At 35.0% G+C, this 144,179-nt stretch overlaps 1 protein-coding gene and 1 pseudogene across 2 annotated transcripts; one reads left to right on the top strand and one right to left on the bottom strand.

The window, feature by feature from the left end:
• Positions 1-3,621: 3,621 nt before the first annotated feature.
• Positions 3,622-4,378, top strand: LOC307053744 (phosphomannomutase 2-like; annotated as a pseudogene). Its single transcript has one exon. The product of its transcript is annotated as a phosphomannomutase 2-like (transcript).
• A 27,761-nt stretch (positions 4,379-32,139) lies between these two features.
• On the bottom strand, positions 32,140-108,048 carry BCHE (butyrylcholinesterase; the record flags this gene model as incomplete). The annotated part of the gene is made up of 4 exons (XM_079705026.1): positions 32,140-32,264; positions 38,527-38,693; positions 100,508-102,032; positions 107,934-108,048. The coding sequence occupies 4 exons, from the start codon at positions 108,046-108,048 to the stop codon at positions 32,140-32,142; spliced, it is 1,932 nt and encodes a 643-aa protein (XP_079561152.1).
• Between the last annotated feature and the right edge of the window lie 36,131 nt (positions 108,049-144,179).

Here is a 144,179-nt window from a genome sequence, read left to right as displayed (position 1 = left end):
AATAGAAACAAAGAAAACAATAGCAAAGATCAATAAAACTAAAAGCTGGTTCTTTGAGAAGATAAACAAAATTCATAAACCATTAGACAAACTCATCAAGAAAATGAGGGAGAGGACTCAAATCAATAAAATTAGAAATGAAAAAGGAAAAGTTACAACAGAGACCACATAATTAGTAGTCTCTCCTAAGAGACTACTACAAGAAAGTCTATGCCAATAAAATGGACAACCTGGAAGAAATGGAAAAATTCTTAGAAAGGTAAACCTTCCAAGACTGAACCAGGAAGAAATAGAAAATATGAGCTAACCAATAACAACTAATGAAACTGAAACTGTGATTAAAGTTCTTCCAACAAACAAAAGTCCAGGACCAGACGGCTTCACAGGTGAATTCTACCAAACATTTAGAGAAGAGATAACACGCATCCTTCTCAAACTCTTCCAATAAATTACAGAGGAAGAAACACTCCCAAATGCATTCTATGAGGCCACCATCACCCTGACACCAAAACCAGACAAAGATATTACAAAAAAAGAAAATTAAAGACCAATATCACTGATGAATATAGATGCAAAAATCCTCAACAAAATACTAGCAAACAAAATCCAACAACACATTAAAAGAATAATACACCATGATAAAGTGGGATTTATCCCAGGGATGCAAGGATTCTTTTATATACACAAATAAATCAATGTGATACAGCATATTAACAAACTGACAGATAACAACCATATGATCATCTCAATAGATGCAGAAAAATCATTTGAATATATTCAACACTTATTTATGATAAAAACTCTCCAGAAAGTTGACATAGAGGGAAACTACCTCAACATAATAAAGGCCATATATGACAAACTTATAGCAAACCTCATTCTCAATAGTGAAAAACTGAAAGCATTTCCTCTAAGATCAGGAACAAGACAAGGATGTCCACTCTCACCACTATTATTCAGCATAGTTTTGGAAGTCCTAGCCATGGAAATCAGAGAAGAAAAAGAAAGAAAAGTAATACGAATTGGAAAAGAAGAAGTAAATCTGTCACTGTTTGCAGATGACATGATACTATACATAGAGAATCCTAAAGATGCCACCAGAAAACTACTAGAGCTAATCAATGAATTTGGTAAGTTGCAGGATACAAAATTAATGCACAGAAGTCTCTTGCATTCCTATACACTAATGATGAAAAATCTGAAAGAGAAATTAAGGAAACACTCCCATTTACCATTGCAACAAAAAGAATAAAATACGTAGGAATAAATCTACTTAGGGAGACAAAAGAACTGTATGCAGAAAACTATAAGACACTGATGAAAGAAATTAAAGATGATACCAAGAGATGGAGAGATATGCCATGTTCTTGGATTGGAAAAATCAATATTGTAAAAATGCCTATACTACACAAAGCAATCTACAGATTTAATGCAATCCCTATCAAATCACCAATAGCATTTTTTACAGAAGTAGAACAAAAAATCTTAAAATTTGTATGGAGACACAGAAGACCCTGAATAGCCAAAGCAGTCTTGAGGGAAAAAATGGAGCTGGAAGAATCAGACTTCCTGACTTCAGACTATACTACAAAGCTACAGTAATCAAGACAATATGGTACTGGCACAAAAACAGAAACATACATCAATGGAACAAGATAGAAAGCCCAGAGATAAACCCACATACCTATGGTCAACTAATCTATGACAAAGGGGGCAAGAATATACAATGGAGAAAAGACAGCCTCTTCAATAAGTGGTGCTGGGAAAACTGGACAGCTACATGTAAAAGAATGAAAATAGAACACTCCCTAACACCATACACAAATATAAATTCAAAATGGATTAGAGACCTAAATGTAAGATGGAACACTATAAAACTCTTAGAGGAAAACATAGGAAGAACACTCTTTGACATAAATCACAGAAAGATCTTCTTTGATCCACCTCCTAGAGTAATGGAAATTAAAACAAAAATTAAGAAATGGGACCTAATGAAACTTCAAAGCTTCTGCACAGCAAAGAAAATCATCAACAAGACCAGAAGACATCCTCAGAATGGGAGAAAATATTTGAAAATGAATCAGCCGACCAAAGATTAATCTCCAAAATATATAAACAGCACATGCAGCTCAATATTAAAAAAAAAAATCAAACAACCTAATCCAAAAATAGGAAGAAGACCTAAATAGTCATTTCTCAAAAGAAGACATACCGATGGCCAAGAAGTACATGAAAATCTGCTCAACATCACTAATTATTAGAGAAATGCAAATCAAAAGTACAATGAGGTATCAACTCACACCAGTTAGAATGGGTATCATCAGAAAATCTACAAACAACAAATGCTGGAGAGGGTGTGGAGAAAAGAGAACCCTTTTGCACTGTTGGAGAGAATGTAAATTGATACAGCCATTATGGAGAACAGTATGGAAGTTCCTTAAAAAACTATAAATGGAATTACCATATGATGCAGCAATCCCACTACTGGGCATATACCCAGAGAAAACCATAATTCAAAAAGACGCATGCACCCCAATGTTCATTCCAGTACTATTTACTATTGTAAATAGCCATTTACAATGGAAGCAACCGAAATGCCTATTGACAGATGAATGGATAAAGAAGATGTGGTACATATATAAAATGGAATATTACTCAGCCATAAAAAGGAATGAGATTGGGTCATTTGTAGAAATGTGGATGGATCTAGAGACTGTCATACAGAGTGAAGTAAGTCAGAAAGAGAAAACCAAGTATCGTATATTAACGCATATATGTGGAACCTAGAAAAATGGTACAGATTAACTCGTTTGCAGGGCAGAAATTGAGACACAGATGTAGAGAACAAACGTATGGACACCAAGGGGGGAAAGCGGCGGGGCTGTGGTGTGTGTATGTGATGAATTGGGCGATTGGAATTCACAAGTATACACAGATGTGTATAAAGTTGATGACTTTAAGAACCTGCTGTATAAAAAAATAAATTAAAAAAGGGAAAAAATTTAAAAAAGAAAACAAAGTACATTTACCCTTATTTTTAGGAAATGCAAATTAAACTAATATTAGTGGATAGAGGGTCATCATGTCTGCAACTTACTCTCAAATGGTCCCAAGAAAAAGAAACAGGTACATATAGCAGATAACGCACATATGGTAAAATGTTAACCTTTGGGGAATCTGGGTGAAGGATATATAAAAATGTTTTGTACTACCTTTGAAAGTTTTCTGTACACAGTACAAAGTTAGAAAAAAGGAAAAAAACTGTACATTTACCTAGAATTTTACATCCAGTGAAGGTATTCTTCAAAAAGGAAGCCAAATAAACTTTCAGAAAAACAAAACCAAAGAAAATCTAGGACTAACAGAACAGAGTTGCAAGGGTCACCACAGGAAGTGAATCCAGCTGAAGAAAATGAGACTGGAAATAATTCTTGCCTTATATGAAGTGGTATGATGTTAATTCAAGGTAGGTGAAAAGTTAAGGAAGCATATTGTAATCCCTAAAATAATCACTATAAAACTAATTGAAACAGTGAATAATAAAATTCTATGTAGGAAATCAAATAGAATACTAAAAACAGTCAATTATTTTCATTATTTTAACAGAAAGTAGGGGAGGGGATGGAAACTAGGGACTTGAGGGCTTCTGGCCCAATGTTCTGCCTCCTTGGTGTGGACTGGACCCTGCTGGCCCCTCAGCAGAAAATTACTAAAGAAATAAATGGCATTCTACAAAAATTGGGGCAGAAGATCAAAATCTGAGTCGTAGGTGGGTTGAATTTCAATAAAGTGCAGGTGAAGCTGGGAAATGATATGGTTAAAAAAATATGATTATGTGTTTCCAGGAAATGGCTTGGTAGCATACAAAGATGGGCAACTCTTATATAAACAGATTATTCAAGGTCACCTTTGTAAGGCCCTAATCCAAGATTTAATCAATGACTGTCTGAGCTACATTGTAGAAACCAAACTCCTGAAGTAGAAGGGGTGCTTTCATTGAAATTCTAAATGGGATGTGAATTCATCCTCTATTGAAAGAAGCTGCAGCCCCAAAGAACACATGGAGTTCTATACACATTATAAAGAAAGAAAATATAAGACAAAATTGTGTAGCAGATCTGTGGAAAGCATTTGCAAATAAAGGCCTCACCTTTTCTGTAGGAGGCCAGATCAGCTTTGAGGTCTTTCGGGATAGATAGAGCAAGAGGTATTGCCTGGGACATGTGGAAAATCATGGTTATAAGACCATTTCTCTCTTTGGAGACAAAACTGTGGCAGGTGGGAACAACCATGAGATCTTCACAGACCTGGGAACTGCAGGCCACACGAGTCTATGCCTGAGGACACAGGCAAGATCTGTGAAGAGCTCTTGTACTAATGGTCATTTTCCCTGTGGGAAGAAGAGGGAGCTAATGAGCCTGACAGGGTCATTTGGTGGCCAAAGCCAAGGTCTCCCCTTCATATGCCCACACGACCCAGCCCAGGCCAGGCTCTCCGCAGGGTTCAGTCATCTCATAGGGTCCTGACAGTGATATCCTCATGCAGCAGAGAAACCTCCTCTATCCCCAAACACGTGAGGCCTTCCACCTCCAATGCCAGAAGAGAGAAGAAAAGACTTGTCAAGAATGGAACAAAGGAATAACCCCACCAATAGACTTATCCCCCAACTCCATATTTGTAATCACAGTATGTCTGGGTTTTTGGGAAACTTCCTATCATTCTAGAAAGATAGAGAAAGACAAATGTGCCGGGACCCTCCCTCTTCATGGGTCCTGTGATAACTGTAACAGATATTTATGTTTGGGCCCCCTGCATCAATAACAGAAAGGGGGATTTGTGATGAGAAAGAAAGGACAGTACAATTACAATGATTCAACCCTGGGACAAAAGTCTAGAAACACTTTCTGAAATGAAGCTCCCTCCCAAGCGTCAGTTTGATGGGGCTTTGAAACTGAGAAGAATGTGATCACTGTGGTGGTATTCAGTTAAATGACTGTACAATCTTTCTTTTCCAATCCTGCTTCCTGGTTATGAGATGCAGACCTCAGTACGGTCTGCTGACAGATGACCGGCCAAGTGACCAATGACCATAAGCAGTTTGCACTCAGCTCTTCCAGAAGGCAGATCAGCTCTGTATTCACTACACCTTGAATACCCTGGCTGGTTCTCAGTAACCATGGAGATGGGAGGAAATAGAAACCAACAACCCCTGGTTAGAGAACTGGCACCAGCAGAACAGTCCTTCCCTTGGATGTAGGTTCTGATCCCAGGTCTGGAGAAACTAACTTGGGATGTTAAATTTTACTAAAAGTATCTTCTTATTGGACCTGGCTGGCTTCCCAAAGGCATTATTTGCCTCTAGTTTCTCAGGTAAGAGCTTAGATTATTCATAGGAATAGGAGCTGCACGTTAACTCTCTGCAGACATTTTAATAAAAGTTGTCCACCCAGGCCCTCACCTAGACTTTGACTTAAGGGGTAAGAGCAGCTGAGGTTGGGACCCTCTCTCCTCCCTTCCACAAGGGAGTTCTGCAAGTTCTTTGTGAAACTGGAGGCAGCTCAACGCCCTAGTTCAGAACACAGCTGAAGAGAGCTCGCAAGGTAATTGTTCACACATTACTTTTCAGTATTTGGCAATGTTGAGACCCCCAAACCCTGCACAGATAGATGCTGGGGTCAGCTTTAGTCTACAGCGTGGCCTCTACTGGGGGTCACCTACCTGAATCCTGGGCCAGGGGGAGCCCTGTGCTCTGCATCCCCTGCCTCCCAGCCCCCAAACAGTTGCTTGCATCAGATAAACCTGGTTCCCTCCAAACCTGCTGGCTGCTCAGTCTTCTCTTAGCTCAGGATTGGGTTGGGAGAACAAAAGAAGAAATGCTGGCCTATGAAGTCTGCCCGGCTCAACCACTCTGTTTACTACACACAGGACTGTCGTTTCTCAGTGATTCCCAGGCATGACCATCCAGTGGTATCTTTCCTTGTAGAATTTTGCAAATGATACTGCAATGACCTTTCAAAGTGAAAAGTAGCAAATTAAAGTGATTTTGTTTTTTCCTAAAAACAAGCAAAACAAAATAAAAAGGCAGTGAAGGCTAAGCAAAGGACAAAGAATAGATGACAAAAAATAGGACAGGGCTTCCCTGGTGGTGCAGTGGTTGAGAGTCTGCCTACCGATGCAGGGGACACGGGTTCGTGCCCTGGTCCGGGAGGATCCCACATGCTGTGGAGCGGCTGGGCCCGTGAGCCATGGCCACTGGGCTTGCGCATCCAGAGCCTGTGCTCCGCAATGGGAGAGACCACAACAGTGAGAGACCCACGTACCGAAAAAAAAAAAAAAAAAAAAAAAAAAAGAATAGGACAAATAGCAAGAAGGTACAATTAAACCCCCAAATATCAATAATTATACTAAATATAAGTGGACATAATGCTCCTATTAAGAGTCAGAGATTGTTAAACCAGATAAATAAGGAAAACTCTGTCTATATGCAATATACAGGAGATGAGGTTTTTTTTTGTTTGTTTGTTTTTTTGCGGTATGTGGGCCTCTCACTGTTGTGGCCTCTCCCGCTGCAGAGCACAGGCTCCGGACATGCAGGCTCAATGGCCATGTCTCATGGGCCAAGCCGCTCTGCGGCATGTGGGATCTTCCCAGACCGGGGCACGAACCTGTGTCCCCTGCATCGGCAGGCGGACTCTCAACCACTGCGCCACCAGGGAAGCCCCAAGAGATGAGTTTTAAACACAGTAAAGTTGAAAGTAAAAACATTGGAAAAGTTATACTATGTAAATGCAGCGAACTAAAACTGACATGACTATACTTATATCAGATAAAGTAGACTTCAGGACATGGGGTATTTCCAGGTATAATGAATATTCATAATGGTAAGAGAGTCAATTTAACAAGAGGATCTAAAAATATTAAATTGTATGTACCTAATAACAGAGCTCAACAAAATATAAATAATAACTGTCAGAACTAAAGAGAGAACTAGAGAAATCCATCATTATTGTTGAGCATACTGTAGGATTTTATTTACATACATTTCTAGAACACAAAATACTAATCTAATCTGAGGCAAATCTCATTAATGGTTGATCATGGTGTGGATTTGATTGTAAAAGGACAAATTATATTTTCTCAGGGTGTTGAAGATACTTTCTTTCTTGATCAGGATCGTGGTTCCACAGCAGTACACATTTGTCAAACTCTTCAGGCCATACACCTGTGCTTTTTATTGTATGTAAATTCTTTCTCAACAAAACCTCAAATCAATGCCCAATACTTTCCATAATGCCCTTTTGTCACTTACCACATTTAATATTGGATTTTCTACACAGTTAAATATGTTATTTCCCCTATTGGAATTACAGAGTCCTGCCTGAGTTGTTTATTTACCTTAGCAATTTTGCAGCACTTTTCCCAATTTGGATAATAAATAAATACCAATTGAGCAAAAAATTATGAACTATAAATATTGAATCCAGTATTTTAAATTGGATTAAGTTTATTTTATATTGTAGAGCAGGGGTCAGCCAATGCTGCCCAATGGGCTAAATTTGGTGCACTGCTTGTTTATGCATGGTCCTCAACCTAGGAATGGTGTTTACATTGTAAATGAAAAAAAAAAAAATCAGGGCTTCCTTGGTGGCGCAGTGATTGAGAATCTGCCTGCCAATGCGGGGGACACGGGTTCGAGCCCTGGTCTGGGAGGATCCCACATGCTGCGGTGCAACTAGCCCCGTGAGCCACAACTACTGAGCCTGCGCATCTGGAGCTTGTGCTCAACAACAAGAGAGGCTGCGACAGTGAGAGGCCTGCACACTGAGATGAAGAGTGGTCCCCACTCACCACAAATAGAGAAAGCCCACGCACATAAACAAAGACCCAGCACAGCCAAAAATAAATAAATAAATAAATAAAATTTAACAAAAATCAGAAGAAGAAAATATTATGTGATAAATGAAAAATGATATGAAATTCAAACTTCACAAAATATAAATGGAGTTTTATTGCAACATAGGAAAGTAAAAAGATGAGAAAAGACATACCAGGCAAACACTGAGTGTGATGAAAAGCTGATATGGTTTTACTAGTATCAAATAAAGGAGGCTTTGGGGACACAGGGTATTACCAAATATAACTGAGGAGAATTCACAAAGGTAAAAGGTGAAATAGAGATTTTTACTGGGCTGACATAGAGCCCAGGAATCTGAATTGTACCAAGCCCTCTGTAACAAAACCTGCTGTAGAGTAACTGGAATAACAAAATAATCCTTAGTCATGAGCCATATAAATAATCAGCTATTTCACAAGATACAAAATAACAGATGGGGTCACACAGATTTAGTGAGAGGAGTGCAAGTGATTATGTAGGCTACAGGAGAGGATACAATTTGGAAGGCTGTGAGATAAGGAGATAACTGGTTTCTGCCTACACAGTTTCAGCAGCTTTGCAAAGATGAGATTTATAAATACTTTATAAATTAAAGAAATTAACTGCAGCATCACTAAACTGAAAGTACCACCTACGCCACTTGCACAGTTTTCTATTAATAGTGAGTGAAGCATTATCTGCCACGGCCTTGGAATAAATTATTATGGAATTAGAGCTTGCAGAGATGAGCTATTGCCTCTCATATACACATTATTGTAGCAAGAAAATACCATATTTGGAGTCAATCTCTTGGAGAGTCCAAAAGCTACACACATTTACATTGACATAAGAGCTTAGACTTACAGCCTTATTAATGTTTTACAGAACAGGGTGGAGAAGATAAAATGGATAGTAATTTAAATGAAGATGAGATGGTTCTTCAGTACTTCTTAATCCTTTTGGTGTCTTGTACCAAAAGTACTTTGGTACTCTTAGAAGTACCAAAGAGTACAAGAAGGCATTCCTTGTTTTAAGAAGAAGCACATCATTCTATAGCATTATTTATCAAGGAGGGAATAAATTCAGTATTAACTACATGAAAGATTATAGTTAGAAAATAGTTGAGGTCCACATTTAATAAATTGTCATATAACTCTATAATGTGGGTATAAAGAGGTTTCTGATCAGGATCATCTACCTATAGTTAATAGAATAATTATAACTCTTACTGGCAAATAACAAACCCATTGGGACTTGCTTCATCAAAAAGGAAAATTTATTAGCAGAGTAGAATATAAGGGTAATTCACAGGTCACAAGGGCCTCATGTGGCCAAACCTCAGGAAAAGAACTGGAACCACCAGTATGACTGCCATTAGAGCTTTCTCAGTAATGGTCACTTTGGGCTGTTTCCTTGTTCAGTCTTGCTGCTGAACAAGCTCCTCTCATACCTGAAAATGGCTACTGTTAGCTTTCAAGTTTAGAAGACTTATTGTGGAGGGATGCCATGAAAAAGTTAAATGTCTGGATGCCTTGTTAAGGAACTATTTGGTCTAGTTGGTGTCAGTACCTCTCCTAGTCTAACCACAATGGGTCTTGCTACTGTGTCCAGAGAAAGAGGCCTCACTATTCTAACCTGACAAGTTATCACTAGTCAATCCAGAAAATATAGTAATAGGGCCAGATTGACAAGATATCATTTGTCTAAAAAATGCCCTCATCCATAAAAACAATGTTTGATTTTCATTTATTGCCCTCAACCCACCAACCTGGGAAGCTATTGAGAAAATGAGGATAAGAAGATGAGCTTAATATGAGTCCATGCTGTTTTAAAATTAGAATATAGATGCATTTGTCAGAATTCATTGAAAGGATACTAAGGGTTTATGCATTTAAGGTATATAAATTTTACCTCAACAGCAGTAACAAAAAAGCACTAGAAATAAATATTGAACTCTGGTTAATAATATGCCTGTTGAGATATTTGTGGAACCATACTGATGTCTGTAACTTTGTTTGAAATGCATCAAAAAATAATATACATGGATCAATGGCTAGAGGGATGTGTAGATGAATATAGACAAATAGGTCTGTGATAAAGAAAATATAGTGAAATGTTAATTGCAGCACTGACATAGTATATATATGATTTTTTACAGAAAAATTCTTTCTACTTTTTTGTATGTTTGAAAATTATCCAAATGATATATTGGAAAAAGAAACTAAATGAATCAGCACTTCCTCACATAATGCATTCTCAGTTAGTATTTCTATACACTTGAGAATCTAGAACAATCTCTATGCCTACTACTTTAGATAGTATTTTACATTGGTTTAAACTCATTTGCCTTTGGAGTTTCTAAGTTCAACGTGTACCTTTCTCACTGATTACAGTGGGTCATCTTAAACATTCCTTTCAAGTTTTTAATTCCACAATGAAGAGTTATGCATTTTTAAATACAAAAGAGCAAAATCTGAAAATATAAATTATCTATATACTCACTACTCAGAGATATGTGATTATGTTCTTCTAGAATTTGTTTTAATAAATGCCCTTTTAAAAGTTGGAGAGACTAAAGTAAATATATGGGAAGCATGTATTATCTTTGCCATTTAATAGATCTGGCCAGAAACACTGCTTTTTAAAATCTGAATTTATCATTTCCCACCTGAAACTTGTCATGACAAATATTTGTTTTTATCCTTCAATCCTTTCTCATTGACCTAGTCCATGGGTATTTTAAGTTCTATTGATTTTCTCAGCTAGTACAGTATTCTACATGTAGTTCATAATACAATATTATTGGATTGTACTGTCTCAATAGCTTAAATACTAAGATGTTTATCAAGTACTGCCTAATAGGCACCACTATGAATTATGCCACAAAAATAATATAAAGGGAGTAAAACTTATTTTAAAAAATAGAATTATGCCACAGAAATAAAATAAAATGAGTAAAACTTATTTTAAAAAATATTAAACAGGTCATTTTCTTGAATGGTTAAGACAGGTAACTAACTACCTTGAGCCCCAGTTCTAGAACCTTAACAGTTTCAAAGGAAGTAAAATAAGATACTTGTAGCACTTCCTCCACTGCACGTCACATGCTCAGTAAATCTAAGTGGGAATTGCTATTAGTATAAATTTGCATATTATTTAAATTTGCATATTATTAGCATATTCACAGACTAAAATATGCTAAAAATGTCTGTACTTAAAAGAGGTTTCAATATTTTCCCATAAGTATTTTTTACATTATTGATATTTTTATTAAGCCCGTTTTCATTGATAATGCAGCCCAACTTTAGCTTAGACAAGTTATGAGAGCACAAAGTCTGAATTTTTTGATTCTCAGTAATTGAGATTTTGTTATTTAAGAATCTAAGATAATGAACCTCACTTAATGTTTTAGAGTCTTTGGGATGACATCATTCTTTTATCTCTATACTGGACTAGTGACTCTGGTACTTCATTCGTGTGTAATGCATCACTAAAAACAGTAAAATCTTTGTTCCTCAAATGATACAATATTACTTATGTTTTCTCTTTGAATTAAAGTTTTTCCATTTGTCACGAAACAGCCGTTACTAATCTGTTCAAATCGTTCGTATAATTCTCACTTTCCATCCATGTTTGCTATATTTTTTCAATCAAAAAGAAGAAAAAATTATCGATTAATTTTGCTGTCCTCCTTATCTGATGGAATTTCCCTTCCAATTCCCCTTATGTGAGTCAACTGACATGTGGCAAATACCCTCCTCACAGATGGATGGGTAATAGCAATTGCACAGTTGCTGAATTTTGCAACACAGGTGCTTGGATTGGCTCTGCTTGCCTGCCAGCAATATACAGATCTTGGCAGTCCCCACACAGTTGTAAAAAGAAGCAGAGGAAGAGCACACACTCATTCAGCTGGCACTCATCCTTTTCTGCACTGAGGCCCACAGTTGAGCCAGACTCACTGCTTTCATTGCCTCTTAGCCCCTGAATCACTGTCAGATTCTTGACCTAAATCTGAGACTTGCAAGGAAACCATTTGTGTTTAATTACAAATGTGCAAATTTAACATAGAAATAATGTGTTCCTTCATGCAATACTTACTACCAACAAACGAGTGGGAACTGAGAAACTTGAATATAGTATTTTTTCTTCCTAATATAAAATGGAATGTTTCTACAACGGAAATAAAAATACATTTAAAGTGAGGTTTTCTCATAGGTAGAACACTCTATGACATAAATCACAGCAAGATCCTTTTGGACCCACCTCCTAGAGAAATGGAAATAAAAACAAAGATAAACAAATGGGACCTAATGAAACTTCAAAGCTTTTGCACAGCAAAGGAAACCATAAATAACACCAAAAGACAACCCTCAGAATGGGAGAAAATATTTGCAAATGAAGCAACTGACAAAGGATTAATCTCCAAAATTTATAAACAGCTCATGCAGCTCAATAGCAAAAAAACAAACAACCCAATTCAAAAATGGGCAGAAGACTTAAATAGGCATTTCTCCAAAGAAGATATACAGACTGCCAACAAACACATGAAAGAATGCTCAACATCATTAATCATTAGAGAAATGCAAATCAAAACTACAATGAGATATCATCTCACACCAGTCAGAATGGCCATCATCAAGAAATCTAGAAACAATAAATGCTGGAGAGGGTGTGGAGAAAAGGGAACACTCTTGCACTGCTGGTGGGAATGTGAATTGGTACAGCCACTATGGAGAACAGTATGGAGGTTCCTTAAAAAACTAAAAATAGAACTACCATATGACCCAGCAATCCCACTACTAGGCATATACCCTGAGAAAACCATAATTCAAAAAGAGACATGTACCAAAATGTTCATTGCAGCTCTATTCACAATAGCCCGGAGCTGGAAACAACCTAAGTGTCCATCATCGGATGAATGGATAAAGATGTGGCACATATATACAATGGAATATTACTCAGCCATAAAAAGAAACGAAACTGAGCTATTTGTAATGAGGTGGATAGACCTTGAGTCTGTCATACAGAGTGAAGTAAGTCAGAAAGAGAAAGACAAATACCGTATGCTAACACATATATATGGAATTAAAAAAAAAAAAAAGTCATGAAGAACCTGGGGGTAAAACGGGAATAAAGACACAGACCTACTTGAGAATGGACTTGAGGATATGGGGAAGGGGAAGGGTAAGTTGTGACAAAGGGAAAGAGAGGCATGGACATATATACACTACCAAACGTAAGGTAGATAGATAGTGGGAAGCAGCCGCAGAGCACAGGGAGATCAGCTCGGTGCTTTGTGACCGCCTGGAGGGGTGGGATGGGGAGGGTGGGAGGGAGGGAGATGCATGAGGGAGGGGATGTGGGAACAGATGTATATGTATGACTGATTCACTTTGTTATAAAGCAGAAACTAATAAAAAAAATAAATAAATAAATAAAAAATAAAGTGAGGTTTTCTTTAATAAAAAATCATATATTTGCTATTAGTTTCTAAATTAAACATTTGATTTTCCAAACATTCCTTGGTCTTATGTACTCGAAGATGTACCTAGAGAGAATGATTGCTATTTATATATGTGGGTGGGTCTAAAATACAACTTGTGAGCTGTTTTTCAGCATGAGAATGTAAGAAAATTTGTCTGTAGTGAGAATTTATGCACTGGGCAAGTTTCCAGGAATCTTAGTACAAATTAGAGACAGACTCACCCTTGAGGAACACATGGTAGAGTTGATGAAAATGTTAGTGTGATACCTTCTTCTAAAAAGAAGGAATAAAATGAAATGATACTTGTGGGGGAGTGGCAGTTGTGCCTGATAAGGGCCAAGGAAAGCAAAAGAAACAAACTGATATATACTTGGGACTTATAGGATGTGTAATACTTCTTTAGGAACGTGTGCAGATGTAGATAGTTTGGACAAAGGGAAATGGAAGAGTAGGTTTGTTTTGGAAAATGGGATTTACATGTGTTTGTTAGGATTAAATAGAGATGTGGTTCCAGAGATCTTCTTGGATCAGAAATGAAGAAATAATAATTTTTTCTAAGGATTATGAGGTTTATTTAAACATAGGCAGTGTGAATGATATGTCAGAAAGAACACCTGATTTACACCCTCAACTAATGAACTGGCTCCACTTCTTGAGTTTCCTGATCTCAGCTGCCCCATCTCACCTCACCATAATACACTGAGTTAATCAAAACAAAAATCTTAGAGTCACTCTTAAGTCTTCCTTTTTCTTCATACCCCATATTCAATCCATTAAAAAGCTCTGATGTTTTCACCTTCAAAGCATATTCCACCTTCTCATCCAAACTTTCAAGCCATAATCTTTTCTTGTCTGCAGTATTTTAATAGCCTCCTTATTGGTCTCCCTGCTTCTGTTTGGGGCACCTTTTCCAGGAATCTTTGCCACACAGAAGTCACAATGATCTTTCAAAATCTAAATCAGATCATGTCATTCCTCCACGTATTACTGTTCTAATAGCTCTCCATTGAATTTATAATAAAATGCAAAGTCCTAATGCTCTTATATGACCCTACATGATTCAACTTCATCTCCTGTGGCTTATGATATTCTTCCTAAATTCTACTCTTTTCCTCAAACACAATAAGCTTATTATGGCCTTGGGGTCTTTGCAGTAACCTAGAATGCTCTTCCTCAGACATCTGTATGATGATCTCATTCTTGTTATTTTCATCTCAGATTTAGATCACTGACTTGGGGGACCATTTGTGACCATTCAGCCTAAGTCATCCTCCAGGCATACGGTATCACAATGCTCCTCTAAATAAGACCTTCTGAGTAGTTGGAAACATAAATAAGGAACTTGAAAGAGAATGGAAATCAAAGCACTGCTTCTTTTTTTTTTTTTTTCGCCATGAAACACTTTAATTATTTTGCTTTATATATTCATATTTTTGCTTCACAATGGTGTATTAGTTTCTGCTTTATAACAAAGTGAATCAGTTATACATTACATCTGTTCCCAAATCCCTTCCCCCTTGTGTCTCCCTCCCTCCCACCCTCCCTATCCCACCGCTCAAGGCAGTCACAAAGCACCAAGCTGATCTCCCTGTGCTATGTGGCCACTTCCCACTAGCTATCTACCTTACGTTTGGTACTGTATATATGTCCATGCCTCTCTCTCGCTTTCTCACAGCTTACCCTTCCCCCTCCACATATCCTCAAGTCCATTCCCAAGTAGGTCTGTGTCTTTATTCCTGTTTTACCCCTAGGTTCTTCATGACTTTTTTTTTCTTAAATTCCACATATATCTGTTAGCATATGGTATTTCTCTTTCTCTTTCTGACTTACTTTACTCTGTATGACAGACTCTAGGTCTATCTACCTCATTACAAATAGCTCAATTTCGTTTCTTTTTAGGGCTGAGTAATATCCCATTGTATATATGTGCTACATCTTCTTTATCCTTTCATTGGATGGTGGCCACTTAGGTTGTTTCCATCTCTGGGCTATTGTAAATAGAGCTGCAATGAACATTGTGGTACATGACTCTTTTTGAATTATGGTTTTCTCAGGGTATATGCCCAGTAGTGGGATTGCTGGGTCATATGGTAGTTCTATTTGTAGTATTTTAAGGAACCTCCATACTGTGCTCCATAGTTGCTGTATCAATTCACATTCTCACCAGCAGTGCAACAGTGTTCCCTTTTCTCCACACCCTCTCCAACATTTATTGTTTCTAGATATTTTGATGATAGCCATTCTGACTGGTGTGAGATGATATCTTATTGTAGTTTTGATTTGCATTTCTCTAATGATTAATGATGTTGAGCATTCTTTCATGTGTTTGTTGGCAGTCTGTATATCTTCTTTGGAGAAATGCCTATTTAAGTCTTCTGCCCATTTTTGGATTGGGTGGTTTGTTTTTTTGCTATTGAGCTGCTTATAAATTTTGGAGATAAATCCTTTGTCAGTTGCTTCATTTGCAAATATTTTCTCCCATTCTGAGGGTTGTCTTTTGGTCTTGTTTATGGTTTCCTTTGCTGTGCAAAAGCTTTGAAGTTTCATTAGGTCCCATTTGTTTCTTTTTGTTTTTATTTCCATTTCTCTAGGAGGTGGGTCAAAAAGGATCTTGCTGTGATTTATGTCATAGAGTGTTCTGTCTATGTTTTCCTCTAAGAGTTTGATAGCTTCTGGCCTTACATTTAGGTCTTTAATCCATTTTGAGCTTATTTTTGTGTATGGTGTTAGGGAGTGATCTAATCTCATACTTTTACATGTCCCTGTCCAGTTTTCCCAGGACCACTTATCGTAGAGGTTGTCCTTTCTCCACTGTACATTCCTGCCTACTTTATCAAAGATAAAGTGACCATATGTGCATGGGTTTATCTCTGGGCTTTTTATCCTGTTCCATTGATCTATCTTTCTGTTTTTGTGCCAGTACCATACTATCTTGATTACTGTAGCTTTGTAGTATAGTCTGAAGTCAGGGAGCCTGATGCCTCCAGCTCCGTTTTTTGTTCTCAAGATTGCTTTGGATATTTGGGGTCTTTTGTGTTTCCATACAAATGGTGAAATTTTTTGCTCTAGTTCTGTGAAAAATGCCAGTGGTAGTTTGATAGGGATTGCATTGAATCTGTAGATTGCTTTGGGTAGTAGAGTCATTTTCACAATGTAGATTCTTCCAATCCAGGAACATGGTATATCACTCCATCTATTTGTATCATCTTTAATTTCTTTCATCAGTGTCTTATAATTTTCTGCATACAGGTCTTTTGTCTCCTTAGGTAGTTTTATTCCTAGATATTTTATTCTTTTTGTTGCAGTGGTAAATGGGAGTGTTTTCTTGATTTCACCTTCAGATTTTTCATCTTTAGTGTACAGGAATGCCAGAGATTTCTGTGCATTAATTTTGTATCCTGCTACTTTACCAAATTCATTGATTACCTCTAGGAGTTTTCTGGTGGCATCTTTAGGATTCTCTATGTATAGTATCATGTCATCTGCAAACAGTGACAGCTTTACTTCTTTTCTGATTTGGATTCCTTTTATTTCCTTTTCTTCTCTGATGGCTGTGGCTAAAACTTCCAAAACTATGTTGAATAAGAGTGGTGAGAGTGGGCAGCCTTGTCTTGTTCATGATCTTAGTGGAAATGGTTTCAGTTTTTCACCATTGAGGATGATGTTGGCTGTGGGTTTGTCATATATGGCCTTAATTATGTTTAGGAAAGTTCCCTCTATGCCTACTTTCTGCAGGGTTTTTATCATAAATGGGTGTTGAATTTTTTCAAAAGCTTTCTCTGCATCTATTGAGATGATCATATGGTTTTTCTCCCTCAATTTGTTAATATGGTGTATCACATTGATTGATTTGCACATATTGAAGAATCGTTGCATTCCTGGAATAAACCCCACTTGATCATGGTGTATGATCCTTTTAATGTGTTGTTGGATTCTGTTTGCTAGCATTTTGTTGAGGATTTTTTCATATATGTTCATCAGTGATATTGGCCTTTAGTTTTCTTTCTTTGTGACATCCTTGTCTGGTTTTGGTATCAAAGTGATTGTGGCCTCATAGAATGAGTTTGGGAGTGTTCCTCTCTCTGCTATATTTTGGAAGTGTTTGAGAAGGATAGATGTTAGCTCTTCTCTAAATGTTTGATAGAATTTGTCTAGGAAGCCATCTGGTCCTGGGCTTTTGTTTGTTGGAAGATTTTTAATCACAGTCTCAATTTCAGTGCTTGTGATTTGTCCGTTCATATTTTCTATTTCTTCCTATTCAGTCTTGGCAGGTTGTGCATTTCTAAGAATTTGTCCATTTCTTCCAGGTTGTCCATTTTATTGGCATAGAGTTGCTTGTAGTAATCTCTCATGATCTTTTGTATTTCTGCAATGTCAGTTGTTACTTCTCCTTTTTCATTTCTAATTCTATTGATTTGAGTCTTCTCCCTCTTTTTCTTGATGAGCCTGGCTAATGGTTTATCAATTTTGTTTATCTTCTCAAAGAACCAGCTTTTAGTTTTATTGATCTTTGCTATTGTTTCCTTCTTTTTTTTTCATTTATTTCTGATCTGACTTTTATGATTTCTTTCCTCCTGCTAACTTTGGGGGTGTTTTGTTCTTCTTTCTCTAATTGCTTTAGGTGCAAGATCATGGTGTTTACTCGAGATGTTTCCTGTTTCTTAAGGTGGGATTGTATTGCTATAAACTTCCATCTTAGAACTGCTTTTGCTGCATCCCATAGGTTTTGGGTTGTTGTGTCTCCATTGTCATTTGTTTCTAGGTATTTTTTTGATTTCTTCAGTGATCACTTCGTTATTGAGTAGTGTATTGTTTAGCCTCCATGTGTTTGTATATTTTACAGATCTTTTCCTGTAATTGATGTCTAGTCTCATAGCATTGTGGTCGGAAAAGATACTTGATACACTTTCAATTTTCTTAAATTTACCAAGGCTTGATTTGTGACCCAAGATATCATCTACCCTGGAGAATGTTCCATGAGCACTTGAGAAAAATGTGTATTCTGTTGTTTTTGGATGAAATGTCCTATAAATATCAATTAAGTCCATCTTGTTTAATGTATCATTTAAAGCTTGTGTTTTCTTATTTATTTTCATTTTGGATGATCTGTCCATTGGTGAAAGTGGGGTGTTTAAGTCCCCTACTATGAATGTGTTACTGTCGATTTCCCCTCCAGATTTGGAGATCAGAACCCGACTCCCTTTCGATCAACTGTGGGCAACAGAGGCCATTGCCCGTCCCTTCAGAACATCACTCGCCCATCTCTCAGGACCGACTGACCCATGTTCAACTGCAGTTCACATGGAATCCTTCTCCACTTCGGCCTTCAAAGTTCTCATTTTAATATTTGCTACTGCCACCAAGATCTGCCTCTGCGGCGGCTCCACCTGGGCCCACGCCCTAGGCTTCAAGGCTCACTGCAGCGGCCCTCCTACTCGTCACGGCATAGCATCCGCGGGGGGTGGGGCTGTCCCGCGGTGGGTGGCAGCGGAGAGCGGTGGTGGCGGCAACCTCGGTGAGCACCACCTCTGCCATGCACACACGCATGCATGCTCACTCGCTCACTCGCTCGCTCCTGTCCCTCTCGCGCTCTCTCCGACTGCTGGCAATGGCCGGGTATGGGCCCAACGTTCCAGCGCCATCCATTTTCAGGGTTAGTTGATTCGGCAGGTGAGTTGTTACACACTCCTTAGCGGATCCTGACTTCCATGGCCACCGTCCTGTTAATGCACTGCTTCTTGATGGAGAAAGTTTTGCTGTATAGCAAAAAATAGTATCTTATGTATAAGAGTCATACTTGCTTTATTCAGAAACTGCAGAAGTGAGTATGGTGAACATTCTAAGAAAAAGTGGCTTTATTTTGATCAGAAAACAGACCTGATTATCTGACAAAGAATCTTCCTGGGCATGGTATTATGATTATTTTGCTTTTTGTTAACCTCCTCTTCTATCTTATCAACAGAAAAAGGGAGGAAGGGAATGTATAGGGGTAACAGAAGGTCAAAGAAATTCTCTCTGGGCGTGGTTGTTATTCAAATTTTGATGCTTCTTTTCCTTCATTTTTTAAGGGGGTGAAATGACCTGGGTTTTGGGCAAGTCTTCACATCCATTTCATCTGTTCCAAAAACCCAGGATATAGGTACATTCTGATACTGATTGAAGCAAACTGTAAGTGCTCATTTTGGAAATTAAAGACTATAAATTGTATTTTCATTTAAAGAGTCCTATTGGCTATATATATATATATATTTTTTTTTCCTGTAAAAGAATCAATGTCTTGGTTGAGATCCCAGAGTTCTGCACTGTGGAGTGTGGAAGAGCCATTTTGGCCTGGAAATGTTAAGGGCAGGTGTTACCAGTTATCCATAGACATTGAAGGACTTTAGTAAATTTCTTTGCCAAATGTATAATTTTGAATAACACTGCCTTCATGGATCCTCCAAAATGAGTTAGCAGCAAAATACTGCTCTAAGTAGTTGAAGGTGAATCCGAGTGAATCCCTGTGTAGCTTCCAGGCCCAGAGGCCTTTTGTCCCCCATTTCTTGTAGGCAAGACTCCAGCCTTCATGACCTTCCCTGAGTTCCAAAAGGTGGATTCAAGCAGTTACTAATCAAGGTGGGGAGCAGCCAAGAAACCACCTGAGTCAAGAATGAAGGGACCAGAGAAGCTCATCAAGATTTCGAGACCAAAGGCCACCTGAGACGAGATTAAAGGAGTGCAGGCCCTACACACACCCTAATCTTGTCAGAGACTTCACCTTTGAATTATTGTTATAAAACCCCTCATCAAATCCTTTGGGGTTGAGACACATAGTTTTTTGAGACAGAAACCCCTGATGTGTCTCCCTTTTCCTGGCAAGGTAATAAAGCTATCCTTCCCTACTTCACCTAAAACTCTGTCTCTGAGATTTGATTTGGCACCAGCATACAGAGATGTCGAGCTTTTGGTAACAAAGGTATCAACATGTTTGATGGAATTATTTAGCATCATCCATTATATTGCAGAAAAATGCCTGTCAAAAGCAACAGTATGGGTGTTCAGTCATTGTTATATTTTTTTTCCCTGCATATAATTTAACAGGTTTGGCTGCCTTTTTACAATTATGTGTTATTATTTGTTTTGAATATGTAATATATGCCCATGCTACAAAATATAAAAGGCACTCAAAGACAGAACATGACAAATAATTCTCAGTCTGACATTTCTATCACAGTCATCTAGTTCCTTCCCCAGAGGTATTCACTGCTATAGTACTTTTAATATGTGTTTCCGGAGAGAATCTATGTATATCTAAGCATAGATACCAAACATATTGTTTTTAAATAGAAATAATAATGTAACCAAAGGTGGGGTCCAGCTGCTCACCACTCAAAAGCTAATAAAGAGGCCAGGTTTGTGGAAAAGATAGTTTTCTTTATTTTGGATGCCAACAACCAGGGGGAGGGTGGAAGCCTGTCCAGGAGCCCACTCCCCACCCCCTCCCCTGACAATCAGTGGGAAAGAGCTTTTATAGACAGAAGGAGGGGGTTACAGGCAGAAACAATACAGTCAGCTCTGACAGTCATCTTGAAATTGGTCATCAGTGGTCTGACCAGTGTCAATTTGATTGTTTTAAGTACAGTTAGTCTTCAGTTCCAGGGCTGATTTGTTCCCATTTCTTTGAGGCCAGTTCTCAGAATTATGGCAGCTTATGTCATGGCTATCAGCCTGGTCATCACATAGTTGACTCCTTTCACCTGATGGGGGTTTCAGTATCTATAAGACAGCTCACAGGATATGGCTCAGAATATTATCTGTAGCCCTTGAGGAGGAACTAAATGTCCTTGACTATGCTCAATGACTAAATTATTATTATTGGTCTCTGACTGTTTTCCTTTGTTTCTGCATTTTCACATTTGTCTGATTAAACTTATTCTTTGGATAAAGTTTTTCCACAGTCAAAAGGCAGGCTGAGGGCATGGGGTGTGGGGGCAAGGGCCATAGGGTCCTGCTCTGTTTCAATAACACATCTTTAATATTATTCATATTGATATCTTTCAATTAAAAGAATCTTCGAGATTTTTCCATATCAACACATAAGGAGTCAATTACCTCATCCAACTGCTGCATGGTATTCCATTTTCTGAATAAACCAAATTAGCTTTAACACCTTCCTATTAGTGGACATTTATGTTGTTTTCTAATCTTTCTCACAAAGAAGAATTTTTTTAAAGTCTTGGAGAAGTCCTAGGATACTGTACTACTCTAACATTTTTTCTCCCTGAGAAATAGTGCCCTTATTCAATTTATAGGCAAAAAGTTTATATTTAACATACTTTTTTCCCCTGAATTACATCATCAATTCCTTTTTGTCCTCCTATTTCAGTTTTCACAGTTAGCAAGTTAGTTGTGTTGTATCTCCTTCTTCAATCGTTCCTATTCATCTTTGTCTTTTTTTACTCCTGCTTTTATTTTATTTTATTTTGTTTATTTTTCAATCCTGTCATATTGTCAGTGTGTTTTCAGCCAGGATCATTCTCTTTTATGATGTTCTTAATATGGGCATCATACCTGAGATTTTATCTTTTCCTCCTTCTGTCTTGTGCTTTGCTGACTCATGTGTTGTATCTCTGTTACCTATGACATCTTTCCTGAATTCTTTTATCTTTGCTTTGAACTATTTGTTATATAATTACTTATTAAGATTTTTTTAGTTTAATGATAATATATTTGGTCACAATTTTTATCTGCTCCAAGAATTTTTTTTTCATAGTGAGTGTTTTTTGTCCATCCTTTATTTTCCTGATTTTTTTTTCTTTTGATTCTAGCATTTTCCTGTAAATCCTGTGCTGGTTTTGATCTTGAGTGGCCTTGGCCTGCATTGGCTTGAAGCAGGATGTTGGTTCCCAGCCAGAGATTGAAGTCAGGACATGGCACTAGACTACTGGCTAGTGACAAGTCCCTGGCCCTGTGTCTTTGTAAAAATGAATTCCCACAAAGACAGAAAGTAGTGAAACAAGTAAAGTGTTTATTAGGAGGAAAAAGAGTTCGTGTCAATAAGCACACAGGGGTGACCTCAGAGAGAGGTCTCGCCCTCATGGTAGTTTGAATCACTTATATGGGACATTTCTTCTGGCCAATCATCTTGCTTTGCCTGGTTCTGAGTCCGTATTTAGTATATCTCATGGTCCTTCCCTGTGTGCCTGCACATCTCTTAGCCCAGATGGATTATAGTGAAGAGGCCTATGGGTAGGGTGACATCACTGTCCACAGGAGACAAACTCCAGCTGCTCATCCTGGGGCCCATCTATCTCCTGCCTCAGTTTCATAATTTCAATGTGTTCAGTTTTGGGACCAAGAATTTGCAGAAATTTTGCATGAGGCAAGAATTTTTCTTAGAACTTACTGAATTAGGTCATTATTTCCTTAGTTTATTACTGAAAAATATTATCATATTTAAAATACATTTTGATATTTAATTATGGCATCTACAATCTCTTAGCTTAGTGGTCCCTACTTGTTCATCTTGAGTGTTATTTTTTAAATTAATTAATTTATTTTTGGCTGGGTTGGGTCTTCGTTGCTGCGTGCAGGCTTTCTCTAGTTGCGGTGAGCAGGGGTTACTCTTCATTGTAGTGTGCAGGCCTCTCATTGCTGTGGCTTCTCTTGTTGTGGAGCATGGGCTCTAGGCATGCAGGCTTCAGTAGTTGTGGCACGTGGGCTAGTAGTTGTGGCTCACAGGCTCTAGAGTGCAGACTCAGTACTTGTGGTGCACGGGCTTAGTTCCTCCACAGTATGTGGGATCTTCCTGGACCAGGGCTTGAACCCGTGTCCCCTGCATTGGCAGGTGGATTCTTAACCACTGTGCTACCAGGGAAGCCCTTGAGTGCTATTTTAAAACAATAAAAAGAAGAAGCATTTGGTGAATTTACTATGCCTGAGCCGCGAGTTGATTTATTCCATCTCAGGGTTACCTGCACCATGCCTCTTGACTTAATCGAAAAAAAGAAAAAATCTCAGTGAAAAATGAAGGAGTCTTTAAATGTTGCTGAACATATAGGCATACTATATAAGGTATATCTGACAGTTATTGAGCTTCTATTACAACAAAAATAAAATTAATGGTGGAAGTGCTACTCAAAATGAAAACTAGTGCTGTGATCCAGTAAAAATAATTTTACAGTTCTTGTGACTATTATTTGAAACATTTTCAGTAGTCTTTTCTACAGAACAATGAATACCAATAGTGTGATCATCAGTTGATATCACTATAGCTGAGTTATTTGCTCTTGAGTGATATATCTCTTTGAGTTTCTGATGTAAGATTTCTGACACACTGATTTACAGGTTTTGAGGATGTAGTTTTTTTTTTCTTCTTCTTCTTTTTCCAGCATAGGAATTTCTGCACAAATGTCACACATAATTCCAACCTATACCCCTTTACTTTTTTAGAATTAAAAAAAAATATTTAAAAATTCAGGTCAGCAGCATTTAGACTAACATTTTAACTAATCATATTTCTAGTACTGAAGACTGAGCCAGACAAAGACCAGACGGACCTCTGAAGGGGAATATTGGTGTATCCCATTACCAAGCAAGGCTGAAAAAATGTAAAATAAAGCCAACAGGAAAAATGAAGAATAAACTGAAATAGGACATTGCTAAGGCAGTTTTCTGTCTATCACACCTATCTTGGAGTGGAATCCAGATAAATATCCCTTCTGTGGAAGGGCCCTCCACTAGAATTACCTCTTAGAACCTACCAGATATTGGATTTCCCCGCTGATAATTTAAAATTATATTAAATATAATCTTTCTCCTCTTCCTTTGCCTGTATCTGGAGAACTAGACCAGAAACCCCCACCTATTTCTGCCAAAATTTATTTCAACATTTATATCACATAACACTGTGTTAGACCTATGGAAAGTTAATTCATCTGAAATTAATTCATAAGTAAAGCTAGCCTGCTTTTGAAATTCTGCTAGTGCAGAAATAAAAGAAAATTTTAGAGTATTTATAAACATATAAAATTTATTTTTGAAAGATCAAAGGAATAGTTATACTTATGCAATTGCAACAATGAATTATAAAGAGAGCATAAGTTGAAATAAGAAAAACTATATGAGATGCAAAAAATTATAAAATTTAATAAAAATAATTGTGGTAATAAAATAATGGATTAGTTACAGAAGACAAATCTGGGAGGAAGAGCAAACACCAGAAGGAAATTTTCCCAAATCAGAGTATTTCTAAGGAAAGGAATAAAGAAAAATTAAAGCGAGGGTAAAGGGGGACAGATTCAGGTAATTTGACTCATGTATAATAGTACTATGGGAGGCGAGAATGGAGCAGAGAGAGCAGAAATCACAGAAAGATATACACATGAAAACTTTCACCAAATTAAGATGTATGTTAACTGGCAGATTGAAAGTAGCTTTGAAATCCTAGGAAAAATTATGTTAGATAAATAATACTTAGATATATCTTGGTGAAATTTTATTTTATGTATTAGTTTCTTATGGCTGCTGTAATACAGTAAAACAAACTTAATGGTTTAAACAATGGTAATTTATTCTTTCACAGTTCTGGAGATTAGAAATTTTAAATGGGTTTCATTGTGTCAAAACCAAGGTGTCAGCAGGACCACCTTCCCTCCATAGGCTCCAGGGAAGAATTTGTTCTTTGTCTCTTCTACTTTTGGTGGTCACTGGCATTCCTTGGCTTGTGGCTGCATAACTTTAAACTCTGACTCTGTGGTTACATTGCCTTCTCTGCTGTGTGTCAAATCTCCCTCTGCCTCTCTCTTATAAGGATACATGTTATTGCATTTACTGCTCACCTAGATAATCCAATATTATCTACTTCTCTCAAGATCTTCAACTTAATCACTTCTACAAAATTATTTTATGCAATATAAGGCAACTGTTACAAGTTCCAAGGATTAGAAAATGGCTGTCTTTTGGGCTTTCATTATTTAGTCTGTGAGATATAAGTATGTTTGCATGTATGTGGTAATTCTAGCAAGCACCCAAACAAAAGATATAGATTATACGCATAAAAACAAAACTCTAGTTGCTCGTAGACTTTCATTCTGTAGAGAATTCTATGGAGTTGAGAAAAATATTTTTAAATGGTGATATTATAAATTCAATAAAATAATCATTTACTTGTGAGGACACCAAAAGATTTTCTCAACTATAAAAAAGCTTGGTTTACTTCTCCTGAGGAAAAAAATTTGTTGAATTACAGATGAATGGGAGATGAATCAAGGTTAGAAACTTAAGGATAGGGAAGTCATTTTATAAAGGTCTGGCAATAAGCACAGACCTTTATAAAATTGACAGACTTAAATGTCAAATTAAGTCTCAGGGCTGGAGTGCTGGCTTGACTCAGTCCAGATTAACACACACTCTCTAGGTAATCTTCAGTCCTATGGCTTTATATACTATCTTTATGCTGGAAACAACTTAATTCATATCTCTAATTTAGACACCTCCCCACTACTCTACTCTCATTTAACAAAGTGTTTTTTTGGTTTCTTTCTTAGAGACCACATAGGCATCTGAAACCTAGCATGCCCTGAACCAAACTCTTGTTTCTCTGTTTAGATCTGTTTCTCTATTTAGACCTACAGCTTTCCCTGTCTCAGAATATGATAAATCCATTTAACCAGTTATTTAAGCAGAAAATCTTGTAAAAATCATTGTTTACTCCTCTCTATCTTTTGGCAAATCTTGTTGGCTATGGCTTAGAAATATAATAAATATAATACCTCTTACTTCTCGACAGGTACTACCTAAGCTCCAGCCATTCTTTTCTCTTGCCTGGAATAATTAAACAGCTTTCTTTGTGACAATTCTTGCCTTTGTATAGTCTAGCCTCCAAGGAACTAGAGTACTCCTGCTAAAATAAAGGATGATCATGATTATGTTACTCATCTGCTCAAAGACCTGCAATGGCTTCCTATCTGCCCTTCTCCTCACTTCCCACCCCATTTCCTACCACTTTCCTCTATTTCCTTCAGTAGTTTAGATTTCTTGCCTGTTCCCTAAACACAGTAAGTGAGACGATCTCCCCAGGGCCTTCTCATTTGTTCCCTCTGCCTGAACTTAAGTGGGATGTCCCCAGACATCCCAATACTCAATTTCTTTAGGTAGGATCCAAGCCAGACTCAATTTACTAAAACTGACATGCCTTGGAGGGATAAAGTAATGTGATAAATCAAATACTTTTCATTAAGACATTAGCATAAGATAGATGGAATTTTTGTTCTTCCAAGGGATAGTGAGTCAAAAAGAGGTTGAAAAGATGATTGAAAGACACCCTAGAAAAAGTTAGAATGTTTTTCAGGCATTGAAAAATATACATGAAAAAGTAGAATTCCATATAGCAGTGCCAACGAATGATCAAGAACCTTAGGTGCTCTGGAATTCGAGGCATTCCTCTGTAGCCTTCAATCTACTCTAAGATAAGAAAATTGCTGCTTCTCTAACTGGCTGTAACATGAGGTGACCTGAGAGGAAAGACATGGTATTCCCTCTCTGTCTTTGAAAACTTCAAAAATCTTAAAAGAAGGACTAGTGTTCTGTTAGAATTCTCACTTAATATTTTGCACATGACTTCAAAGAGACAACTCCAAGGGAGATTATTAAAACTTTATCTTTCATGGTTATGTGAAAATGTGAATTCACTTACCAAAGAGAATATTATACACATATTTGGTTTAAAATTGAAATGTCACAGCAGATGTTAGCATTTGAGTTTTTTGCTCACTTATTACCTTGCACAAAGATAGTAACTTCAAAATTAGCATATTACAATGTTGTAATACAATGATAGCACATTTCAACTAAAGAAAACCAGTAAAATATCTTTAAAGGCAGTGGGGGGAGGAAGAGTCCTCTTAGACTAAAAATGTCATTTTGTGCCTGGGACTATAGACTAAAGACTCATTTCCACTGATGTGGTGAAAAATAACAACTAATCCAAGTTTTGTTCCTCCTGTGGAAACTGCCTTTAAGAAAAATAATATAAAATTACCTAGAGTGCCTTCAAAGGGGTCCTTCCAAGTAGGATTCCTGAAGTTTAAGCTATTCTTCATGATAATTTTTTTTCTGAGAAAATGCTATTTTTTTTGTTCCCAAAGGCCTAACAGCATAATGAAATTTGCATTATAGATGTATATGCAATCTTTTATATCACCAGTGACTCCTAGACCACTGTACAAGAATCTGTATCTAATTTTCTTCTTTTCTTTTTTTTTTTTTTTTTTTTTGCTTTCATGAAAAAGAAAAGGAAAGAGGAGAGGAAAGAAGAGAAAAAAAGAAAAAAACATCCTACACGTAAAATGGGGGAATCCATTTGTTTACAGCCATTCTATCAGGAAAAGAGTATGCCCATGGAAATTTAAATTTGATGTGGAAGGGAAGAAAAAAAAATACTATGGAACATTAAGAAATGTTAAAAATGAAAAATTCTAAAAACTTGAGATTAACACGAGAATGAAAATTACCATCTGCTTAAAGTGTAAAAGATATTAGAAAAAATTACTAAAAAATAGATAGTCAACACCTCATAAATTCAAGTTTTACTGCCCTCTTCACTAGGGAATCACTCTTTCAAAGGGATATCTGCTGCAAGAAAACATTTGTATTTTCCTGATATGATATTGATAGTACAATATTAATATAAATGTGAATGTGCCCTAGGCACTTTAAGAAGTGTTGAATTTTGGTTTAGGCTGTGAAAGTAAATATTGCACTGAACAAAGTTCAACAGTCAAGAAGGACTTTATATAAGACTACTGCAATAGGGGAGAGAGAGTGAACTCAACTCCCCTGAAATAAAAGATGTGAATGTTTCTAAGTGTTGAGGTGAGCTAGTGAAAAAGTACTGGAGGACTTTGGGGGAAGGTTGACCAGTGAGCTGTGTCGAGCTTGTAGAGTTATCCTACAGTTTGAAATGTTTTCTTCTGGGATTAAGCCATCTGTGGCTGGTAACTGGCTCCCAAAGTAGTTAGGCTCCTACCTTCCCATCGAGACTGAGAGATGGAGACACTATCTCTTATAATATTTAATTTCAAAGTAATATTTAATTTCAAAGTAATAGATCCTTGAGAAAGACATTTCCTGGTTAGTAAAACTGGCAAGAGGTCAAGAGGCTGGGAGATTTATATACATTTCAAAGGGACAGAGAAAGAATTTACAATTGCAATATTTCTGAAGCAAATTCTCTAAGAACTGGAGGTCAGAGGCCCACAGCTGGGAAGAAATCTGTCTAAAAGTTAGTCAAGCTGAGGGGAACAGTAAGGCTATGTTGGTCAAGGCAATGGCTTTGAATTTATATTCCAGGTTGTATTAGGTATACTAGTAACCCTCCCTTTGGTTAAAATTGAGAGTGGCTAACCTAGATAGATGAGAGATAGACAGACAGATGATGATAGATAGATAGATGATAGATAGATAGATAGATAGATGATAGATCATTCTCTTCATATATTCACTTCAATGATTATAGAATGCTTAACACTGTTACATACACTTTTATAGTTTTTTATCCAGAGACTTCTTTGATAAGTTTCCCCCCCCTTTTCTCCCTGAACCATTGAAGGAAATCAAAAACAATTGAAACAGAATGGAAGGCCTCACTGCAGAAAAACAAGGTAATACAGTAATTACCTCAAGCAAAAGACTTCTGCAAATTCTTCTGAGGAGAAAAAAAAACCTCTTAGTACTCACCTACCTAGTTTAATAATCATTAATTAATTAATCCCTAACAACATCTTTTTTTGAGCCTGGCAAGAATGATTATTTATCCATATTTTTGAGAGTGCACAAGACAGTCAATACTCTTTACATGAAATGTGCAATGGAAAACGGGAATTAAAGTTCTGATTCCTTATCTTGAATCTGAATTACTATTAATAACTATTGTCAAGTGAAAAAATTCTGGTTTCTCTCAAACCAAATGATGAACTTCTGTAATAACTGCAGCTACATAAAACACTGTAAAATATTGTATGTATTTTATGTACTCTTTCTAATTTTTCAAACATACCTCTTAAAGCATATATTTATGGTAAAAATGACATCCTGAAAAGATAACTTTCTGGTGTGGAGGTCATAGAAAAAAAGTGCGCATGCCAAATTTATTTTACACGTTCAGTAATATCTGTTACAGTTCCTTGTTCAGAGAAAAACAATTAGGTCCTCAGATATCAATATCAAGTACATTTCTTTCTCATGCCAAACTGCAAGTTTTATAGATATCTGCTTGTGAGTAAAAAATGGTATGAATATTCCCCCACTTGCTGAAATTAGAATCACCTGGGAAACTTAAAAATACTGATGTCTAGGTTCTACTCCCACAGATTCTAATGTGTAGTCAAGGTTGAAAGTTAAGAATCTCTGAGTTAAATACCCAAACACCAATGTGAAATTATCTACTATACAGATCTGCAATTCCCTTTCTCATCACCTCTTCTGCCCTGAAATTCTCAAGTATTTAGGATGGCCCATTTGATGGTTCTCCTCCTCCTCCACCCTTGCCCCCAACCTTTTTCTTCTACTTATTTAATGCTTCTTCCTGGCTCTCTGAGGATTCACAGTGCAATTTTCCTGCTACACAGAGGAACTGAACTTGGCTGTATCTCATCCTCCCATCCATTCACTCAATCAGCAAGCACCTACACAGTGTGATGGCACTTTGCAAGTAGTTCCCAGCTGAGAATCTAGAGATGAATCTCACAATTTAAAGGCACTGACAATTAATTGCCTTGGAAATTTGTTTTTTTTCACTTTTCAGAGTAACCATAAAGGATTAAATCAGGCCAAGAAAATGGGCAATGTCTGGAGAAGAAAACAGCCTTTTATTTTTGGTGAGATAAATGAGTTTTTGTGTTGTGTGTGTATGGTTATTTGTGTTAACATTCACTTCTAAAATCACTTGTCACTCCTACTGCTTTATTATCATCTCATCAATTGATAACTCTAATGATGAGATTTCAGACCAGGGATAAGACAGAGTAAAGCAAAATAAACTCATGGATAAAAGCTTCAGAGTAAGTCAAGAGGTGTTCTAGTTAAAATTCAAGAATGAAGCAACTGGTTGTCCAAGGTAGGACAAAGTGGTCCATGGGATCTTTTCATATGACTGGATTTGTCATATGAAGGAAGTTACAGGTATTCTACAAACATTAGTTATGTTTTCCTCATTATTGCTCTCATTAAGAGAACTTTTAAAGGGTCTTTAATGCTGTTGAACAGGCATCATCCAGTTATTTCATATGTAAGAGGGTTTTATATAAAAAGGAGGCTCAAGTGATTCAGAAAACATAATAGATACTACAAGAATGGTACCTGAAATGAAGATGGTGGTGTAGAATGGAAAGCCAGATAATTTGTCTATCCTTTGTGTGATTTTTTTCTTCATCTCAGGATGAGGGAATAAATATAAAGCGAAATGTCCATTTACAGCAGCACTGAAATGAACTAACTTGGCTTGTATAACAACTCTTTTTAATCAGCTGAATTTTATAAAATGCCATGATCTTTGAGTGACAATATGATGAGGATGGCAAGCCTATATTGGATCTAACTATAGACATACTTATGACCAATGAATAATGAGACTGCATTAACCAACAATCTACAGACCAATAGACTCACTTTATCCTATCCTGAGTGCTAGTTTTCAATGCTTAATTAGCATAATCAACAGTATTGCCCTTTCCTGGGATTTAAAATCCCCTGACTTCTCCCCTTTAGTGAAAGACAATGAATTTATTCATGGGATGTGTTCTCTTGCCATTCAAGTTAGCAAATGCAACTTTGTAATTTTTTAAATTATTAAAACAATATAGTTTGCAGAAAGTGTAATCATTTCTTTTTTGGAATTGAACAATTTCTCTACTAAAATCCTGACATTTCTGGGTCCAGCCAAGTGTTCCCTTATTCCAGATGGTACATGACTTCTGAAATTGTTCATTTAGACTTCTGCTCATCCACATTTTTTAATTTTTGAGTTACCGGAAGAGTAATTTACATGTGGGTATGTTTGAGGAGAGTTGGAGAGTGGGGAGGTGAGGAAAAAAAGAGTTGAAAGAATGAGGAATATAATTTGAGGACTCCAAGCTTACATATTTTTAAAAATACAAAATATAAATAATTATATTCTTTTACATTTTGTCTCTTGGTAGTAACATTTTGTTTCTATCATAAGGTGTTTCCAAGGGACCAAGTCTGTTATTTTAAGATTTTTTAAAATAAATAAATTATCTTGCCTTTATATAAAAAAAAATCAAAGCAACCAATTATTTTCTGTTTGCTTTAATATATCATATTAACATTAAATGCATAAATTAATTAAAGGAAGTAATATTGTAAATTATAGTATCTAACGTTTCAAGACCTTATCCATTTTTAAAAGATACTTTTTATGAGTAGTAATAAAAATAAAGTTGAGACTGGAAAAAGAACACAGATACTTCTTAGGGAAAAAAAAAATCTTAAAGTTATTCAGGAAAGAGAGAGTTTGAAGCTGCAAATTGTTTTAATATGCATATAATTAATTGTGAAACTTTATAATTAATGTTAAATTTAATTAAACTTGTTCTAGCCATTTGGGTTTTGAAATGCTAGGTACAATACTAAGTGAAAGATGTGAGAAATCGATACTATTCTTCTGGCATTTTTGTTTCAGCTATGTAATAGCTTTCTTACTAGGTGTGTAAGAGAGACACAGATATTTTTGCCTTGATCTACAGGAAGAAGAATGTTCTATAAAGGGTAAATCTATTAATTAGAGACCTGCACAGCTTTCTTTCCTGCTAGTGTAGTCATTAAATTGATTTTTCCAGTCCATCATGTAATTGTTCCACCGATGGAATCCTGCTTTCCATTCTCGTTCTGCTTCATCAATATTTCCTGTAAAACATGGAATGAGCTGTATTAATCTAAATTTTAATCTTTGTTTACGTTCATTGAAAAATAATTTTGATTTCAGATGCCATTTTCTCCAAGTACACTGTACAGCAAAGTTTTTTTTTTTTTTTTTTTTTTTTGTGATACGTGAGCCTCTCCCGTTGTGGAGCACAGGCTCTGGACGCACAGGCTCAGCGGCCATGGCTCACGGGTCCAGCTGCTCTGCGGCATATGGGATTTTCCCGGACCGGGGCACGAACCCGTGTCCCCTGCATCGGCAGGCAGACTCTCAACCACTGCGCTACCAGGGAAGCTTACAGTGATGTTTTATTCATTATTTATTATCAACTTCTCTCACTACCTGAAAAGATTTCAATATATATGTACAAAATATATATAACATAAATGCAAAAAAATCAGTTCATGTATTATGTCAAATTATGTTACATTACATATATTTGCTTTAGTTTCTGAGAAGATGTATAAATATTATTCTTCTCTTGACTCTCCTAGGCATAGCAAAAATCTAATTTAATGCATCTCATTTACATATATAATTATATAGTGGAGTATTATTTCTGATAAAAATGTCTATATATGGATATTTATTAATGCATAAGGAGAACTTTGTAATTGGCATTCTGTATAGATTCTACACTCATCATATATCAATATATTTTTATTCCAAACAATGCCTGGTCATTGAAAGCAACTTACTGAAACTATTGTACTATATGATAGAAGTTTATTAATTGCTTTGCAAATTAGAAGGATGATTAAGAAAATCTCCAGCAATTTGCAAGTATATGTATGTGTCAGGGGAAAGGAGTTTTTATACCAGAAATAATATGAGGCAATGAATTGAAAAGGGTTTATGTACTACAAAAACCTTGAAATCTTGATTTATTTGAAAGTGTATTATATTAAAGAATAAAGTTTGTGAACAATAGAAACTCTTAAATTACAAACTCTTAAAACCATATATTTATGTTCCTAATATACATTGATATAATAAAGCTAGAAGATAGTTTATTTAAATCTATAGGTATTTTATACATTTGTAATTCTTTCACTTTTTAAACTTTTAGGATGCTGAGCTATAGTCATTGAATTAAAAACAAAATTTTAAGTGATTTCAACTATTGTGAAAATAAGAACTGACAATTTTTTAATGTATACTTTTCAGTTAGGAATTTTCTAAAATTATAACTTTGTAGGATGTTAATTTGGAGAAGAAAGTTCATGTGATCGCATACTACATTATAAAGTATATGAAAAAGTGCCTTAACTCATGTTATCACAATGGAGCACATTCAGTGATTTGTTTTTAATTTATACAAAAATCAAAATATTTAAAACATTTGTACAGCCATTAAGAGATCCCCTGTAATTTAAGATATATTTAGGTCTCAAATGTTCACAATGCTTGGACATTAGATAAATATTTAAGAATTTATACAAAAATGTCCTATTTTTATGTAAAATGCCTTTTAAAAGTCAATGGCTATAATTTTTTGTGAATAAAAGAATTTTTCTAAAGAGTCAAAACCATTAAATGTGGAAGAAAGATGATAAATATCATACCAAATGATCCACTTTTATGTTCTTTTTTTATGATAATTAAATGCTGTTTTAAATGTTAGTTACACAAAATAAGGATTCAATTCTGAAAAAACAAAATTTTTAATATAACAAATAAATGACTGGTAATTTAGCATTTAGACCATGAATTTGAATATTTAGAGAAAAGATCTTATATCTGATTTTCATTTCCTCTTCATGGAATGATACCAAATCCATTGATTCATATAAATATAAATTTATTTCCTTATGTGTCATAATCAAATAGCTATACAATTTAGTTATTAAAATAGTTTACTTTTTAGTGCACAAATGCTCTGTAAACCTGAGTACATTTTTACGTTAGAAGTACTGGACGTTGATTGAGACAATAAAGTTCAAAACATTTAATTATTTTCTAACAGTATCCAAAGGAACTGAATATACCATAATAAAAAGACAATAAAAAACCTGAGTGTTTTGTCATAAGTCAAAATCAAAATTAGAAGTTTTTCTCCTCCCCCTCCTTCTTTTCTTTCTCCAAAACTGGAACACTACTTAAGTGGCTATAGATTTGTCATCATTGGTTAGATGTAGATCTATTTGTTTTGCTGTTGACAGGGTGCTGCAGTGTGAAATAAAGAAAAGAATATCAGTATAGGCTTTGGAGTGACATGGGTTGAAATTCCAGCTTGATCAATTATGATATTAGTGACATAAAAAAAAATTCTTAACTTTTCAAATTAGTTTTCCAAATGTAAATGGAGTTGGTAATCCCTATTTTGCAGTGTTGCCATGAAGGATAAATGAGATGGTGTTTACATTGTGAAATCAAGCTATATGCATCTACAGGGAGATATGGAAATGAAATTACTGCCCTTGTTATAAAAATGTATTCCAAACTTTGCTCTTTATTGATTCAGTGCACAACTAGATCAATACCAGCAGTTCATAAACATATTGACACAACTTTTTCAGGACTTCGGTGACCTTTGTTTTGTCCACATTGTGTCTCATTTGGGGGAAAATTAGGCTCTCTTCCCTACAAAAAGATGGATAATAATGAAACTGTTTTTTTGTCTTGTCAATTAAAAAAGGGTGAGCAATATTTCACCAGAGCTGAGTATATTTAGCCAAGTCTGAGGAGTTAGGACAGAACATAAGAGAGGTGAGTCAACTCCAAATAGTTATTGGAGATGAAGTTAGAAGACATTACATTGATATTTAATGGTGCTGAACATTTTGATAAAAAAATAACATATATCCTGTACTTTGAGAGTTCATTAAAAATATCTTCTGTCCTCTTTACTTGTTTATTTTCCTGTTTGTCAACCAATTATTAAAATTACAAAGGAATTCATAATTATTTATGGAGTAGACCACAAACTTACTAGTTGTCCTTTTATAACTTGGGGTGTATGGTGAGACAGTAGAGTGAACTACGATAAACTCAGGCTGGGCTTTCTGAAGACTTCATGTACTTTTACAGTGAAACAAATAGATCATTTAATTTGATTATCAAGTTACCCAAAGCTTTTGTTTATTTGTTCATTTTGTTTTGCTTTTAACAAAGAATGGAAAATTCAAATATGAAATCAGCAAAACTAGCTTGATTTTTTTTCTTCAAACCACCTTTGCACTATCTCATTTTTGTTTGCCATTCTTGCTAAATGATTAGCAAATAGCAGTATATGAGGGTCCAAAGTGACCAATCCAATCAGCTCTTAAATTTATATGTGGTCTTCTTTTGTTGTAGCAAGCAACAACTAAAGAACACTTTGGTTTGTGATTTATTCAACACATTGATTCATGATGTATTCAAAGGTCAAAGGAGGAACCACTGGATCTGATACTTTTTTTTACTGGGAAGATGTGAAGGTTAAATATTTTTTCCTTTAAATAAATTTACTTTCTCAATTTTAATGAAAAATATTGACATTTTATTGACATTGAATGCCTCATTTCTCTACTTCCTTTTCTTTTTTCAAATGATTATGAGATATTGTGGAGTTATATTCTTAGTGAAAAATCTGAATTTGATAACAGTTGAAACAAATATTGTATTTTATTTCTTGCAGATATATGCAATAATAGCCTAGGTGTGTGCTGAAATATAGTCTGAAAGTTAAGTGCTAGAATTTGTGTGTTTAAACAAGTCTTAAGGATCATTTTATTTGAGAATGTTTATTGCTCAGATGTAAATAAACAACTGCTCAAATGGTACTTATAAGGTCTATTGGGCTTCCATCGTGAGTAAGGTAAACATTTCTTTTAAGAAATCCAGTCTCTAGTTATTTTTTGAAATTTTCCTTTACTTGTAAAGTTATCTTTTTTTTAAAAAAAGTGACATTTCCATAAAAACTTCAGCCAAAGTCATCTGAATAACTCCAATTTTCAGAACATTGAAAATTAAAATGTTTGAAGTTTTGTGACTTGAAAAATATAAGATATGGTAAGAACATTTTTTTTTTTTTTTTTTTTTTTGCGTACGCGGGCCTCTCATTGTTGTGGCCTCTCCTGTTGCGAAGCACAGGCTCCTGATGCACAGGCTCAGCAGCCATGGCTCATGGGCCCAGCTGCTCCGCGGCATGTGGGATCTTCCCGGACTGGGGCACGAACCTGTGTCCCCTGCATTGGCAGGCAGACTCTCAACCACTGCACCACCAGGGAAGCCCAGAACATATTTTCTTAATCTTTTAGTCCCTTTATATCATTTGTTTATAAAACCTAAAAACATGGCATTTCAAACTGGTTCTGTTTAAATGTAAACATTTTTATTATTAATGAATACATTGTTGATGTTATAACAATTATATCATGCATTTACTTTAAATTTTATTAAATATATTTCATATAACTCCTTTGGGGGAATTATCTGAAAAAATAGTGCTAAAATATGAAATTATGTTTTCAAGACACACTGGAAGTATCCCGGAGCAAGGTATGGTATTTCCATACAGCTCAGTGTTGCTTACACTAGAAAGTTGTTCAGCCTTGTGTAGGATGGAGCAGAATCTAGCCAAAAATTTAGGAGTTTGTTTATTCAACCTGCTTTATAGTAGTTGAGTATTTAGAGATAGAGATTTTGAAGTACATTTTCAAAAATTGCTGATATTGAAATTTTATTTTACCAACAAATACATCACAGTAGACCATATTTGCTTGAAGAAGAATGACTCAGTTTGGTTTATAATAAATTAGTCATTTAAAATTTCCCTTACCCCACCTTATTTCCCTTCAAATTATGACCCTTTCATTTAAAAATATTTTAAGTAACGATTGAGAATATGTAGTCTGTGATTTGTTAAATGGTACCTCTTCTGGTCTCTAGGCAGATTAGATGCATTACCTCATTGCTATTCACACCCAGAGGACACAAGGGCAGCACTGTAGTTCTGCCAAGGGATGCAGAATCCCATCTCTGATATATATTGTGCCACAGAGCATTTAATGATACACAGATAACTGGTCTATCAGTAATGTTTCCCAAACAGATGAGTCCATAATTATAATTTTGGTGAGTAAAATCTGAGAATCAAAAGGCATATTAAACAATTGAATACAACTCTGAGATGTCCATATTTGCCTGAAACTAACCCCTAACTGCTTTAAAGAAGAAACTAAAAACATCTACTGCATTGTGATATCTAGTATGTAGCCTGAAAATTGCAGAATGTTCTGATGAACAGAATGGTAAAGTATAAAGGAAGTAGTTAGCAATGTGTCTGGTGATTGAAAGTCAGTTACTTTTATTGAAAATAGACCTGAGGAGCCACATCAGTTATAAATAGCTGACATAAAAAAAAAAAAACAGGCATTGAATTGTATATGTATGTCATTTTTTCTCACAGAAAATGTGATCATTCATGTTGGTCATTCAAGTTTAGCCAAGTATCTTCTTTCCAATGAATTCTGAAATAGTAGGATAATCTGAACAATTTTCCTAGTATTTCCTTATACAAATCTAAGTAATCACTTCCTGAAGAGTAGTTAACTAAATTACTACTTTTTTATTGTATTATATAATGTATGTAGGTGGTCTTAAAGATCTCCAAGCTTAGAATATTTAGAAATATTTGGATTGTGTTTTTAAATACATAAATTTTAGAGATTTTTCCCCCTTAGAAATCAAGGGTTCTACTATTTATCACTATTTTTTTCTTATGAGTTATCTATTCTATACATATTAGTGTATATATGTCAATCCCAGCCTCCCAATTCATCCCACTACCACCACCACCCCTGCCACTTTCCCCCCATACGTTTGTTCTCTACATCTGTATCACTAAATTTGTTTTGCCTCTTTTTGAGTATAAATATATAAAATAAACAATTATACATTGTTTATTTTATACATTTATTTTTTTCATTTATCCATTAGTTAATTCCACAAACATTGGCTGAATAGCGAGAGTGCCCAATTTTAGTTCCACTGCTAGGTTTCATGTTCCTGTAGGGAAACATTCCTAGTTTTGCTTTCTTTATTTAACAGCTAAGGTGCTGCTTACATAGTAAGCCCTCAAAACATATCTAAACTCGATGGAAGAAGGTTGTTAAAATAATGTACACATTGGAATCAATTAATTGTAAAGTCACAGATGAACATTATCACTATGTCATGAATAGTCTACCTTTTCCCCCTTTTACATAATCCATAATGAATTATTTAACCAAATACTAAAACAAAACAAAAAACCACACACACCTGTCATATCCAAGACTTTGGGAAAAAATAGTGTCCAGAATCGGCATTGTTGAGCACGTAGTTTAGTGTATACTCTTGGTGACTCTGTATTCAAGGTTAAATACTTTTGTTCATTGCTTTTGAAAACAGGCCATCTTGTACTATTGTTTTGGGTCCCATTTGGATTTCTAAAAAATTAAAGATAGGTATTATAGTTCTACTGAAATCAATTATATATATATATATATATATATATATATATATATATATATATATATATATATATATATATTTCTCAAAAACCAATAAGAGCTTTTAAAAAGTCAGAAAAATTGTGGATTTGTTTGATGATGTCAAGCATAAATTAACTGGGTTGAATGTTTTCAGCACCTTGAAGCACTATGTTAGTTAAAATTGTAGGAATTAAAATTTAAAGAAGAACTTATTACACACATTTCTGCTTAACATACAGGGAGAAAAATATATTCTATTCTAGAATGCTTATATTTTCTTCACACTTAAACAGGTGTTTAAATTTGGGACTGATTACACATTTCCTTAGTATGTAATAACCTCGTTACCCTAGGGAACTGCCCTCAGTCTCATTATTAAGTTGATCTTACATTCTTATAGATCTGTTCACTGATTAAAAATCTTTCAATAATTCCCCAGTGAGTTAGTTCAATAAAGGTTAGTGAACATGCTGCCACCCACATTTCCAAACTTACTTTCAGGTATTCTCTTCATGCACCAACCAACCTGAGTTAGGGACAGTTCCTTAGTGATTCCCTCTTCTATTTTACCTCCTGTCTTTGCCTAGCTATTACTTGTGCTTGGAATTCCTTCATTTTCTAATATCAGGAGTCTAGAACCTTCAGATTCTCTTTTTGTGTTGGTGTTTCCCATATCTTTGTGATTTTTAAATCAGTAACACTTGGCTCTATTTTTCAGAAATTTATGATTTTTGGTTCTTTTGTACCTTGTAGGACTCAATAATATATTATTGCCTAGGTCACACAAACAGAAACTCAAAGAGTAAACATTCTGGAAGTGACTCTGTCTAGATAGTCACTGGTGATTCTAAAGATTTTTCTTTAATATATTTGTATGCTATTATTATGAGTCAGACCCTGCCTGGGCTCTAGAAACCCAAATAAATATGGAAAACATAGTTTCTCTCAGGGAATTTACAAACAAAGACATCCATGAAAACAAAGAACCAACAATATATGGTAGACTAAATCAAGCATAAACAAAGGGATAAAAAATTGTCAGAAGAGGGAATTACCTAAGAAATGCGATTTTAGCTGAAGTAAGGAGAAAAAATAAGGAACTGAACCAGAAAGAGAAGTTTGGAGTGCTAGAGAAAGGGAACAGAATTAACATAGTATAAATAATAAGTGTTCTCTTAGTTCAAATAACAATGAAAAAACTAGTTTTCTTGGATTCTAAGATAGACGAGATCCTTTTAGAATTATAGCTTTAGGATATAAGTGTTATAGCAGTAAGATCTGACAGCCTAGGAAAATGGTTTAGACTTTAGCTTGTAGGCATTTACAATTCTTGAGGGATTCTTTGCTAGATGGTTTATTGTGTACATAACATTTTAGAAATATTGACCCAGAGGTGGTATCTAGAATAATCAAGAAACATAGAAATTAGTCACAGATACTTGTATCATAAAAGGAAGACTAAAGTGATAGGAATAAGTAATTCATTCCTTTCTCTTAGATTTGTCTAACTTAAGCAAAGTCATATAAGAAAAACTCCAGTTGAACTTTTCTAAAAGTTTAGCACACAGAATTCTTCATCATTCAAATACCTTCTGTATATTATTAATGGGTAAGAAGTTGGGAGTAGTGATAGCAGATACACATTTTTTTTTTTTTTTTGGCCAAAAGCCTGTGAACCCCTAGAATTTGGAAAGCAAAGCAGGCATTCATCCAGCTTGGTTAACTAGAGGCAGATTTTGCCAACAAGAACTTGTGTTGAATAAGTACCATAAATTCCTAATTTATCACAGATGCACGAATATTCAACCATGATTCAGGGGCTGTAGAGGTAAACAGCTTCTTGATGGACTAGTTGATTTTATGTAGGAGTTGGATGATTTAATAAGAATTTTTAATAACCAGAGCTATTCAAGCTAAGCCAATATCATAACAGGATTGAAACCTCTTGCTTTAGGGTATTATTTGAAAGAGGTCAGGAAGGAAATTTATCCAGATCACAGATGGCACACTTGTCTAGGTGAATTATGTAGTCCTTTTCTTTTCTTTTAAAGCTTTAGAAAAGAACAAGTACAGCTGCTGGAGGCTGGATATTAAACCAGGAGAACCATTGGTCTGATTCGGTACAGTAATTCTTATGTTCCTAAATTGCCCACTTTCCTTCTAATTCCATTCTAATTAACTTATGGCACTATTTTAACTGCACATTTATTTCTGGCTTCTGCAAATGGTGACTTAAACAGAGCTGACTTGTACTTGAGTTCAAGAGTGAAACACTCATGGCACTGCCAGTGTTCATTTAACAAACTTTGTTCTATGAAATAACTCATGACATTCCAAATTGTAATTCAGAGATAATAAAATTCCTTTGCCTATGGATGCAGATATAGTTTTCAAAAAGTGATTGAAATAGCTCTTGAAGTGATGAAGCATTTTACTCTATAATTGAAGAAACCTCCAAAGACTCTAAAACTTAAGCAGAGACATAATTCTCTTCCTATTTGTATCAATTAAACACTTTGTGAAATACAGTAGTATAATTCCCACATACAGAATTCTGAAACACTATATAATTTTAATTCCAAAATTATAAGATAAATTTAAACATCTTGACTTTATTATTTTTCAAAAATATTTTCTATTCTGGTTATAAAATAAAGACCTCAAAGTGATAATACTTAACACTTTCCATGAGATAAAGAAATCTCTTCTCTTTTTGTTACCAGGCTCTTTTCCCAATTTGTGGTATACAAAAGTGGTCTAATGGTCATTCATTTCACTTTTCCTCTGATGTAGGATAGAAAAAAATTAAGACATGTCTTATTTAACTAAAAAAGCAGAGTACCTTTCAAACTGTATTACAGGAAATTACCTGCTTGTCATTGGTATTTGAGCACAGATTTGATCATTCATTTTATGAAGAAATTCTTTAAAAAGACATTATTTTACTCAGGATGCCTCGTATGAAGAAGTAGAATGCACTCAACTTCATGCCTCAAGTTTTCTTTGAATTACAAATTCCAATATTGCCAACTCAATCCTAATACAGGACTTAAGATTCCCTTTAAGAATTCAGGGACAGTTATTTCTCTCTCTCTCTCTCTCTCTCTCTCTCGTTTTTTTTTCTCATTTGAAGAACTTGTCTTTATTTTTATGGGATTTAAGCAAATAACATAATTGTTAAAGGTGTGCTCCATTTGTTTCTTTAGTTTTTTAAAATTTCCCAGGACCACAGATATCATTTGTTCTTTCTTTCTGGCACAGGCAGCTCACTTTACCTGTCATCTATTCAGTCCCTCTAATGTGGTCAAGTGTAGGCACTGACAATTTTATTTATTTATTTATTTTTGGCTGCATTGGGTCTTCGTTGCTGTGCACGGGCTTTCTCTAGTTATGGTGACTGGGGGTTACTCTTTCTTACAGTGTGTGGGCTTCTCATTGTGGCAGCTTCTCTTGTTGTGGAGCATGGGCTCTAGGCTGGCAGGCTTCAGTAGTTGTGGCATGTGGGTTCTGTAGTTGTGGCTCGTAGAGCAAAGGCTCAGTAGTTTTGGTGCATGGGCTTAGTTGCTCTGCATCATGTGGGATCTTCCCGGACCAGGGCTTGAACCCGTGTCCCCTGCATTGGCAGGTAGATTTTTAACCACTGGGCCACCAGGGAAGCCCAGCACTGACATTTTTAGAAGGTGAAACTTCTAACTATATTTTGTGTTTCCAAACAGTTGCCTTTGGGTCTACCTTCTTCTACTTTGAGATGTGTCCTCCAGAGCTAAGGGTTTCCCTGGGGCCGATTGCCGCACCGCAGGTCTAAGACAAAGGTGTCCAGTCGGCTTTATGAATGACGAAAGTGGTTTTGATCTCCTCTTTTAGACACCTGTGTCTCTCTCCCAGCTCCAAATCACATGCCGCCTCTGGGAAGCCTGCCCGACTCTCATTTCCCATCCCATGAGGTGACAGCTCCTGTCCTGCTGTAATTCCTAGGAAGTCCTGGGGAAGCAAACACTGTGTCCTTACGTTGGCATATCCTGGTAACGTAGCCTGACACTTAGGCAGCGCAGGCAAGCTCTGCTTTGACGTCAGATAAGGAATTTCATTCTGTGTGCCTCGGTTTCCTCATCTGGACCCTGAGACGGGGCCTGACGCTGTGTGTGTTCTGTGGGAGCAGGTGAACCACCTCTTTAGGGTGGGTATTTTCAGCTATTTTGACTATGTATTCACTTGTCCTGTTATTTTGGAGGCTCCTTTAGTCCAGAGCTGTCAGTAAATTCCACTTAATCCTCTTATCTTCCTTGATTTCCTTTAAACAGGCATCCTGGGCCCTCTGGTAAGGAGCCAGGCCATAAGAACTGAAGCATTTGGTTGCTTGGGCTTCTGCAAACAAAAACCTCAACAAAGAGTAGCTTAAAAATCAAGATTTCTTTTTTCCTGACACTGAAAGGACAAAAGGAGAACAATTCCCAGTTTGGTCGGGTCAGTGACTTAGAAGCATTTGTTACCCAGGATCCAGGTCTTCCCCTCTTCCCACTTGCTTGTTCTCAGTGTGTCTGCGGTCCTTGGGTGGCTTCAGGAATTCTGGGTGTCCTTACTGTATTCATTTCTGTATTGTTTCAGTTATCAATCTCTGCAACTAGTTTTTTTGTTTGTTTGTTTTTTTGTGGTACGCAGGTCTCTCACTGTTGTGACCTCTGCCATTGCGGAGCACAGGCTCCGGACATGCAGGCTCAGTGGCCATGGCTCACGGGCCTAGCCACTCTGTGGCATGTGGGATCTTCCCAGACAGGGGCATGAACGTGTGTCCCCTGCATAGGCAGGTGGACTCTCAAAAGCTGCACCACCAGTGAAGCTCTGCAACTAGTTTTTAGGATGTGTGACTACATCTAACTTTAGTAAGATTCTTGATCCCTAGCTTCAGGGCAGGGTGGCCCAGTGATTCACTGAGTTTATGGATCGTGGGTTTTTCCTTGCAGCTCGAGTCACATTTAACCAAAGCAAATCTGTTTGTGTTACTGTCAAATTCGTATTTTGTAGTTGTTAGCAGTTGCTTTATGTATTGAGGTGCTCCTATGCTGGGTGTATATATATTTATAATTGGTATATCTTCTTCTTGGATCGATCCTTTGATCATTATGTAATGTCCTTCCTTGTCTCTTGTAACATTATTCATTTTAAAGTCAATTTCATCTGATATGAGTATTGCTACCCCAGCTTTCTTTTGATGTCCATTTGCATGGAATACCTTTTTCCAACCCCTCACTTTCAGTCTGTATGTGTCCCTAGGTCTGAAGTGGGTCTCCTGTAGATAGCATATATATGGGTCTTGTTTTTGTATCCATTCACTGAGCCTGTGTCTTTTGGTTGGAGCATTTAATCCACTCACGTTTAAGGTAATTATTGATATGTATGTTCCTATTACCATTTTCTTAATTGTTATGGGTTTGTTTTTTGTAGGTCCTTTTCTTCTCTTTTTTTCCCACTTAGAGAAGTTCCTTTAGCATTTGTTGTAAAGCTGGTTTGGTGGTGCTGAATTCTCTTATCTTTTGCTTGTCTGTAAAGCTTTTGATTTCTCTGTTGAATCTAAATGAGATTCTTGCTGGGTAGAGTAATCTTGGTTGTAGTTTCTTCCCTATCATTACTTTAAATATATCATTCCACTCTTTTCTGGTTTGTAGAGTTTCTGCTGAGAAATCAGCTGTTAACCTTCTGGGAGTTCCCTTGTATGCTATTTGTCATTTTTCCCTCGTTGTTCTCAATAATTTTTCTTTGTCTTTAACTTTTGTCAATTTGATTACTATGTGTCTTGGTGTGTTTCTCCTGCCTGGAACTCTGCCTTTCCCTGGCTTGGGTGGCTATTTCCTTTCCCATGTTAGGGAAGTTTTCAACTCTAGTTTCTTCAAAAATTTTCTCGGGTCCTTTCTCTCTCTCTTCTCCTTCTGGGACCCTTATAGTGCTAATGTTGTTGTCTTTAATGTTGTCCTGAGGTTTCTTAGGCTGTCTTCATGTATTTTCATTCTTTTTCTTTATTCTGTTCTGCAGCAGTGAATTCCACCATTTTGTCTTCCAGGTCACTTATCTGTTCTTCTGCCTCAGTTATTCTGCTATTGATTCCTTCTAGTGTGTTTTTCGTTTCAGTTATTGTATTGTTCATCTCTTTTTGTTTGTTCTTTAATTCTTCTAGGCCTTTGTTAATCATTTCTTGCATCTTCTCAATCTTTGCCTCCATTCTTTTTCCAGGGTCCTGGATCATCTTCACTATCATTTTTATGAATTCTTTTTCTGGAATGTTGCCTATTTCCACTTCATTTAGTTGTTTTTCTGGGGTTTTATCTTATTCCTTCATCTGGTACAAAGTACTCTGCCTTTTTTATTTTGTCTATCCCTCTGTGAATGTGGTTTTCCTTCCACAGTCTTCAGAATTATAATTCTTCTTGCTTCTGCTGTCTGCCCTCTGGTGGATGTGGCTATCTAAGAGGCTTGTCGCACATTGCCACAATTGATACCATGAAGGTAATGTATCTCTGAGGTCATCAAAAGTTTCTGTTTGGAACCTTGTCAGTCATAGATTTTGCTCTATGTATCTATTCCTTTCATTCTGAACTATATCTTTTTGCTATATTAAAACTGTTCATTGTAATTATAGCATTTTTCTCAGTTCTGTGAATAATTCTAGTGAATTATCAAATCTGAGGGCATCTGTGGGGACTCTGAACTTGCAAGTGTTGTCAGAAATCTTGGGCCAAACCTGACAGTCTGAAGGATGTGTCTTCACCTTGACTTTGGTTACCTCTGGGTAGTGAAACTGCAATATTTGATAGGAAAGAAACTTTTAAGTGAAGAGTTGACAGAGAGCAAGAGTAAGCATGCAATTTTTTTAAGGGAAGAATATTTTAACAAAAGCAAAAGAAGACCTTCAAGATGGCAGAGGAGCAAGATGTGGAGATCAGCTTCCTCCCCATAAATACATGAAAAACACATTCTTGTGGAACAACTCTTACATAACACCTATTGAACGCTGCTGGAAGACCTCAGACATCCCAAAAGGCAAGAAAATCTCCAAGTAAATGGGTAGATAAAAAGAAAAAGAATAGGGATGGGACCTGCACCTCTGGGAGGGAGTTGTGAAGGAGCAAATGTTTCCAGACACTAGATAGCCCCTTCACTGGTGGGATGGGGGATGCATGAGGGGAATCTTTGGAGCCATGAAGGGGAGCACAACAACAGGGGTGCAGACGGCAAAGCAGAGAGATTCCTGCACAAAGGATATGTGCCAACAAACACTCACCAACCTGAGAGGCTTGTCTGCTCACCTGCTGGGGTGGGTAGGGGCTGGGAGCTGAAGTTAGGGCTTTAGAGGTCAGACCCCAGGGAGAGGACTGGGGTTGGCGGTATGAAGACAGTTTGAAGGGGGTTAGTGCACCACAGCTAGCTGGGAGGGAGTACAGGAAAAAGTCTGGAGCTGCCAAAGAGATGAGACCTTTATTCCAGGGTGCACGAGTAGAAGGGATTCCTTCCCCTTGTGCTCACAGAAGCAAAGCACCACCGAAGTGAGCTCTAAGTACAGGTGCGAGCTGTGGCTATCAGCTCGGACTACAGAGATGGGCATGAACTGCTAATGCTCCTGCTGCTATAACAGCAGAATACTATGTGAAAGTGGAGGTAACTACCCCAACACCCCCCCACACACTGGGAGCCTCTGCAGCACACACTGCCAGGGTCCCATGATACAGGGACAATTTCCCCAGGAGAACACACGGTGTGCCTCAGGCTGTTGCAATGACACACCAGCTGCTGTCGCTGCAGGCTCACCTCACATTCTAATTATGACTACCATACCCCTGTTCCCCAGCCTGAGTGAGGAAGAGAGCCCTAATCAGCTGCTGCTTTAACCTGCTCCTCTCTGGGTGAAGAACAGACTCCTGAGAGAGGCCAGCACACAGAGGCAGGGCCAAAACCAAAGCGGAACCTCTTTGTGAGCTGTGCAAACAACGAAGAGAAAGGGAAATTTGTCCATGCAGCCTCAGGAGCAGCAGAAAAGATCCCAACAATCAACTTGATACACTCTGCATCTGAAGAATACCTCAATTGACAATGAATGTTAACAAAATTGAGGCAGTGGAATTTGGGAGCAACTGTAGATTTGGGGTTTGCTTTTTGTGTCTAATTTCTTTCTGGTTTTATGTTTATCTTAGTTTAGTTTTTAGTGCTTATTATCATTGGTAGAGTTGTTTATTGGTTTGGTTGCTCTCTTCTTTTTGTTTTGTTTGTTTTTTTCTTTTTCCCGTTTTGTTTTAGTGTGTATACATATGCTTCTTTGTGTGATTTTGTCTGTTTAGGTTTGCTTTTACCTTTTGTCCTAGGGTTCAGTCTGTTCACTTTTTTCTTTCTTTCTTCCTTTACTTCTGAACCACATGGGTGGTAGGGTCTTGGTGCTCTGAACAGATGTGGGGCCTGAGCCTCTGAGGTGGGAGGGCCGAGTCCAGGACATTGGACACCAGAAACCTCCCTGCCCCACATAATATCAGTCGGTGAGAGCTCTGCTAGAGATCTTTGTTTCAACAATAAGACCCAGCTCCAGCCAACGGCCAGCAAGCTCCAGTGCTAGATGCCCCATGCCAAACAACTAGCAAGACAGGAACACAAACCCACCCTTTAGCAGACAGGCTGCCTAAAGTCATACTAATTTCACAGACACTCCAAAACTCACAAGCAGACACAATCATTCTCACTAGTAGGACAAGATACAGCCCCACCCACCAGAACAAAGGCACCAACACTTCCACCAGGAAGTCTATACAAGCCACTGAACCAACTTCACCCACTGGGAGCAGACACCAAAAATAAAAGAAACTAAGAACCTACAAACTGTGTAAAGGAGACCCCAAACACAGTAAGTTAAACAAAATGAGAAGACAGAGAAATATGCAGCAGATAAAGGAGGAAGGTAAAAACCTACCAGCCCAAAAAAAGGAAGAGGAAATAGGCAGTATACCTGAAAAAGAATTCATAATAATGATAGTAAATATATCCAAAATCTCAGAAGTAGAATGGAGAAAATACAAGAAACTTTTAACAGAGAGCTAGAAGAACTAAACAGCAAACAACCAATGATGGACTACACAGTAAATGAAATTTAAAATACTCTGGAAGGAATCAATAGCAGAAAAACTGAGGCAGAAGTATAAGTAAGTGACCTGGAATATAAAATAGTGGAAATAACTGATACAGAGCAAAATAAAGAAAAATGAATGAAAAGAATTGAGGACAGTCTCAGAGACCTCTGGGAGAACATTAAATACACCAATATTCGAATTATTGGGATCTCAGAAGAAGAAGAAGAGAAAAAGAAAGGGTCTGAGAAAATATTTGAAGAGATTATAGTTGACAACTTCCCTAAAGTGGGAAAGGAAATAGTCAATCAAGTCTAGGAAGTGTAGAGAGTCCCATACAGTAGAAATCCAAGGAGACACATCCAGACACATATTAATCAAACTATCAAAAATTAAATTCAAAGAAAAAATATTAAAAGCAGCAAGGGAAAATCAACAAATAACATTCACAGGAAACCACATAAGGTTAACAGCTGAATTCTGCAGAAAGCATTGGAAAGACATATTTAAAGTGATGTAAGGGAAGAAACTACAACCAAGATTACTCTACCCAGCAAGGATCTCCTTCAGATTCAATGGAGAACTTAAAAGCTTTACAGACGAGAAAAAGTTAAGAGATTTCAGCACCACCAAACCAGCTTTACAACAAATGGTAAAGGAACTTTTCTAGGCAGGAAACACAAGAGAAGGAAAAGACGTACAACAACAAACCCAAAACAATTAAGAAAATGGTAATAGGAAAATATATATCAATAATTACCTTAAATATAAATGGATTAAATGCTCCAACCAAAAGACATAGACTGGCTGAATGGATACAAAGACAAGACCCATATATATGGTGTCTTCAAGAGACCCACTTCAGACCTAGGAACACCTAGAGTCTGAAAGTGAGGGGATAGAAAAAGGCATTCCATGTAAATGGAAATCAAAATAAAACTGGAGTAGCAATTCTCATATAAGACAAAATGGACTTAAAAATAAAGACTATTACAAGAGACAAAGAAGGACACTACATAATGATCAAATGATCATTCCAAGAAGAAGATATAACAATTGCAAATATTTAGGCACCCGACATAGGAGCACCTCAAAACATAAGGAAAATGCTAACAGCTGTAAGAGGGGAAATCGACAGTAAAACAATAATAGTAGGGAATGTTAACACTCCACTTTCACCAACAGACAGATCATCCAAAATGAAAATAAATAAGGAAACACAAGCTTTAAATGACGCATTAGAACAGATAGAATTAATTGAAATTTATAGGACATTCCATCCAAAAACAACAGCGTACATTTTCTTCTCAAATGCTCATGGAACATTCTCAAGAATAGATCATATTGTGGATCACAAATTAGGCCTTGTTACATTTAAGAAAATCGACATCATATCAAGTATCTTTTCCAACCACAGAGCTATGAGGCAAGATGTCAATTACAGGAAAAAAACTGAAAAATACAAACACATGGACGCTAAACAGTACGCTAATAAATAACCAAGAGATCACTGAAAAAAATCAAAAAGAAAATAAAAAAATACCTAGAAACAAATGACAATAAAAACATGATGACCTATCTGATCTTTATGATTTCACCTATGAAATGCAGCAAAACAGCCCTAAGAGAAAAGTATATAGCAATACAATCTTACCTCAAGAAACAAGAAATATCTCAAATAAACAACATAACATTACATCTAAAGCAATTAGAGAAAAAAGGAGAAGTAACAACTGACACTGCAGAAATACAAAGGATCATGAGAGACTGCTACAAGAAACGATATGCCAATAAAATGGACAATCTGTAAGAAATGGACAAATTCTTAGAAAAGTACAACCTTCCAAGACTGAACCAGGAAGAAACAAAAAATATGAACAGACAAATCACAAGCACTGAAGTTGAAACTGTGATAAAAAATTTTCCAACAGACAAAAGTCCAGGACCAGATGGCTTCACAGGAGAAGTCTATCAAACATTTAGAGAAGAGCTAACACCTATCCTTCTCAAACTCTTCCAAATATAGCAGAGGGAAGAAAACTCCTATACTCATTCTATGAGGCCACCATCACCCTGATACCAAAACCAGACAAAGATGTTACAAAAAATGAAAACTACAGGCCAATATCACTGGTGAACATAGATGCAAAAATCCTCAACAAAATACTAGCAAACAGAACCAATAGCACATTTAAAGGATTATATACCATGACCAAGTGAGGTTTATCCCAGGAATGCAAGGATTCTTCAATATATGCAAATCTATCAATGTGATACACCATATTATCAAATTAAAGAATAAAAACCATATGATAATCTCAATAGATGCAGAAAAAGCTTTTGACAAAATTCACCACCAATTTATGAAAAAAAACTCTCCAGAAAGTGGGCACAGAGGGAACCTACCTCAACTTAATAAAGGCCATATATGACAAACCCACAGCCAACATCATTCTCAATGGTGAAAGAGTGAAACCATTTCCCCTAAGATCAGGAGAAAGACAAGGTTGCCCACTCTCACAACTATTATTCAACATAGTTTTGGAAGTTTTAGCCAAGGCAATCAGAGAAGAAAAATATATAAAAGGAATCCACATTGGAAAAGAATTAAAACTGTCACTGTTTGCAGATGACATGATATTATACATAAGGAATCCTAATGATGACACCAGAAAAATACTAGAGCTAATCACTGAATTTGGTAAAGTAGAAGGATATAAAATTAATGCACAAAAATCTTTTACATTCCTGTACACTAACAACAAAATTATCTAAAAGAGAAATTAAGGAAACACTCCCATTTACCACTGCAACAAAAAGAATAAAATACCTAGGAATAAACCTTCTTAAGGAGACAAAATTCCTGTATTCAGAAAACTATAAGACGCTGATGAAAGAAATTAAAGAAGATACAAACAGATGGAGAGATACACTATTTTCTTTCATTGGAAGAATCAACATTGTGAAAATGAATATATGACCCAAAGCAATATACAGATTCAGTGCAAACCCTATCAAACTACCAATGGCATTTTTTACAGAACTAGAACAACAAATTTCACAATTTCTATGGAAACACATAAGACCCTGAATGCCCAAAGAAGTCTTGAGAAAGAAATATGGAGCAGGAGGAATTAGGCTCCCTGACTTCAGTCAATACTGCAAAGCTACAGTAATCAAGACACTATGTTACTGGCACAAAAACAGAACTATAGATCAATGGAAAAGGATAGAAAGCCCAGAGATAAGTCTATGCACCTCCGGTCACCTTATCTTTGATAAAGGACCAAGAATATACAATGGAGAAAAGACAGCCTCTTCAATAAGTGGTGCTGGGAAAACTGGACAGCCACATGTAAAAAATGAAATTACAACACTTCCTAACACCATTCACAAAAATAAACTCAAAATTGATTAAAGACCTAAATGTAAGGTTAAACACTAGAAGACTCTTAGAGGAAATATTAGCTAGAACACTCTTTGTCATAAATCACAGCAAGACCCTTTTTGACCTACCTCCTAGAGTAATGTTAATAAAAACAAATGTAAACAAATGTGACCTAATGAATCTTAAAAGCTTTTTAAAAGCTACTGTACAGCAAAGGAAACCATAAACAAGATGAAAAGACAATCCTCAGAATGGGAGAAAATATTTGCAAATGAAGCAACTGACAAAGGATTAATATCCAAAATATACAAGCAGCTCATGCAGCTCAATATCAAAAAAACCCACAAACAACCGAGTCCATAAATGCACAGAAGACCTAAATAGACATTTCTCCAAAGAAGAGATACAGATTGCCAATAAACACATGAAAGGATGCTCAACGTCACTAATCATTAGAGAAATGCAAATCAAAACCACAATGAGGTATCACCTCACACTGGTTAGAATGGCCATCATCAAAAAATCTACAAACAATAAATGCTGGAGAGGGTGTGGGAAAAAGGGAACCCTCTTGCACTGTTGGTGGGAATGTAAATTGATACAGCTACTATGGAGAAAACTATGGAGGTTCCTTATAATACTAAAAATAGAACTACCATATGACCCAGCAATTTCACTAATGGGCAAATACCCTGAGAAAACCATAATTCAAAAAGAGACATGTGGGACTTCCCTGGTGGCACAGTGGTTAAGAATCCACCAGCCAATTCAGGGGACATGGGTTCGAGCCCTTGTCTAAGAAGATCCCACATGCCATGGAACAATTAAGCCCATGTGCCACAACTACTGAGCCCACGTGCCACAACTACTGAACCTGCATGCCACAACTGCTGTGGCCTGCATGCCTGGAGCCTGTTCTGTGAACAAAGAGAAGCCACCACAATGAGAAGCCTGCACACCACAACAAATAGTAGCCCCTGATCGCCACAACTAGAGAAAGCCCATGCACAACAATGAAGAGCCAACACAGCCAAATAAATAAATAAATAAATTTATTTATTTAAAAAAAAGAGAGACATGTACCACAATATTCATTGCATCACTATTTACAATAGCCAGGACATGGAAGCAACCTAAGTGTCCATCAACTGATGAATGGATAAGGAAGATGTGGCACATATATACAATGGAATTTTACTCGGCCATAAAAAGTAATGAAACTGAGTTATTTGTAGGCAGGTGGCTGGACTTTGAGTCTGTCATACAGAGTGTGGTAAGTCAGAAAGACAAAAACAAATACTGTATGCTAACACATATATATATGGAATCTAAAAAAAAGTGGTTCTTTTGAATCTAGGGTCAGGACAGGAATAAGTACACAGACGTAGGGAATGAACTTGAAGACACATGGATGGGGAAGGTAAGATGGGATGAATTGAGACAGTAACATGGACATATATGCACTATCAAATGTAAAATAGATAGTTGGAAGCAGCTACATAGCACAGGGAGATCAGATCTTTGCTTTGTAACCACCTAGAGGTGTGGGATAGGGAGGGTGGGAGAATATGCAAGAGGGAGGGGATATGGGGTATGTGTATACATATAGCTTGTTCACTTTATTATACAGCAGAAACTAACACAACATTGTAAAGCAATTATACTCCAATAAAGATGTTAAAAGAACAAAAAGAAAAAGGAGGAAACAAAGGCTGGTGAGGCAGGTGTGTGCCTGGAGTTTTCCAAGAATAACAAGTAGGAGAGTGTGGCTCGAATGAAGCCAGCCAAGGGGGGAGTATTGAGAGTTAACATTACTTAGTGACCTGTAGGACCTTATGAATTTTTACATCTACTCTGAATGAGAAAAGAAGCAATTGGAGGGTTTGCACAAAGAAGGATAAGATCTCATTTGTATTTTTTAAAAGATTATTTCTGAGAATTGACTGCAGAGAATCCAAGAGCAGAAGCAAGGCGATTAGTAAGGAGACCACAGGAATAATTTAGGTGAGAGATGATGATTGCTTGATCCAGGGAAGTAGTAGCAGAAAATGAGAGAAGTGCTCAGAGCTTGCAAATATTTAGAAGGTAGAGCTCTCGCAATTGGCCAATGGATTAGATGTGGAGAGAAGGAGAGCAGTCAAAGATGACTCCAAGGATTCCGGTCTGAGGAATTGGGAGGATTAATGGAGTTACCATTATTCAGATAGGAAATGTTGCAAGAAGAGCATATTTGGAGGAAAATATCATGAGTCAGCTCTTCCAATGTCTTTTAGGAGAAACGTCAGCTTTTTTCCTTCCTATGCAGGGAAAACCTCATTTCTTCCCTACTGTGTATATCTTCCCTGTGAGTCTCCTTTCCTATCACGTAGAACATTCACTTCCGACACTTCTGGTCATCAACTGTGTGAAGGCTTTTCTCACAACAATAAGCAAGTCTTTGACATCAGCTTGGTGTCCTACAATTTAACTAAATTCTGACATTATCTACCTCGACAGAGCATCAGATCTCACAGGAAAGGACTCAGTCCCACAAGACTGCCCCACCCTCTTGACACAATTTAGATGCCAGTAGCAAGTTCAGGTTATCACCTGTGCTTCTGACCAACCAAATATAGACCGGAGGTTCCAAGGACCCCTTTCTCAGGTTTGATTAATTTGCAAGAACAGTTCACAGACTCAGAGAAACGCTTATTTACAATTAACAGTTTTTTAAAGGATATGATAAAAGATACAGATGAACAACCTGATGAAGACATACATGGAGTGATCTCTGGGAGGGTCCAGAGCACAGGAGCTTCAGTCCCCATGGAGTTGGGGTGTGTCACCCTTCCAGTGTGGATGTGTTCTTCAGCCGAGAAGCTCTCCAACCCCACACTTCTGAGATTTTATGAAGGCTTCTTCACGTATTTATGATCAATTATTAACTATCTTTCTAGCCCCTCTCCCCTCTCTGGAGGATGAAGGATAGAGCTGAAAATTCTAAGCTTCTACTCATGGCTTGTTCTTTCTGGTGACCAGTCCGCATCCAGAAACCCATCCAGAGTCACCTCATCAGAACAAAAGATGCTCCTGGTGCTCGTACCACTTAAGAATTTACAAGGGTTTTAGGAGCCTTGTGTTAGGGACAGGGTTAAAGACAAAATAATAGAACCAAAGATTCTCCTAATGTTCTTACCACTTAGGAATTTATAAGGTGTTAGGATCTCTGTGCCGGGAACCAGGCACAGCGACCAACATATATATATATTTCTTATCATTTCACAACAAGTTAAATTTGAGATCCAAAGGGAAATGGTAAGTAAGCAGTTGGAATTTAGTGGTTAGTCTTTATTTTACTGAGGGTAACTCTGCATTTCAAATGGTTCACAAAATCTTTAATGTAGTGTTCCCCCAGGAGCACTAAAAATGGAACTAAATTTACGAATTTCAATACATAAATGATATTTTAAAGTATATATATTACAATAAATTAATTCATAGGAGATACAGCACCTGCCCTCTCCCAGATCCTTGTCCCATGTTTGTTCTACCATCTCCTCAGACAGGCCTTCCTTCAACTATAGAAATTTTCACATTTAAAAATTACCACTGCATAGAAAATTATATTTCACAGATGGTAATTACTCTAATTTCAGAAAAATTAATACTCTGAGCTAAATAATGTGAAACTCTGCACCAAATAAAATTTTACTATGACTATAAGACACCATGGGGCAGTTTTAACATGTGCCTTACATGTAAACTATTTTTTACCATGATAGTTCAACATTTAAATAAAAATAATTGATAACATAGCATATAGCCTGTGTCTAAAGTGTCCACATTTTAGAAGCGAGATGTGCAGATTTAGTACCCTTAGAAAAAGTCAGAAACCAACTGAGCAAAATTGAGAAAAAGAAAATACAAAGGAGACATTCAGTTAGTGTCACGATTACTAGTGGGAGCAGCAAATGAAACATTTCACAAGTTGCTTCTATTACTTTGACATATTTACATGAAGAACAGGCAAAGCAATATTCATAGAGTGAACAAATTTACTCTTCACATTTAAGCATATAAAGATGAACATGAATTCCTAACAGAATCTGTTTTAGAAAAATATGGAGACAGGTGAAACAGCAAAGGACAATAAACAGCAAAGGATAAATACAATCTTGTTTCTCCCAAGATCATACTCTCTGCTTTGTCTTGTATATAGGAAACTTCTTAGGATAAATATGGGCATTAAATATATTTTGAATTCCTTCTAGAAGACTGTAATATATTTGTATATTTTTTAATTAAAAAATTTATTGGAATATAGTTGATTTACAATGTTGTGTTAGTTAATATATTTATAAAATTGATCGAGTTCCATTACTAATTATGTTTGTGTTCTAAAATCTGAACAGTCTTTGAAACTAACCCAAAGATAGCTTTTTTAAATTAAATAAGTAAATTATAACATTTATTCTTAATTATATAGACAAATGAGTTTAATACCCACTGAATTCTATTAAAATAACTGAATACTAATTCATAAATTCATTACCAGTAATTCAATGATACTGGTTCCATTTTCATCTATAAGGCTGTATCCTAGACTGATTAGTTTTATAAAACTTCTTATACTGAATCTCATGGTTTTCTACAAGCTTCCAAGATGAATCTTCAACAACGAATGGAATGATTAAACAATTTTTCTTCACAAATATATACACTTATACACACAAACGTATACATTCCTGTTTATCTGGCTCCTGACTCCTGTATATTATCCATATACATATGTGTGTGTGTGTGTATTACACAACTTAAATATTAGGGATACCAAAAACAATTAAGCAAATATCATTAACATAAAAATTTAATCTATATCATAATATCATACTATTGCAATACACTGTAACAGTGCCAAATTATATAAATAACAATGATGTTTTTAGATTTGGAACAAATCACCTTATTTGTTTTTGCATGTTCAGTACCTGTCATAAGCCTGAGCAAAAAGTATATGCTCAGTGAATGCTTGTTGAAATAACTAAGTGAATAGCCTTCAGAACTTTGGATATATTTTGAATTAATTCAGTATCAGTTATAAAATATTTTTCACAGTAGTATAAGAAGAGAGTAATTCCCTTTATTCTCATGTGTTAAGGTGAATTAAAATGTCTGGTAAATATTACTATTCTAATATTAAAAACTTGAAAATGCACATTGATTCTTCAAGTCCTATAGCAATAATATATTTGACTTCAGAGTCCTACATGAGCTGATGGAGGGTCACAATGTGCATGAGTTTCTCTTAAACATGTTCACAAATTGAATCTCAACTCTTTTCCAAGTCTTCTGTCCTCCATCTAGATGCTCTGTATATTTTTAGGAAGGTTTTTATGACTGTACTATTTTCCCCCTGGATGTAATAAGGGCAAAAAAATTAGTTACTAAAACAATATGGAGTGTATAATAATGTAGTTGTGCATAGAAAAAATTTTATAGGTGGATTGTTTGTAATTTAGATTATATTTAATGCAAACGTCTAAATCTAGGTCACTTTTGTTATTTGTTTCCTCCTATCTCCTGACATTTCCATTGCAAACTGTGGAAATGAGAGAAGTAATTATTGAAGAACAATTCCCTAGCTTCGTGAGCTTAAGTTTCCTCCTTACTTCAACAGGTTTGTTTTTCTAGGCAGGAATCTGGGTACCCAGGGGGGCAGGATTGTACTAGTACGCTGTAGAAGTTTGAAATAATTCAGAAATTCTCTAGCAATGATTTCTTCTATCTAAATATACTGTATAAGTAGGATCCATGGTCAATTGGTTATTAAATTTTTATTATATCATCATTCCTAACTAGTGGACTGGGATGCATTTTCAACTTCACAGAGAAATAGGAATACAGACTTTTATGAGAGAAAGAAGAGAAAAGAGAAGGCAAGGGAAGGGAGAGAATTAAAGAGAAGACTCCCAAAGAAATACATAAATTGTATAATCCTGTTACCAAATTTGTTCAAAAGGCAAAACACATCAAGGATCAAACTTTCTGGGGGGAAGGAAAAAAAGGGAGGAAGATTTATTTTCACTCAGCATAAATAAAAAGGAACAAATTATATTTTGGTTATATAAATACCATTAGGAAGATGAGATATATTTAGCTGCACATCATCCTCTAACTTTAAAAATAATTAACAACTGTAGTAACGGGAGGCATGTGGAATATGGGATGAGGTTTCAGTGCTAGTAATAAGCAAAGGCCAATTATGATATAGTGCAGATAGATATGTGCTGTGAAAATGGATGCCTGGGAAATAAGAACAAAACATCCGGTCTAAAGGATGATTAATAAAAGTAAAGCTGAACATTTCATATAAGATGAGACTTCCTGAATGTCCCCTGGTGTCAGTACTTGTCTAATCATTTTTATTTTTTACTAACACTTAATGAAGAAACTGGCACAGATTATCAGTGTTGTTGAACTTGATAATATTTAAGGGGAATAAAAAGGAGTTAAAAATGTCTTAAACACACACAAGGATGCTTCTCCTTTTAATCCAAATCTAAATGTTCCAACACATTACCACCTTTGCTGAGATGTAGTTTCTTTTTTCTCTAAATATATAACTAAAAATCAGGTGCCCACTTTAAAGCACATTTTCTATTATTTTGTAGGAACATTTAAATTGTAATTAGTATTTAAAAGAGGTTTTTATACTTAACTGCAGTCTCCTAAATACTTCACTAAAGTGGTTGGATAGAATCATGCAAATAAATTGATTCCCAGGGCACAGTTTGCATTTAGCAATTAGGTTGCACTGCACATCTTCAGTTGTTCATCAGCTGAAAGGGCAAAAGGTTGCCAGACAAAAGATCTCTAAGATCTACACTAGGTGGTTGGTATGATGGATGAACAAAGCTTTCATGGGCTGCAAGATAATCCTTTCTTCTTTCCTCTGCATTGTTTGGACAGAAGGTTTGGCTTAATTAGCTGCAGCGTTAAAGAGGAATATCAGGCAATGTTTAGCCTTCTCCAGCTCTCTAGAAAAATGAACTGGGCTGAATACTTGATTGATTTAAAGAGAAGCAGAAATTTTTCCTCTCTTCCTTCCTTCCTTCTTCCTTCTTTCTTTACCTTATTAGCTTGGCAAGTGCATCCAGATATCCTACCTAATTTCTAAATGTGAAAATGCATTATATTTGTACCCGTTTCTGTCTTCTAGTGACACTAGAGTAGTTGCTATCATTTGGATGCAAACATAACAATCCCGGAGGGGCTACAGCCCAACAGTCTGTAGAAAGTTCTAATGCACTTTTACATAATGGCACCAGAGCACTTATTTTAATAAGGGTTCAGACTTAATATTAATTATGGATAAGAAAATAATCCCAAACTTGAAACAAATTGGCTTGTCTTTTGAGTCTTCCAAATTCTACTAGTTTTGTTCTTCTTCATGTCGGTTTGCTCTAGTCTGTGCCATAAAGTTGATGGCAGCAAGCCCACAGTTTCAAGAATAAGCCTAGGAAATGCCAAGAAAAAGTCCTGGAAACTTAGTTTTGTAGTAGCTTATGCAAGTCTTAAAATAGCTTGATTTTAAGGGAACACTTGAACATTAGAAGGGACTTGGGAAAGCAAATGCTCTGAGAAAATTACATAAAACCTTAATTATTGTAGTATTTTTTCTTTACTGGAGAGTTTGAGTATATCAAATAATTCTTCCTGAATTCAAACTTATTGTTCTTTATATCACAGTTCACTGGGGGTTCCTTTATTTGAATAATCAACTCCATTAGGCTGGAAAGCTCCATGAGAGTAGATAACATGCCTGTTTGGTTCATTCCTGTAGCCTAGCACAGTCTGTACTCAATAAAATCTGCTTGCTAAAGGTTTTTCCTATCAGAGGGCTTGCTTAAGTAAGTAAATGATTAGACTGATTGTACTGAAACTGATTGTCATCTCCAATGTGCAAAGAAAAGATTTAGGTAATATGATGAATGTATTGCAAACTAAAATTATAAAAATATTCACATATATTTGATTTTATTTTACAGGACATTGATTCTAGGGAAAGTAAGGTGAAGGAAAGAAATATATCATGTTAAGGTGCAGAGACAGCAGTGACATTATTTTTGGAGAAACAAATATTTTAAGTAAGTTTTATTACAATACACATACGTACAGAATAGAGCACCAAATCATGCTTAATGAATTTTCCAAAGTGAGTACCCAAGCATATTGAATTTCTATCATTAAAATGGTTATACACATAAAATAATCTTATTTCGTTTAAGATCAATTTTGTGTAATTTAACTAATCAGTGAAATTCTTTGGCCCCAGTGATATTAAATCTATATTAACATTGGAGAGATAATAACAAATACGTGTTTTTTATCTGCCATATAAGATACCATGCCTTTTTCAACAATTCTTCTATCATATTAATTATTTGACCAAAACCTAGTAAATTAAAAATAATATTTTACATTATTTAAACTGTTTTTACCGCTGGCCTCTCACTGTTGTGGCCTCTCCCGTTGTGGAACACAGGCTCCGGACGCGCAGGCTCAGCGGCTATGACTCACGGGCCCAGCCACTCCGCGGCATGTGGGATCTTCCCAGACCAGAGCATGAACCCGTGTCCCCTGCATCGGCAGGCGGACTCTCAACCACTGCACCACCAGGGAAGCCCTAAAACTTTTATGATGTGCCATATAAGACTTCAATTATTTCTCATGAAAGCATTGTATTTTATTAACAGGTAGTTGGATATATTTTATAATCACAGATTTTCTATTCTTAAATTGTTTCAGTTAACTTTATTCTGGATACTTTTCCTAGGTTTTCAATTAAATAATTTTTATTTTTTTTACTCAGAGATAAATATTATGACCTTTAAATAAAGTTGAATTTGAGATAATGTTGCTTAATGTCCTATTCAGTCTTTCATTGTCTCTAGAATATCTGCTTAAAGCTCTTCTAGCTTGTTTGTTCACTTTCTATAATGGGATGTGTGCCCCATTCTGGACAAGGTCATTCCAATTCCTGACAACCTTATTCATCATTCACTCTAGTTGATCAAACAGATCTGTATTAAGACTCTACTAGAATTCCAGGCACTAGAGCTATTGTTTATTTTTTCTCAAAGAGAAATAGTTTTGAGGTTTTTTTATACTAAGCTAAAATGATCTCTATGAATTTTACCTAAATGTTCTCTGCTTTGTGCCCACATAAAATATATTAAAACTCTCTTTATGACAAATTTTTTGTTTTACTTGAAGCCAGATACCTCAACCCCTCACTCAAACACCTCTTTTGGTCTACCAAACTAAAGATAACCTCTTGGTTCATGAGAGAATCAGGTTATTCTTATTTGGAGATGTATCATATGATAGCCAGGATTCTGTTAAAATTTTTTAAATCCACAATAAAATATCAAACATGTTTCTTTCAGGAAGTTGTTTGTTACTCACTTATTGAATTTTATTGCCTTGTGTGTGCCAGGAACTCCATGGGCAATGGACAGAGCAGTGACAGAGCTGATAAGGGCCCTGGTCACAGACTTCCATCAATTTAATGAGTGGAGATAGACAACAAATAAAGTAATATCATTAAAAATTCAGGTAGTTATTTTATCTATGAAGACAAGACAAGCAGTATAACCAAATATCTTTCAAGAACATGTGATAATTCAGAGCTGGCTATTGAGTCATAGAAAGGAATTGTGAGAGGAACTAAGGAAGGATAATGAAAGTGAACCTTACTTCCTGCACTGGTTCTTGGTTACAGCTTTCTGGCTTTTATCAAGAAAGAGAAATGCGAGAAGGAGTGGACTTTGCAGTTCTCATAGATGCTAAATACAGCCCAAGCAATTCCTTCTGGACTCTTCTTTAGTGACAATGATGAATGTGACTTCTAAATGACTTGTGAATTGCAGCTAAGTCAGTCACAGGACTCTACTTCTTATGTCCAAGGCAGATGGACCATAATAAAAACTAAAGAGATAGTTATTTTACCCTGGGAAATGTGATTTAATAACTTGTGAATTTAAAAGAAGTGTTCCTTGGACACTATTTCATGAATTTTATGCAAAAATATTGAGGTAATGAAAAATTAATCTTTTTTATTAAATTGTATTCTGTCTTATGATTAGGGCTATAGATATATTTATCTTGTTATGATCAGATATATTTTCAACATTTTATGACTATAACATTGTGAAATGAAATATAAATTATGAAATATAATATAAATATGATTTTTGGAATTAGAAATATTAAAATATCCTTAATCTGAGAGGTGGGATAAACGTTTATTTTCTACATAGAGAATGGTAGATTTTTAAAGAAGATAAGGAGTATTTCTGCCAACAATATATTCCTCTTATGTTTCAAATATTTGTTTTATTTTTGGTTTTTTTGATATGATGGGTTCTAAAGTGTTATTGCAGGTGTCATAATTTTAAAATAGCTTTAATATCATAAAATGAAGCAGAATAAGTATTTGTTATAAATGTTATTGTTTGTGTGACCTTGGGCAATTTGCCTAAATTCTCCAATCATTAGTTGATTTGTAATATAGGAATATTAATGCATTTTACATAGAGTGATTGTAAACTAAATATGAAATATCTATACAGAATGTTTAGAGCCATTCCTGGATATGAATAAAATATTTAGCAAATGGAAGCTATGATGATGAAGAGGAAGATAGTGATAGTGGTGACAACATTGTCCTGTAATCACTGGAGCTATTCTAGCAGCTGTTTGCTGACTACCCACAGTAGGATCCACATTACTCACTACACAAAGTTTGCCAATAAAGATGTGAGATAGATTTTATTTGGGAAATAGAGACACAGAAGAATTAATTACCTTGGCAACTCTGTGGTAAACATGGGCTTCAAAAATCAAGTATGTGTTTGTCTAAAGGCCATGCTATTTCTGATGCATCACTGTTTGTTAGAAGTTTAATAAAAAAACAAGGCTTTGTGTGTGTGTGTGTGGAGGTGAAAGAAAAACGAAGAAATCCATACTAAAGTGTGTGTTTAGATTTTTAACCTTTAACATCATTTATTTCAATATTTTCAGGATTAAAAACTAATTAAAATAAAAGTATCGCATCTTTTAAATGTGTTCGTACTTTTAAACATTATCATCCCAAGTCTTTTTTGGAAAATACATTCTTTTGGACATTCATGTACCAGTAATTTATATTATCCATACAAAGATGACAGTGTTATACATGAGATAGCTTTTAATTTAAATGTATATTTATTTTATGCTGTGTCTCTTTTGCTACTACCATCATTTTCTCTTACATTTTTAGCGTTTTTTGTTGGTATAGTTTGAAAAGAAGTATTTTAGGTGTTTCTGCTTCCTATGCTGTAAATCAGTGATTCTCAATAGGAAGGGAAATAAGAGTAAAAGAAAATGGTGATGATTAGGAGACGCATCCATTTAGGGGTCTACCAAACTTATTTGCAGGACTTTTTAAAATTGCACATACTTACCTGGAAACTTTGATGAAGATGTATGTCTTATTCTCTACCTTTAAAATCACTGTCATTGTGACTCAATATTCCAAAGGCAAGTAAGACCTTGTTATTCAAAGGTTTGTAATTAGTAAAAAAAAAAAAAAAAAAAGGAAAAAAAGAAATTGTCATTCAGATTCTGGGTTCTCCGGGTGAAACTCTTTGTAAGGTTCATTCCCCAGGCTCAAATTTTCTTTGTGACTCTCTCCACTTCCTTAAAGAACTTATCCACTCTCATTTTAATTATTCTTGTCTATGGTGAACTTGACTGCCTCTCTCCACATTCTTATCCACAGCACCTTGCTGGACCCTAGAGATGAAACCCCAGCCACTTGTATATATACCTATGTTTAGCATTCTGCTTCCCTGTTCAGCTCAGTGAGACCACACTATATTTAACCTCCACAAAAGTGCACACTTCTGTGTTCTCCCATTCAATGGATACCCTCAACCTGCTCCCAGTATCACATTACATCCTGAAGGGATGCATGATATTTGAGTTATAATCACAGGCCTTGTGCTCAGACTCTGCTACTAAAAATAGGGTAAACTTGCATGAAGTTATTCAACTTCTTAGGGACTATTTATCCATACATTTTTAATCGATTGTATCAAGGAGACCAAAGTGACTGGAGTATAGTGAGCAGGGAGAGAATTTTAACAGAAATAGGCAAAGAACATGCCATATAGGTTCTTTTAGATAATGATAAAATTTGGATTTTATTCTAGATAAACTAAGAAATCACTGGAGAGTTATTATCTCGGCAGTGATAAGATCTGGCTTACATCTTGAAAAATTAATTGCAACCATAGTGCAGAGAATAAACTACAGAGAGACAATCGTGGAACCAGGGAGACTGGCTATTGTAGTAAACTAGAAGATACCTTCCTGGCATAGATTAGGTTTGTAACTGAGGTTAGTAAGATCTGTTATTTTTTGAAATATTTTGAAGATTGAGCTACTAGAATTTGCTGATATGATATGGAGGGAGTAAGGATTCAAATATAGCAAAGGTTTGGGTTTTGAGAAACTTGTAAATATAGGAGACATTTACAGAGATAAAAAAAAAATTCATGAGTGGGCTTCCCTAGTGGTGCAGTGGTTGAGAGTCTGCCTGCCGATGCAGCGGACATGGGTTCGTGCCTCGGTCTGGGAAGATCCCACATCCGCGGCTGGGCCCGTGAGCCATGGCTGCTGAGCCTGCGTGTCTGGAGCCTGTGCTCTGCAACAGGGGAGGCCACAGCAGTGAGAGGCCCGCATACCGCAAAAAATAATAATAATAATAATAAAAATTCATGAGTATATATATATGGTGTTTAACGTCATAGAAATAAGATGAGATTCCTTAGGGAAGCATATAGGAAAACAGAAGGGAAGAGATCTAAAACTTAAGCTCTGGAAAGCTTTAGATGTAGGGAAGATAAGAATAATACATTTAATTATTTATCTATTCACTTTACTGAGTAATTATTCATTGACTATCTATTATGTGCCCAACAATGTTGTAGGTACTGGATAATACAGTTCTGAACAAGATAAAAAAAAAAAACCTTTTTCTTCTGGAGCTTATATTTTGGTGAGAGAGAGAGAGAGAGAGAGGGAGGGAGAGACGATGTATAATATCAACCAGTTGAATAATACATGCTTAGGGGACAAAAGAAGCAGAGAAGGAAAATGTTTAGCATGTAGAAAGCTGAAAATGTAATAAGGTGACCAGGAAACTCTTTACCAAGAAGGTGATTTTGGATCAACCTGAAGAAAATGATAGATATATTCATGTACTAATCTAGAGAAGGAGGCAAAGAAACCAGTGAAAGAGACTCAGTGCAAAAGTTCTGACTATACATAGTATAGGAGTGTGCCAGTAAGTTCAAGAAACAGCAGGGACACCAGTGTGGCTGGTGTGGAATGGAGGTGGTTAAGGCAGAGGAGATGAAGTCAGAGAAGAGATTGTTTAAGGGGCCTATAAATCATTGTACAAGATTTCATTTTACTCCGAGTGAGATGAAAGCAAATGAAGGATTTTTAACAAAGAAATGACATGACCTGACAAACTTAATAGCTCCTTTTGGCTGCTGTGTTGAGAACAGATGGAAGTTGGACAAACACAGAAAATAGACACCAGACAGGAGGCTAGTACAAAAATACATGTGGGTGATGATGTTGGTTGGAACCTAAGAAGTCACAGTGGAAGTGGCCAAAACTGGTTAAATTCTGGGTATTTTCCAACTTATTCTATTTATTTGTTTGTTTTATGCTATAGTGCAGGCATCACATTCTTCACCTAAGGAATTCAGTATGTATATTCCTCCCCTCAAATAAAGCATATTCCTAATTATCCAAAATAACATCATACTTAACAAATTAAACAATGATTTCTTAATATAACCTAATGCCCAGACTATATTTATGATTATTTTAGATTAAAAGATACATAATGGATATTAACAATTGTAAGCAACGTGTACTCTTGAAGAGATTTCTTTTTTTTAATTTAATTTTATTTTTTTATACAGCAGGTTCTTATTAGTTATCCATTTTATACATATCAGTGTATACATGTCAATCCCAATCTCCCAATTCATCACACCACCACCCCCCATGCCGCTTTCCCCCTTTGGTGTCCATACGTTTGTTCTCTACATCTGTGTCTCCATTTCTGTCTTACAAAACAGTTCATCTGTACCATTTTTCTAGGTTACACATATATGCGTTAATATATGATATTGGTTTTTCTCTTTCTGACTTACTTCACTCTGTATGACAGTCTCTACATCCATCCACATCTCTACAAATGACCCAATTTCCTTCCTTCTTATGGGTGAGTAATATCTATTGTATATATGTACCACATCTTCTTTATCTATTCATCTGTCGATGGGCATTTAGGTTGCTTCCATGACCTGGATATTGTAAATAGTGCCACAATGAACATTGGGGTGCATATGTCTTTTTGAATTATGGTTTTCTCTGGGTATATGCCAAGTAGTGGGACTGATGGATCACATGGCAATTCTATTTTTAGTTTTTTAAGGAACCTCCATACTGTTCTCCATAGTGGCTATATCAATTTACATTCCCATGAACAGTGCAAGAGGGTTCCATTTTCTCCACACCCTCTCCAGCATTTGTTGTTTTTAGATTTCCTGATGATGCCCATTCTAACTGGTGTGAGGTGATACCTCATGGTAGTTTTGATTGGCATTTCACTAATAATTAGTGATGTTGAGCAGGTTTTCATGTGCTTTTTGGCGATTGGTATGTCTTCTTTTGAGAAATGTCAATTTAGGTCTTCTACCCATTTTAGATTGGGTTCTTTGTTTTTTTGATATTGAGCTGCATGAGCTGTTTATATATATTTTTAGATTAATGCTTTGTCTCTTGATTCATTTGCAAATATTTTCTCCCATTCTGAGGGTGTCTTTTGGTCTTGTTTGTAGATTCCTTTCCTTTGCAAAAGCTTTTAAGTTTCATTAGGTCCCATTTGTTTATTTTAGTTTTTATTTCCATTACTCTAGGAGGTGGATCAAAAAAGATCTTGCTGTGATTTTTGTCAAATAGTATTCTTCCTATGTTTTCCTCTAAGAGTTTTATGGTGTCCGGTCTTACATTTAGGTCTCTAATCCACTTTGAGCTTATTTTTGTGTATGGTGCTAGGGAGTGTTATAATTTCATTGTTTTACATGTAGCTGTCCAGTTTTCCCAGCACAACTTATTGAACAGGCTGTCTTTTCTCCATTGTATATCCTTACTTTCTTTGTCATAGATTAGGTGACCAAATGTGTGTGGGTTTACCTCTGGGCTATATATCCTGTTCTTTTGATCTATATCTCTGTTTTTGTGCCAGTACCATATTGCCTTGATTACTGTAGCTTTGCAGTATAGTCTGAAGTCAGGGAGTCTGATTCCTCCAGCTCCGTTTTTTTCCCTCAAGACTGCTTTGGCTACTTGTGGTCTTTTGTGTCTCCATACAAATTTTAATATTTTTTGTTCCAGTTCCATAAAAAACGCCATTGGTAATTTGAGAGGGATTGCATTGAATATGTAGATTGCTTTGGGTAGTACAGTCATTTTCACAATGTTCATTCTTCCAATCAAAGAACATGGTATATCTCTCCATCAGTTTGTGTCATCTTTAATTTATTTCATTAGTGTCTTATAGTTTTTGCATACAGGTCTTTTGTTTCCCTAGGTAGACTTATTCTTAAGTATTTTATTCTTTTTGTTGCAGTGATAAATGGGAGTGTTTCCTTCATTTCTCTTTCAGATTTTTCATCATTAGTGTATAGGAATGCAAGAGATTTCTGTGCATTAATTTTGTATTCTGAAACTTTACCAGATTCATTGATTAGCTCTAGTAGTTTTCTGGTGGCATCTTTAGGATTCTCTATGTATAGGCATCATGTCTTCTGCAAACAGTGACAGTTTTGCTTCTTCTTTTCCAATTTGTATTCCTTTTATTACTTTTTCTTCTCTGATTGCAATGGCTAGGACTTCCAAAACTGTGCTGAATAATAGTGGTGAGAGTGGGCAACCTTGTCTTATTCCTGATCTTAGAGGAAATGCTTTCAGTTTTTCAACACTGAGAATGATGTTGGCTGTGGGTTTGTCATATATGGCCTTTATTATGTTGAGGTAAGTTCCCTCTATGCTCACTTTCTGGGGAGTTTTTATCATAAATGGGTGTTGAATTTTGTCAAAAGATATTTCTGAATCTATTGAGATGATCATATGGTTTTTCTTCTACAATTTGTTAATATGCTGTATCACATTGATTCATTTGCATATATTGAAGAATCCTTGGATCCCTGGGATAAATCCCACTTGATCATGGTGTATGATCCTTTTAATGTGTCGTTGGATTCAGTTTGCTAGTATTTGGATGAGGATATTTGCATCTATATTCATTAGTGATATTGGTCTGTAATTTTCTCTTTTTGCAGTATCTTTGTCTGGAATTGGTATCAAGGTGATGGTATCCTCATAGAATGAGTTGGGGAGTGTTCCTTCCTTTGCAATTTATTGGAAGAGTTTGAGCAGGATGGGTGGTAGCTCTTCTCTAAATGTTTGATAGAATTCACCTGTGAAGCCATCTGGTCCTGGACTTTTGTTTGTTGGAAGATGTTTAATGACAGCTTCAATTTCATTACTTGTGATTTGTCTGTTCGTATTTTCTATGTCTTCCTGGTTCAGTCTTGGAAGTTTATACCTTTCTAAGAATTTGTCCATTTCTTCCAGGTTGTCCATTTTATTAGTATAGATTTGCTTGTAGTAGTCTCTTAGGATGCTTGGTATTTCTGTGGTGTCTGCTGTAACTTCCTGTTTTTCTTTTGTAGTTTTATTGATTTCAGTCCTCTCCCTCTTTTTCTTGATGAGTGTGGCTAATGGTTTATCAATTTTATCATTTCAAAGAACCGGCTTTTAGTTTTATTGATCTTTGCTATTGTTTCCTTTGTTTCTGTTTCATTTATTTCTGCCCTGATCTTTATGATTTCTTTCCTTCTACTAACTTTCAGTTTTGTTTGTTCTTCTTTCTCTAGTTCCTTTATGTGTAATGTTAAATTGTTTATTTGAGAGTTTTCACGTTTCTTGAGGTAGGATTGTATTGTTATAAACTTCCCTCTTAGAACTGCTTTTGCTGTATCCCATAGGTTTTGGATTGTTGTGTTTTCATTATTTGTCTCTAGATATTTTTTGATTTCCTCTTTGATTTCTTCTGTGATATCTTGGTTATTTAGTAATGTATTTGTTAGCCACCATGTGTTTGTGTTTTTTACATTTTTCCCTTCAATTTATTTCTAATCTCATAGCATTGTGGTTAGAAAAGATGCTTGATATGATTTCAATTTTCTTAAATTTACTGAGGCTTGATTTGTGAGCTAAGATGTGATCTATCCTGGAGAATGTTCTGTGTGCACTTGAGAAGAAAGTTTAATCTGCTGTTTTTGGATGGAATGTCCTATAAATATCAATTAAATCTATCTGATCTATTGTGTCATTTAAAGCTGTGTTTCCTTAATAATTTTCTGTTTGGATGATCTGTCCATTGGTGTAAGTGAGGTGTTAAAGTCCCCTGCTAGTATTGTGTTACTGTTGATTTCCTCTTTTATAGCTGTTAGCAGTTGCCTTATGTATTGAGGTGCTCCTATGTTGGGAGCATATATAATTATAATTGTTATATCTTCTTCTTGGATTGATCCCTTGATGATTATGTAGTGTCCTTCCTTGTCTCTTGTAACATTCTTCATCTTAAAGTCTATTTAATCTGATATGAGTATTGCTACTCCAGCTTTCTTTTGATTTCCTTTTTCATGGAATATCTTTTTCCATCCACTCCTCTCTGAAGTGGGTCTCTTGTAGACAACATATATATGAGTCTTGTTTCGTTCAGTGAACCTGTTTCTTTTGGTTGGAGCATTTAATCCATTCACGTTTAAGGTACTTATCGATATGTATGTTCCTATTACCATTTTCTTAATTGTTTTGGGTTTGTTTTTGTAGGTCTTTTTCTTCTCTTTTGTTTCCCACTTAGAGAAGTTCCTTTAGCATTTGTTGTAGAGCTGGTTTGGTGGTGCTGATTTCTCTTAGCTTTTGCTCGTCTGTAAAGCTTTTGATTTCTCCATCAAATCTGAATGAGATTCTTGATGGGTAGAGTAATGTTGGTTGTAGGTTCTTCCCTTTCTTCACTTTAAATATGTCATGCCATTCCTTCTGGCTTGTAGAGCTTCTGCTGAGAAATCAGCTGTTAACCTTAGGCGAGTTCCCTTATATGTTATTTGTCATTTTTCCCTTGCTGTTTTCAGTAGTTTTTCTTTTTCTTTAATTTTTGCCAATTTGATTACTATGTGTCTCAGCGTGTTTCTCCTTGGGTTTATCCTCCCTGGGACTCTCTGTGCTTTCTCGACTTTGGTGGCTATTCCTTTCCCATGTTAAGGAAGTTTTCTACTATAATCTCTTCAAATATTTTCTCGGGTCCTTTCTCTCTCTCTTCTCCTTCTGCGACCCCTAAAATGTGAATATTGTTACATTTAATGTTTTCCCAGAAGTCTCTTAGGCTGTCTTCATTTCTTTTCATTATTTTTTCTTTATTCTGTTCCGCAGCGGTGAATTCCACCATTCTGTCTTCCAGGTCACTTATCCGTTCTTCTGCCTCAGTTATTCTGCTATTGATTCCTTCTAGTGTATTATTCATTTCAATTATTGTATTGTTCATCTTTGTTTATTTGTTCTTTAATTCTTCTTGGTCTTTGTTGAACATTTCTTGCATCTACTCAATGATGCCTCCATTCTTTTTCCGAGGTTCTGGATCATCTTCACTATCATTATTCTGAACTGTTTTTCTGGAAGGTTGCTTATCTCCACTTCTTCTGATTTTTTTCTGGGGTTTTATCTTGTTCCTTCATCTTGTACATAGCCCTCTGCCTTTTCATCTTGTCTGTCTTTCTGTGAATGTGGTTTTTATCCACAGGCTGCAGGATTGTAGTTATTCTTGCTTTTGCTGTCTGTCCTCTGGTGGATGAGGCTATCTAAGAGGCTTGAGCAAGTTTCCTAATGGGAGGGACTGATGGTGGGTAGAGCCAGCTGTTGCTGTGGTGGGCAGATCTCAGTAAAACTTTTTTGCATTTGTCTGCTGATGGGTGGGGCTGGTTTCCTTCCCTGTTAGTTTTTTGGCCTGAGGTGACCCAACACTGCAGCCTACCTGGGCTCTTTAGTGAGAGGGCTCATGCCAAGGAGTACTTCCCAAAATTTCTGCTGCCAGTGTCCTTGTCCTCATGGTGAGATACAGCTACCTTCCATCTCTGCAGGAGCTCGTCCAACACTAGCAGGTAGGTCTGGTTCAGTCTCCTATGGGGTCACTGCTCCTTTTCCTGGGTCGTAGTGTGCACACTACTTTGTGTGTGCCCTCCAAGAGTGGAGTCTCCATTTCCCTCAATCCTGTTGAATCTTGCAATCACATCCCACTAGCCTTCAAACTTTGATTCTCTAGGAATTCTTCCTCCTGTTGCCAGAACCCCAGGTTGGGAAGCCTGATGTGGGGCTCAGAACCTTCACCCCACTGGGTAGACTTCTGTGGTATAAGTGTTCTCCAGTTTGTGAGTCACCCACCCAGCAGTTATATGATTTGATTTAATTGTGATTGCACCCCTCCTGCTGTCTCATTGTGGCTTCTCCTTTGTCTTTGGATGTGGGGTATCTTTTTTGGTGTGTTCCAGTGTCTTCCTGTCGATGATTTTTCAGCAGTTAGCTTTGATTCTGGTGTTCTTGCAAAAGGGAGTGAGAGCACATCCTTCTACTCTGCCATCTTGAACCAATCTTCTTGAAGAGAATTCTGATTTGTTACTTTTTTGAAGGTCAAGTTGACAGAATTTACTGATGAACTGGATGTGAGGAATGATAAAAAGGGAGATAGCAACACTGATGTTGAAGTTTGGAGCATAAGCAAGTGGAAGAATGGAGTTGTTTTTAACTGAAATGGGAAAGAAAGCCTGTGAGGAATATATTAAACCCAATTATGGCTATAAATGTTTGTGACAGTAGATATCTAAGTGGATGTGTACATTAAGTCCAGGGTTTCAGAGAGAGATCTGGGCTGCAGCTATAACTTTGGAAGTCATCAGCATGTTGATGGTAGTTAAAATTGTGAAACTAGGTTGGATCTCCTATGGAATAAATATGTAGAGAAAAGAGAACATGTCCAAGAACTGAGTTTTGGAACACTGCAACGTTTAGAGATGAGAAGAGGAAATACCAAAGGAGGCTAAAATAGCAGTTTTGGAAAGGTTAGACAAAACCTGGTGATTTCTGGGTTTCCAAGACCTAACTGAAGATGTTTCAAGGAAGAGAGGATGCAAAATATGTTGAACATTGATGACAGGTTAAATAAGAAGATTGAGAAATGACTATATGACTTAGAAATATGGAAGTAACTGCCAACCGTTATGAGAGTAATCAACATGAGGTGACTGGGATACTGAAATAGTGTAAATATAGAATGAGAGGATAGAAGTAAGCAATTGGTAGTGTAACTCATTTAGAGGGTTTTGTTGTCCAAGAGAATAGGAATGTGAGGAAGTAGCTATTGAACAATGTGTGGTCTTTTTTAAAGATTAGATGTACTACTATATATTAGTAAATTAATGGGAATGATTCAGTAGAGAGGAAAAAATGATGATGAAGGAGAAAAGAATAATAAATTTAAAAGCTAAGTTCTTGCATAGTCATGCGTGGGGTCTGCATAATCCCACCCATGGTTAGAGATGAGAGATAAAATATACACTGTAGAAGGAAGAAGGTAAAGTAGTTAGGTGTGGATTTTGATAGGTTGATTGGTGAGCTGATTGAGTCTGGGCTTTTTTTTTTTCCAATGTAAAATGAAAGTTTATAACAGAAAGTGTGTCTGGAGGAGGAATTTTTAAGCTTTGAAGAGAGAGAAGATATAAATGTTATTTAGAATATTTGGGGAAATGAATTGGTGAGGGACACAACACTGGGCAACATTAAAGACCTTGAGGTTAAGGTCTTGAATTCATTAGTAAGGGGTGTGTGTGTGTGTGTGTGTGTGTGTGTGTGTGTGTGTGAGAGAGAGAGAGAGAGAGAGAGAGAGAGAGATAAAGATTCAGGGAGAGAAGTCAAAGCATTGGATAGATTATTAGTATGAACACTAAAATAATTAAAAGTGCTTACATGATTTATAGTAGAGAGACGAAAAGTAAGCTAGATGCTAAAAATTTCTATAAAATTTCAATAAAATTCATTTCATTGAATGAATAGGATTCACCAGGATTTAAGCAGATGACTATAGCAAAAATGGGGAGTGCATAGCATAGTCTGATGTAGTCTGACAGAATCTGTTTCATGTGAACTGGAAAATTCTGAGGGAGAAGGGAGGAACAATGTTTTGAAAATGGTAACCACTACTCAAATATATATATATATATATATATATATATATATATATATATATATATATATATATATATATATGTAATCTATGGTACAAGAATAGTGAAATAAAAACAGCCATCAATTGAATGGACTGAAGGTGAAATAGAATCTTTAGGATCAGCCATACATCACTTAAAGTAAGAGTTAAGGAAATATTCAGAAGTTGAAACTGTTGTGGTTAGATTTGAATCCCAGAAGGAACAGTTGATGGGTTTTCGAGGTTTGAAAAAGGTAGTAATGTGATTAATATTTTTTTTCAGTATAGATATTATCAAAACTTTAGACAAACTATGATCTATCATATTTTTCTAAAGAAGTTATTACTTTTTTTTTTGGTTGGTGGAGTGGAGATAGTAACTCAACTAGTACATAATTTTCATTTTTTCATATTTTTGAGGTAAATATTACTGACAAACAAAAAAACTGTTATATTAGGTTCCTCACATTAATTTATTAAGATTTTCCAGCATCTGTTTCTTTGAAAAAATAAGTTTAGAACAAAAATCCTGCAGATTAAGGTAAATTATAGTTGAATTACAATGTTTGTCTACCTTTCTGACATCATACAAGATTCTTTTTTTTAAGAATTTTGTTCCAATTTCTCATGATAAAAGCCATTTTTAAAGTAAAGCAACTTTTTTTTTTTTTTTTTTTGCGGTACACGGGTCTTTCACTGTTGTGGCCTCTTCCGTTAAGGAGCACAGGCTCTGGATGTGCAGGCTCAGCGGCCATGGCTAACGGGCCTAGCTGCTCCACAGCATGTGGGATCTTCCCGGACTGGGACACGAACCCATGTCCACTGCATAGGCAGGTGGACTATCAACGATTGTACCACCAGGGAAGCCCCAAAGTAAAGTAACATTTTTTAGAAGCTTGTTTGTCCAATAACTTTCCTTATTGGAAAGAAAATAGAGTTGAAATTCTCCCTACATGGAGCACAATATTATTTTAATACACTTAAAATAGTTACAGTTGTTTTTAATAACCAGTTAACACTGTAGTGGACACTGAGATATTCATTTTAAAAATGATTGAGATCAAAATAGAGAAATTTGATTAGAATTTTAAAAATAAAAAGTATTTTCCTCACATTGAAATTTGTATGATTAAGGTTTTGTTTAGTTGGATTTCATTGAGAAAAACTGACCACCGAGTAGTATAGTCTTGCTTATTTTAAATAATATTAAGTATTCTGACACCAGCTATTGAGAAAGCAATGATAGATATGTCAGATGCCATTTATGAATTCATAAACACTGATGAAAAATAGATTTTAAGGAATTTTTTTGGACTTGTCAAATACATATCTAATCTTTGTATACTAGTTACATACATTATAAGGAAACAATGAAAAAAGTTTGCTATTTTTTAAAGTAATTTTTGGTATGTTTAATTTCTAATACTCCAGTGACATTTTATGAAAAATTGCTGCATAATCAATCCACTGTGATAAGATTGTCTTTAGGAAATATCTTCTATTTGAATTACATACCAATTTTGTCTTCTATAAACATAATAAATAAATATTTAATTTTAAAGGCTATGACTATATTGTGGTTACTTTATTTCTGCTATAACTTAAGAGGGCCAGTTTTGAAAGCATTTAGCTTGCTATGAATATTCTTCCAAAATGCCATTTATATCTACAAAACAGAGGTATATACTACAGAAAAATGCTGAGTATAATCTTATCTGTGGGTAAGTTAAGAAAGTGAAATGTAGGGGGAAAAATCATCAATTATGGAGTGGCATATTACAGTTATTTATTCCTTTTGACCTTATATATATTATTTCATCACTAAGAAAGTCAAAGACTATTTTTACCTTTTATATTTAAGAGTAGACAATCCATAAGTATTTCTCAAGATATTTTGAAATTATTCCCTTTTATGATAAATGGGTGTCCATAATATTATATAGTACTTAGCTTATGGAAGACAAAACTGTTATGAACTTTCATTTTTCTATATTTTCAGTAAAAATATTTATCCTTTATTTTCTGTGGACTATTTTGAAGCTTGGATGGACAACATTAAGCCAATATACATCAAAATATTGAAGTTAAGGTACAAAAAAAAAAAACTAAACCCAATTTCCATGTAGTTTCTATTTAAAAATTTTATGAGTTTTTCAACTTTTATGATAACACATCAAACTTCTGCCAAATTTGAATGTTTGTAGGTCTCCTGTGACATAACAATTTAATACAGGATACTTTTATTTTATTGTAATATGATAACAATTTAGAATGAATGAGTATAGTTAAAGAATTTTTGGCATTCAAGATGCATTAAAATATGTTACTTGCCATTATATATGTCTATATAATTGTACATGCTTAACTGTTTAGATCTATTGCTCATATTTAGCATAAGTTTATTAGTGATACCTTAAAACAAGTATGTGTTGAGTATATTCCCTTCTAACTAATCTCACTCATATTGCTATGCATTTTTATAATCTGAGAGTAGCATATTTTCATATTTACAGTACCTTCCAAAGTAGAGTACATAATATAATAATGTACACAAGTTACCTAAGAGAAGTGACACGGTTTTTATGATTAACTTGTAATATTTAGTAAAAGTTGACTTTAGCATGTTTAGTAAAGCCTGGCCCTTAATTAAATTTCCTTCACTGTCAAAATTTCAAAAACACTGTGTTGTCTAGATAAGAATTATATTATTATCATAATTTATTGGAAAATGCCCCTATTTCTTCAGTATTTTATAGAGGTCAGTAGAGTTTTACTTATTCTTAGGAGGGTTTTTAATGTTTATGATTATTACTAATATTAAAAATTGTCATTCTTAATCATGCCTACTATGTGATAAACATTGTAATAGGTAATTTAAATTCATTCTCTATTTTCACACTAATTATAGAATTTGAGATTTATTTTGGTGACAAAAGTAACAAGTTTTAGGTAGGCTGTATTCTTGCTAATTGAATTTTTAAAAAATGTATATTCATTAATGGATGGATGGATAAAGAAGTTTTGGTATATATATATACAATGGGATATTATTCAACAATAAAATAAGAGAAAATACTACCATTTACAATGATATGGGCAGACCTTTAAGGCATTATGCTCAGTGAAATAAGTTAGAGAAAGAAAAATACTGTATATGATCTCACTTATGCTTGGAATCCAGAAACAAAAACATACCAAACTCATAGAAAAAGAGAACAGATTTGTGGTTACCAGAGGTGGAGGGTGGGAAGGGGGAATTGGAGGAAGGTGGTCAAAAGGAACAAACTAGATTATTACAAGGGATGTAATGCACAACATGATGGTCGCTGTATGATATATAGGAAAGTTGTTAAGAGAACAGATACGAAGAGTTATCATTACAAGGAGAATTTTTCCTTTTCTTTTTATTATATCTATATGAGATAATGGATGTTAACTAAATCTATTGTGGTAATAATTTCACAATATATATAAATCAAACCATAATGCTGTATACGTTAAACTTACACAGTTATGTATGTCAATTATTTCCCAATAAAACCGGGAAAAGTAATTAGGTTTGTTATCTATAGTTATACTCAGTATGAGCTAGGGATAATATTTTTCTGTTTAATTTGTGATTTTCAAGTAGCAGGTTCAAATTCATAGACAAGATGTTTATGACAGTTTTCCATATTGTCTCTACAAGGAAGATTATATCCACATAAAATATCTTGATATACACTATATATAGTGTCCTGGAAGAGTGCAGATTCTGGGACATACACTTCCTTCATTTAGTGTACTAACGTATTTTAAGGGATTCACTGAATACTTTACGTAGCTTTATCACTTTATAACATTTGTTCTTATTTTGTCCTTGGGTGTATTATTTTGTTACCAGCTTTCCACTCAGAGGCTAGGCTGTGATATTGGGACAAACACCACTAGTCACAATGCCACTGGAAATAAGGATGCTTATTAAGGAATAAGGATGTGCATCAGCTGTGCTTTGAAGACAATCTGGAGAATCAAGTTCCTCCATTTGAAATTAATAACAAGTTATTTGACATTGGTTTCCTTAGCAGTCCTTGAGGTACGCTGTTATCTCTTTAAAAAAAAATTTTTTTTTTTGTTCTTCAGTATAACATTAAATGAAGAATTGGTGTGGTGCTTTCAACTCAAAGATCAAACTGTGGCAAGATCAGAACATAAGACTGAGGGGAAACTTCTGCACAAACAGAAACATCTGATTCAGGACTAATACATTAAAACTCTGATTAAAACATGCGGTTGAATGAATTATCCTTTGGTTTTTTTTTTTTTTACATTTTACTTGAGTTATATATTAAATAGACCAAAGTTTATTTCATAACGATGATAAAAATGAAGCTGCAGTACACAATTGATAGCTGAAGTAGACACAATAAATCTTTAATTTTTTAAATCAGCCATGAAAACAGCAGCAATGTTAAATTTTAACTAGTAGAATATGACAACCTGAGAAATGAAACAATCTGGCTCAAAAGTGGAAGCCTCAAACTGCAAAATAATCTGAAGTGGAGGGATTTAGATCTCCATTTAAGAGGCAGTTACAAACCCCACAGAAGAGGTGAAATTAGAAATGATTCTTCACATGCAGGTGGAGGTCTAGTTCTTCTTCTAACTAAATTTCCATTTAATACCAAAGGACAAGAGTCTGAAATAAAAGTGAATGCACACCTACCTATATATTCATGAATAGGAGCCCCACCTGTGTGCAAATGTGCTTGACAGAGGGATGTAAATGTGAAGAGAAATTCAAGAATGAAGGATAAATTGAAAAGTAATAAAATTATTTTAAACATGAGAGGCTTTTGTATGAATAGACAATGGTAATGTTCTGGGAATAAATGAATTATCTGCATCTACCAAAAAACACAAAACTCAACTGACAGTAGAAATTAATTTGATTTGCTCTTCAAAAATTCTATTTTTGGATTTCTATTTACAGCATTAAAATTTTAATTTCTAAATTTGAAATAGAGACAATTTAGTCTGATAATTTAGACTTCTTGTTTCCTCAACGAGATGGTAGGACACATGGATAACCATTGTTACCTTCCTAGTGCATAGAGTTTCAGCTTAAGCACAGAATTTTCTGTGAGTAAGTACTGGATATAGTAGGGATTAAAAAATAATAGTAAACATAGTAAAATCTAGAGTGGCAAGGTGGCTACGTGATCTAGTGGGGAAAAATATGGGCTTTGGCATCAGAAAGACTTGGGTCAGAAGCCCATTACAAACCATGTCTAACCTTCGATTTTGCCCAATTTTATTCACCCTATCTCTTCATCTAACTAGGAGAGATAATACCTTCTAAGCAAATTTGTTGTCAAAATTAAATTAAATGCATTAATATACATAAACACACTTAGTCCAAAGCTAGAAACTTGATAAATATCTTTTCTATTTTTTTTCTTTCTTTTCTCTCCTTCTCATCCATCATTCTCTAGAGATTCTTTTTATTTAGATCAGTTCAAGAATTCAAAATATCTGCAGTACAGACAGATTATGTGAGTACAGACTTTCTGCAGGTTCTGTGAGTACAGACTTTCAAGAACAGATAAGGGACCACCTCATTCTATCAGGAACAAACAGAAAATTATATAAGTAAATATTTTTAGTCTTTATCCGTTCTTAACACTTTGGTACTAACTCTGAAATACATAATTTTATCAATAGTTAAACAGTTTGATGAGATAAAAATATACTGTAACATCCTTGTTCAAAGTTTTCTTAGATATAAATCCATAACTGGATAAAAATTGTACCTCATAAGTCTTTTATATTTTTGTGGATCTACCACAAGACTTAAAAGACAAAAGTATTATATTTATCACTGTTTATACTCTATGTTTAGGTTTAAGGCATTAAATATGCTCTTGGTGGCATGATAACCTAACCATTTGTTTCACATACTAGACATAAGAAAACTATAAAACCACATTATTATGGTTTCAAATAAATGGAAAGTTCAATTTTTAAACTGTGCTTAAAATTGACATTTCTAATTTTGTGAATTTTTAAATTCAACTCTTGAATTCTAGTTATAACTTAACTGTTGTAGGGTGCTGGAGAACTAAAATGAAAATGAAATATTTTACATACATTTTTCATGTTTTTTGCTAGTTACTAATGATGTCATTAATATTTATTTGAGCTATCTTTAATGTGGTATCTTCCCATTGTGAAAAATGTTTAAATAATATTCTATAGAAAGAGATGTAATACTGTGGCTAGGCATACACCCTGATAGTGTATGGGTGTGAAGGGGGAAACTTACTTAATATACCTTCTTTAATATGGAAGTATGTATATTCTAGATATTAAGGGATATGTTCCAAAGCATTGTACATTGGCATTAGTTCTTCCCAGTTTTTTCTAACCCCTTTCTCTGTTGTTTATCATTTCAAGCTAGTAAAAATGTTTAGTATGCCCTTCATAATGTCATAGGGTTTCCACAATTCTCTAGTTGCTCAACCATCTTTACTTTCGTTCCATAATGGTCTTCTGCATACATTTTTTTCTTTTTTTGGTCAGGATTATGGTTCAAAACTTTTTAACCGAGGGAAAAATGGTATAAAGAGAAGCTACTGTGGATTAAACTACACAAACTGCAGAATTATAATAAATCAATGTTCTGTGGCATGTTGTTAAACAAGAAATAAGTTCACTTTAACTATTAACTAATATTTTTAAAATTTTTTTTAATTTTTTGCTTTATAACAAATTTAATCAGTTATACATATACATATGTTCCCATATCCCCTCCCTTTTGCATCTCCCTCCCACCCTCCCTATCCCACCCCTCCAGGCGGTCACAAAGCACTGAGCTGATCTCCCTGTGCTATGCGGCTGCTTCCCACTAGCTATCTACCTTACGTTTGGTAGTGTATATATGTCCATGCCGCTCTTTCACTTTGTCACAGCTTACCCTTCCCCCTCCCCATATCCTCAAGTCCATTCTCTAGTAGGTCTGTGTCTTTATTACTGTCTTACCCCTATGTTCTTCATGACATTTTTTTTCTTAAATTCCATATATATGTGTCAGCATACAGTATTTGTCTTTCTCTTTCTGACGTACTTCACTCTGTATGACAGACGCTAGGTCCATCCACCTCATTACAAATAGCTCAATTTCATTTCTTTTTATGGCTGAGTAATATTCCATTGTATATATGTGCCACATCTTCTTTACCCATTCATCCGATGATGGACACTTAGGTTGTTTCCATCTCTGGGCTATTGTAAATAGGGCTGCTATGAACATTTTGGTACATGTCTCTTTTAGAATTATGGTTTTCTCAGGGTATATGCCCAGTAGTGGGATTGCTGGGTCATATGGTAGTTCTATTTGTAGTTTTTTAAGGAACCTCCATACCGTTCTCCATAGTGGCTGTACCAATTCACATTCCCACCAGCAGTGCAAGAGTGTTCCCTTTTCTCCACACCCTCTCCAGCATTTATTGTTTCTAGATTTTTTGATGATGGCCATTCTGACTGGTGTGAGATGATATCTCATTGTAGTTTTGATTTGCATTTCTCTAATGAGTAAAGATGTTGAGCATCCTTTCATGTGTTTGTTGGCAGTCTGTATATCTTCTGTGGAGAAATGTCTATTTAGGTCTTCTGCCCATTTTTGGATTGGGTTGTTTGTTTTTTTTTGTTATTGAGCTGCATGAGCTGCTTATAAATTTTGGAGATTAATCCTTTGTCAGTTGCTTCATTTGCAAATATTTTCTCCCATACTGAGGGTTGTCTTTTCGTCTTGTTTATGGTTTCCTTTGCTGTGCAAAAGCTTTTAAGTTTCATTAGGTCCCATGTGTTTATTTTAGGTTTACTAATATTTTTTAAAATACTTTTCAATATTAAATAAAATAGTTCAATATGTAGCTGGAATCTTTTTGATGTTGAACTAATTTTTATATTATTTTCAATATTAAATTATCAAATATTTTTCTTCATTTTCTTACAATCATCTTTTATTCTCTTGTTTTTCTTCTTTACTGAATAATTTTCAGTTCTTTAATCACTAAAGATTGAAGATCAATTTTGACTTTTCATCACCTTATTATCTTCCACTTGTGGATATCTGATTATGTTTATATCTAGAGCAGGTTTACAATGGGAGAATTTACATATGATGTACCAATATTTTATAAAGTCAAAACTACTTTACAAGATAAAGGTTATTGATCCTTAACTACGTTGAAAAGTTGGTTGAGCATATTCTGTTAAAACCTTAATTGATCCACCATTTAGATTCACTTATTGACACCAAAATCTTTCTCTAGTCCAAAAACTGGAGACAAATGTTAAAAGACAATGTTGAAATAATTTCTAGGCCTAAGATGGAACTGCTCCTGCTTGAGGTGCTATATCAGCAAACCCAAACTTTGAAAACTTTTGTACTCCTGTAAATATTCTGTTTTACCAGAAAAGTAGTACAGTTGACCCTTGAACAGCATGGATTTGAACTGCTTAGGTCCACTTATATGCATATTTTTCTCAATAATAAATACTACAGTACTACACGATCCTCCGTTGTTTGAATCTGAAGCCATGGAATATGTATACGGAGGCCAACTATAAATTATACTGGATTTTCAACTTCACAGGAGTGTGGGTGTCCCTAATCCCAGCATTGTTCAAGGATCAACTGTACATCCAGTCAGTCAATCCCCAAACATCAAGTCAATGCTGGGTTCTATACTTATTTCCTTATCCTTGATCTTTAATAAGGTCACACATGCAACGCCAGCAAGTCCTGTCCTGTCTCTTCTTACTGCTTCTAAAGTCTATAAAACTCGCTCCTGTCCAAACATGCCTCAGGAAGAGTGCTATGCTGCTTGTGAAACACTGTATTCCCCCAGTCCATTGACTGTTTTCCCTTGAATAGAACACCAAACACGATACTAAGTTGTTTTATTTTTGTTGTTTGACAACAATGAATATAAATTTATGTTTTAAGCAAATTTTCTGTAAAAGTTTCCACATAAGAAAGAGCAATTGTAAAGATGAGGTTCAATTTCATATTTAGAAGTTAATAATTTTTCTCACTTTAAAATTACTTATTCATTACATATAAATGATCTCCATTGTACTCATGGTAGAAAAAGAATATAATTAATTAAAGATATAAACCATCCAATGTGGCTCTATATTATAATTTAGGTAGAGATTAAAAAACCTATATTAATTTACACTTAGTTCATTAGAAGCCCAAGTAACTAATAGAATGTCTGAAACTCAAGTTGATGGAGAAGACAAGATTAGGACTTGTACATCTTTTAATTTTAATTATTTTTATAGTTTTTAGTTTTCTTTAACTTCCACAGTGGTTACTTTGTAATAACCCCCCTTATATTACAAGGTCTGAGTAATTTATTTTCTAATAACTCAAATTGATAAGTAGATAGAACATTGTAAATAATTTTGGGGGGTAATAACTTAAAAATGAGATCTGAGATTGCAGTCTAGTGTTATAAATAGAATTAGTTTGAAGAATCTACAAATAACATATTTTCTGGTTTATGTTATTTTTCCCTCATTCTTTATTTCACGGTTTATTAATATGATTCAAAAGTCTTTATGGACACGTTTTATGAAACATTCATTTCCCAGAGGTTAACTTTTCTTAAGCAGAAAAGAAAACAAAACAAAAATCCAAAAATAAACAATGAAATAAACTCAAATGCATATTCAGAGCTTTAGAGATTTAGGCTGAGGGAGAAGGAAACCTTATTTCTATTATAATGCTAATATTTAGATAAACTTTTGCCCTTATGATGTTGAGCTTTACTTTCCTCAGCTCACTTAACACTTAATGGAAACCCTAAATATGCTGACTGAGTCATGCAGTAAACCCAGAGCCAACCTTGAGAAATGCAGTCAGGAAAGTAGAAATGCAGTGAGTCCCTTTGAAACTGGAGGGAATGGGGCAGGGCACAACATTTAAAAGAATGACATAGCTGTAAGAGCACAACATAAACTGGTTAGAACCAGCTAGGTCCAAGATGACAGACAAATGACTTCCACTAGACCTTGAGCATGGTAAATGACACACCCACAGGCACCATGACAGCTCCAAGGCCGACCACAAAAGGTCAAAAAGTGGGCAGTGACCTAACTCCTGGAAATCCCCACCCCTTCCCCAAAATAGCTGGAATACTCCTCCTACTCATTAGCCTATGAAATTAACCACCCCTATAAAAACTGACAACCCCCATACCCTGGTGCCTCTCCTGCCTTTTGAGATGGTCCATACTCAGTCTGTGGAGTGTTTCTTTCTAAATAAATCCACTTCTTGCCTATCACTTTGCCTCTCGCTGAATACATTCTGTGCTGAGACACAAAGAACATGAGCCTCAGTAATTCCAGACACCAAGTGAGTGAATGTAATTAAAAGACTGTGGGTTCAAGTCCCAGTCTGGGTTTTGGCTGGGTTCGAGTCCTGGCATGTGGATTCAAGTCCCAATCTCAGTTGCATGGTTTCACCTTGATAGCCTCATTCTCCAGTCCCTGCTGGCCTGATCCAGTTGTGAGAACGAGTTCTCATTTCAGTGTCCGTTTTTTATTCTATTCTTCTTCTTACCGATCTGTGGGCTTGATACTGAGAGGGACCCTGTGGGGCTCCTGGGCACAAAAGCCTTTCTGTTTCCCCCATTTCTTGGTTACAGGAAATAGGCTTCATTCAGACACTATGACCTTCCCTGAGTTCCAATGAGCAGGTTCAAACAGTTGCTAAATAGGGAAGGGAGGGGATATGGAGACAATGGAGGAACAGTCAAAAGAAACAATGGTGCAGCCTTGGGGCAAAGTCCTGGTTCTCCTTCAAAGGATATACATAACATACATATACTTTGAGCTGTTTTGCAGATACTGAAACTCCCACCAGGTGGGAGAAGATAATGGTATGCTGCCCACAGGCATGTAGACCCCAGACCAGTTGAAACCAAGAGATTGATGATGCGTACTCCCATTTACTTCACCAGCAACCAGTCAGAAGAATGTCCACGAGCTTATCACACCCTTTTTGAACCATTGCTATAAAACTTCTTACTGCCTCTCCAAGTTGGGACACACGGTTTTGAGGGCATTAGCCCACTGTGGCCCCCTTTTCCTGGCAAAGTAATAAAGCTATTCTTTTCTACTTCCTCCAAAACTGTGTCTTCAAGATTTAATTTGTTGTCCGCGTACAGAGGCCGGATTCGGCTTCAGGCCCTTCACTGAACTTCCCTCCAACACTTTTTCAGCTTTTGCCAAACTTTGTTCCTTGAGGCTACTTCACATTCCCTGTAGGCCGTCTGACTTCCAGTTAGGGTTACCAGATTTAGTACAAACAAAACTAAACTAAACAGAACCCCACGTTAATAGTGAATTTTAGCTAAACAAGTAATTTATCGATTTATTTTTTTAGTTTAAGCATGCCCCATGCAGACTTATGAGACATACTTATACTAAAAAAAAAAAAAAAAATCTGTTTATCTGACCTAAACAATATGTAACTAATCAACTAGGTATCCTGTTCTTTATCCATCAACCCTCCTTGCAGTATGTGTCTGGAAATATGTCAGATATTTTACATGCGGTTTCTCAAATTTTCATGATAGCCAGGAGACAGGTATTAGCATTCCCATATTAAAGAGAAGGAAACTAAGGGCAGAAAAGATTCAATTATTTGCTCTTTCCCTTTGCCATTGGTATACAAAAATTCTAATAGAGAGGGGACAAAGTACGGGAAAGAAGTACCTGGGTTCTTCCATCAGAACACAGGGCTCAAGCTGGAGCTCTGGTTTTTACTAATACATGTGGAATTTTGAGCAGCTTAAGTTCTTTAAATACCCTCAGTATCCGTGTCACCACATGTTGATGATGATCATACTTCCTTAGAAAGTTGTCTGTCCTAATGAAAGTGAAGTCCTGAGCAGAGAACGAGCACATGTTAGCAGTTAATACATTTTAACTGATGTTATTATTAATATGAATTGTTAATCCAAATGCTACCTGGTCAGTACTTTCTTAAGAATATTCAAACCACAACAATAGCCTAAATTATTATATACAGGTCATGTGTGAGTCATATTCCTTAAGGGCTCAGTTATTTTTATTGTAACAGCATTAATTTTATTTTAACAAATTAATTTTCCTAACAGATATTGCATAATACTTCCTTGAATCTTAAAAGATACATGGAAGGCACTACATACCATGTTTTGTGGACTCAGGGTCAATATTTTGTCACTATTTAACAGGAGGTTGAGCATCAGAGGTTACTGCCCCTCCCCCACCCACAGCTGCTTGTCTGGCTGTTAGTCTGTGACCTCTCAGTTCTGTTGTAAAGTTGCTTGCTTCCTGTCCTAGCTCTCAGAAATCTGCTGCTTCTGATTGTGTCTCATCTAAAAAAAATAGAGAAATAATTCTTTCAGAATTTAGGGCACATTATAAGTACATAGGTTCCAAAGGATGAAATACAACCTTTTCTGTGGAATGAATATCAAAGAAATATTTCATGACAGACTTTTTTTGACGTTCAGAATATTTGGGTGGTGGTTTTATTTTCCCTTTGCTTCCCATCTCTTGATTCCCTTAGTTTGTGCTCCTCAAAATCCAAGTTACTGACAGCCTGATTTCTAACCAAAGGGTTTGCATTGTATTTAGACGAATTGTATTCTAAAAAGAAAATAAATAAATGAATAAAGTTAGGTAGATGATTATGATGCTGACACAAAACCATTATTAGTCACATTAATCACTATACCATTCCCATCAGCACACAAACTCCCATGAAAAAGAAAAAACAATCAAAAAAAACCTCCTGCTCTCCTGTTCCCATATCCCCTGGGGTTCGATTCCCCTGTTCCACTTAAAAGTAAAGCTCTTTGAAAAAGATGATTCAAATTGCAATTTCTAATTATTTTCCTCTCATTCTCCTTTGAATTGCCATTAAGGCTTTAGTTCCTATGACTCCATAAAAATATCAGGTACCTTTGCCACCAATAACCTCCACAGTTCCAAACCCACGAACCTTTATATACAGTTTCATACAGTTTTCCTTATACTTATCCTATATTTGATACAGATAATCACTCCCTCCTTGAAATGCTTTCTTCATTTGGTCTTGGGAGATATTTTGTTCTCCTAGTTGGCTTTCTAACTCATTGGCTAAACATTCTATTCTCTCTGCTGGTTACCCTTCCTTCTCCAAATCTCTAACCTTGAAGAATTCAGACGTCTGCCTCGGTAAATGATATAGTCCTTTCTCACGACGTTAAATACCATTTTCATGTTGTTAGATACCAAATTTATATCTCCAGCTTCTACCTCTCCCTTGAATTTCAGACTTCAGTATTAGAATAGCTATTGTATTGCTCCAAGTGTCTACAGAATAGGCAGCTTAAATTTAAAATGTTTAAATCAGCACTTTTGATTACACAGTCTCAACCATTATCCTACCGTAGTCATCCCTATCCCATAAATTGGCACCTCTATTCTTCTGGTGGCTCAGGTCAAAAAGCTTGGTGCATCCTCTTCTCCATTTGCTCTCTCATATCCCACATCCAATCTATCAGCAAATCCTGTCAGATCTTATTTCAAAGTATATCCTGACCATTCCTTTCCAGTTATACCTAATTCAAGACACCACCTGGATTGCTATAATAGCCTCCTAGCTCCTTTCTCTGACTCACTCTTATTTACCTACCAGTCAGAGAGATGAGATGCTTATAAAGTTTGAGTCAAATGATTGCCACTCGATTGCCCCAAATGTTCCACGGCTTACTGTTTCACTCAGAGTAGATTCCAGAAAACGTATCTAAGCCCCAAATCTTATATAGCTTGACCCTCTGTGTTTCTCTGACTTTGCCTTTTACCACTTACCTCTCACATACACTCGCTGTCTTGCTGTTCCTGCAAAATCCTAAATATTTCAGTCTTAGGGCACGTCCTTGCTGCTTTCTCTCCTGAGAAAACTTTTTCCCAAGATATCAACACAACATTTTTCTCTGGATATCCACATGATTAACTCTGTCATTTCGCTCTAATATAACTCTGTGAGAGGCTTTTCACGGCAACCCTACAAATAGTGTCACATTCCACTCATTTCAGGCTCTATGTCCCTAAATATGCTTAATATTTTTTCAGAGCTCTGACCACTATAAGACATATTATACATTTGTTTATTGTTTTTTTCCATCTATAAATTGTAAGGCCCCTGAAGGTAGAAACTTTCTCTGGGATTTTATTTTTCCCCCTCCAATGCTTTCCTTTTCGTTTTTTTTTTTTCTTTCTTTCCCTCGGTATATTTTGATTACTGCTGTATTCACATCACCTAAGTAATACTTGGTGCATACAGGCTTTCAAATATATTTGTTGAGTGACTAAATGGAAGAATGAATAAACAAATCATCATATTCCATGACCCATCTAAAGAAACATTATTAATTTGTGATTAGCAAGTGCTTTATAAAAGATGTGAGTTTTAATTACAAGGAGCTTCATAAAATGTGTAATTTTTCCTATTTCCAGAAACATTATCAAATCAGCAAGAGCCTGATTGGCATTGTGGCTTTTAAGAAAAACATAAATTCTAACACTTGTGATATCATTGGGTTATTATTTGGTTTATTATGGTTTATCAGATAAAATATATTTTGTAATTAATAATTCTAGTCATAAAACAAATATTATTTATATATCAATCCTTAGAGAATGATACACCAAAAGTAATTCAATTTAATTTGTAAGATAAAGATTCACTTGCTTTTACATAACAGAGGTCTGTGGACAAGTGAATATTAACATTTCATGTATAATAAATCAATAGATTATCCTATCAGGTTAATAGTACCTATCATTCTAATGTGAAGATGTCCAGGAGAGATACTAACATACAGAAAAGTTTAAAAATTGGAGTTATGCTTTTTAGCTCTGATCTTGAGTGTTATTGATTGGGAAGGAAAATTGGAACAAAAACAATTTCTTGGAACTTAATATAACCAACCACATTTTAATCATATCTGATTATGGAACAGTAAGAAAAATATAGTATTTTAAACAGAAAAAAATATTTAAAGTCACATTTTGGTTACTGCATTTTGTTATTTTGATGTTATTATTTTGTATCTGGCAAGTCTTTTGAAGTATTGCATTTATGTGTATATTCCTGAAAATATGATGCTGACTTTTAAAATATAATTGATGATTAATTCTAATTTCAGATTGAACTTAAGATTTACAGGTAGACTGGGTGTTATAATTTTTCCAAATACAGAAAAAACTTTGGGCAAACATAGAGAACAAATCACATTAAGCTATTTCCAAGTAAATTGGTGCTATAAATACGATTTTCTATGTTTTAATGAGATCCCTTATATCCCAAAAACATTAGTTTTCCCCTATTTCACTGTGAAGAGTATTTCAAAACACTTAGCCAAATATATTTTAGTATAGCTATCTTTGTAAAGGTAGTAGCCTTTTGGGGAATCTGGTTTCTCCTCATTCCACTGTCACTGATGGTAAGATATTGCTGCACTCTTATATGGTTTTGCAAGTAATCTTATGTACATTTTAAATTGTCCTGTAACATAATTCTTTTTTTTCATATAAGTTACACTAATGCATATGTATTTTTTTCACTTACATTTATATTCTATTTGTTAAACTAAGGTATTTTACAGGAACACTGCAGCCAACATTTATTGTTTTATTCCTTACTAAATCCTCACCTAATTCCTAAGGGGGAAAAAAGAATTTGAAGCGATAGAACATTGATGCATTGGTGCAGTCATGATAACAATAAAATAAATCGCAGGGGATTTGAACCCTAACCCTTTTGTGAAGTCATCAAAATGTTCCAGTTAGGTTAATTATGATAATGTACCACAAATAATTATAGAATCAGAGAGTAAGGACTTTTTCCCTCACTCTGGAAACCACATGAACTATTATCTGTCAAAAAATCTAATTATAAGCCTGATAATAATTGGACTAGATGGCCAGATGACAGTCTTTCATAAACTTAAATTTGTCTCTGTATGTCATGATGTCTAATTTTAGTCTATGCTCTGCCCTTACCTCTGTAACATTAACCAGGCAGGTATCAGCATGCTAACATGTTAAAATTATAAGTTTGTGACCAAATGCATTTCCTAAGCATATTTAATGACTGCTTTCATAATAATTCATGGTGAAGACAGCCTAGAGAATGGATAATAGAAGGAAATGAAAGTTAATCGTCTTGAGTCATAGCTAATCTTTGTTCTTCCCCTATTAGCTCCAATTCACTTTTCTTCTATAGACCACACTCTTCTCATCAGAAAATGTTAAATAGTGTCATCATTTCAGCAAATTTTCATTCTAATAATAGCATCCATATACTTCATACCTTGTCAGTATAATGGTACTGTTCTCTTTAAAACTATCTTTAACTGCTACCCTTTTGGTATATTTAAGACATCTCTTATTAAAAGGTATGTTGTAATTAAGTCCTAGAATATTTATTTTTAGTTGAAAAACATAATAAAAATAAATTCAAGTGTAATTTGAAAATTAATTTATTGGTGAGGGGATACAAACTCTATAAAATGAGAACAGACACATGCTAAGTTCCTATACAGAAATTTAGAATAAAGGGGCACCAGTTCTCCACTAATATTTTCTTTAACTTTTCTTCAGTTTTTCTATTACCTTTTAAAAACGTAAAATGATTCCAGGAGATGAAAATAAAAGAACAAACAAAGAAAATATACTTGTTTGAAAATTAAGTGGGGTTGAAATGTTATTTCAATCACTTTATATCTTCTGTCATATATAAGTAAACACAATAGAAATATAGCTATTAAACACTATATATTAATTAAAGTTCACATTATAAATATTAGAAAATACATTATTATTAAGTTCACTCCTACTAGTAAAATGAAGTTATAGCAATACATATGAAACACCCATCATATATATATCTGGAATATAGCAATAAAGTTCATTATTTTAGAAATCTGGCAAACCTGTAATTTCTAATTATTGCAATTATAATTAATTACACAGAAGCAGGCCTATTTTAAATTCTCCCAATTATTCAAAGTAATCTTGTGCACTAAGGAATAATGACTTAGCATTTCATTTAATGTCACTTACTTTCCAGTACAAATGTCAAGAACTGTTCATATTTATTTTTTACAGATCAGTCAACCAGGGGACTGAAAGTTTAGTAATATATTTTTGTTCCTATTTAATAAGTTGTTCCTCACACTGTAAGGGAATAAATAATAAATAAATAAGACAAACAAGGATAGCAGCAGGTGTACTGATGTGAAGTTACTAAAAATACTTTGTTAAGTAACTTTTTGGTTTCATGACATCAAAATAGGACAAAATAAAAGTGCCTTGTGTTATATCATTTATTTCTGGCAAAAAAAGTATTAGGAAACAGTAACAAATTCAGAGCTGTTCTGAATAAATGAATTCGCACCAAAAAGACAGAAGCAAGTAAATTGCCTCAATTTTGCAGTTTACCTTTATTTCTTTGAAAATTTGATTAATGTTGAGTCAGGAAGTTAAACAATTTCTTGGGAGGAAGCCAAGTTTAATTTTAGATAAGAATAAATTGAAGTAGTTTATGCCTGGTAGGGGCAAAACTGAATTTGTTTAATGGAAAGGAGGAATGCAGTTTCCTGTCAATGATAAGGTTTATTTCAACGTGTCAATAGGGTTGTATATTTATAGTCCCATTTTTCAGATAAGGAAAAACAGTAAGGAATTTTAAGTAACTTGCCTAAGGTTATATTATATACAAAGGATCTGTAGAAAGATTAACACTGGACACATCAGGGCTATCACTTATGATGGGGAAGACTGTGTAACTGCACTGTGAATAGCTCTCCTTGAGGTTGTGCCCTGGAGGAGCTCTGAAAATAGCACCCAGAGAGGACATAGCAAACCAAAGATGCTCTGCAACAGCAGGAGGTAACTGGAGTTGTCTTGGAATAATGATCCTCTATCTGACGTTATGCTACTAATTGTATTTTGGCTTATTTTCCTGCTTTAGCTGTTCTGCTCTATCTGACAAATCAAGTTTGATTTCACCAATTTCCTGTATCACTGAGGTAGTGCTGAAAATATGTCATTAAGTGCTGGTTAATTTAATCTATTGGTCATCAAGCTATTGACTGGATGAATAATTGATGGATATATATGTTATATTGATATTTCAACAACTCCTATTATAGGATATTGGATATAATGCACATATGGACCTGTCTGCTATTTGGATATGGGTTTCATTCATTTTTAGAGATGGGATTGAGGGAAAAGCAGAAGCAAGCAAAGTACAAATAGGTGGAAATTCCAACTAACAAAGGCATAAATACATTGTGGCTTCTACTTTACGAGGACTCTCAAAGACTGCAACTAAAGACACTAAATTTGAATACCATTTAATGCTTTCACAGAATAATATTTTCTTTATTTTTGCAAAAAGTCAAATTAAAAAGGTTTTTTTTTCTAATATATCTTGGAAATTGACAAGATCTTTTAAAGTAACTGAAAAAAATGAATTTCATGAAACTGAATGAGAAATGTAAGGTTAAGATTCTCTTAAAATACAAATGGGAGAGAGGTTGGGCTTTCATCTTCATCCATGATGGCGTGATAGAAACTGGATTAACTCTCCTACCCAAAACAATTATATACTAGACCAAAAACAAACAAACCAAAACAAAAAGACAATGAGTTTCAGGAACTGGATAACAGACAGCATAAGTCTATGATGTTTGAGAAAAGGGGAAGTTCAAGGTGAGTCCACATTTACTGTAGTTACTCACATAAGGATAAATTATTGTCCAAGATGCAGGGAGCTTGAGACTAAGCAGAGTACAGTAGGTTCACTGAGGTTAAAAGACAGAAATAAGAGTTCTAGGATACAGAAGAAAGTAGAATCTGTGGGACAGGTCTCCCTGCAGATCTTTGGCTGAGTCTTGGGCTAAATATGTGCAAGATGAGAGTATGAGAGGTTAAACAGAGAGAAGATGCTGCAGGGCTGAGAGCAGAAAAGAGATGGAAAAACCGGAGAGAGAAATACTATTATAATGTTGTCAACATTTTTGTTTTCATCTCATTAATACCTCATTAATACTCAGTCTAGCTGAGTGGAAAGTTATAACTTGGGAGTAAGGAGACTCAGTCTATCCCCATCCTAATAGATACTTAAACCAAGTAACTGTAATATCCTCAGTGACAACGGACATTGGAGTTTAAGTCCTGCCAAGTTAAAGGGACTATAAAATATCTTGGGCCTTTCATGGATTCACTCTAACAAAATATAAAACCAAGCCTATACACATTTGAGAAAAATTCAAGTCTATACACATCCTTTAATTGAACTGCCTAGTAAAATTAAAAACAAACAAACAAACATTATTCCATGGAAGCATACATTATTCAGAGGAGGCTAAAATAATATAGAATTTCTACTCATATCATCCACAAAGTCTAGTACAAATTTGAAAATTTCTAGACATGCAAAGAAATAGGAAAACAGAAAATGAACCCATGAAACAGATATTGGATGAGCAAACAAAACCTTAAGGGAGCTATTTTAAGTATGTTCAAGAACTTAAAGAATAATATTTTTAAATAGAAAACAGGGAGGAACTCAGAAAAATAATGAAACTACTGGAAAAAATTAGATCTGAACACTAATGAGTGAAATAAAAAAATCATTGAGTAAGTTCAACCACAGATTGAAGAAGATAGAAGAGTCACTGAGCTTGCAGAGAAACCAATTTAAAAATGTACCTAATGTGAAAAACAGAAGCAAAACTGAAGAGAAGGGAAGAAAAGAAATGAAACTGAGTTATTTATAGTGAGGTGGATGGACCTAGAGTCTGTCATACAAGTGAAGTAAGTCAGAAAGAGAAAAACAAATACCGTATGCTAATGCATATATACGGAATATAAAAAAAACGGTACTGATGAACCTAGTGGCAGGACAGGAATAAAGACACAGACATAGAGAACAGACTTGAGGACATGTAGGGGTAAGGGGAAAACCTGGAATGAAGTGAGAGAGTAGCATTGACATGTATACACTACCAAATGCAAAATGGATGGCTAGTGGGAAACTACTGCATAGCACAGGGAGATCAGCTCAATGTTTTGTGATGACCTAAAGAGGTAGCATAGGGAGGATGGGAGGAAGGCTCAAGAGGGAGGGGATATGGGGATATATGTATGTATATGGCTGATTCATTTTGTTGTACAACAGAAACTAACACAGTATTGTGAAACAATTATATTCCAATAAAGATATATTAAAAATGAATAAATAAATAAAATAGAAAACAAAATGTATCTAATTTGAAAAACAGAAGCAAAACTGCAGAAAAGGGAACAGAGTCTTAGAGACCTGTGGAACAAAATTCAATAGTCTAGTGCATGTATATTTGGAGTTTGTGAAGGAGATAAGAGTGAGAATAGGGCAGAAAGAATATTTGATGGAATACTGACACAAAATTTCTCAAATGTGACATTGAAAATCACCAGGAAGAATCTTAGTAAACACCAGGCCAAAACAAAACAAAACTCTTAACCAAAGAAATCGCACTTGGAAACATGAGGAACAAACTATTGAATCCAAAGGTAAACAGAAAATTTTGAAATCAACCAGAGGAAATATTGTTTTTTAATTGTATACAGGGGACAATCATATGAATAAAGGCTCACTTTACATCAGAACTGAAGAGATAAGAAGAAAATGAAACACATCTTTAAACTGATAAAAGAAAAAAAGATAAAACCAGAATTCTATCTTCTTAAAAAATATATCATTCAATTGAAGCAAAATAAAGGTATTTCCAGATTTTAAAAAGCTGAGGAAATTTGTAACTAGCCAAGCTGCCAATGAGAAATCCTAAAGGATATTCTTCAGCACAAAGGGAAATGATGTCACATGAGAGCTAGAATCCACAAGAAAGAGTAAAGAACACTGGAAATTGTATATACATGAGTAAACATAAAATAATATTTTTTTCTTTTCTTTTATGAATTTATCTTAATATAATTGATCATTTAAAGCAAATAAAATTTTATGAGGGATTTTATATTATACATTTTATAAACATATGACAACAATATAAAAAAATGGAGTACAATAAATGAAACTATACTGTTAGTTTCTTACATTTGTGAAGTAGTGAGAGTGAAATGGAAAATAGGAAGCATGCATTGTTTAGAAAGTGGGAAATGTCAATGGCAAAGTGTTAAGTGGTTCAGTATTAACTCTAAGTATTTAGTTATAAGTTAAAGAAACAATTGTTAGCATTAAGACAAATATTGGTGAAAAAATTAAAGGCAAACTAAAACATCTGTTTAAAAATAAAATCAGGGCTTCCCTGGTGGCACAATGGTTGAGAGTCTGCCTGCCGATGCAGGGGACACAGGTTCGTGCCCCGGTCTGGGAAGATCCCACATGCCGTGAAGCAGTTGAGCCCATGAGCCATGGCCGATGAGCCTGCATGTCCGGAGCCTGTGCTCCACAATGGGAGAGGCCACAACAGTGAGAGGCCCGCATACCACACACAAAAAAAAATAATAAAAATAAATAAATAAATAAATAAAATCAAATAAAGCATTAAACTAATGCAGAAAAAAGCTGAAAAGGAGCAATAAGAAGGATGGATTAAAAATAGCAAGTTGGGGGCTTCCCTGGTGGCACAGTGGTTGAGAGTCCACCTGCTGATGCAGGGGACATGGGTTCGTGTCCCGGTCCGGGAGGATCCCACATGCCGCGGAGCGGCTGGGCCCGTGAGCCATGGCTGCTGGGCCTGTGCATCCGGAGCCTGAGCTCCACAATGGGAGAGGCCACAGCAGTGAGAGGCCCGCATATCGCAAAAAAAAAAAATATATATATATATATATATACATATAGCAAGGTGGTACCAGAAAACTACTAGAGCTAATCAATGAATTTGGTAAAGTTGCAGGATACAAAATTAATGCACAGAAATCTCTTACATTCCTATACACTAATGATGAAAATTCTGAAAGTGAAATTAAGGAAACAATCCCATTTACCATTGCAACAAAAAGAATAAAATACCTAGGAATAAGCTTACCTAGGGAGACAAAAGACCTATATGCAGAAAATTATAAGACACTGATGAAGGCAATTAAAGATGATACCAACAGATGGAGAGATATACTATGTTCTTGGATTGGAAGAAACAATATTGTGAAAAATGACTATACTATCCAAAGCAATCTACAGATTCAATGTAATCCCTATCAAATTACCAATGTCATTTTTTATGGAACTAGAACAAAAAATCTTAAAATTTGTATGGAGACACAAAAGACCTCGAATAGCCAAAGCAGTCTTGAGGGAAAAGAATGGAACTGGAGGAATCAGACTCCCTGACTTCAGAATATACTACAAAGCTATAGTAATCAAGACAATATGGTACTGGAACAAAAACAGAAACATAGGTCAATAGAACAAGATACAAAGCCCAGAGGTAAACCCACGTACCTATGGTCAACTAATCTATGACTAAGGAGGCAAGGATATACAATGGAGAAAAGACAGTCTCTTCAATAAGTGGTGCTGGGAAAACTGGACAGTTACATGTAAAAGAATGAAATTATAACACTCCCTAACACCATACACAAAAATAAACTCAAAATGGATTTGAGACCTAAATGTAAGGCCAGACATTATCAAACTCTTAGAGGAAAACATAGGAAGAATCCTCTTTGACATAAATCACAGCAAGATCTTTTTTCATCCACCTCCTAGAGAAATGGAAATAAGAACCAAAATAAACAAATGGGACCTAATGAAACTTCAAAGCTTTTGCATAGCAAAGGAAATCATAAACAAGACAAAAAGACAACCCTCAGAATGGGACAAAATATTTGCAAATGAAGCAATGGACAAAGGATTAATTCCCAAAATACAGAAACAGCTCATGCAGCTCAATATTAAAAAAAAAAAAAAACAACCCAATCCAAAAATGGGCAGAAGACCTAAACAGATATTTCTCCAAAGAAGACATAAAGATGACCAAGAAGCACATGAAAAGCTGCTCCACATCACTAATTATTAGAGAAATGCAAATCAAAACTACAATGAGGTATCACCTCACACCAGATAGAATGGGCATCAACAGAAAATCTACAAACAACAGATTCTGGAGAGGGTGTGGAGAAAAGGGAACCGTCTTGCACTGCTTGTGGGCATGTAAATTAATACGGCCATTATGAAGAACAGTATGGAAGTTCCTTAAAAATCTAAAAGTAGAATTACCATATGATCCAGCAATCCTACTACTGAGCATATACCCAGAGAACAACATAATTCAAAAAGACACATGCATCCCAATGTTCATTGCAGCACTATTTACAATAGCCAGGTCATGGAAACAACCTAAATGCCCATTGACAGATGAATGGATAAAGAAGGTGTGGTGTATATATACAATGGAATATTACTCGGCCATAAAAAGGAACAAAATTGGGTCATTTGTTGAGACGTGGATGGATCTAGAGACTGTCATACAGAGTGAAGTAAGTCAGAAAGAGAAAAATGAATATTGTATATTAATTCATATATGTGGAACCTAGAAAAATGGTACAGATGAACCAGTTTGCAGGGCAGAAATTGAGACACAGATGTAGAGAACAAACGTATGGACACCAAGTGGAGAAAGCAGAAGGGGGTGGGAATGGTGGTGTGATGAATTAGGCGATTGGGATTGACATGTATACACTGATGTGTATAAAATTGATGACTAATAAGAACCTGCTGTATAAAATTATAAATAAAATAAAATTCAACAATTCAAAAAAAAGAAAAAAATAATAACAAGGTGTTAGATTTAAACAAAAACATATTGACAATTACATTAAATATCAAATGGGTTAATCACACCAACTGTAAGAAAGGTTTTATTTAATAGGTGGGTTGGAGTAAAAGGATGGTACAAAATATATTATGCAAATGTAAGCATGGGAAGCTTGATGTATCTATCTTAATATTAGGCAAAGTCAAGTTCAGGACAGAGACATTTCATAATGATATACAGTCAATTAATCAGGCCTACATAATCCTAAAAGTACATGGAATTAAGAGTATAGATTTAAAATATTAAAAGGAAAGTTAGCAGAACTAAATGGAGAAATAAATAATACCATAGTTATAGTCCAAGGTGTTAATACCCTTCTCTCAGTATTTAAAACAAGTAGGCAAAAAATATTAGTAAGACTATTAGAAGACCTGAGCAACCATGAACTAATTAATGTACAGAACACACCATACCAAATAATTGAAGAACACACATTCTTTTCAGGAGCACATACAATAATCACCTATAGGGATCATATGCTGGGTCATAAAATAATTCTCAATATATTTCAAAGGGAAAAATCTTACAGAGTATAATCTCTTACTAGAACTGAATTCAATTAGAAATCCACAACAAGATATCTAGAAATTACCCAAATAACTGGAAGGTAAACAATAGACTTCTAAACAACCCATTGGCAAAATAAAATATCACAAAGGAAAATTCAAAATTATTTTGAACTTAATCCTAATGAGAAATACAATATATACTAAACTTATTACTTAAGGAGAAAAATCCATTAAAACATTTTATGAACCATGAACTGTAAAACTCATTTTCCTGGATTATTATTACAATGCTCAGTTCTACTTTTTTACTTTCTTGATGTGTCATTTTGGGGTTATATGGAAGTAAAATCCTGCAGTTTCCCAGTCTTGGCATTACTGACCTTGGGAATGAATAATTCGCTGTTGTGGAGGGCTGTCATGTGCATTTTAAGATGTTTAGCAGCACCCCTGGCCTCTACCTTGCTAGTAGTACCCCAAATCCAGACATTGTTAAATGTCCCTGGTATGGGGAGTAGAGGGGAAATAAGGGGGAGAATCTCCCTGGGATGAGAACATCAAACATCATGTTTGTGGTCAAATAAATATGGGTGGATTTCCAAACCTAATGCTTAAACCAACTTTGTTTCCATGGAGTTTATTTAATCATTCTAAACTTCTGTATTTATTCATAGGTATACTTTGAAAACAGATAGTGTACACCAGGAGATTAAAATTATGTTTGCCATCAAGTCAAATCTCAATGCATATTACATGTTATTATCTGCTCAACTGTGCAAACATGGACTCTAAAGAAACTCACCGACTGAAATGACATCTTGTTATGGCTGAACTTCTTTAAAAAGTTTAATTTTATGGTTTATAATCTTGTTTATATGAATTTATCATTATAATTAAAATGTGTCAACCTTTATTTATGTCCCATTAAAATATGCTAATCATAGAAGATTAGGATTAAACAATCTATTATTCTATTAATTGTCAAATATTCTCTTCTTTGACCTGTTGCTATCTGTGTACCATAAATATGACCTTTACCACATCTGGTTCTCAGTGTTCCCAATTGTGAAATAAGAAAATATAAATTACTTGAATATTTAAACATGCAAAGTATGAAGTCCTTTAAAAATTTACAGGCATCAATAATTTGAAGAAATATTGATATTTCCCTTAAATTCCCTTAATATTCCCCTTAAGTTATTTATAATCTCTAGAATTGCCAGAAAGAATTAAAAATATATTCAGATGATTTAGTATGGATAGAGCCTTGAGGGAGAGAACAGAATGAAATATACATAATTCTAATGCAACTCTAGAAATAAGATGATCCTTCTTAAGCAGAAATTTAGACTGATGTTGAGAAGGTGTAAGATATTGCACAGCTACAGATAATATAATAACAGATAATATAATAGCCTACATATCTTGAAAAAAAATTTTTTTACCCATACTAGCTTTTACCTGCTTTTATTGAGTCATTAACCACATATTTTCAAAATGTGACATATACCAATGTCAGTACTTTAATGAGTATCTAATAAAACCACAGGTTCTCTTTCAAGAAGCTAGTTCTTAGTCTGGTTTAGGAGGCTCAGAATACAATGAAAGATAGGATTTAGACACGTGACAGTCAATGGCTTCTGTGAGAGTGAAAAAGAGGTCTGAAGGAATTACAACTCTAGGAATTAAATATACATTGTATGAAACATGTAGTCAGTCAAAACTTTAACAAAATAGTAGGACTTGTGTCATTAAAAAGGAGAAAGGTAAATGTTCTAAGCAGGGCACATAGCAAGAACAAGGCCCTAAGGTGTAGTTAAGCTTGAAATCTTTGGTATTCATGAGATAACTCATCTACCAAGCAACAAGATGTTGGGGAGTACGGGTTGCAAAGAGATTATAGAAGCCTCTTAATGCCACATGGAAGAGTTTTAGCTTTATACACAGTAAATAAGTATCAAAAATTTTGAGATGAATTATATCATACAAGTACTTTGTAGAAAGATACATACAGTAACATGGAGTACAATGAATTCCAAATGGAGGTTGGGAAAGGAAACCAGAAAGCAAAATTATTCTCAACATTCTTTTCAATTGTAAAACACAGGATGACAAATTGGATTAATGCATCAATCAATTTGTGAGTTTCTGTAAGCACTTTTCAAAAAAAGAGATGCCCAAATTTCTATTCTTTTATTATTCTCATTGATACAAATTATTCCAATGTATAAAATTCAATTTGGGGTTACAAATTAAAAAAAAAAAAAAAGAAAGAAAGAAAAAAACCTTATTTTTTACACACACAAAATATTTTAAAAAATAGAATATATATTCAAGGAGATTATTTTGTTCTGACTATTGAAGACATACTATCACAATATTTATAATATACGAGGGAAAATATGTTCTTCTGTAACATCTCTGATTATGTAATGTCATCTATATGACTACTCAAGTGTAAGACAGCTTAGCTGAATAAGATGACTCTTGTAGCTCTCATTCAACACAGGTTACCTAAAGGCTCTGAACAAACATATTAGGGAATAAAAAACGTTGATAAAATGGCAAATTCTGTATTTTGAATAAGCTGAGGGCCAACTTTATTACCGTCTTGCCCTTTGATTTTCCTGAACAGGGATGTATTTCTTTGTGTATCAGGTAACAATGTACTACTGCTTAAGAGCATGAGAAAAAGAGAGATATTCCTAATCTTTCTTAAACCTGTGAACACTATAAACTTTCAGGCTTAATAACGTGTCACCGTAATTTTAGTTCTCAAGGTAAACACCTATTTCCATACAAACTTTGGTGAACATTGTTAAAGTACTTTGAAGTACTTTGGAAATGAAATCAGAAAATATTTTTCATAAAAGTTATTTGATTATTTCTCTTAAGCACTCTGATGCAAGGAACTGAAATGCAGTACATAATAAAAAACAAAACCAGGGCTTCCCTGGTGGCTCAGTGGTTAAGAATCCACCTGCCAATGAAGGGGACACAGGTCCAAACCCTGGTCCGGGAAGATCCCACATGCTGCAGAGCAGCTAGGCCCGGGGGCTACAACTACTGAGCCTGCGTTCTAGGGCCCGCAAGCCACAGCTACTGAGCCCATGCAGCACAACTACTGAAGTCTGCATGCCTAGAGCCTGTACTCCACAACAAGAGAAGCCACTGCAATGAGGAGCCTGTCAACACAACTAGAGAAAGCCCACACGCAGCAACGAAGACCCAACACAGCCAAAAATAAATAAGTAAAATAAATAAAATTTAAAAAACAAACAAACAAAAAAAACCCAGCTTAAGGTATGAAGAGAATAAATAATCAAAATGTTTCTGTACCTTTAATGAAGTCTACACTGGAGACCAAGCAAAGTTAAGCAAAACAAAACAAAGCCAAAAAGAACAACAACAAAAATTGGCACTTACCCATATTTTGCAAAATTTACCCAGCGTTTCATAATGGATCTACTCAAAATTTCCTCAGCTTTTGTGTAATTAACTCTTCTTTCCAGAGGTAAACCGAAGACAAATTCAATCTCATAACCATGCATCACTCCCATCCATTCTGGCCAAGGGAGTTTGGAGGATCGGTGTTCAAAATAGTAGAAAAAGGCATTGTTTCCCATATCTGAGAACTTTTTGGTGAACTCCAAGGCAGGGCATATGATATTATAATCCCCAACAACATCATCCAAGGCCTCACGGTAGTTTTCAGCTCTCTGATCATCTAACCGGTCCATGTAGTGGAAGAGGATCGATTCCTTTCCAAATTCACTCAATTCCGGAAAAAATATTTTTAAACCTTCTTGAAATTCTTTTCTAGTTATAATACTATTGTTATCTTTGCTGAAACCAGGAGCACCATATACTAAAAATGCTGTACCTTCATCTTTGTTAACACCCACCAAGATCTGGGTTTTTTTGAACTGTCCAAGTTGGAGTAGTGTGTCTGGCATGTCAGTGAGAAAATCACCATCCACAGTTGGACCAAAGTTTACTGACAAGAGCGTACCATAAGGGACAACAAATACTTCATTCAGAAGAATTTCCTGGGGATCTTTATTTCGAAGACATTTGATTATCTCAGTCTCATTTTCCCTAGAGCAACCAATAAATTTAGCTAAAGTCAATGTTCTGTTCCTAGCTTCATGAAGAGATGTCACTACCCAAGGGGAATTAGAGGATCCACTTTGCAGAATGGCTCTGGTAAACAATGGGTGGCTTCTAGGAGAAAGTAAATGAAGGCTGACTGAAGCTGCTCCTGCACTTTCTCCAAAGAGAGTTACACTCTTAGGATTTCCACCAAAGGCTGCTATATTTTTTTGGACCCACTGAAGGGCCAACTGTTGATCAAATAAGCCTGTGTTTCCTGGCGCCTCAGGATTTCCCGGTAAAGCTAAGAATCCTAGGGCACCCACCCTATAGTTCATTGAAACCACAATAACTCTTTCAGCCCGTGCCAGAAACTTGCCATCATAAACATGCAAAGATGATGTCCCAGTCTGAAAGCCACCACCATAGATCCATATCATTACAGTAGCATTTTTTGGTTTAGGTGCTGGAATCCACACATTCAGATATAAACAGTCTTCACTGAGGTCAGTGTTTGGGTTCCACATCTCTGATCCAAGGAAGCCTGGGAAACTTTGATCTGTGTTCTGATAGCAAGAATTTGCATATTTTGTGGCATTCCAAATATTGGGCCACTTGGTCAAGGACTGTGGCTTTTTGAATCGAAGTCTACCAACAGGTGGCTGTGCATAGGGGATTCCAAGAAAGGCTGTTACTGTGCCACCAAGAACTGGCAAGTTCATCCCTCTGACTTTTCCATTCTTGGTGGTAATTATGATGTCTTCTTCAGTGTGTGACTTCCCAAAGAGCACCCAGAGCAGAAGAAACTGCAAGAGAAATCTGATGTATATGATTGTACCCTTGCTCTGCATATTGGTTTCTGCAAGAGAGATAAGTGGGAAGTTTTAACAGCCTCATGCATCTAGTATTATATTTTATTGATGATAATTAACTAAAATTTAGTAGTTCTTATCAATCCTATAAATTATGAAAACTAATAAATCTGCTACTGCTATAAAGACACATAAAAAACCATAGAAAATGGTTGGAGATATTTCAGTTTTCAGTTTAGAAATAAATGAGTGAAATGGAAAAGGAGAAATTATTTCAATTTTGAAAGATCTGTTTTCAAATCTCTGTAAGAAAGATGTAGTTTTTTAAGGAGGAAATTTGTCCAAGGCATTAGTGTATATATATATATACATATATATATATATATATATATGTATATATATATATATACTTCTTTACCATACACAGCACCACCAAAGGTGGCATTAAGTGGTAGTCTACTTAATGATAGATGTAATAGATTAAATTTTTACCCTAGTTAGAAGAGAAAATACAAGCTTATATATTCTCTGAAATATATACAGTTCTAATCATGGCTGGCTGGCTCTTGACAGTAGGTTAAGAACCTTTAAGGATCCTCAGACTCCTATAACTGCCTTTTTCTGTTTCCATGGTCCCTTCTGTGGTCCTTTTTGCCTAGTGGTTTCTTCCTCTGTATAATTGTAGCCTGTGGTCAGAAGAGAATTTGGACAAGCAATTCACAGAATGTGAAGTAACAAAAAAATACAGTAGTTGCCATTTTTCCTACAAATTGTGAAAACTAACAAATCTGCTACCACTATAAAGGCCTACGGGGAAAACTGGAAAGGGAAGACTGGATATATACCAATTCCTCTGAAACTGAATAACCACGAAGGGCTTTTCTACCTGAATTATATTGTCAATGGAGATAACGTTAGATGTGGGAGAAGAAACTGACTTAGAAGAAATTTTACACTCAGGGATTACTCAACGCATGTCTGTTAATTTGTTAATTGATTAAAGCATGTGCAACTAGGGAGGTTAAATGTGTTAGCATGGTCAGATTTACTTGTATTTTGATAGTGGACATGACGAGTGAAATAAGAGGATTAAAACAGAAAATACTGGGAAAAGTTGGGGAAGCAAAAGTAATCTTTGAGACCTATAAAATCATAACTATTTGGCATTTTATTAAATAATATTTATTAATGATATGAAGAGAACATTTGGGGAAATCAAATTTTCATTAAAAATTCATAATGCATACTTGAGTTTCTTTTAAATAAAAAAAAATTAAATCAGATTCTGAAACTCCAAGTGGCAAAGAAGGACAGAAAAATGTAATGCAGATATCATTTGAAAGAGCTAACATCTTTATATAACTGAAAGAAAAAAGAAAATCTGATTAAAACTGTCAAATACAAACACTGATTCTCATCCACATAACAATAGCAAAGGTCCATACATGTACAAAATATTTTTATTATGTTTTGATAGTGTAATAATAAGTCCAGCCTATGTGTCCAAGAAACTAATCCTGTGAGCATTGAGAACTTGTATTAGTCTTTTTATTCTACTTTTTAAATTACATTGTCTTAGAAGGCAGAGATTAAGGCACTATCTATGGTGATAAGTGTCTCAGATCTATGATCCTCACTGTAATCAGCCTCATTCACCACTGCTCATAAGACAGCTAGTGATCAACAAGTATTTTTTGATCCCCCAAAATATCTGAATAAACTAGTCCATTGTGTATACTATTTTGTTCAATGTCTAATATTTATAGATATATCTCCATCTATACCTCTATCTCTGTCTCTATTTCTGCCTCTATCTTTGTCTGTGTTTATGGCTGTGTCTATATTATATATTTATATCTAACTCTACTGACGTCCATGTTTATGCATATATATATACATATATATTTATACATAATGATTGTTATAAGGTTTAAAAAAATCAAGCCATGAGATTAATTTTTATGCTCTCAATTTTGATACAACTGAATTTGTGCTAATACCAATAAAATATATTATTGAAGTATATAATATTTTAACACTATGTATATACTATTATAAAATTTAGTTATTATTATAATCATAACAAAAATGCAATTTATCTTCTAAGAATAATAAGTAAATAAAAGTCATAATAATATAAAGTTTCCTGTAAAGTTGACACTTACTAATAAAATTTTATATTTCTGAGGGTTAGGAGTTTTAGAGACACTGCTACCACATACCACAGTTATGTGTTTTTTTTTTTTTCTTCCTTCTGATAATTCCTAAGACATTTCTTCTAAATAAATGGAGGAGGGCATTTGGAAGAAAGAAAAGTGCTGTGATAGATTTTTTTTTTTTCATTTTTAAAAACTTGTTTTAGAAAGGAAAAGGAATTAAGATACAAAGCTGGTTTATTCTAAGCTGCATTTCAACAGATAAATTGCAGCATCTTTGGATGGACTCATTCTTGCCTTTGGCCTAGCTCAATCAATGTCTTCTGAGTCTAATAAAGACAATCTTTTTTTGGGGGGGGGTTTATATAAATCTTATTTTGTCTTTTAAACCATAAAACAAATCCTAATAATTTTTGCTGTCTGACAATTTTCAAACTTTCATTCTATTATTTATTAATTTTATTGCATAGCAAATATAAAATTACTACCAAAATTTTGGTTTTGTATGTAATTAATAAATATAATAATTTTCATTGCATGTGTTATGAAAGGCTGCTATAACATCTAAAAGTTTGTACTATCATCCCCATGTCATTTAGTTTGATTTATACTACTACATCTTGTATGTTTTTATTTATATTTTGTGCTGAGTAGAACTTAATGTTATATAATATGATTTATATGAATAATAATCTTGCTTTTTCAACAATGATATCTGTGAGTCATCACCTTGATATTAGTAATACAAGTACTTACACCTTGTAATTGTAAATAATGTAATTAGTAACATCCAAAAAATCATTGTAAGTCTGTGTTTATTGCAAGGATGGCAATATAATTCCAATTCACTTTCATGGTGAATTATTATTAATATTATTAAATCTAGGTTTTAATAAGAAAATTTGCTTATGTTCACATACTCATTGTTAGCATACTCATTGTTAGCATAGGCTATTATATATATATATATATATATATATATATATATATATATATATATATATATATATATATATTTAGCTGCAGTACTTTATTTAAGTAAGCATTATTTTGTTCTTTTCATAACCTGGTATTCTCTAGTCTCACATGTTGCACTGTGGTTTTACCATTAAGAGATGTTTATGTTTTTAATATATGCTATCACATGATCAAACAATCAAAAGAGAGACAAATAAAGGAAACTAAGAAATGTTATTACTCTATATCTTTAAGTCTTTACTAATAATTAAAATATTCAATAAAATTTCATTTATTTCCTCCTATACTTTCTGGTGCAAATTGACTACTGGCACATTAAATAATTTAAACTCTGAGAACACATAACATGTTTATCATAAAGAATGGGGTAAAGTTTTATACCAAGGACAACTAAATATCTGGATTTAGATCAATTAACTTATTGTAATAATCTTTAATATTTGATTAAAAGAAGGAGGTTTTGTTTGGAATTGCAAAAGAGAATGGATGGGAGTGGGAAGAGAGAAAAACCTGAAAGACAATTGATACTATAGTGTTCCAAGTTTATTAAATGCTCCAGAATATCAAAATCTCCTCGCAATTTTGGGAAAATATTCTAAACTTAAAAATAATTAAAAATTAAAAAAAGGTAAAAAATAATTTCCTTCTTTTTGCATTCTTAATTCAATTTTGAAAGTATTGAAATTCCTTGACTGATTTTTAAAACATATAAAATTATGCTATAGATATGGGTGCAAGCAAGTTATTGATATAAAGAACTATTTATTTGCCATATATTTGCCATAATTGGATATCAATCAAATTTTGAAAATAATTGGCCAGTCAAGGACTTCGTAAAGGATGGTCATGCAAAAATTGATAATAGTTTTCTCTGAATGTAATTTTCCTGTCTTTTAAAAAGTTTTATTAGAATATATATTTCTATATAAAAATGGACTGTTAAAATGGTGGGGAAAGAGCCATCTAGAAAATATGATCTAGAACAAGTGCCACTAAAATGTATTTAGTTCAATTAAAACAACTGAGCCTTTATACCAAACTTAAAGAGCTTGTTTTGTTGTAGGTTAAGTGAAGTGGGGAACTGAGGAAGTCTGTTTATAAATAGACTATACCACTGTCTTTCAGGGATCCTTCAGATACCCAGTAGGCACTAAATGGATGTGTATACATAGAAGATACTATATTAGGTATGAGAAACAGATCTGTAACTGTCCTCAATCAGGAAGAACATCCACAAACTTTTCATTGTGTGAAAAATTTGAACAATTTGAACAATTAATATTAGAGAAATATCTTGGATCTTCTTTGAAAGTTCAATCTGTTCTTAGGTTGACATCTATTCAATTATAATTCTCCAACGTTTGAAACAGTTTAGTTTTGATAAGAATGAGCAGATTATGGCATGAAAGCATTAAAATGAAGACAGCATACAATTTAAGTATATATTATTAATTGTTACCAAGAAATAAATCAAAGCACAAACTAAATTTGTAACTAAGATATCATTTGCTAAGACATTATTAGCTTATTATTATTAGCTTATATATTATTTATATTATATTATTAGCTTATATTCTAAAAACTGAAATGTGGAGTAGATCCCAAATATTTTCTTACAATTAAAGAAACAGGACATTAAAAATGAACAACAACAGGTCTAGGAGAATAAAACAGAACTTTGCAAATCCAATTAGAAATTTAATTTGCTTCCAAAACGTCACGTTATTTCAAATACACAGAGAATTCTAAACATGTCATTTAAAGTAAAAGTCACTCTTTAAAAGCTCATGCTTATCCTTAAACAAAGTAACTATTTATATAAGTGAAATGTAATATTTATCATAGGTATGTGATAGCTTATATTATGGAAGCATTACACAGCCTAGTGACAGTAACTCCTAATTGAGTTTATTATCATGCAATATCTTCATAAAAATTTGGAAGAGATAACTTTAATTTTTTTAATTACAAATAGAAATCATAAATAATGAAATAATTTTGCTCACATTTCAGTTTACTTTTAATCATGCATATATTTTATACTCAATGCTTAATCCTCTGGTTAAACAAGAACTGACATCAAAATAAAGGTAGAGTTACCAAATCATAGGATGAGCAGAAAGTCTATATTAGCTTATTATTTCCATAATAATAAAATAATAGCAAATGTAAAATATTTTGCTATAAACATACATATTAAAAGAGAGAGAACAAACAGGGCAAATGGGACAAAAGTTTGTAAATCAAATTGGGAAATAGCTTTTTCCTTTCACAGAAAAGAAACTTAGACTTTTCCTTTGTCAATTGATATTGTTAAAGTTTCAGATGGCAAAATGTTAAGTACCATGTAGAGCCAGACAATAGCTATTCATTTCAAACCACTTTAAAAAAAGAAAAAAACTAGAGAGTAAGATTGGTCAAAAAAAAAACACTTTTGTTACTCTTTTAAAGAGAAATTCACTAAACAGTGCATTTAAGGGTAAAACACAGCATAAAGTGTTTTCCCTTAGAGGGTGTATTAGGAACATATATTACAGTGATTCCACAAGTGCTACGGTCCATTATGCAAAGTTGAATAAATTCATTATTTCCTTAGCAGTTAAATGGCCGCAGTCTGCGTTCCCTGAATAATCAATCGGAAGATTTGATGTATGTGGCTGCTCCCTTACTTCATGTGTCCCATTTGCAATGACTTTCTCCCACAGAGCACCAAAGGGGCACAGCAAACATGTGAAGGGATCCGTTCCTCCCACAGAACGAGCTTCACAGTAACTTGCATCTCTAACAGGAAGATGTAAATTCAGAGCAACTTACCCGACTCACTGCAATGAAGATGATAAAGTTTGCAAGGAATGGAAATCATATAATACTTCAGAGAAATGCAGTAAGCAGCTTCTGCTCCAGCCTGTAAATTGGACTGCACTGACATTACAATCAACTGTTACTGACAAAGCTCGCGAGAGTTGGCAGCGGCAACTTGATCTAGAGGCAGCCAATCTTTACTTTCTGACATCTGTTCAGAGGCTAATTGTATGAATGCAATAGTGATTCATTTACAGAAGTATTACAGGAGTCATGCTTTACGATTGCAGTCGCTCATCTAACAGTGAAGAAAAAAAAAGACACAGAGCTTCATTAACAGACGCTGAAATTGAACAGCAAACACACAGGTTATTTTTGTTTGTTTGTTTGTTTTCTTAAACACTACCAGAACTTTTAAGATTTTTTTTTTCTCCTTTAAGGAGTATACATGTTTCTTATGCTTGTTTTGATTTAAAGATATACATGTTGCTTTAAAGAAATGCTGTTATTGAAATCTTTGTACCTTCAATCCGTGGCAATCATGGAGCTATAAAGGACTGTAAAAGATTAAATAGGAAACTAATTACTCTGTAGATAAAGCTATGAGAATCAAAAGACTAGTTATATAAATGAATGAATGTCTCTGATATGTACGTCCTTCCAGCTCCCACACCCCAACACTCATTTAAGTCATGCAGATCTTAGCGTTGGTAATTTCCTAATCGGGGACCCTGCAAGCAGTCAAGTGTAAAGAGAAGCCCCAGATTTTCTGGTTGAGACAAGGAAAATAAAATGCAATAAACAATCAGCACTAAACTTTATAGAAAAACACATTTGTCAGCTGAAAGGATGTATTTATGTCTTTCAACCTTATCTTCTTTGACTTAGATATTTGGGAAAATGAAAAGACAAAATACAAAAAAAACGTATAAACTGCTTAATGCCTGGCTTCTCAATGCAGTTATATTCTTTATCTCCCTCAAATGATCACTTTCACTTTTAAATCTCTCATTTTGGAGCTTACTATGGACTAACCAGTAGGCATGTAATTGTGGATAAGCCCATTTTTTTTTATTTTTAAAACATGGTGTTTAAAATTTCAAACATGCAGATGTAAGAACTGTCATTTTTTATTAACACTACTCTGTGCCAGTCATTATAATTGACAGTTTACATAAATTATTTTATTTTACTCCAACAAAATATATGAATTAATATATGAATTAATATGAATTCCAGTGTATGAATAAATATTATTAATCACATTTTCAGATGAGGACACTAAGGCTTTTAAAGATCAGAAACTTGGCTATATATATCCTACCACTAGTAGGGGTTAGAATCAGAATTTTAACCTAGATTTTTCTGATGTAGTTCCATGTCAACTGTTTCCAAGATAATAACCACTTTGTTCTTTTAAAATTATCTTTTCTGGGAAAATTTCTGCTTAGGAGGTATTTATTAGACAACGAATTTCACAATCACAATGATTTATATTGTATTTAGAATATAGTTTATGTAATGACAGCCTAGCAACACAAAAGTTACAGAGTATATGGTCTATCTAAAAGGAGAAAAAGATTTTTTCGAAGATGGTACACTGACAATCATGCAGTGGATAGTAACGTGATGGTGTTTCTGTTTGAAATGTAGTCATTCTGGTGGCCCATGTGGAAGAGAGTTCATTGGTTTAATATGTGATTTTTTTTAATCCAAATGTCAAAATTCTTCTCTCCAACACAGCTCCACTGCACTGTTCTCTGCGCTGGCATATGGTTGGTCTTATTCTCAAATCCTGCAATTATACCATAATTTGTTGCACCATTTGTTACTTATATGATGATAATAATAATTTGCATACACTACTATTTGTAAACACTGTTCTAAGCCTTTAAATACATTAATTCTTTTAAAACTCAAAATCATTTTTAACTAAGTACTATTATTATCCCTATGTTATGGTTGAGGAAATTTATCCACAAAGTGTTTTAGTAACTTACTAAAAATCATACAGGTAATAAAAGTATTTTCTAATTTTTTAAATGTAAACACTTGCAATTGGCATTTTTGCAACTTTTGCTTGTTTTCTTAATTTATTTTCCCAGAAGTGGAATAACTGAACTTAACTAGTAGAATGTGGATTTTTTGTTTGTTTTTGCAATTTTATGAGGCTCTCAATAGACTGGAATGAGAAGAGTTTTCCAACAGTTCTGGCAAAAGGGAAAATGTTCTTAATAGCAATAAATCTGAACAAGTCTCTGGAGCCAAGAGACTAGACATTCATACCTGGATGTGGAAGGTGAGGTATTTAAAGGTAGATTTCTTGACAAATTTTAAAAGTGCCCAGCCCTGCAAGCAAAAAGAATTCTTTAAGAGTATGGCAACACCTAATATTGGAAGTGCCTGTAGGCAGTAGCCATCAGTAAATGATAAAACAAAGATCTCTTGGAGTTAAGGGAGAGTGAATGACAGGGAGTGTGAAGTAGCCCTGTATAATTTAGACCAGGATATAGGTATTTTGTGTAAAAAGTTCTGGAAAGAGGTTTATAAGCCCAAACAATTTGGTTACAGTCTAGATCACTAGACTCTAAGAAGATAATTAAAATCAATAACAAGCTACATCTTCTGAGGAAATATGGTACCAAGCGCAATTTTCAAAGACAAAAGAATCAAAGTAAGGAAATAAACTCTGAAACTAAATTACTCAGGGCTTGAGAAAAGAAGGAAGGAGAAACTCACTTTTTAAACATGAAAAAAGAGAGAAGAAGAGCCCTTCTTTGTCTAAAATCTAATTTATTGAATAAGCTTAAATTTACTCTTACCAAGCACTTGATTAATCTTGGAATTCTACTCTCAGAAAAAAAGTCTACATTAGCATGCCACCAAATCAATCTTGGGGCTCTTTAAAAATCCTGGAGTGGGATATTTAAACTAGCCTCCTATGTTAGACTGATTTGGGAAGTTCACAGGCCACACTGAGAGGCAGAGTCCTGGGGACTGGCTCATCAGGAAATTGTTATCGTATCATGTTTATGGTTTATCATTTTTTCTCCTATTTACTCATGTGCAATTTTGCCTTCTATTTTAGCTAATTTGGAAATGCATCAAATATAATATTTTGTAGTCTACTTTCATATAACTAATGCTATCAAATATTTTTCTTCAACTTAATTTCATTACCTGTATATTAATCATTTTTTATGGATGTACTATAATTTATCTAACTCTTTTTTTTGTTGTTGTTGTAAAGGTAGATGGCTTTAAACTGATCATGGAAATAGTAATACAAAAATGGGTGTAACAATTGTAGATATTTTTACACATTTCTGATCTTTTTATGGAATAATTAAATCAGAATTGTTCAAAAGTTATGTACACTTTTATAGCTAAGACACATACCAACAACTACTTCCACAAAATATTATCAATTTGTATTCTCACTGTCAATCTAATGTTTCTCCTTTATGCTCAAAAGACAGTTGACTATCATATATTTTCCTATTTTTCCATTTTGCTTGATAAAATATGACTTTATGTTTAATTCATTTGCTATTATTGTGATCAACCATATTTTCATGTGTTTATCAGTTTCCTGAAATATAATATTTTAATTTAGATATAATTTCAAATTATGGAAAACTTTCAAAACACTGTAAAGAACTCTCATTTACCCAGATTCACCACATGTTAATATTTTGACCCATTTTTAATATCATGTTCTCTTTCTTCATGAAAATGTGTATGATAATATATGTATGTACATATATGTGACCATTATTTTTTCTGAGTTATTTCGGTTTTATTTTCAGGCATCATGCTCCTGTAGCCTTAACCACTCCTTTAAGATCTATGGAAATCCACCTGCTATAGATATAAGTGAATTTAATCAGCAGTCTGATAACTAGACTACAAAACTTAACAGCCCTGTTACAGAGGGATAATTCTAATATAAAGAAGGACAGCAAATATATGTAGAAGGAATAATATGTTAGAAGTGAAAATTTAACAAACCATGATGAAAATTGGATTGGGCAAGAATAAACAACTGGTATTAAAATCATTAAGTGTATGATTGATGGAGAACTAGGTATTTGATATTCCTCAGAAATCACACATATTACATTCAGAACTTCAGAACTTAAGTGGACAGTCAAATTTGTATCATATATGGTGTGGTCTATGGAATATTAGGCATACAAAAGGACCTATACCATCTGAAATTTTTTAAATTGAATTACATTTTTTATCAGCAAACTTTAAAATTTGACTTACACTTTATGTGAAATAGAGAAAATAAATGAACAAAATAAATTTTATCACAATAAAGTAATCAGACAGCTCCTGAAATTGGGACATTCTGGCCTGGTCATTTCAACAAAACAGTGAAGAAAGTTTTTATACAAGACTGGACAAGAGGTAAGGGACATTATCAGATTCAGTGCATGGTGCAGATTAGGAATGGGTTTGTATATCAGAAAGGATATTTTGGAGGTCAGTTTGGAAATCTGAATAATTTCTGGCTATTAGATTAGATGAGAATAACTGTGGTGAAAACTCATGATTAAAAGAATTACGTAGCAGGACACTATGAAAAACGTGATTCCATTGTGGTGTGTGTGCATGCACACACACACAGAGAAAGATTTGGAAGGGTATGCATTAGAATATTAATGGTGGTTATTACTGCATAGTGAGTGAATAGAATATTTCTAAATGTTTCATCTCTATTTTCCAATTTTCTGTAATGCAAATGTACTGTTCCTATCATTGTAATTTATATATATCAAAATAAAAAGTCAAATTTAAATAAATAACAGTCAAAATTTTCACTCTGCACTTCATTTCCAGGTGGTCTAACGAGATTTTTATCTTGTGTTAATTGTTTCAGAGTATTGGGAAGCAGCAGAGCCCCCCACTTGATAATACTGAAATGATATACACTTCATGGCAAAACAAGTTAAGGACGATTTAAAAAAAAAAGACAAGTTGCAGTTTGAAGAAGCTGGAGCAAAGAGATTTTAGGTCGAGGTGAGGTAAATAAGATGAGAGGCAGACACAAGATAAAGGAAAGGGAGTGAGTTGGGGAGCCACCATAAAGAGCAGAAATGTGGAGGAGTTATATGCATAGGAAAGACTTTGAGGAAGGTAGATATTTGTGGTGAGGTGTAAATCCCTCCTGTGAATCCTCAAATTTTTGGTAGAGACTAACATTGTTTTTTAATGGTTCTGGAGCAAGTTTTTGTGTGTGTGTGTGTGTGTGTGTGTGTGTGTGTGTGTGTGTGTGTGTAGAACTAGAGATTATGCTAGCTCGGACTTAGGAAGAAAGACAGATATATATATATAGAATATAAAATAAAATAGTTATGCTATGATATTTGTTAGGTGGGAAATTGTAACATTTTGCTTTCTTCCTCTATTTCTATAATTTGAAAAACTTCCTAATCTGCATGTAACATATTTAAGTTAAAAAATAAGCTTTTTATTAAACAATTTTGATCATTCTAAGAGCACATTTTGGAGTCATCCATGACTTCTGAGACAAGAGTTGAAAAAAAGCAACAGGTGGCACCTTCCCCAGAATGGTCTTGCCTTCATTCCCAAGGTAAGCTCATCTCAGTTTTCTTTTTCCTGACAATCTTGTTCTATGTCTTCTTTCCCTTTATCCCCTTTGCAATATTTCCAGATACCTCTCTTTCTGCTTTTTCTTTGAAACTTTATTTCTCTAGGATGATGTTGCAAATGCCAAAATTCAAATCTTGTTTTTAGAGAGAGTAGGGAGAAATAGTGTCAAAACCCACAAGGCCGGGTTTCCCTGGTGGTGCAGTGGTTAAGAATCCACCTGCCAATGCAGGGGACACGGGTTCGAGCCTTTGTCCGGGAAGATCCCACATGCCATGGAGTGGCTGGGCCCATGAGCCATGGCCACTGAGTCTGCGCATCCGGAGCCTGTGCTCCACAGCGGGAGAGGCCACAACAGTGAGAGGCCCGCGTACCGCAAAAAAAAAAAAAAAAAAAAAAAAAACAAAGCCACAAGGCAGAAACTCTGAACTGCTGACATTCACCTCTGTTTTGCAAGTGGATTACGAATGTAATGCCAAATATTCTGACTAATTAGCTAAGCACTGGATTGCCAGTACATTACTGCAGTTACTAAATATAATCAGGAAACTAATAATTAATCTTGCTATGTCAGTATAATCTGTATCTTAATATTGTTTTTGAGTCTGTTCATATTTGGTGACCATATTCACAGAATGATTTTATCATACAAAGGAATTTTATTTGGAGTATATTCCTAAGTATGGAGAGGTTTGTTTTACTGGCCAGGAGAACACTTATATCAAAATAATTTGCTGCCTCCAAGTAATGATTCTACCATTGATTTCCTCCTTAAACACATCAGATGGTACTTTAGTTCTCTGTATAATCATTCTGATGTCAGATTTCTGGCTCTGTTTAAAAGATCAACATGACATATAAATAGATAAGTGCTACAAATCCCAAGAAACATGACTTTTAAGCACAACCTATTTGAAGACCTTGCAAAGTATTCTTCTACAAATAGATATACATATCTAAGTTAATTTTATCCAGTAATTCTTAAAATTATGGATGCATAAGCTTATGTAAGCCATATAGGTGGACACAGAAAAGACATTAGGAGCCTTCAAGAGAGAATATGTATTTTTGTCTTGCGTATTTCATTAAATTTGGGGAAAAAATCACATGAAGTAATGTCTGGAAAAGCATGTAATAAATTATAATATTATTGCATAGCTCTATTGTATAGTTTATAAATATAAATAACCAGAAAATATTTTGATTTCTATTGTTAATCATTCTCTGTTTCCCAAAGCACAATAAAATTGTATCACCAACAGTGATTAGGCTCCAGCTCTTCTTACTTGGTCTTAGAGAAATAAGAAATGCCCCTAGGTCTGTTATCATAGCCTATCAGTGGAGGATTTTCAAAAGCATCAACGTCAAGGTATAAAAGCAAACATAAGTACATTTAAGGGCAGCCACAACAATCTTAAAGAAGGATGGCCATATCCCAAGAATACATTACTTTTGAAGCAAAAATGTGAAAATAAAAGGATAGATGTTTAGTCCTATTTCTATTTCTCCTACTTTTGATCTCATCACTCAAATAAATAGTCATTTTTAAGTGAATGTTATACTCTGATTACTTCAGTTAAATTCAACTGAATAGGCCAGGGTAAATGGTCTGAGAAAAAAGAGAGGGGATGCTTTTCAAGTAAATACCTTACTATAGTTCTTTAAGTGTTAATTTTCTCGCATCACCCTCCTATATTTGTTTATAACGTGGACAATCATTTGTATATCTTTGTATTGACAGCACCTTGCAAATTGCTTGGCACATAGTAGATTATAAAAGTTTGGCAGTTGTTTGAATATATAAATAAATGTACAAAACATGTAGATTGTTTTTCTCAAATACTGTTTTATTAATACAGTGTGCCTATTCCTCTAAGAGTTTCATTGTTAGACACAGGAAGTACACTTTTTTATATAAATTTATTTTATGTATTTATTTTTGGCTGTGTTGGGTCTTTGTTGCTGCGTGCGGGCTTTCTCTAGTTGTGGCGAGCGGGGGCTACTCTTCATTGCGGTGCACAGGCTTCTCATTTCAGTGGCTTCTCTCCTGCGGAGCACAGGCTCTAGGCACACAGGCTTCAGTAGTTGTGGTGCATGGGCTCAGTAGTTGTGGTTTGTGGGCTCTAGAGCACAGGCTCAGTAGCTGTGGCACATGGGCTTAGTTGCTCCACAGCATGTGGGATCTTCCCGGACCAGGGATCGAACCTGTGTCCCCTGCACTGGCAGGCGGATTCTTAACCACTGCATCACCAGGTAAGTCCCTACACTTAAAAAAAAATGTTTCTTATCATTGGGGATATTTTTTGAAGTCATTCATTTATTATAGGTGGTTACCTACTACAGGGATTTGCCAGTATCTTTCCCCATGGTATTTTCTGAACCAGTTCTATTCCAGCTGGATACACCCAATGAAGCAATTTATATGAAAGTTAGACATGTCTCTTTTGTCTAAGGAATACAATAGAAGGTCTGAAATATCAAATTCAGGAAGATGTTCTTGAACTAGTCACACACATTCCTAAGGTGGGTTATGCTGGTTGTTGTAGTCATGAAATACAATGACAAAGACACTTCCTGGGATGTATAGGTACACCATGATTATAGTTCATATGGATTAGTGATTATAATTGAAATCAACACCTTACTATTCTTTCATCAAGGAAGATTTGTGTAAAATTTCACCACAGCCATGGTTAACAACAGCCAATTATTTAGGATATTTTGAAAGAAAACCATTAGCAGTATTTTGAGAACATTTTGATAGGAACTTAAGTTTTTACTTGAATTTTACAATATTTAATGGGACTCAGCTTTCTCAAATTGCAGACCTGTACTTCCTTTGTCTGGGACACTCCTGGTATATGCTTGTTTTCTCTGCATGATTATTAATAGTGCTGCCATTATGCTCAGAAATTTAAAGACAAATTATAGAGGTCCCTACTGACAGACGAAAATGGGTCCATGAGAAACGTTGTACATATACCTAAGTAATAAAGGACATATATTAATTCAGAGTTTTCAGTACATTGTTTTATGTAATGACATAGCTGGTAATGACATATATATTCCATCCAACTAAAGAATGGTATCCTTTCTTATGAGGTCCCTCTATAAACAAAGCAAGATCTTCGAAGTTTTATTGGAGTAATTACTATTCATCTTGTTTTCTTCGATGCATTGCCAAGGCATTTCTTCACCATTAGGATAAGCCTGGCATACGAAAGATTTATTGACTGTATAGTCTAGACTGTGACACCATGATGAACACAAACCCTGCTTCTTGCCACTCACACTTCGCCTTACAGTGTTACTGCTGTGCTTAGCAACAGAATGCCAGATGGCACAGAGACATCAATTGATTAGTGCTCAAGAACAATGTCACCTACAAAACAGACTACAGACAAATTGACAAAGACAGTGCTGTGTTTGCAGGCCTAAATGAAGAAGCCCTTTAAATAGATTTATGGCTGCATTTTAATAACGTGTGCTGTTTGGAAGCTTTTGTTTGTAGGATAAGGCTACAATCTTAATTATATAATTATGCATGTTTTTCTGGAGTCTGTTCTTTAGTGCTTCATCCTTTTAACTTGTCTAGAAAGATAATATAACATATAAAAGCTCTTTGTTGTCTGCCATTGAAAGTCCAAAATAATCCAAACTCTCTTTTTTAATGCATCCTTAGTCCCCTTTTTGTGATAATCAGTTAACATTTTAAACTCAGGCCAGAGAGAATGGCCAAAGAAGAATTGCCTGAAGAATTCTGGAATTCACAATCTGTCACCATGAGTGCTCTGGTCCCAAAGAATGACTTTTATGAGCATGTTTTTTTTTTGTTTGTTTGTTTGTTTTAAATAAATTGCTTTTATTTTTTTAATTTTATTTTTTAACATCTTTATTGGAATATAATTGCTTTACAAAGTTAGTTTCTGCTTTTCTAACAAAGTGAATCAGCTATATGTATACATATAACCCCATATCCCCTCCCTCTTGTGTCTCCTTTGCACCATCCCTGACCCACACCTCTAGGTGGTCACAGAGCACCAAGCCGATCTCCCTGTGCTATGTAGCTGCTTCCCACTAACTATCTATTTTACATTTGGTAGTGTGTATAAGTCCATGCCACTATCATTTCGTCCAAGCTTACCCTTCCCCCTCCCCATGTCCTCAAGTCCATTCTCTACATCTGCGTCTTTTTTTGTGTCCTGCCCTAGGTTGATCAGAACAATTCTTATTTCTATATTCCATATATATTTTTTAGCATACGGTATTTATTTTTCTCTTTCTGACTTGCTTCACTTTGTATGAGACTCTAGGTCTATCCACCTCACTACAAATAACTCAATTTCATTTCTTTTTATGGCTGAGTAATATTCCATTGTATATATGTGCCACATCTTCTTTACCCATTCATCTGTCGATGGATATCTAGGTAGCTTCCATGTCCTGGCTATTGAAATAATGCTGCAATAAACATTGTGGTACATATCTATTTTTGAATTATGGTTTTCTCAGGGTATATGTCCAGTAGTGGGATTGCTGGGTCATATGATAGTTCTATTTTTAATATTTTAAGGAACGTCCATACTGTTCTCTATAGTGGCTGTATTAATCTACATTCCCACCAACAGTGCAGGAGGATTCCCTTTTCTCCAAACCCTCTCCAGCATTTATTGTTTGTAGATATTTTGATGATGACCGTTCTAACTGGTGGGAAGTGATACATCATTGTGGTTTTGATTTGCATTTCTCTAATGATTAGTGATGTTGAGCATCCTTTCATGCATTTGTTGGCAATCTGTAAATCTTCTTTGGAGAAACGTCTATTTAGGTCTTCTGCCCATTTTTGGATTGGGTTGTTTGTTTATTTGATATTGAGCTGAATGAGCTGCTTGTATATTTTTGAGATTAATCCTTTGTCAGCTGCTTTGTTTGCAAATATTTTCTCCCATTCTGGGGATTGTCTTTTCTACTTGTTGATGGTTTTCTTTGCTATGCAAAAGCTTTTAAGTTTTGTTAGGTACCACATGTTAATTTTTGTTTTTATTTCCATTTTTCTAGGAGGTGGGTCAAAAAAGGATCTTGCTGTGATTTATGACATAGAGTGTTCTGCCTATGTTTTCCTCTAAGAGTTTTATAGTGTCTGGCCTTATATTTAGGTCTTTAATCAATTTGGAGTAGACTTTTGTGTATGGTGTTAGGAAGTGTTCTAATTGCATTCGTTTGCATGTAGCTGTCCAGTTCTCACAGTACCACTTATTGAAGTTCTCCATTATATATTCTTGCTACCTTTATTAAAGATAAGGTGTTACCATATGTGCATGGGTTTATCCTTGGGCTTTCTATCCTGTTCCATTGATCAATATTTCTGGTTTTGTGCCAGTACCATAGTGTCTTGATTACTATAGCTTTGTAGTATAGTCTGAGGTTAGGGAGCCTCATTCCTCCAGCTCTGTTTTTCTTTCTCAAGATTTATTTGACTATACAGGGTCTTTTGTGTTTCCATACAAATTGTGAAATTTTTGTTCTAGCTCTGTGAAAAATGTCAGTGGTAGTTTGGTAGGGATTTTATTGAATCCGTAGATTGCTTTGACTCATATAATCATTTTCATAATGTGTATTCTTCCAGTCCAGAACATGGTAAATCTCTCCATCTGTTTGTATCATCTTTAATTTCTTCATCACTGTCTTATAGTTTTCTGCATACAGGTCTTTTGTCTCCTTAGGTAGGTTTATTCCTAGGTATTTTTTTATTCTTGTTGCAATGGTAAGTGAGAGTGTTTCCTTAATTTCTCTTTAATAATTTTTGTCATTAGTGTGTAGGAATGCAAGAGATTTCTGTGCATTAATTTTGTATCCTGCTACTTTACCAAATTCATTGATTAGCTCTAATAGTTTTCTCGTAACATCTTTAGGATTCTCTATGTATGGTATCATGTCATTGGCAAACAGTGACAGTTTTACTTCTTCTTTTCCAATTTGGATTCCTTTTATTTCTTTTTCTTCTCTGATTGTCATGGCTAAAACTTCCAAAATTATGTTGAATAATAGTGGTAAGAGTGGGCAACCTTGTGTTATTCCTGATCTTAGAGGAAATGGTTTCAATTTTTCACCATTGAGAATGATGTTAGCTGCGCATTTGTCATATATGGCCTTTATTATGTTGAGGTAGGTTCCCTTTGTGCCTACTTTCTGGAGAGATTTTATCATGAATGGAGTTGAATTTTGTCAAAAGATTTTTCTGTATCTATTGAGATTATCATATGGTTTTCATCCTTCAGTTTGTCAATATGGTCTATCACATTGATTGATTTGTGTATATTGAAGAATCCTTGCGTTCCTTGGATAAACCCTACTTGATCATGGTGTATGATCCTTTTAATGTGCTGTTTGGTTCTGTTTACTATTATTTCGTTGAGGATTTTTGCATCTATGTTCATCAGTGATATTGGTCTGTAGTTTTCTTTTTTTTGGTGACATCTTTGTTTGGTTTTAGTATCAGAGTGATGGTGACCTCGTAGAATGGGTTTAAGAGTGTTCCTCCCTCTGCTATATTTTGGAAGAGTTTGAGAAGGATAGGTGTTAGCTCTTCTCTAAATGTTTGATAGAATTCACCTGTGAAGCCATCTGGTCCTGGGCTTTTGTTTTTTGGAAGATTTTTAATCACAGTTTCAATTTCAGTGCTTGTGATTGTTCTGTTCATATTTTCTTTTTCTTCCTGGTTCAGTCTTGGAAGGCTGTGGTTTTCTAAGAATTTGTCCATTTCTCCCAGTTTGTCCATTTTATTGGCATAGAGCTGCTTGTAGTAATCTCTCATGATCTTTTGTATTTCTGAAGTGTCAGTTGTTACTTCTCCTTTTTCATTTCTAATTCTATTGATTTGAGTCTTCTCACTATTTTCTTGATGAGCCTGGCTAATGGTTTATCAACTTGGTTTATTTTCTCAAAGAACCATCTTTTATTTAATTGATCATTGTTATCATTTCCTTCATTTCTTTTTCATTTATTCCTCATTTGTTTTTTATGATTTCTTTCCTTCTGCTAACATTGGGTTTTTTTTGTGTGTTGTTTTTGTTCTTCTTCTTTCTCTAATTGCTTTAAGTGTAAGGTTAGGTTGTTATTTGAGACTTTTCTTGTTTCTTGAGGTAAGATTGTATTGCTATAAGCTTCCCTCTTTAAACTGCTTTTGCTGCATTTCATAGGTTTTGGGTCATCATCTTTTCATTGTCATTTGTTTCTAGGTATTTTTTTGATTTCCTCTTTGATTTCTTCAGTGATCTCTTGGTTCTTTAGTAGTGTATTGCTTAGCCTCCATGTGTTTGTATTTTTACATTATTTTCATGTAACTTATGGTTAGTCTCATAGTATGGTGTTCAGAAAAAATACTTGATGCAATTTCAATTTTCTCAAATTTATGAGGCTTGATTTGTGACCCAAGATATGATCTATCCTGGAGAATCTTCCATGAGCACTTGAGAAGAAAGTGTATTGTGGTGTTTTTGGATGGAATGTCCTATAAATATCAATTATGTCTGTCTTGTCTAATGTGTCATTTAAAGCTTGTATTTCCTTATTTATTTTCATTTTGGATGACGTGTCCATTGGTGAAAGTGGGGTGTTAAAAGTCCCCTACTATTATTGTGTTACAGTCGATTTCCCCTTGTATGGCTGTTAGCATTTGCTTTTTTATTGAGGTGCTCCTATGTTGTGTGCATAATATTTACAATGTTACATCTTCTTCTTGGATTGATCCCCTGATCATTATGTAGTGTCCTACTTTGTCTCTTTAATAGTCTTTATTTTAATGTCTATTTTGTCTGATATGAGAATTGCTACTCCAGCTTTCTTTTGATTTCCGTTTGCATGGAATATCTTTTTCCATCCCCTCACTGTTAGTCTGTATGTGTCCCTAGGTCTACAGTGGGTCTCTTGTAGACAGTAGATATATGGGTCTTGTTTTTGTATCCATTCAGCCAGTCTATGTCTTTTGGCTGAAGCATTTAATCCATTTACATTTAAGGTAATTATCATTATGTATGTTCCTATTACCATTTTCTTAATAGTTTTGAGTTTGTTTTTGTAGGTCTTTTCCTTCTCTTGTGTTTCTTGCCTAGAGAAGTTCCTTTAGCATTTGTTAGAGAGGTAGTTTGGTGGTGCTGAATTCTCTTAACTTCTGCTTTTCTGTAAAGGTTTTAATTTCTCCATGTAATCTGAATGACATACTTGCTGCGTAGAATAATCTTGGTTGTTGATTTCTCACTTTCATCACTTTAAATATGTCCTACCACTCCCTTCTGGCTTTCAGAGTTTCTGCTGAAAGAGGAGCTGTTAACCTTATGGGGATTCCCTTGTATATAATTTGTTGTTTTTCCCTTGCTTCTTTTAATATTTTTTCTTTGTATTTAATTTTTGATAATTTGATTAATATGTGTCTTGGTGTTTTTCTCCTTGGATTTATCCTGTATGGGATTCTCTGTGCTTCCTGGGCTTGATTGAGTATATCTTTTCCCATGTTAAGGAAGTTTTCAACTACAATGTCTGCAAATGTTTTCTCAGACCCTTTCTTTTTCTCTTTTTCTTCTGGGACCCCTATAATTCCAATGTTCATGTTTTTAATGTTGTCCCAGAGGTCTCTGAGGCTGTCCTCAATTCTTTTCATTATTTTATCTTTATTCTGCTCCGTGGCAGTTATTTCCACTATTTTATCTTCCAGGTCACTTATCCATTCTTCTGCCTCAGTTATTTTGCTATTGATTCCTTTAAAAGAATTTTTAACTTCATTTATTGTGTTGTTCATCATTGTTTTTTGCTCTTTAGTTCTTTATGTCCTTGTTAAACGTTTCTTCTATTTTCTCCATTCTATTTACAAGATTTTGGATCATCTTTACTATCATTACCCTGAATTTGTTTTCACTTAGAGTGCTTATTTTCTCTTCATTTGTTTGGTCTGGTGGGTTTTTACATTGCTCCTTCATCTGATACATTTTTCTCTGTCTTCTCATTTTGTTTAACTTACTGTGATTGGGGTCTCCTTTTTGCAGGCTGCAGGTTCATAGTTTCCATTGATTTGAGTGTCTTCCCCCTGTAGGTGAGGTTGGTTCAGTGGCTTGTGTAGGCTTCCTGGTGGAGGGGACTGGTGTCTGTTTTCTGGTGGATGAGGCTGAATCGTTTCTTTCTGGTGGGCAGGGCCACATCCGGTGGTGTATTTTGGAGTGTCTGTGAACTTGGTATGACTTTAGGCAGCCTCTCTGCTAATGAGTGGGTTTGTGTTCCTGTCTTGCTAGCTGTTTGGCATGGGGCATACAGCACTGGAGCTTGCTGGCCATTGAGTGGAAGTGGGCCTTTGTGTTGAGGTGGAGATCTCTGGGAAAGCTCTCGCTGTTTGATATTACATGGGGTTGGGAGGTCTTTGGCAGTCCAATATCCTGGACTTGGCTCTCCCACCTCAGAGGCTCAGGTTCGACACCTGGCTGGAGCACCAATACCCTGTCAGCCACTCGTCTCTGCCCTGCTGCCCCACAAGTATTTTCACAATGTGGTGCCCAACTCGGCCTCCAACTTCCATTTCCTCAGGACTGGGGTTCTTCCAGGAGCTCCAGCATCTCAGCAGCACAGCCCTCACACCTGCTGCCACTCATGCCTAGTAATTTTGCTTTTATAGAAGCATTTATTATCTAATTTGGCATCATTTTTTGTAGCATATCTTGAACCGTTTGCACTCAGTCCTTGGCCACAAGCTGTTTTGGTCTTAGAAGTGGATGCCAATATTTGAAACACACACATGCCAGTTTACTCAGGTTAGTTTTGGTAAATAAGTCATACTGATTTATCAAAAATATTCCTGGAAATTTCTTGACTGCAATAGCTTCATCTCAAATTTATCTGAAGTGATACTAGTATGATAGTGAAAATCTTACTTCAACAAATACAGTTTATTGCTGCTTTTATACATGCATGGATTGCCTGTAACTGTTGTTTCAGATAAAGTTTGCATTTACTTAAGTGCCAATATAATATTTCTTTGGACACAAAATTGATCTACTTATCTAAGATGTTACCAAAGTGCCTCACTTGCTGTAGAGAGTGCTTTACTTGGATGATCTAAGATTTTTGGAAAAGAGAATCCCATAGATTCTGACTCCTTCTGTGTTTAGTTACATATTTTAACTCTGACAATATAACTTGATTATCTATAGCTGATCTCATTGTCTCTTGGAGCATATATTCCTGCTGATGGTAGTGACATGGCAGTGGACTCTGCATTTGTTTATTAAATTTGATATCTTCTGTTTGAAAATAGTTCCTTTCACTTAATTACTCTGTCAGTATAAAGTTTGAGCATATTATCAGGGTTACATCTGCTTCAAAATTTCTTACCATGACTTTCTAGTTTGATCCCTTGGTTCAAAGTGAAGCTTTCTAATCTCAGTGGAAGGCATTGTCCATAAGCATCTCACTATTCATTGTCCTCACTGAACTCTTCCCTGAAAGTCATTCCTGAAGTGTTGTAGACTCAGGAGCACCTGGTTCAGCCTGGTTTTAGACCATCAGGATGGTACTCACTCTTGGTGACTGGGTGCTCCCACTGCCTCAGGTTCCCAGATTCTGTTGCTCCCTTATTCTAAGTTTCGGTCCTTTGCAGATCACAGGTCCTCAGCATGGCTACATGCTCTAAGAGTGATGAAGAGCTTCTGTAGCTCATGTCTTCTTCAGGCAAGGTCTCAGTTAGGTCCCTGTGCCCCATCTTCAACTCTCCTGCCTATGCATGTCCAGTTGCTACTTCTCCTCTTCTGTGGTTATAAAGTGCCTCAGAGACCAGGTCTTTTCTTTCAGTTTGCTCTTTCCCATGTCTTGCAATTATTTTATTTTTCCCCACCCCAAGGTGTCCCTTATCTGATACCTACTCAATATCTTTAATTTTCTTTTTTTGTAGTATCTGTGTCTGGTTTTGATATCAGGGTGATGGTGGCCTCATAGAATGAGTTTAGGAGTGTTGCTTATTCTGCAATATTTTGGAAGAGTTTGAGAAGAATGGGTGTTAGCTGTTCTCTAAATGTTTGATAGAATTCACCTGTGAAGCCATCTGGTCCTGTGCTTTTCTTTGTTGGAAGATTTTTAATCACAGTTTCAATTTCAGTACTTGTGATTGGTCTGTTCATATTTTCTATTTCTTCCTGGTTCAGTCTTGGAAGGTTATACCTTTCTAAGAATTTGTCCATTTCTTCCAGGTTGTCCATTTTAATGGCATAGATTTGCTTGTAGTAGTCTCTTATGATGCTTTGTATTTCTGTGATGTCCATTGTAACGTCTCCTTTTTCATTTCTAATTTTACTGATTTGAGTCCTCTCCCTCTTTTTCTTGATGAGTCTGGCTAAAGGTTTATAAATTTTGTTTATCTTCTCAAAGAACCAGCTTTTAGTTTTATTAATCTTTGCTATTGTTTTCTTTGTTTCTATTTCATTTATTTCTGATCTGAGCTTTATGATTTCTTTCCTTCTACTAACTTTCGGTTTTGTTTGTTCTTCTTTCCCTAGTTCCTTTAGGTATACTGTTAGATTGTTTATTTGACATTTTTCTTGTTTCTTGAGGTAGGGCTGTATTACTATAAACTTCCCTCTTAGAACAGCTTTTGCTGCATCCCACAGGTTTTGGATGGTTGTGTTTTCATTGTCATTTGCCTCTAAGTATTTTTTGATTTCCTCTTTGATTTCTTCAGTGATCTCTTGGTTATTTAGTAATGTATTCCTTGGCCTCCATGTGTTTGTGTTTTTTACGTTTTTTTCCATGTAATTTATTTCTAACCTCATAGCTTTGTGGTCAGAAAAGATGATTGATATGATTTCAGTTTTCTTAAATTTACTAAGGCTTGATTTGTGATCCAAGATGTGATCTATCCTGGAGAATGTTCCATGTGCATTTGAGAAGAATGTGTAATCTGCTGTTTTTGGATGGAATGTCATATAAATATCAATTAAATCTATCTGGTCTATTGTGTCATTTAAAGCTTGTGTTTCCTTATTAATCTTCTGTTTGGATGATCTGTCCATTGGTGTAAGTGTGGTGTTAAAGTCCCCCACTCTTATTGTGTTACTGTCAATTTCCTCTTTTATAGCTGTTAGCAGTTGCCTCATGTATTGAGGTGCTCCTATGTTGGATGCATATATATTTATAATTGTTATATCTTCTTCTTGGATTGATCCCTTGATAATTATGTAGTGTCCTTCCTTGTCTCTTGTAATATATTTTATTTTAAAGTCCATTTTATCTGATATGAGTATTGCCACTCCAGCTTTCTTCTGATTTCTATCTGCATGGAATATCTTTTTCCATCCTCTCACTTTCAGTCTGTATGTGTCCCTAGGTCTGAAGTGGGTATCTTGTAGGCAGCATATATATACATCTTGTTTTTGTATCCATCCTGTGAGCCTGTATCTTTTGGTTGGAGCATTTATTCCATTCACATTTAAGGTAATTTTCAATATACATGTTCCTATTACGATTTTCTTCATTGTTTTGGGTTTGTCTTGTAAGTCCTTTTCTTCTCCTGTGTTTCCCACCTAGATAAATTCCTTTAGCATTTACTGTAGAGCTGGTTAGGTGGTGTTGAATTCTCTTAGCTTTTGCTTGTCTGTAAAGCTTTTGATTTCTCTGTCAAATCTGAATGAGATCCTTGCTGGGTAGAGTCATCTTTGTTGTAGGTTCTTCCCTTTCATCACTTTAAATATATCTTACCACTCCCTTCTGACTTGTAGAATTTCTGCTGAGAAATCAGCTGTTAACCTTATGGGAGTTCCTTTATATGTTCTTTGTAATTTTTCCTTTGTTGCTTTTAATAATTTTTCTTTGTCTTTAATTTTTGTCAGTTTGATTACTCTGTGTCTTGGCCTGTTTCCCCTTGTGTTTATCCTCCCTAGGACTCTCTGTGCTTCCTGGACTTGGGTGGCTATTTCCTTTCCCATGTTAGGGAAGTTTTCGACTATAATCTCTTCAAATATTTTTTCAGGTCCTTTCCCTCTCTCTTCTCCTTCTGGGACCCATATATTGTGAATGTTGTTGTGTTTAATGTTGTCCTAGAGGTCTCTTAGGCTGTCTTCATTTCTTTTTTTCATTTTTCTTTATTCTGTTCTACAGCAGTGAATTCCACCATTCTGTATTCCAGGGCACTTATCTGTTCTTCTGCCTCAGTTATTCTGCTATTGCTTCCTTCTAGTGTATTTTTCATTTCAGTTATTGTATTTTTCATCTATGTCTATTTGTTCTTTAATTCTTCTAGGTGTTTGTTCTTTGATTCTTCAGGTCTTTGTTAAACATTTCTTGCATCTTCTCAAGCTTTGCCTTCATTTTTTGTCCATGGTCTTTTATCATCTTAACTATCATTATTCTGAATTCTTTTTCTGACAGTTTGCTTATCTCCACTTCATTTAATTGTTTCTCTGGGGGTTTATCTTGTTCCTTCATCTGGTACAAAGTCCTCTGCCTTTTCATTTTGTCTATCTTTCTGTGAATGCGGTTTTCATTCCACAGGCTACAGGATTGTAGTTCTTCTTGCTTCTGTTTTCTGCCCTCTCTCAATATCTTAACTAGTCTTTTATTCTCTATATTTATGTTCCTGTCACTGCTCACACGTTTGTTTCCTTTCTGAGTCACAATAAACTGTCCTCATATCGTTTATATACTATGCCTGGTCTAGACTTGGCTTTGGCAAAAACCTGCTCAGACTGCTAAATTTTATCTTGATATATATTTTTTAAAGTTTCTAAAATGTAGAAAAAATTATTAAAAAGTCTATTACCTTCCATTAGACTAAAAGATTGTTTAATTTGAAACCCAAAATTGATCAATAAATACTTTATTTAAGCTGTATTTGACTTCCTCTGATACAATGTATTCCATTATTTCCATGGGTATAGGAGCCAGCGTATAGCTGAGATTATCAGGAATAGAAGTCTTTTGCTTTCATCTGCAAAAATATTATCTCAGTTTCATCCTACCTAAGTAGAACATTGATTCCTGAAAAAGACACTTATTCTTAGGCAAGGATGCCATTTCTTCCTAGAATTTGAAAGCCAAATAGTCTCAGACTTGATTTTTCTGTCATTTGTCATCTCTCTAACATCTGAGTACTAGAGGACACTATGTTTTACCCTAGAACAGTGGTTCTCAAAATAACTGTGCATCACAATTACCAGAAGAGCTTGTTGAAGAACTACACCCAGAATTTTCAATTCAGAAGGTCTGCGGTGGTTCTAAGAATGTTCATGTCCTCCACTAGTAGCTTTGCCACCAGCATAGGCAAATCTTTCTTTGAGCAGTCATGCACCACTCTCCATCTAAGTCACAATTGCATCTAATTCAAAAGAGATGCAGGTGTCCTCACCCCCTAAATAATGGTAAGACCCTTTTCTGGCTGCTCAAGACATCTCCAAAGTGACTTAGTGTTCTCATTACCAGCTGCACATTTTCCTTCTGGCCTGGATATAAAGACCAGTCTTTTTCTACAAAGTCCAAGCTCTTCAAATATTCTCTCAGCCACAACATTTAGGGTTTTTGTTGTGGAAATTTGTATTCTGTACCTGAAAAGAGATTCTATATTTTGAAAGTTTAAAACCCAAGAAAGAATTTTAAAGGTTATTTTCTATGTCCTCCCTTCTTTTTATTTTTTTTTGAAAAACCTATTTCTTCCTTGGTATGATATATTTTCCCTAAAGTGTTGGTCATGACCTTTGGTTCAAATGACTAGAATTCTCTTTATTTTATTTTATTTTTCTAAAGATTAGTAATGACTCTGTGGTATGGATATAAATCCCCATGAGTAACAGGTCTGGTTTATACCTCTGTAGTCTAGTAGCTAAGGTCTATGTCTTATGTATCATTCTAATTTTGTAAATTATCTGGTGTTATTCAAAAGGCTTACAAGAGGACTTGATGTAAATATTGGAACACCCACATTGGTCATTTTGACTGGAGCTCTGCAAAATCTTACAGCATTGGTGAGACTCCTTCTTTGTGATGATTCATGAGCAACCCATAGGAAGGGTTGAGGAAGGCCCTTGCCAGAAATGATGAAAAGCATGATCTACATGACTACTCAGACCAGCAATGTGAGGCACATGATCATGTGGGGACTGATGTGACTCAAACATTGGCCTGGATCCCACATAGCTCTGTGATGGTGTGACCCATGCTAGCCAGGCTTGTGATGTTGTGTTTGCTTCTCCATACACCACCTCCATAAGTCTCACCTCTGATTACAGTTTTCAGTATCTTCTTCTAAACCCCATTCCATGCCAGATGAACTACATCTTCCCTGGGCCAAGTCATATGTTTTCCTCTATCATTTATCTAATTCTTGTTGTGACATAAGCTTATATTCTGCTATAAGAGCCTTCAACTTTTGCTCTTCAAGGATATTTTATTCTCTTATTTTATTAAAGCTCAACTTTAATAAAACAAAAAACTTGACTTTAAAATAGACTCTCAAAATCTATATTGCAAGGATATTTTTCTTTTTTTTTCTTTTTATATTCCTCTCATATAAACTTAAAAAATTTTGAGACAGTGTGCATAACCCAGGTGTACTTTGGACCTTGTATAAGAAAGGCACCATGACCTTAGGCATAGGCTGCAGGCACCTTGATTCATTGCTATAATTGCAGATAAAGAATAACTAAGGCATAATAATTAGTATAAAAATGCAAAAAGCGGTATTCGGTAAACAGTGCTCCATATCAGATACAGTATACAATCTCCCAAGCAGATACCACCCTCACAGTTGTAAGAACTTGATAGTCCAGAACACTGCCTCCTTCTGTGATAGATGCAGGGGCTCATTGATCATTCTAGTCCCAATGCTTAACACAGTGATTTGAATATGAAATATCTTAGTTTATTTTAGCTGTATAGGTTACAGAAGAGGGAGGTGTATATACTAGGGCATTCTGGTGGTCACTTTAGGTTTTTACATTTATATGGAAACTGGCCATAATCTCAGGTGTTGTGGGTTAATTTATGTCTGATCATCTTAAAGTTTTGAAACTTTGGTTTCTTTACACACTTAAAAATTACTGAAGATTCCAAACAGCTTTTTTAAAATAGATTTTATGTATTTATGTATTTATTTATTTATTGGCTGTGTTGGATCCTCGTTGCTGTGTGCAGGCTTTCTCAGGTTGTGGTGAGTGCGGGCTACTCTTCATTGTGGTGTGAGGGCCTCTCATTGTGGTGGCTTCTCTTGTTGCGGAGCACAGGCTCTAGGCATGCAGGCTTCAGTAGTTGTGGCTCACAGGCTCTAGAGTGCAGTCTCAGTAGTTGTGGCACACAGGCTTAGTTGCTCCACGACATGTGGGATCTTCCTGGACCAGGGCTCAAACCCATGTCTCCTGCATTGGCAGGTGGATTCTTAAATACTGTGCCACGTAGGAAGCCCCCCAAATAGCTTTTTAATGAGTTATATATATTAATATTTACAGTGTTAGAAGTTAAAACAGAGGATTTTAAAAATATTTATTTATTTATTTAAAATAGTAATAAACCCACTACATGTTAACTTAAATATATTTTTAAGCAAAATAACTTGATTTTTGAAATAACAAAACAATTTAGTCAGAAGAGTAGCATTAACATTAAAAAAACTTTTAAATGTCTTTCTTAATAGCAGACAATTAGATTCTCATATCTGCTTCCACATTCAATCTGTTGTGATATCACATGTCATGTAGGCTCTGGAAAACTCCACTGTACACTTGTGAGAAAACGAGTGTGAAAAATATGCATGAGGTCTCAGTGTTATGAAAATAGTTTTAACTTTACAGATCCCCCTAAAGGGACTTATAGAAATGAAGGGATCCTTAATCCATATTTTGAAAACTGTTGGCTTGAGTATTTCTTGATAGTTTCCTTGTTTTGTTGTAGCCATTAAACACAACACCTCAACATAAGAAAAATAAGTAAAAGTAAAGAGTAAAGAGAGAAAAATGTTTTAAAATACAGGGAAAAACGGATCTGTCTCTTTATGTCTACTTAATTCATCTCCTCATAAATTTTTATTTATATTTAAAATTTATTTCTTAACCAAAGCATATTTAACTTGATGTATAAACTCAAGGAAGAAAATAAAATAGCTTCCACATTTTCTATTGACTCAGTAAGAGATTACAATATTGCTCTTAATCAGAAAATAACAATTTCTATAGTTCACATAAGAAAAATAAAAATATTGTAGAATTTCTAAGTTCCAGTTTTAATACTATCAGTTTGTTTCAATGAAAGTCCCTGATAATATTTAAACTTTTTATCATAGAAACATAAAATTTACTGTACATCAACCAAATTTAGACCTTGTTTAAACAACTCTCAAATGTGCCTAGGCAAAAAGCGAAAGACAAGTGTCACATAATCGGGCTTGTACTTTGTCATCATTGGTTTATAGATTTAAAGTTCAATAATGACTGCCAATATAATAAATATGTGGATAGATGAGAATTTCTTTTGGATAATTTAGAAAAAGCAATCCAAACTGAAGTTAAAATAATTAGTACTATATGTGCATATTCCTTGAATTTTTAGAAAGTGTGTTTATATTTTCATGGTGGTGTGTGTAAGAGAGGCACACACAAAACCAGAAAGACACGGGACAGAAAGTAAAAATAGGTGAATTAGGTCCTCGAATATGCTAGGACCTTGTGTTTTTCTCCATGTATAAATCAGTGAAACTCAGAATTTGTGTTTGGAGCTGAGACTCAGACATCCGACTCTTAGAGACTTACATATTTCATATTAGAGAACCAAGAAAAAGATTGTTATGACCCATGTTTCTGCCAGTTATTTGTACTAATATTATGTCAAGTGATTTATCTGCCTTCCTTGGGAATCATCACTCAACATTTCAAATCACTAGCTCCATTAATATCATCTTAAAGTCCTTTACAACTCAAGTTAATTAGCTTTGTGCCTTTGGAATAAAAGGTTTTTTTTTCCTGAATGGCCCATTTTACCTGCTATTCTGTAACATGCATTTCAAGGAGAATTAATATAGAATCATAATTCATATATCTTGATATCAGCATTTTATTTTTCACTTGAAACAATATTTTCTCTGTATAACAAAATGAAGTTTTTCTACTGACAGCCTGGAGAGCTCTGTGGTTGAAAATAAAAATCATATTTAGATCTGGAAATCTAGTTTTGTAAATACCTTTAAGCCCAGAGTATTTTCAACTCCTTTTATTGAAATGAATAAACTCTAAATCAATCTTTCCCATCCAAAGTTTTCTTAGAAATATTTTACCTTAAGTAAATATAAATAAATAAATTGATTTCATAGGAAATATATCACCCTTAAAGCAAAACAGCATCACTAAATTTTACTACAAGCAACCTCACCGTGAAAACGTCTTTACAACAGAAGGCTCTGTCATTCTCTGAAGGTGCAAGTAGTATGTGACCATGAACATCTTATAATAAGCATCTGTGCAAAGTTTCCAGATTCATGCCATGATTCCTACATATTGGATAATTTATCATAGTGCCATCTGTTTAAAAAACATATTTGCCAACATGGATGCATGATCAAGAAAATAAATTATTTTGTGTCTTCATGTAAATTCTTTTGATGATATATTCATGTGAATTCTGCATAGATCATTAACTTTTAAAGGCAAAATAACATGCAAAGATGGACTAACCATTGAAAATAAATATAATTTCAATCAAACAATACCTCTTAACTATAATAATAAAGTATTAGTTGTTCTGGTCAGTTCATGAAAAAAATAACAAATTGGTAATTTGAGGGGAAAAAATCTGTGCTTCTAGATTTTTTTCTCTCCACCATTTTTGCTGGTATCATATGGACTTAAAACTTATTTCCTTAGAAACAGAGTGTGTATATATGGTTGTTAATTTCTATATAATTACAACTATTTCCTCTTAGTACTTATGAAAGATTATATTGTAAGTGATCAACAATGGAAGTAGAATGCAGCTCATTCAAGCTCTTATACCTCTGAGTAAATGACCTTAAATTGTACCTCATAGAAATCCTGTCTACAAAAGATTTTGAAGTCATGTGATCCAGTCCCTTCAATTTGTGGCTGGGAAAATTGCTATTCAGCGTGGTTTAAGTATTCATTGTGACAGAGTGTTGTTATTATCAAGGTTTTCCAGAGAAACAGAACCATTAAGAGATATACACATATATGGAGAATTTATTTTAAGGACTGGGTTCGTATGATTGTGGAAATGCAAGTCTAAAATCCACAGGAGAGGTGGGCAGGCTAGAGACCCAGGGAAGAATTGAAATCCGACTTCAAAAGCTGTCTGCTGACAGAATTTCTTCTTGCTTAGGGGTCAGTCTTTGTTCCTCTAAGGTCTTCGGCTGATTGAATGAGGCTTACTCACATTATAAGGATAATCTGCTTTTCTTAATTCCAATGATTTCTATGTTAATCTAATCCAAAAAACGTTTTCACAGAAAACTCTAGAATAATATTTGGCCAAATATCTGGGCACCATGGCCAAACCAAGTTGACACATAACAACTAACCATCACACTATTGTAGATGCTGCACCTTCAATGCTCTATTAACAGTGTTTGGAGAACTGTTTGAATTTTTACATATTTCCTCTCACAAGTATTCGTTACACATCACCCTCTCTTTAAGGAATTTGGTATGAAATTGCATTACAAAGTATGTTTCTAAAAAATATAATAAGTATATGATGTCACTATCAACTGAACTAAGATGGCTATTTAAGCTAAACAGCCAGTTAAAAAATGTTATGTAAATACTAAATAATACATTTGTCTAGAATTTTTACACTGCTTATAAAACTTATATGTGATCTTAACTCTAGATCTATTTTGAAACAGAAAAAACTTAGTTTATTAGAGTAAGAGTATTACTAAAACATTTGCAAAACAAATCACAAGGGTTGAAAGGACACTTCTTGAATAGACTTGACAATAAAATATTTTAATTAAAGGTACATGTCAGCCCTTAACATGCTATTCTTTTGTATCCAGGAGTCTTTATTTCTGCCATCTCTTTTCTGCTTTTCAACTAATGCTTATTCTCTAAAATAAAACTTAACCGTCTCCTGCTCTTCTTATTTTCTGGTGGCTCCTTCCCCCATATCCAGAGCAACTTGTGTGTATTTCAATCTTGCCAATCTCCTGTGACATAGTTTGCAAGTTTAAGTGAATCAGTATTTACTTTCTACAACAAATATTCTAACTGGAATTCTAACTGGAAATATGAAATAAAGCCTTTCAACATTTTAGGATGATCCTTGAAAATTTTATTAACTGAAGTAGATATAATTCAATTTTCTGATAAGAATAAGTATAGATTTCACTATGACAATTATATTTGTTAATGTTTCTTTTCTTTCTTCAATAAAAAAGTAATGTCTATCCAATGTTACATTTTAAGATTTAATATAAAAATTTCTTTTAAGGTTTTCTCATTAACTAATAGTTGAAGCATGTGGCTACTGATCTCAACATTAATTTTTATCAAGAATGAATAAAACTTATTTGGGTTACATAATATTTATTCCTCTAGTTATGAAATATTTGATGAAAGGTATTGTGTCTTATTCACCTCTTTATCAGGGGTACATGTCATATCTTATAACAGGTATTACCCAATACTTGTTATTTTAAAAACACTAAATAAATCATATACACTATTTGACTTGTATTAAGGAAACTTGATTTTGGATTTCTACCAAGGATAATTATAATAAAATTGCAAATTTATTTTTCTATGCCCTTAACACCATTTTTAAACACCCATTTGTTACTAACACATTTTTATATACCACCAAATTCAGAGACTTTATGCTGTCTTTATTTCTTCCCATTAGAAAGAGTTCTGATTTAAATATCTTTCATTAGAGAATGTTATATAACGTAAATGGATACATCACCAACGATTTTTTTTTTAAAGTATAAGTAACATAGAAATATCAACACAACTTGGTAGGAGTAAATGTAGTAAGTTCATATTGATTGTAAACTGCTACATTTGACATTTAGGTACCATTTATTTTGAAATTATAATGTTAATAAAAAATTAATACTGTATATGTTGATAGAGTTGAATATTATAGTAAACACATCCATTTATGCTCTCGAACTTGATCATTTTCCCCAAAATTTTGAGGCATTTAGGGCACTACTTAGTGTTAACTGTATGAAAAAAATCTAATTGTCTCAATTCAATTTTCAAGCAGGATCACCAAGGTCACGACATCTCTTAGTTTAGGAACTGGCAGTTGTCTAATCCTGGCATAGGAAAATGTGGCTGAGAAAGTAGGGGAAATACCGTCATTTGGTAAAAGTCATGGGTGGGGCTGTAGGCATGACAGCATCCTTTGTGTTTCTGCATGGGGAAACTACCAAGGGTTGCAAATTCAGTGTATTTATGAGTTATCTATTGTTGTATAGGAAAACACCACAAACTTAGAGGCTTAAAATAACACAAAGTTATTATCTCAAAGTTTCTGTAGGTCAGGAGTCTGGGCCCAGTTTAGCTGCCATATTTGCTTATAATTGTATAATAATTAAATACTGCAGACTCTAAAAATAGAGCTACCATATGATCCAACAATCCCACTCCTGGGCATATATCTGGAGAAAACTATAATTTGAAAAGATACATGCACCCCAATGTTCACTGCAACACTATTTAAATAGCCAGGACATGGAAGCAACCTAAATGTCCATTGACAGAGGATTGGAAAAAGAAGATATGGTACATATATACAATGGAATATTAAAAAGAACAAAATAATGCCATTTGCAGCAACTTGGATGGACCTAGAGATTGTCATACTGAGTGACATAAGTCAGAGAAGGACAAATATCATATGATATCGCTTATATGTGGAGTCTAAAAACATGGTACAAATGAACTTATCTACAAAACAGAAATAGAGTTACAGATATAGAAAACAATCTTATGGTTACCAGGGGGGAAGCGGGGGAGGGATAAACTGGGAGATTGAGATTGACATATACACACTACTATATAAAAAATAGGTAACCATTAAGGACCTACTGTATAGCACAGGGAACTCTATTCAATACTCTGTAATGACCTGTATGGGAAAAGAATCTAAAGAATCTAAAAAATAGTGGATATATGTATATGTATAACTGATCCACTTTGCTGTACAACAGAAAGTAGCACAACATTGGAAATCAACTACACTCCAATAGAAATTTAAAATATATATATATATATATATATATATATATATATATATAGCAGTCCCACAAAGCTACAGTAAAAGTCACCTGGGGCTGTGTTCTTATCTGGAGGCTTGACTGGGAAATAATCTGTTTTCAAGTTCATTCAGGCTTTTGACAGAATTCATTTCTTTGCAGCTGGGAGATTGAGAGCCCCAGATTCTGGCTGGCTAGAAGGTGGGGGTCATTCTCAGCTGCTAGAGACTGCCGCTGTTCCTAGAGACTGTTAAAATTCCTAGTCGTGTTAGCTTTCCCAACATGTCACTGTACTTCATAGTGACAAAGCCTGCAAAGGGTCTCTAGAACAAGTCTTCCAGCAAGATGGAGATTTATTTAATGTAGCATAACCACAGGAGTGACATCCATCACCTACTTTTGCCAAATTCTATTGATTAGAAGCAAGTCACAGGTCCTGTCCACACACTCGGGAAAGTCCTACACAAAAACATGAACCTCAATTTGCTGGGATCATGACACAAGAGCAGAGGGACCTTAGAGTCTGTCAGCTCTATTCAATATAGACAGGTTTTATGAGCCACAGATGAAAACAGCAGAAGTAAAAGTTTCTCTCAAGTCACCACTAGCAAATTATGACACTAAGACTTAAAAATAAATCTTTCTTATTCCCAGAATTAAAACCTCAATATTATGAAATGTTTATATCTGGCGGGTTTTTTTTTTTTTTCTGTTTTGTTTGTTTGTTTTTGTTTTTGTTTGGCTCTGTGACTTTTATTCCACTTCTCGGCATTACCAGCCACTTCAACCCTGGCTCCTGTCCCCATACCAGCTTTATCCCTAGCCTCCACTCAGTATTCACCATGGTACCTTGTTGGTAGATGATGTGTTTCAGATGCCTGCGCCCCACACTCACTTCTGAAATTTAACATGCAAAGAGGTCAGGCATGAGAAATAGGTCCCTAGGATGCAGTCTAGAAAGAGACACCCCAAAGCAAGCAGAAAATAAAATAACTCAATAGAGACTAGAGGAAAATTAACTGAAGAACAGAGAAAATAACGTGATTAAAATGAAGAAAAATGAAAGAAAAAATACTCTCCTCCTTACATTCTGCATGTTATATCTGGAATACTTTAAATTGCAGGCATAGCTATATGTACAAATTGTAGGTGGCAAATGACTACCCTGAAGGCTTCATATTTCAATAATGTAAAAGTGAAGCAAGCAGCTATTTCCTTTCCTTTGGGCAGGTTGATCCAGGTGATCTTGGATGGATGGTGAGCAAGGATGTAATATAGAGACTTGGAGAGAAGGGTAAGAAGTCCAGCTGAAGCCCAAAGCTCTCATCAACATGAAGGGACCAGAAACTGAGGTATAGGCTTGAGGTATAAAGCCAGGGACCACAGAGACAGGATCAGAGAGACAGCTAAGCAGGAAGGCCTTCGGAGCGTTGTCCTGGGAAAACACCTAACAACTAGGCTGTACTTGAGGATGATTCCTTGTTACTTAATTAGTTGAATGCCTGTGTCAGGAGGATATCAGACTGTGGCAGACAGAAGGTGTGTATCTTGCAGCATCAGGAAATCCTGAACACACTTTGTTTAGTCATCCTCTGTGAGGCTACTCATTCATTCATCAGATACAGTGGGGAATAAAAGAGACAAAAATATGCTCTCTCATAGACTTTATATTCCAGTCAGGGGAATCAAACTCTAACATAATAAATATGCATATTATACAGTGATAGGTGATAAGCCCCATGGAAATCAAGAAACAGGGCAAGGGGTCCAGAAGAGATAATTATTGGATAGTCTTTACTGAGACAAGGTGACATTTTAAAAACTCTTGATGGAAGTAAAGGTATGAACAGATATAGTCTGAAATAGGGTCCTGTGTGTTGTGCCTGAGGAATAACAAAGAGGAAAGTGCATCTGGAGTGGACTGAACAAAGGGGTAAGTAGTTGTAGATGAGGATAGAAAGGTTATGGGATTTCTTATCACATAGAGCCTTGTAAGCCTTTAACAGGGTCTGGGTTTTACCCTGAGTGAATAGAGAAGCCACTGGTGAGTTTAGACAGGCACCAGGAAGCCCAGAGGTTTCATTAGTTTGATTTTGCCCCTACAAACAGGCTTCTGTGCCCTCCCTTGTGGCTGATGTTTATCTCTACTCTTTTCTACTTCCAAGTAATAACAATCCTATCGGACTTATGGAAGTCTCCTGACCTTGCATTTGCCCCTAATTCCAGCAGTAGGTAGTCACTTGTATTCTTTTAACATGGTTTGGGAAATAATATACAGGGATTGACAAATACCCTTTTAACTAAGCACTACCTGATGGATGTGTTTTATAATTTTATTTATTTTTCATGTTGATGCTTTGGTATTGTAATAACATTAAAAAATCTGTCTACGTCTACAAAGAATTCTTTTGACAAATTTGTGAATCACCAGAATCTAATGAGAGTGATCTGCATTACATCAGGTCCAGGACTGAGGCCAGTAATGCCTACAATTCATATTCTGATTTCTCATATTTTCCATATGTCTTTAGACTCTGTTAAACAGGGAATAACCCTCCTTCACACTTCTGATTTTAATATTCCCTAAACAATTCTTTCCTCTTCCTTCACCACTTACTTTTACTCTCACAGGTGTAGCCAGTTATCCGGTTGCTGGGTAAAAGCCATGTTATGCATTTTCCTGTTTGACTTAGCTAATCTACCAAAAGATATAAACAACCAGGGTTATATTGTTTCTTCTTTCATCTCCATTTCAAACCAGTGTTAAGACTGAGAAGAAATGAATGTTTGCTGGTTGGGCTTTCCCAGGCTCGGACTGGGGGTCAGTCCATTTGACTATTATTTAAGCTCTATCCACCAAGGTAGTCTTGGAAGGCTGACATTTTGGCCTTTCTTGTTTTTTTCTCAATTTTTTAGGGATCTTGAGAGTGGTGAGAGATACTTCAACTCCTAGATACCCTTCATAGATTAAAATCCTACATTTGTCTCAAGACTCAACAAATTTGGAGCTATTGTAACTAAAAGGAGGAGTGTCATTGAGAAGCCATGATTTTCCACTGTTTTCAACTATGTGTGCAGTTTTCCTTGTAAATTTCATTCTTGCAACGGTAATATGCTGCTACTAGGTGACAATGTTGCCACACATTCTAGACTTTAAGGCTTAGTTCCTTTTGATTGAGCTAGAAGTAGGCATATAATTTATGTTTCTGTGTTAACTTATGCATAGATTTTAAGTCTATAATTAAGTAAATTTTGTCCAATGCATACACCCATATAAGGAAATACCTCAATTGAAATTGGGAACACTTTCATCACCTTAGGAAGTTTCAGATCACTTTCACAGAATAGGATTCTCGAGAGAATGGGGGAGGGACAGAAGTGGGGAAAGACCCAATTTAGAAAATATCAGAATATCCAAGGTTAATCATGGTTCAAAAAGCATCCTTTCTCACAAATCACATAGTGGGGGAGGGGGTGTTAGTCTGTGTCCTACCTCTGCCTTTAGAGTGTTACCTATGAGAGCACGTTGTGCAAGTGAATGTTCTCAGAGTGGAAAAAATGGGTAAAAATCCTCGAATATTTAATGCAATAAGCCCCCAGAAACAATATAGCACTTACTTCAGTGTTTCTCAATCAATATCCCCTTGTTGAAGCATTAATCTTAAACACAGCTTCATCCATTTGCTGACTTGAAGGCAGAAATCTTCCCCAGGACATTTAATCTTATTGGTAGACCAAACTGCTGGACAGATGTAGTTTTGCCAAGTGATTGGGGCATTTCTCCATATTATCAGTTGCCTTTCATGTGTGGCATCATGAGTAAAGAGCTATCTATGTGAGTCCTCACTGTAGAAGAGCCTCCACCACTCTCGGAACACTTGGGATGTTTGCTTTTTTTTCCCCAGCTTTATTGAGATATAACTGACATACAACATTAAGTTTAAGCTGTACACCATGATTTGATACAAGTGTATATTGTGAAATGATTACCACAAAATTAGTTAACACATTCCGTCATCTCACATAATTATCATTTTTGTATATGTATGGTGAGAACAGTTAAGATCTATATTCTAAGTAACTTTCAAGTATATAATAAAGTATTGTTAACTATAGTTGCCACACTGTACCTAAAATCCCTGGAATTTATTCATTTTAGAATCAGAAGTTTGTAGCTTTTGACCAACATCTCCCCATTTTCCCCATCCCCAGCCACCATTCTACTCTCTGTTTCTATGAGTTTGTTTTCTTAGATTCCACATATAAAGTGAGATCATATAGTATTTGTCTTTTTCTTGTCTGACTTACGTCACTTAGCATAGTGTTGGAATGTTTGCTTTTATCATAAGAAAGGAAATATAAATTCACTTTTGAAAATTAACAAATTACTCACTCTTTCTAGACATTATTTGGATTTTTCCAGCTAAGTATAATTTGATATTTTATTTTTTGCCCACCTAAAATGGCTTAGCAATTTTATTTTTAGAAAAAAATTTGTAAAAAACGTTTACAAAAATGAAAATTGCTTTAGTAAAATAGCTGTAAAGACTTTATGTCTTTGGAAAATGAAACAATCAACCAAAACCAAAATAAAACTCAAAAAAACATGAAAGTAAATAAAATGGCATTTTAAATATTATATTATCAAAAGATAGTAAGCAATAAAGGAAGCTTCCTCTAAGTTCTTTAATACAGAGTGCTACACTATGTCTGTGAGATGATGATGATGATGAAGGCAACAGCACAACTTAATTGCTCTCTCCTAGTGTCAGCCTCTGAGCTAAATGCTTTGCATGTGTCACCTCCTTGCATCTTTAAGAAATAGACATCATTATTATTGCTCGTTTGCATGTAAGTAAACGGAGACTCAGCTACATTAATGTCTGAGGTGGCCTAACTGAAAAGTGGCAAATCTACGGGTCAAAATTAAACTGTATGACTCTGAAGACCTTGAACTCAACTCCCATGGCAACGTCTCTCCAAGTATGAGCTATGAACCGTTTATGTCAGTGTCAGTGGAAAATTCAGGGTCTTTGGCCTCACACAAAACCTTCTATGTTTATGTCCAACACTAATAATTAAAATTGACCAAGCTCACAGTAATTCTTAAAACACAGTTTCAGTGCATGTCCTCTCCTTACAGCCAACATATCTGCAAAGACAAAAGATGAATACAAAAAGCCATTTTTTGTATAAAATCACTTCTTGGAATAAGGTAGAAACAATTTTTGTCTACTTTCATTATCTATGAAAATTGCTTAAATATCATGGCATCAAAAAAGAATGATTTGCTTTTACTGAATAGGAAATTCTTTTTAATGTATTACAGTTAAATGTTTCTCAACTATTTGGCTGTCCCTCCACACACCTAAGTAATCAAATGTGCTCCTGTTACTAAGAGTGGTGACTAAAGCAGTGTTTGAAAAGGGGGAAGGAATAAGGTGTGTGTGAAAAAAAAAAAAAAACACTGTTGATGGGGAAGTATTTAATTACAATGATCTCCCTAGATCATTCTGATATAAACTCTAGTTTTTTTTTTTTGTTGTTGTTGAATATAGTTGACATACAATATTGGCTTAAGGTGTACAACACGGTGGCTTGACATTTATATACATTCAGAAACAATCACCACAATGAGTCTGGCAATCATCTGTCACATAAAAACTATTACAATATTGTTGACTATATTTTTTATACTGTATGTTACATCCCCGTGACTTATTTATTTTATGACTGGAAGGTATAACCCCTAATTTTAGTTGAGAATCCTTAATGTCATTTTTGTCAACCACTTCTACATCTAATTTCAGTAATGTGCTATTTGAAATCTTGGTGAAAAAAATCACAGAACATATCACTGGAAATATTCAAAAAAATATTTGTAGATCAAACATCACATGTTATAGTAACTGAACCACAAAACTTTCAGAAACTAGCCAAAAGGAGTTTTCACTTTATCTTGTTTCATTAAATGGGGATCAAAAATTTACTTGTTATTCAATGATGGGAAACGTATATTCTTTCAACAAGACATTCTGGTTAATATATTTTATTGTGTAGTCAATATTTATAAGAAAAATAAGTTTATAATATATTATCCATGCTGACATAACATATTCTTTTTGATATGAATATAGAATTTACAGAAAATGGCTCAATTATTTCAGAGACTATTTATATTCCATCGCTGTAAGTTCTAAATATTTTGATGCTGAAAAATCAATGATCAGATCTAGTTTAGACTGACAGATATCCCCAAATTAAGATGTCAGATATTTGAGTTATTCATTCTGAATAAAACCATAATGCCAAATGTTACTATTGAGTGTAAAGGAAATTGTCATATCAATTAAGATGAAATCAGTAATGATCCATATGTTAAAAAATCATAATTGTGAAGGAAGGCTGAGCCATTACTTAGGAACTTGAGTTTTATATGTTCATAAATACATCATTGATGTAGTAACACTTTTCCTCTTTTTGAATCTATAGAAAATAGTGATCTAAAAGATATAAACCCCACTATTTTTGTCACCAACTTTCAAGAATGTTTTGAATTTAAAAAAAGAAAATTTATTGCAAATGGAGACACTCTACACGTCTCCTTAATCATAGCTCTACATCTCCACAGGGGTGCAAGACTGTCACAATAGAGTGTTGGAAACCATCAGCTCCTTTGTAATTTTTATACAATTTATCACCTTTTGAAATTTTGCCTGTATTGCAGCTCTCTGTGAGCATCTTTCATCAACCATACAGAACTATAAGCTCTTTGAAGGTAGAGTCATAGTATTCATCTTTGTTTCCACACTTGTAGCCTAGAGACTCGACAGTGGTAGACTCTGAGTAAAAAGTTGTACTTTTCTGTGTCTGCTCTTCTCATGAATGACCTGAGCAGAGAGGTTATGAAAACAGGTATTCCTGTTTTCCCATGATATAAACCATGGGAGAGCCAGGACCTGTGGTTTCTACAAGGCTTTATCACAGAACTAGGTTATTATAGTTGTCAGAAACATTTATCTCAACAACAGAAAAAAAAGTTTAAATTGTTTTATCATGTGGATATAACTGCATTAAGATTTTCCAAGTTTCTTCTCTCCAATAATTTGTGAGGATTATTTAACATAATTATTAATCACCTACTACATACAAGGCACTGAAAAAACAGAAGAGGAAAATATAAGCATGTCTCCGGCAGCACTCACAGACTTTACTGAGTGAACATCTCAGAACTAAAGCAATCAGGATTCAGCCTTAGGTTACCAAGTGAGGAAGGGAGCATTGTAATTTAGGGTAAAGGGAGAAAGAGGTGGAGTCAGGAATGTTGGACATCATTCTGTGTGTCCCATCAGGGCAGTGCTAGAATTAGGCTATAGCACAGAGTTCTAAGTTCATTGTGTTAAATTATGTTGCCAACATAAGGCTGTGGGTCATGCATTTTGATATGATGTCATCTCTCCTTCTTGAACATTTTCAAACAAAGCCTGAATGGGCTTTATTAAAATTAAGGAGCTTGTAGTGGAGATTTTATGATAAAATACTAATGTTTATGTTGGGGGTATGTGGAATGGGAAGGGAGAGGAAGCTGAAGTAGTAAACTTTCTGACATCTCACCTGGCCATACTTCTCTGTGTCTGGAATCAGGTAACCCAAGCCAAAATCAGGAAATCTGGAGACGATTCAAATCTCGAAACCTAGGTCAGAGACAAAGGACATAGACTTACAAAGATGGACTCACTAAATAACCAAAATTAACTAAATACCTTCAAATATTATCAATTTAACTTTATTAGTTCATTTATCAAACCCAAATAAAACCATTACCTTATATATTAGTGATCTCAAATTATACTTCTATCTATAGAAATAATTGATAACACACAAATAATATCTTCTTATATAAACTGAAAATTGTGAATCAAATTATATCTTACATTTCTGTTAGCGTTAATATTTTGAATTATTAAACCCCCAAAACTAGACCTTTTAGTCAAATAACATTTTCTTTCTTTTACCAAAAAAGAGCTGCCAAGGAAACTAATTTTTAATTCTAAACTACAGAATATTTTTGCATTTAACCATTCTACAAAACAATACAGAGTGTGATCCTTAACAGTTGTTCAGAAATGTGAACCTAAGACACTTATATAACAAATTATAATATACAAATAAATTTTATTAACTTTTAGCTACAAAGATAGAAATATAGTTTGATATAATTTAGAAATATGTTTAGTGAATGCTGAAACAACAAAGAAAAATTCTATTTAAACATGATGTTTCCAGAGAAAAAAGCAGGGATTATTTCTTTTATTAAGAGGAACTGAAGTGAGAGAATTTTCTAGTGCTGGTCCTTAGGCAGACACTCATCTCATTTGTACCAGTAGTTTTCTGTATCATTTATCATACAC

The sequence above is a fragment of the Hyperoodon ampullatus genome (assembly GCF_949752795.1).
Source record: "Hyperoodon ampullatus genome assembly, chromosome: 5".
NCBI lineage: Eukaryota > Metazoa > Chordata > Mammalia > Artiodactyla > Ziphiidae > Hyperoodon > Hyperoodon ampullatus.
Note: the sequence above shows the minus strand (reverse complement) of the source record. Positions and strands in the feature narration are given on the sequence as shown.